Source organism: Hypanus sabinus, chromosome X2, assembly GCF_030144855.1.
Source record: "Hypanus sabinus isolate sHypSab1 chromosome X2, sHypSab1.hap1, whole genome shotgun sequence".
NCBI classification, from domain to species: domain Eukaryota; kingdom Metazoa; phylum Chordata; class Chondrichthyes; order Myliobatiformes; family Dasyatidae; genus Hypanus; species Hypanus sabinus.
In genome coordinates, this window is record NC_082739.1 from 14,192,799 (window position 1) to 14,304,910 (window position 112,112).

A 112,112-nucleotide genomic window follows, 5' to 3' on the forward strand; every position below is an offset into this window, starting at 1 on the left:
ACCCATGTGGTCATAGGGAGAATGTACAGATTCCTTACAGGCAGTGTCAGCATTGAACCCAGGTCACTGGCTCTTTAATAATATACACCACTAGGCCGCACTTTGATGAGGATTTGAATGAGAAGAGTGAGTGTAGTTCGTGAGGGGGCTGCAGGGACCAATTAAGCTTGAAACACCAAATTTAAATGTGTGCCTATAGCAGCTGAGCAGTACTGGAGGAAGATGTCACAGTACATTATTAGAGTATTTGGAAAGTGCTTCTATGGAACTCAAAGCCAAAGCAACAGGACAAGCACTGTCTGCTTTAAGTTGTGTTATTCTTCTCAGGCAGCCCCTCATGATCAAGAGTGGCTTGCTTGCACTCCAGTTCTGAGGTGGCTGATGAGACCACTGTGGGATATAAGACAGAGGAAGCAGGAGCCATTTGATCCTCTCTGACTCTTGCTATTCAGCAAGAGAGCACTGTCTGATCTACAATAACACCATTTGCTTGTTCTTGCCCCATATCCCTGATTCCTCTCATCCGTGAATCTATTGAATGCAAACAGCGACTGAATCACAGCCCTCGGTAGTAGAGAAGTCCATTGCTCTGAATAAAGAAGCTTCTCTTTCTGAGCCTACTCTTTTTGAGACTGTCCCACCCCGCGTGCGCCCCCCCCCCCCAATTCCAGACTCCTCAGCTGAGGAAAACATCCTCTATGTCCAAGAGATTCTGCAGATGCTGGAAATATTGAGCAACATGCACAAAATGGAGGAAGAACTCAGCATGTCAGGCAGCATATATGGAGGACAATAAACAGTCGCCATTTTGGGCCAAGACCCTTCCCAAGAATAAGAATCATCTAGCAGCTTGTGCTCCTCCCCTTCTGCCTCTTCTTCTCCACCCCCCTCCAAAAAAAAACCCATCTTATTCTGGTTTCTGTCTATTATCTTCTGTAACTTCAAAACATTAAGCTAATTCAAAGGAAGACATGGGGAGTCAGAAAATGCAAGTGTAACATGGTCTTTATATTAAGCGAGGTGTGCATGTGTCATGTGGTAGCCTAACGTATGCAATTAATATATTTTTCATACAACTGGTAATTATTTAAATGAACAAGAATGCTTAATCGAACAATATATACAAGAATATTCAAATAATATTGAAATATTAAATACACAACACAACACTCCTGCCTATAGTTGTAAACTCCAACTCAATGTTGAATGAATCTCAACTTATGTACATAGTATATTATATAATACAACTATTATGAGACATCCATAGTATAGTAAACTTTAAATTGTCCCTGAAAGATTTCACCACTGTGAAAGCTTCCTTAATCTTTTGGGATAATATCTTGCCTGACAAGATATTACTCACTCTGCTTGGTGAGTGAGATTTGTGACTGTTTAACAATCTCAGGTTCTGTGGTGGTTGTAAGAGCTGACTCTGGGACAGCTCTGGATATCTTTCTTCTTTTCCCTTTCGATCCCTTTCTTTTTTTTCTTTCTCTTTATCCTTGTCTTTTACCTTTCTCTTTCTCTCCACCTCCTTTTTCATCTAGTTTGGGCATCTTGATCTTGAGAAGGTACATTCAGTTAACTGGAGTATTCTCTATTGCTCCCTTTACGATCTGATCTCACCTCTTGGTTTCCACATCCACAACATCATCTGACGAATCCTGTTTTCATCTCTCCGTTGATTCCTTTTTTTTGGCCTTCCTTTCATCCACCTGGGGCTTAGTCTTTGCATGTACTTTTACAAGCAGCTTTATTTCTCCCACTTGAAGTTCATGCAATAATCTAATGCACGCAGAGTAGATTCTGGCTCTTTATATCCACAAAAGCCAAATGCTTACAGCTCTTTGAACTCTCTTGCAGTTTAAAACCAAGCCACATTTTGCAAGTAACTGCCTGATTAACATAGCAGAAGCTTTTTCAGATATATTGCCTACAAAATCTGTTGTAGTCGGTCCACTGCTTTTGTCACTTCCACGATTCCTCTGAGCAGTGTGGTCCTTCCTTAGTCCAATGTGCTCTCCAACCAGAGGCACAAAAGTTGGCACTAACACCTGTTTGTCCTCTGGCAACAGTTCATGGTGTTCAGTTGTGTCATCATCAAGTACATTTCTTAATTCCTTTCATTTGGCTTCAATGCAGGGGGTTATGTTATTATGCAAATGGTGGATGGATCTCCAATCAAGTTGATTTTGTCTCAGCTAATCATGCACCCACAATGCTAGTCCTTCTGTTTTTACCACATACAAGTTCAATGTGGCTTGCTGGTTGTTGTATTTCACTGTTACAAATGGCGTTCCCACAGGAGTTGTCTGTTCTCCAGTATAGGTACTTTTGATATCTGCAGGCTTCAGTTTACTATCTTTGAAATGCCATTCAAATACATTTTGTGGAATGACTGAGACAGCCAAACCAATATCCAATTCCATTATAATTAATTTGCCTTTCACTTCTGCGTAAGCTGTATTGCTGGTCTCCTATTAGTTTCCAAACTGTAAATCTCAAGGCTACCCAATCCTGGTTCACTCTCATCATTATCAGACTTTTCATCAACAGCATGTAGATTAGTGGGTTTTTTTTTAACTGCAAACTTTTTTTTAGCATTTTCTCTTCCCTGTGCAGACTATTTTTTTTTTGTCTGTCTGACATGCTCTTTGTATATGACCTACTTTGTTGCATTTTCTGCAAGTTTCACCTTTAAATCTGCATTTATTTGGTGTATTTGAGCCCCTGCCACAATGGTAACCCAATTTGTTCGGCCAGCCTGGTTTCTGTTTACACATTGCAATTTTGTTCACACCCACTTCCATTCCTGACTGCAACTCAATTGTGCCTCTGTCTGCTGTTTCCATTGATACAGCTATTTGAACTGTTCTTTTAAATATGGGTTCTGTTTCAATTAGGAGCCATTTTTGAATGGTTTCTTGAACAATTCCACAAACTAAACAATCTCTTAATGTATCATTGAGTCCATTACCAAACTGATAATGCTCAGTTACTTCAAATTAGCTACGTATGCTGAAATGGACTCCCTAAAATAATAGGGTTGTTGTCATGTGGGATTTCAACTTCCCTAATATAAACTGGGACCTTCTTAATGCAAAGGGTTTAGATGGGTCAGAATTTGTTAAGTTTATCCAGGAAGGTTTATTAAATTAACATGTGGAGAGGGGCTGTACTGGACCTGGTGTTGTGTAATGAACCTGGCCGGGCGACTGATATTTCAGTGCGTGAGCAGTAAGGGAGTACTGACCGCAACTCTTAACTTTCCACATAGCTATAGGCAAGGATAGGTATGGTCCTTGTGGGAGAGTTTTAAATTAGAGTAGGGCAAATTATGAGGGCATTAGGCAGGAACTAAGAAGTGTTAATTGGGAACACTCATTTTTTCTGTCAAGTCCACATCAGACATGTGGAGAGCTTAAAGATCAATTGCACAGAGTACAGGAAGGGTTGTTCCTGTTCGAAGGGAGGAAAAGAATGGATAAGAAAACCTTGGATGTACAGAGAGGTGATGAATTTAGTTAAGAAATACAGGAAATATATGTAAAGCTTCAGAAGTTGGGATCAAACAGAGCACATGAGAATTATAAAGAAGTCAGAAAATAATTCAAGTCAAGTCACTTTCATTGTCATTTTGACCATAATTGCTGGTACAGTACATAGTAAAAATGAGACAATGTTTTTCAGGACCATGGTGTTACATGACTCAGTACAAAAACTAGACTGAACTACGTAAAAAAAAGGAAAAAAAAACACACAACAACTACACTAGACTACAGACTTTCCTAGGACTGCACAAAGTGCACAAAAGAGTGCAGGCATTACAATAAATAATAAACAGGACAATAGGGCAATAAGGTGTCAGGCCAGGCGTTGGGTATTGAGGAGTCTGATAGCTTGGGGGAAGAAACTGTTACATAGTCTGGTCGTGAGAGCCCGAATGCTTCGGTGTCTTTTCCCAGATGACAGGAGGGACTAAAGATTGTATGAGGGGTGCATGGGGTCCTTCATAATGCTGTTTGCTTTGTGGATGCAGCTTGTAGTGTAAATGTCCGTGATGGCGGGAAGAGAGACCCCAATGATCTTCTCAGCTGACCTCACTATCCGCTGCAGGGTCTTGTGATCCGAGATGGTGCAATTTCTGAACCAGGCAGTGATGCAGCTGCTCAGGATGCTCTCAATACAACCTCTGTAGAATGTGATGAAGATTGGGGGGGGGGGGGTAGGAGATGGACTTTCCTCAGCCTTCGCAGAAAGTAGAGACACTGCTGGGCTTTCTTTGCTATGGAGCTGGTGTTGAGGGACCAGGTAAGATTCTCTGCCAGGTGAACACCAAGAAAAAATGGTGCTCTTAAATATCTCTACTGAGGAGCCGTCAATGTTCAGCGGGGAGTGGTCACTCCATGCCCTCCTGAAGTCAATAACCATCTCTTTTGTTTTGTTCACATTCAGATTCAGAGACACATTCTTGGCATTTTCATGAACACTAATCCTTTCAGATGCTTTCCACTGGTTGAATCCACTTTCCTGCTCCAATGAGGATTGATGGCCTGACCAGGAATAGAGAAGACTACAGATACAAAATGCAGACTTTTTAGAAAGGGAATAGACCAGCCATGAGTGAGTCACTTCCTCACCACGACCATTTCCCAGTTTCCTCTTGAACCAAGTTTTGTTCATTTGGTTATTTGTTGGTAGGAAAGGCCACTCACTGGTCTGGAAATACTTCCAACCCAGCTTTATCATTTCTGTTTTCAACATGTCAGGCAGGATTGCTTTTCCAGTATCCTTGTCGAACTTCAGAAGTCCAATGTCATGCTGTTCAATCACTTCTGGCATGACAGTTTGACACCATCCAGTTCACTAGGTTCAGTGTCATCAGGTTCAACTTCGTGGGGTAAAATCTCGTCAATAAACTCAACATCACCACCACCACCATCGTCTTCCCCTCCTGTCATGTCCACATTCTCTGTTGCAGCCTCACTCTTAATCTCATCACACTCAGGTTTATCTGTCTTGACTATCTCCTTGGCTTGTGATGCATTTGTACTTGATCCACCTTCGGATTCCAACAAGCTTGTAGCAGGTGCAGGCGACTCCATGGAATGTGTCAAACTACTTGTTCCGAGCTTTTCAAAGAAGGGCATGAAGAACCTGCTCGACTTCTTGGCTTCCTCCACCTCCAACTTTCGTCTCTTCATCCTTCAACTCCACTTTCCTTCTTCGTGAGAAAACGTTTCATGGTCTTCTTGCACAATGCTCTGAAATAAGGCCATCCTCGTGCTTCTCACCCATGATAGTCAACGACAGATCATACATCTGAAGAAAGTTCTTTTTTCACTGTCCGAGGATGGCTTGTCTGACTTTAATAGAAACTGCTCAGTGGCGTCCCCCTTCAAGTGGCACCCAGGCCACGTGCCATACCTGCCATACCTTAGATACGCCACTGGCAGTGATGAGTACATGAATACTTTCAGACACTTAGAGGTCAAGGAGGAGGAAGCATTAATGTGGATAAGTCCCCAGGGCCTGATGGGATTTACCCCAGGTTATTGAAGGAGGTAAAAGATGAGACTGTTAAGGTCTTGACCAGTATCTTTGTGTCCTTTCTAGGCACAGGCGAGGTCCCGGAGAACTGGCAAGTGGCTAATGTTGTACCTCTATTTAAGAAGGGAACGGGAAAATCCTGGGAACTATGGACTGGCGAGTCTCATGTCAGTCGTAGGGAAATTGCTGGAGAAAATTCTTAGGGATAGGATATATGAGCATTTGGAAACCAATGGCCTAATTCCGGAGAGCCAGCATGGATTTGTGCGGAACAGGTTGTGTCTTACCAACTTGATTGAGTTTTTTGACAAGGTGAGGCTTTTTCAGATTCTCAGTGTTAGCTGGTAACACAGTGCCCTCTCTTGGTTGAAGTGCCTGTTCTTGGATCATGGGTTGGTCCTGCTGTTCAAACTCAGTCTGAAACTCTGTGCCTTGTGATGGGTCACATTTTTTTTTCAATTCTTCCTCCTTGCCTGTCAAAGGTGGGTGTGGAATTTTCCTCATTGCATTTTGATGCAGAAGATTGCCGCTGGCCACTTGTACCCTGTGAATGAATGCGGCAAGGAAGAACTGCCTATTGTAGCCTATCCCTTCTAGGCTCAACTCACTTCCCTGTTCCCTCGTTGCTTGCCAGAGTCATATCAGAGGAGAGGATAATCGTCTGGCTCTGGCTCTCCGACCCTCGCATCGGCTCATCAGGATTTACTCCATCTTGTCTCCAGCTCGGTCCCTGAATAATGAGCAATCCTGGGCTGAGGGTAAAACAATGAAGGAGGGAGATGAGATGGGATGAGTCGATAAATGAGGAAAGGGCCCAGGTGAATGTGAAAGAGTGAGCTGAGACTAGTAGAATTACAAAAGTTAATGACATAATTGTAGAAAAGGGAAGCTTTCTGAATCTTTGACAAAGAAAAGAGAGCTCTTAGTTCCGTAATGGGCAGTGAAAAGGGAGATTCCTGGGTGTAAATAGGAATGCACAGGCAGAGGTGAATAGAGAGGTGAGTTGGTTAGAATATTGACTATGTGACTAAAAATTCACCAGATTGAGAATCCCGGAGCATTGGTGTAATCCAATTAGGTTAGGATTTGTAAGTAAACAAGGCTCAGAGAGGAATAAACAGATGATGCACTGAGAAGTGATGAGGATTTTACTTAACATTGCAGTTAGGGTCAATTTAAACACTGGCCTGGATAGACTGAAAAGACAGGGTGTCAGAATCGAAGGCGAGAGTAGATTTCACTCATTTTCCACGGTGGTCATCTCCATGGTGCTGAGGCTATGAAGAAAGCCCTGGCTGCTGGGCTCCTTGCCCGCTAATATTATGAACTGATAAGCGAGCCTTTGGGCCTACTCCGAGCTTTAGATCTGGGAACTCAATTTGGTTCAGAATGCTGGTGTTCAATTGTTTGCAAGATTTGTATTTTATTTTCTTGCTCTTGCACATCGAGGGTTAGTCTTTTTATTTTATTTTCTTTAATTGGGTTATTTCTGGTTTCTTGCTTTGTGGCTAGCTGTGAGCAAGCAAATCTCAAGGTTATATAATTTGTACATTCCTTGATAATAAATGAATCTTGAAGTTGTGTGAGTGAGAAATCGTGCTGGCATTCTGAGGATAAATAGATTTGGCGATAGATAACTGTGAAATGCATTTATGAATTGAACAAATTGTTCAAATTGCATTTAGCTGGAGTGAGAAGCCATGGTTTGATATTGAGGAAATTCTCATTTGCAATGCAAGATGTCATCTCTAAGCAGAGATGTGACAATAGAGGTACGCGTGTTGGATGATGGTACTGGGCTCCTAAAAAAGATGCATGGTACTCCACCTGTAATGTGTGTTCTTGTCCCATGAAAAGTGAGGTGGATCCAGGCAGATGGCAAAGGATCACTAAGGGATAGAGAATTATCCATTGTTAAATCAATGGCAGAAGAATGTAGCTAGAAAGAGCAGGAGAACTTGGGAGAGAATAGAAAATAAACTTTCAGGCAGAGATACCTGTGAGGATGGCGGGAAAGAAATCAGGGAAGGAAAGCTCAATGTTTTATGGCAGCAAAAACACTGAAATTAGGCAGTACTGCAGCTTTAGAAAATCTTGAAATAGTTAGCATCCCAAAAATTAGCAAACAGAAGACAGAACAATCTGAAAGGATACAAGATAAAAATCTAGAGCAAGCCAGGTAGCCATGTTATCAATCACTTTTAGGAAGGGAGTGTCTCCTAGCTGATGGGTTGAGAAAGTAATATAGCTGATGAAGTAATTATAAGGAGACAGGATGATTAATCATTAATCATACAGCAATAATATTATGTATGTGGATGGAATTATTTGGCAGAAAAGGGCTATCAATATTCCACAGGTTGAATCAACAAGTTACTTCATCAAAATCTAAATATAGGTAATTTAAATCCAAAAATGTGAATACAATTCAACTCCCTGAGGTGTTCCTAGGCGGTTTCCTCTCCCTTTATATCAGGCAGTAAATGAGCTAACTCTTTTCCATTAGGATTTTGGCAATTTGCCAGCACTGATCAGAAACACAAAAGCTGATTCTCTGGGACCTATTATTCACATCATCTATGTCCACATTTAACCAGAGGTGCCTCCTGAGATGTGGGAAGTGCTTCATTTTGAGGAGAAATGTGACAGATTTAGTCGATAAGAAAAAGGAAGCATATGTGAGGTTTGGAAAGCTGAAAGCAGATGTGGCCTTCGAGGAATATAAAAGAAGCAGCAGTGGACTTAAAACAGCAAATCAGGAGAGCTAAAATGGGCCCTGAAATTTCTTTGCTGAGTAGTGTTAAAGAGAATCCCAGGGCATTTCATACATGCATGAAAACAAGAAGTTTAGTAGGGAGAGGGTCAGACTACTCAGGAACAAAGGAGGGAAGTTATGCCTATTGCCAGAGGAAGAGGACAAGGTACTAAATGAGAATTTTTCATTGGTATTTACTGAGGGAAAAGTACATGGAGGATAGGTAGGTTAAGGAGAGGTATCCTGATGTTCTGGGGCATGTTGATATCATGAGTGGAGAGCCGTTGGGGCTTCTGAAGTGCATTAAGGTGGATGTTCCCAGAGCCTGATGGGATCTATCCCTGTTATTGAGAGAGGCAAGAGAGGAGATTGCTGGGACCTTTATGTCATCTTTAGCCACAGACAAGGTCTCAGAGGACTGGAGAATAGCTTGTATTGTTCTGTGTTAAGAAGGGCATGAAAGAATGCACAGACTCAGAATGGAAGCATTTCATCACCAGCCCATATTGCACAAACTCATGGGCTGAAGGGCCAGTACTGTATTTGATGCTAACAGACTCTAAGAAGAGTATTTGCAATATTGGTAGCTGAGACAAAGCAAAGTCTACATGTAAAAGTGGTTTGAAGATTTGGAGGTGGGAGCAGAGACTAGGGAAATGTTGACTGGGAATACAGCAACAGAAAGAGGTGGGAGTGTAAGTGAGAATTGTTTTGAGTATGTGCACTGATAATGTCAGGGCACTCTCGTACTAAACATTGAAAATGCTGGAAACACCCAGCTGGAAGGAGGTGATAATCTCAGCTATACCGAAAGAAGGCAAGGATAAAATGGAATGTGGGTCATTTAGACCAATATCTGTTCTTAATGTAGATTATAGATATTAGGTATGTAGATAGTAGATTATACCACCATCATGGCCAAACGATTAGAAGAGTTTCTACCCACACTGATACATAATGATCAGACAGGTTTTATACAACAACGCCAAACACAAGACAATATATGAAGGACACTACACATTACGGATCATATACAAAAAAATAAAATTAAAGCAATAGTGGTAAGTGTGGACGCTGAAAAGGCATTTGATTCAGTTAATAGGAATTTTCTTTACAGAGTTTTACCTATATTTGTTTTACATTACACAGTTACTAAAATTATACAGGCACTATATGACAATCCCACTGGTAGGATTAAAATCAATGGCTATTTATCAAATAGCTTTACCCTAGAAAGGGGCTCGAGACAGGGTTGTGCATGGTCACCGCTACTCTTTGCATTATATCTGGGACCACTAGCTCAATACATCAGACAAAATGAAGATATTAGGGGAATTACTATTAAAGGGATAGAGCATAATTTGGCCTGTTACACGGATGACATTTTGATCTATCTAGGGCAACCAACACACATTTTACCTAAATTGATGCAATCCTTTGAACAATATGGTCAATTATCAGGATACAAGATCAACACAGATAAAACCCAATTACTTTCATATAACTATAGCCCATCAAGAGAAATTGCAAGTAGCTATCCCTTGCCATGGCAAATAGAGTCTTTCAAATACTTGGGCATCATCATGCCAAAAGATTTAGCAAAATTATCAGAATGCAATTATTTGCCTATATATAAAAAAATTAAGGAAGACATAACAAGATGGAATCTAATTCCTTTCTTTAGTCTCAGTTCAAGGATCGAATCCATTAAAGTGAATATATTGCCCAGACTATTATATCTCTTTCAGACTCTACCAATACAGATTAACCAAAATCAATTCAATGAATGGCACAAAATGTTATCAAGGTATATATGGCAAGGTAAAAGACCTAGAGTTCGTCTCAAAACTTTGCAATTAGCCAAGGAAAAAGGGGAAATGAGGCCTACCTTCTCTTAGAGATTATTAATTTGCAGCACAGTTGAGTGCTGTTATATGCTGGTGCAACCCATCATATGACGCTCAATGGAAAAACATTGAGGAGTGGATACTTCCCATCCCCATACATGCAATTTTGGCTGATAGTAACCTACAAAGATACATAAATACTATTGATAACCCATGGGTGAGATGGAATCTTAAAATATGGAAAACTATTATAAAAGAATATAAATTAGAGTGAGATATTGTCATTCTTAAATGGTGTGCATATGACTCGGATTTTACGCCGAATAAGTTGGATGCTAGATTTAAGGACTGGACAACTAAAGGAATAACAGTTTTATGAAATATAATGAAAGAAGGAACACCATTCAGTTTTGAAATGCTTAAAGAGAAACACTTAGTAGAAAAACAAGACTTTTATCGGTATTTGCAGATCCGACATTATATTAATAGGAGAGTGAAAAATGTAACCGAGGTAAGTACGTGTTCGATAGAAATGCTTAGAAGAGCATATAATTCAGATAATGGTAGTACAATCATTTCAAGTGTGTATAAGGGGTCTGTCAAATCTTAAAACACATTCAACTTAATACATTAAAACAAAATGGGAGAAGGAAGGAGGGATGACTATATCTGAGGAAGAATGGACAATAATATGGAGATATCAATGGAAGTGTACCAGTTCACAGAAATGGAGAGAGTTTGGATGGAAAAACCTGACAAGATATTTTATTACACTCTCTCAGAAATCCCATTATGATAGTAACCTCCCTGTTTGCTGGAGAAATTGTGGAAATCAAAATGCAAACCATTACCATATTTTCTGGGATTGCCCCATTATCAAAGACTATTGGAGTGGGATGCACAATGCACTAGAATACATTTTTAAATGTGAAATACCTTTAGAAGATAAGTTCATATATTTTGGGTTGAAAAGAGATAAAATATTTAATGAATATACTGCTAGTGACTGGTAAAAAGACGCTTACTAGGAAATGGTTATCACAGGAGAGCCCAACTTTAAACGCATGGATGAAAATTACAATGGACATTTACAAAATGGAGAAGCTAACAGCATCTGTCAATCATAAGCTGGAACAATTTGATTCATACTGGGAAAAATGGTTTAACTATATAACACCTCATAGGCCTGATTTTATTCTCACAAATTAATGGTTATGTTGTTTTAAAAGAAGATCACTCCCTACTTGTACATAGTTTTCCTTTTGTTTGTTCTTTCTTTTCTTTTCTATAAGTGTATACCTCAGATAAATACTATGTAGAGATTTGTGGCAAACATGAGTATATGATATATATTTCAGATACTGTATGTATATCTTATGGAAATGTATGATGCTGATTTTTTCACACAAAAAAAAAGAAAATGCTGGAAATACTCAGGGCAGGCAGCATCTGTGGAGAGAGAGAGAAAGAGTTAACACGTTTGGTCCATGACATGAAAGAAAGTACAATGAATAGAAATAAAAGTTAACTGGTTTGGGGATTGTTTGAGAGTAGAACTGGAATCAGGAATGTGTGTTCAAATTGAAAGGAACTTAGTTACACAAATGATTGATGGAATAGTTCTGAAAGGTCTTCAACCCGAATTGTTAGCTCCATTTCTCCTCTACAGATGCAGCCTGACCTGATTGTTTCTTGCATTGTCTTTACAAGAGACACTGATACATTAAATGAGTGGCAAATGGATTTCCATACAGGCAAGTGTGAAATGATCTTTTTGTGGCCCTCCATTGGTCGAGATCAGCCATGGATGTTGTGTCCTAGCTATCTACATTGTTAGTGTAGCTGACCAGAGAGTGGCAGGCAGTCTCTGTTGCAAAGGTCACACCTATAAGTGATCTTGGCTCTACTGTGGAGCTGCAGCATTCCTTTCTATGGGTACATTTGTCTTCTGCCACTTTTTGAAATTGTTCCTTGTCTGACTTGAGTGTTGTTTCAGGGTGCTTCTCCATCTGGTGTGGTCAGTTGCTAGGTCCACCTAGAACTCAATGTTGATGTCCAGCACATTCATGTGCCACTTGCGGGCATCCTTGTCGCTCAGTTGTGGGAGGGAAGTGGTTCTCTTGCCTGAAGCTAGCTCATCATAGATGATGTCTTTTGTGATGTGGTCCTGTTGCATGTGGCAGACATGGCCGAGCCAGCGCAGCCTATGCTGCCATCTTTGTTTTGACTGAGAGTTTGAAGTTCTCCCATGCTTGTGTGGTGACTCAGCAAGAGTTGTTGCAGCCTTTCAAATGTGCTTATTGATTTCTGTGTCCAAGGAGAGGTTGAACTGATGAACAACTTCCAGTTTGTAGTCATCTATAGTAAGGACTATTGCTGCCTCCACATCTTGTCCCAGGACATGTATCTTTTTCAGGCTGACAGTTAGGCCAAGTCCCTTGCAAGCCTGGGAGAATTGATCCATCAAGCTCTGGAAGTGTTGTAGAGTGTGGGTTGCAGCTGCACATCATCAGCAAACGGTGCATCTCTGATCATAGCCTCACACACTTTGATTTTGGCTCTTAGGTGGGCGAGGTTAAAAAGCCTGCCATCTGATCTAGTGTGGAGGCAGATCCCCTCTACCATGCCAAATGTAAGCCTCAGGAGAAGGGCAAAAAAGATCCTGAAGAGCATTGGGTGAGAACACGGACTTGCTTAACGCCACTGCTTATATAAAAGGACTCTGAGGAGCTGCCATTATTCTACACAGTCCCCTTCATGTTGTTGTGGAAGGATTTGATCATGCGAGCAGCCTATCTTCGAGAGGATCTGAAAGAGCCTGTCTCTGCCTTGGTCAAATGCCTTGGTGAGATCAATAAATGCAACATAGAGGGGCTTCTTTTGTTCTCTGCACTTCTCCTGGAGTTGGCAGAGAGAGAAAATCACGTTCGTAGTTGACCTTCCAGCACAGAAGCCGTTCTGTGACTCCAGGCAAACATGTTCAGCCAACTGACGAAGTCCTGACGAAGGGTCTCGGCCAGAAACATTGACAGCTCATTTCCACGGATGCTGCCCGACCTGCTGAGTTCCTCCAGCTTGGTTGTACGTGTTGATTTGACCACAGCTTCTGCAGTGTACCTTGTGTTTATGTTCAGCCAACTTCTGTATGCAGATCAAGAAGACTTGGCCAAAGACATTGCCAACAACATTCAAGAGGGAGATGCCCCTGTAGTTGGACAGTTGCTTCTCTCACCTTTGCTTTTGTAGAGGGTAATATTCTTGGCATCTCTCATGTCTTGTGGTACAGCTCGTTCCTGCCTTCATTGACAGAGGACTTCATGCAGCCAGTGCAGTAGGGTAGTCATACAGCCCTTGATCAGATACAGGGGCAATCCCATCATTGCCTGGTGCCTTCCCTGAGACCAAGCTGCCAATGGTCTTGCTGAGCTCCTCTAAGGTTGACAGGCACTTAATGGCATCCAGGGTTGAGGTGGTGACAGAGTTCACTCTGGAGTAGAGGTCAGAGTAATGTTCTATCTATCTCTCTGTCTGTTTACCCGTCTATGATTACTTCCCCATTGATGGATTTGAGGGGAGCCATCTTTCCACATTCCTACCTTTTTTATTTTTTTTATTAGTTTTTTAATACATTTTCTACATAACTACAGATTAAAAAAAACTCAGATCAAAATGAAGGACATTGACACAGTGCAAAAATAAGCATACAATAACAATCTGATACAGAGTAAGATAATTGAGAAAGCACCCAAATTGAAGACAAGTAAAATTAGTGTCCTCCCCAAGCCCCACAACACAAAACAAAAAAAGAAAACTCCAGACAACCCACAACACAATATAGAGAATATAAATCAGGACAATCAAACTCCCAAACTGTGAATACACTAAGCAACAGAAAGTATTAATGCCTACTACCAAAAGAAAAAGGAGCTGAAAGCAAGGGAGCGAAAAAAAAACCTTAGGAGGAAGGTTATGAAAGTACTCAATAAAAGGTCCCCAGACCTTATGGAACTTTAAGTCCGAATTAAGAATTGAATAATGAATTTTTTCAAGGTCCAAGCAGGCCATAATATCATTAAGCCATTGAGCATGCGTGGGCGGGGCAACATCTCTCCATCTAAGAAGGATTAAACGTCTAGCCAGGAGAGAGGCAAATAATAATATTTGACACTTAGACGAACTCAGACGTAAATCTGTCTCACCCCAGAAACCGAACAGAGCAATTAAAGGGTTTGGTTCTAGTTGGTGATTCAGAATATACGATAATGTTATAAAGATATCTTTCCAAAATTTCTCCAAGCTAGGACAAAACCAGTACATATGAATGAGAGAGGCCTCGCCCCTTTTGCATTTATCACAAAGCGGACTAATGTTAGGGTAAAATCGAGATAATTTAGATTTAGACATATGGGCTCTATGAACAATCTTAAACTGTAAGAGGCAATGGCGAGCACAAAGAGAGGTTGTATTAACCGATTTGAGAATCGAGTCCCAAGTCTCATCAGATAAGGAGATATTTAAATCCTGCTCCCATGCCATTTTAATTTTATCCACAGGGGCACGTCGTAAGGCTGCTAATTTATCTTGAATACTTGATATTAAACCTTTACCTAGTGGATTAATGGAAAGAAAAAAGTCCATAACATTTTTCTCAGGCATTTCAGGGAAGTTAGGAATTAAAGGAACAATTCAGTGTCTAATTTGGAGATATCTAAAAAAATTAGCATTGGGCAGATTGAATTTAGCGGAGAGCTTGTGGAAAGAAGCGAAGCGATTATCAATAAAAAGATCTTCAAAATGTCTAATACCCTTCCTATACCAATCATGGAATGCTGAGTCATACGTAGTGGGTAGAAAAAGGTGATTATGTATGACAGGGCTGGAAACGGAAAAACCATGGAAACCATAAAATTTCCTAAACTGAGCCTAAATACGCAAAGTAGGTCTAACAAGAGGATTAACTATTACTCTGGACAAACTACTAGGGAGTACATAGCCAAGAAGTGCAGAGATAGATAGTTCTTTAGTGGAGCTCAACTTCATTGCCACCCAATTAGGGCACTCGGGTTGGCCATGGGAAAAAGACCAAAAGGTAGCACAACGTATATTGGCTGCCCAGTAATATAAACAAAAGTTAGGTAAAGCCATGCCACCCTCTTTTTTAGGTTTTTGGAGATAGGCTTTATTAATTCTAGAGCGCTTATTCTTCCACAGATACGACAAAATAATAGAGTCTAAGGAAGCAAAATAAGATTTAGGAATAAAAATTGGGATTGATTGAAATAAGTATAAAAGTTTAGGGAGAACATACATTTTAACAACATTAATACGACCTACCAAAGACATAGATAGAGGTGACCATTGTACCAGACTCTGTTTTATAGTATATGCAAGATTGGCAAAATTTTCAAGAAAGATATCTTTAAACTTCCTTGTGACTGTAATCCCGAGATAGGTAAATTGATTATGGACTACTTTAAAAGGGAGATCACGAAATGTTAATTCTTGTGCTTCTTTACTAATTGGGAAAAGTTCGCTCTTATGTAAATTAAGTTTATAGCCAGAGAACTGGCTAAACTGGTCCAGAAGTGAAAACATTGGAGGTAAGGATGTAGACGGATTTGAAAGAAAAAGTAATAAGTCATCAGCATAAAGAGAAACTTTATGCTCAACACCCCCTCTCCAAATCCCAGTCAATTCAGGACAATTTCGAAATGCTATCACCAAAGGCTCTATAGCCAAATCAAAGAGAAAGGGACTTAAAGGGCATCCCTGACAGGTGCCACGTTTGAGGTTAAATAACTGGGATTTCTGAAAATTAGTTAAAACAGAGGCAGTAGGACACAAATACAGCAACTTGATCGAAGAGATAAAACTTTGACCGAAGTCAAATTTTTCTAAGACTGCAAAAAGGTAGTTCCACTCCAAAAAGGTAGATCAAATGCTTTCTCCGCATCGAGAGAAATAACATATTCAGGAATCCCAGTTGGAGGTGAATATAAAATATTGAACAGACGCCGAATGTTAAAAAAAGGGAGACGGTTTTTAACAAAACCAGTTTGGTCATCAGAGATAATAGAGGGAAAAACAGTTTCTAATCTATAAGCCAAAACTTTAGCCAAGATTTTAACATCAACGTTAAGCAAAGAGATCGGCCTATACGAGGAACACCCTGTTGGGTCTTTACCCTTTTTTAATAAAAGAATAATAGATGCCTCATTAAAAGAGGGTGGCAATTTGCCGCAATTAAACGAGTCAGATAATACTGAGAATAACTGAGGAGAAAGAAGTGAGGAGAATGATTTATAAAATTCTACGGGGAACCCATCAGGTCCAGGAGATTTCCCTGAGGACAATGCAGAAATTGCAAAAGATATTTCTTCTGATGATATAGGCGCATTAAGTTTGGCTTTAAGATCAGATGAAAGCGAAGGAATATTCAGATAATTTAAAAATTGATCAACAGAGATATTGTCATTCAAAAATTCCGAGGAATAAAGTCGAGAATAGAAAGTTTTGAATGCGTCATTAATTTCTAAATGATCCGATGTAAAGTCTCCGTTCTCCTTCCGGATCTTTGTAATATGTTGTTTGGCTTTGGAACGCCTCAGCTGATTGGCTAGAAATTTACCAGATTTGTCACCATGAATGTAAAAGCGACTCTTACTTTCGAGAAGTTGGCATTCGACAGGTTGAGTAGACAAAAGATTGAATTTAGTTTGAAGTTCTACACGCTTCTTGTATAGTTCAGGATTCTTAGTTTGAGCATACAGTTGATCCAATTCTTTAATCTGGTTAGTGAGGTCTAATCGATCTGCACAGGACTTTCTATTAAGGTTTGCTGTATAGGAGATTATTTGACCCCTCAGATATGCTTTCATGGCATCCCAGACAATCTGGGATGACACTTCAGGTGATGTATTAGTGTTAAAATAAAAGGTTATCTGATCCTTAATAAATTTTAGAAAATCATCATCCGATAATAAAGTTGAATCAAACCGCCAGTGTTTATTCCTCTGAGGGAGACCAGGAAAGTTTAAAGAGAGAGTAATTGGGGCATGGTCAGAAATCAGTATACTCTGATAATCACAAGAATAGACAAATGGAATGAGTTGGTTATCGAGTAAGAAGTAGTCAATTCTAGTAAAGGTATGGTGAACATGTGAAAAAAAGAATAATCTCTCTCAGTAGGATGAAGGAAACGCCATATATCAGAGATACCATAATTAGAGAGAAACGATCGGATAGCTAAGGCAGATTTAGTAGGTGGTCTAGTAACAGAGGACGATCGATCCAAATTAGGATCCAACCAACAATTGAAGTCACCGCCCAGTATAAGAGAGTATGAGTTTAAGTCTGGTAGTGAGGAAAAAAAAACGTTCAAAAAAATTAACATCATCAAAATTGGGGGCATACAGGTTTGCTAGTACAACTTTAGTATTATATAGTTTACCAGAAACAATAATAAAACGGCCATTTGTATCAGATATCTTATTATGGAGTTCAAAAGGAATATTTGAGTTAATAAGGATGGAGGCCCCCCCCCCTAGCTTTAGTGGCAAAGGATGAATGAAAATGCTGACCCGCCCACATTGACAAAAGCCGGGAGTTATCAGAACAACGAATATGAGTTTCTTGAAGGAAAGCAATATCAGCTTTGAGTTGTTTAATATGTGAGAGTACCTTCCTTCTTTTAACAGGATGATTCAATCCCTTTACATTCCAGCTCACAAATTTAAGTGTACTAGCCATTATCAATTGTTAATGCATAAAAGGCAGCAGGCATACAAAAAGTCAAGCAATACAATATCAGTCTGGGAGCAGAAATGTAAACATAGATTCGTAGAATCAAAACATAAACATGTCCTGAGTAACAAAGAAAAGCAATAGAAACAGTGAGTGATGTTAAAACTGGAAAACCCACCCCACCCTTGCAAACCACAACTAGACGGCTACCAAACAAAGCAGCTAGCTCTACAAAAAAAAAATTAACCCAAATATGACTTCCAGATCTGTGTCATTAACAACAGTTCCGTATAAATAATATAGCAAACGGTAGCTAGTTTATGCACTGGAAAACAGGAACAACTTCATACAAAGAAAATCAAAGGAAAACCAAAACCAACCTACCCGTGAAAAATTATAGAAGATTAAAAGGAGAGAGAAAAAAAGGGAGGGAGAAAAGGGGGAAATTCTAGGTTCGAGGAGAGTACTTATCAACCATTTACAGAAAAAAAAAGGCAGCAAAACTTAAACTGTAAATCAACCAACAGGGAGGCCTTCAATAAAAAACACCAAACCTCCAAAGCAAGTTAGAGTCAATTGTAGAACTCTATAGATAAAGTTATACAAGAATAAAATAGATTACATAAGTACAATCTAAACATCCGCAGGGAAGCATTAAGCACAGAATATCTATTTAGAAAAAATGCACCAAGTCCAGGGAGAGATTGACTACATCCCTCAGAGTTTCAATAAATAGTGTCTGAGTTATTCAAGTAAAGTCTGAGTCCGGAAAAAAATACTTTTACTACGAGAGGTCCTTATCCACCACTTTGGAAGGTCCGACCGGGTTCCGAAGAAGACTGGATAGCCGGAAGACTTCCAACAAATGCCTCAGCCTCCTTCACTGACTTAAACCACTTATATTTTCCATTAGCAAGCGTAATTTGGAGGTCGGCAGGATTGCAAAGTGAGGGTCTAAAACCACGATCGAAAAGCACCTTCATCACACCTTTAAACTCAGCACGCATCTTCATAACCTGGGGGGCATAATCATCCACAAAACGAATGATTGAATTTCAAAAAGCAAAAGTACCTCTGCGGCACGCCTCCATAATCAAACTGTTTTTCACCTGGTATTGATGAAAGCATAAAATTACCGGTCGTGGGCGTGAGCCCAAAGTTGCACGGGGAACGTAGACCCTGTGTGCCCTTTCAAGCTCAGGTGGAGTTGGAAAAAATTCTTTTCCAAAAATCTCACAGAGAAAATCGGAAAAAAACTTTACGAGGGAACCTTGTTCGGTGGCCTCTGGCAAACCAAGAATTCGTAAATTGTAATGTCTGCTCCGGTTTTCAAGATCCACCATTTTGGAAAAAAGTTTACTATTCTTCTCCTCTAGGCTGGAACAAAGGGTCTCGAGGTATTCGACGCGGCGTTTTAAATCATCAGAAGTCGAATCGATGCGAGATAAATGTACGGCATGTTTGTCCACTCTAGCGCTGATCCCATCCAATTTGGCATCCAGCTGGTTGAAAGAAGTTCTAAATTCCTTTAGAATATCTTCTCGGTGTTGTTCCAGAGCAGCGATAATCTCAGTCGGCGGAGCCGTAGCTTCCTTTTTCCCGGATTTAGAGCTTCTGATAGACATTATAAGATAGATGTGTTCGCAGGCAAGCAAAAGAGACCTAATAAAATTCCTAACTAAGGTTCAAGAAAGTAGACATATAGTGCAAAGATAGGGAAAATAATGGAGCAAAAGTTCGAAGCAGCTAAGCAATCGCCATCTTACCGGAAGTCCCCCCGGGATAATTTTCCTCCACGTTCCTACCTTAACGCAGACTGCGACACAAACCACTCATTGGTGTGTTGCAAGATCAGACCACAGTTAAAAAATTTTAATCGTGCTAAGCAAGAAGGGAACCCTCACCTTGATGTCAGCAAGACATCTTATCCAGATGTGCTGGAGCAGTTCATGAAGTCCTTCAAGAAAAAAAGAACTGAGCACCCAGTGGCCTGGAAACTCTGTCACAGAGAGATAGGTAGTTCTGCAGAAACCATCTACAGCACAGGCTTAGCTACCTTTGGGGCAAAGGACCTCGAAAACTGATGACTGGTTCGAAGCCAAATCCAACAAGATGACCCCTGTCATTGGCTGCCCTAGCCAAGTATATGCGTTAGCCAACTGAGAGGAACCTGCAGATCCTCAGGGCTGCTAGAAGTAAAGTTGAGCAGACTGCCAGCCAACGAATACTGGAGGCAACTCAGGGAAGACATTCAGACCACAGCAATGACAGACAATATCAGGGGTAAGAAACAGTCAATGTTTTGGGCCAAGACCCTTCTTCAGGACTGGAAAGGAAAGGGGAAGATGCCAGAGTAAAAAGATGGGTGGAGAGGAAGGAGAATAGCTAGAAGGTGATTGGTGAAGTCATGTGGGTGGGAAAGGTCAAGGGCTAAAGAGGAAGGAATCTGACTGGAGAGGAGAGTGGACCATAGGAGAAAGAGGAGGAGGAGACCCAGGGGGAGGTGATAGGCAGGTGAGAAGACACAAGAGTGGTGAACAGAAGAATAGGTGAGGGGGAGGGAATATTTTTTACCAGAAGAAGAAATTGCTATTCATGCCATCAGGTTGGAGGATACGCAGATGGAACGTAAGGTGTTGTTCGTCCAACCTGACAGTGGCCTTATCGTGGCACAAGAGGAGGCCATGGACTGACTTCTTGGAACAGAAATGGGAATCAAAATTAAAATGATTGGCCATTGGGAAGTTCTACTTTTGGTGAATGGAGCGGAGGTGTTCAACGAAGCATCCCTCCAGTTTACAACGTGTCTAATATCAGGGTTATGTATGATGGCATCAAGAAAGCCCTCTGCTCTGCTCAGAGGTAATTTATTTTGGAGCAAAATATATTAGATGGGGAAAAAGGAGTGGATCCCAGGAGATGCAGCTGGACAATGTATGATAGATCTGGGTCCAGAGTGAGGCCTAATATTAATGAAGAGAATTGAGAATGACTTTTATTTTTAGTGTGTTCTTTTGAACTTCTCTAGAGGAAGTAGATAATTTGTTTTGAAAAATGAGGGAACTAAGGACTCTGAGGAACTTGCACAAAAGAGGAGATGAGGCTTGGGGCAAAATTAGTTATGGTCATATTGCACGGTAGTGCAAGCTTGAGGTCCAAATGGTCTACTATTTCCTTAAATTCTTATAATTTTGTGGGAGTTAAAGTTGGCTAATGTACCAGATTTTTGTGAACTCCATTAAGACAAGGTGTGCAATCCCTCTTTATTAAGGAGCAAGACTAGGTGGACTCCAGCTTACAGATGTCTCTCTGGATTTGCAAGTTGCTGAATAAATGGAATTTATCAGCATCGCCAATACAATGTAGTTACTATATCTACAACAAAATATTTCAAATGACCACTGCAAGGGTAAAAAGACCCTGATGGGAGGTATATACAGGTCTCCGAACAGTAGCCAGGATGTGGGTTACCAATTACAATGTGATATAGATAAAGCAAATCAGAAGGGCAATGTTACGATAATCATGGGGATTTCAATATGTGGGTAGATTGGGAAAATCAGGTTGATGCCGGATTGCAAGAGAGAATTTGTAGAATGCCTACAAGATGGATTTTTAGGACAGTTTGTGGTTGAGCCCACTGGGGAATCAGCTATTCTGAATTGAGTGTTGTGTAATGAACCAGAACTGATTAGGGAGCTTAAGGTAAAGGTACCCATAGGAGAAAGTGATCATAATATGATAGAATTCACCCTGCAATTTGAGAGGGAGAAGCTGGAGTCCGATGTACCAATATTACAGTGGAGTAAAGGGAATGAAAGGTATGAAAGAGCAGCTGGCCAAAGTTGATTGGAACAAGACACAAGCAAGGATGATGGCTGAACAGTAACGGCTGGAATTTCTGGGAGCGATTGGAAAGGTGCAGGATAGATACATCCCAAAGAAGTAATAGTATTCTAAAGGCAGGATGACACAACTGTGGCTGACAAGGGAAGTCAAAGCCAACACAAAAGCAGAAGAGAGTGTATATAGTAGAACAAAAATTAGTGGGAATTCAGAGAATTGGGAAACTTTTAAAAACCAACAGAAGGCAACTAAAAAAGCCATGAGGGATTAACTATGAAGATGACCTAGCCGACAATATGAAAGAGAATATGAAGTTTTTTTTTCAGATATATAAAGAGTAAAAAAAAGATGAGAGTAGATATTGACTGCTGGAAAATGACACTGGAGAGGTAGTAATGGGGAACAAGGAAATAGTGGATGAACTGAATAAGTATTTTGAATCAGTCTTCACTGTAGAAGACACTAGCAGTACAGTGGAAGTTTGAGAATGTCAGGGGTTGAAAGTGAGTGCAGTTACTATTACTAGAAAGAAGGTGCTTAGGAAACTGAAAGGTCTGAAGGTAAATGGGTCTCCTGGAGCAGATGGACTACACCCAAGTGTTCTGAAAGAGGTAGCTGAAGAGATTAATAATGATCTTTCAAGAATCACTAGATTCTGGAATGGTTCTGGGGGCTGAAAAATTGAAAATATCATTCCACCCTTCAAGAAGGGAGGGAGATGGAAGAAAGGAAATCATAGCCAGTTAGACTGACCTCAGCAGTTGTGAAGACAGTAGAGTCGACTGTTAAGGATGTGGTTTTGGGGTACTTGGAGGCACATGATAAAATAGGTTGTAGTCTGCATGGTTTCCTGAGGGGGAAATCCTGCCTGACAAATCTTGTTAGCGTTCTTTGAAGAAATAACAAGCAGGATAGACAAAGGAGAATCGGTGGATGTTGTGTACTTGGGTTTTCAGAAGCCTTTGACAAGGTACCGCACTTGAGGCTGCTTAACAAGATAAGAGCCCCAGTTATTACAGGAAATGGACTAACATTGGCTGATTGGCAGGAAGGAAAGAGTAGGAATAAAGGGGGCCTTGTCTGATTGGCTGCCGGTGACTAGCAGTGTTCCAGAGGGGTAAGTGTTGGGACCAATTCTTTTTACTTTGCATGATATGACTTGAATTACAGAATTAATGACTTTGTGACCAGGTTTGCAGACAATCCGAAGCTAGTTGGAGGGGCTGGTAGTGTTGAGGAAGCAGGGAGCCTGCAGAAGGACTGATTAGGAGAATCGGCAAAGTAACGTCAGATGGAATACAGCATTGGGAAGTGTACACTCAAGCACTTTGGTAAAAGGAATAACAGCATAGAATATCTTCCAAATGTGGAGAAAATGCAAAAATCTGAGGTACAAAGGTACTTGGGAATCCTCGTGCAGGATTCCCTAAAGGTTAACTTGTAGGTTGAGTTGGTGGTAGGGAAGGCAAAAGCAATGTTAGCATTTATTCCAAGAGGATGAGAACATAAAAGAAAAGATGTAATGCCAAGGCTTAATGAGGCATTGGTGAGGCCTCACTTGGAGTAATGTGAGCAGTATTGGGTCCCTTATTAAGAAGGAGTCCAAAGCTGACATTGGAGAGTGTTCAGAGGAGGTTTGTGAGAATGATTCCAGGAATGAAAGGCTTATCATATGAGGAGCAATTGATGGCTCTGGGCCTGAACTTGCTGGAATTTAGAAAAATGAGGGGGGAATCTCATTGAAACCTATCAAATGTTGAAAGGCCTAGATGGAGTGGATGTGGAGAGGATGTTTCCTATGATGAGGGAGTCTAGGACCAGAGGGCACAGCCTCAGGATAGAGGGATGTCCATTTAGAACAGAGATGAGGAGGAATTTCTTTAGCCAGAGGGTGGTGAATCTGTGGAGTTTATTGCCACAGGCAGCTGTGGAGGCCAGATCACTGGGAGTACTTAAGGCAGAGGTTGATGGCTTCTTGATTAGTTAGTTTACAGGGTAAAGCCAGGAGAACGGGGTTGGAGGAAAATGGGTTGGCCATGTTGAAATGGCAAGGCAGACTTGATGGGCTGAATAGTCAATTCTGCTCCTGTGTCATGGCCTTATCAGCAGGTTGAGGAGTAGGTGTCAATACTTACAGTGAGGTCAGTGTCTGGGTCTTGAGTGAATTAGCTGAGTTTTTACAACATGTTCCCAATGTTGGGGGAGTCCAGAACCAGAGGCCTCAGTTTAAGAATAAGGGGTAGGCCATTCAGAACAGAGTTGAGGAAAAACTTATTCACCCAGAGAGTTGTGGATCTGTGGAATGCTCTGCCTCAGAAGCAGTGGAGGTCAATTCTCTGGATGCTTTCAAGAAAGAGTTAGATCGAGCTCTTAAAGATAGTGGAGTCAAGGGATATGGGAAGAAGGCAGGAACGGGTTACTGATGGTGGATGATCAGCCGTGATCCCATTGAATGGCGGTGCTGGCTCGAAGGGCCAATTGGCCTACTCCTGCATCTACTGTCTATTGTCTATTAACATAGTCCATAGTGCCTTTCATAGTCAACATCAGCAGAACTTCTGGATTGTATTTTGCTGGTTTCATCTGAACAGTTCATCCACAATGATAACTGTGGAAAAGCTCAAGAAGTGACTACTCAGCCCAACAGTCTTGTGCATTGTCCACACAAGTTTCTCCTTGCCCTTTACGGAATCCATCACCATGTGGTTCTATTAACCTCTCCCTCGTGTATTATTTAGTTCTTCTAAATACATTAATGTTATCTGCTATGTTCTTTCTTTCTTTTTCAATCTTTTTATTGAGTTTCATATATATATATAAGAAAAAACATAACATAATAATGAATAGGTTATAAATACAATAGACTTGAAATTACATTAGTAATAGGATAATAATATCCTATTAAACATCAACAAAAAAAGTACATTAATCAATCAAATCTATATAATTATATATGAAAAAAAACCAAAAATAATCATCAAAAGAAAAGGAAAAAAAATTTGAAAATATATAAAAGAGAATATATATTGAAAAAAAAACACTAAACTAAACTAACATGGGCAATAATAACAGTTTATAAGTATATGATAGTGTCAAAAAAAACTCCAGAACTCCATACCTGAACAAGAATAAGCGGAGAGAAGGTCTGAAAAAGGCCAAATTAATTCATATGAAAATGTCGAATGAACGGTCCCCAAGTTTCTTCAAATTTAATTGATGAGTCAAAAATAGTGCTTCTAATTTTTTCCAAACTCAGATAAGAAATAGTTTGAGAAAACCACTGAGACGTGGTAGGAGGATTTACTTCTTTCCAGTTTTGTAATATAGACCTTCTGGCCATTAATGTTACAAAAGCAATCATTCGTCTGATTGGAGGGGAAAATTGATTACCATCCTCATTTGGTATACCAAAAATTGCAGTAATAAAATGAGGTTGTAAATCGATATTCCAAATTGAGGAAATGGCACCAAATATGTCCTTCCAATAGTTATGTAAAGTGGGACATGACCAAAACATGTGGGTCAATGAAGCCACTTCTAAATGACATCTGTCACATTGAGGGTTAATATGAGAATAGAATCGAGCAAGCTTATCTTTAGACATATAAGCTCTATGTACAATTTTAAATTGTATTAAAGCATGTTTAGCACATATAGAAGAGGAATTAACCATTTGTAAAATTTTTTCCCATTTATCTGTTGATATATTGTATCGAAGTTCTTTTTCCCATTCTTGTTTAATTCTATCTGATATTTCTGGTTGTATCTTCATAATCATGTTATAAATAAAAGCTACTAATCCCTTCTGACAAGGATTAAAGGTGAAAATCAAATCTGAGAAATCCAATGAAGTTGAATTGGGAAAAGATGGTAGAACTTTATGTAAGAAATTTCTAATTTGTAAGTATCTAAAAAAATTAGATTTAGGTAATTAAATTTGTTGGAAAGTTGGTCAAAGGACATCAAAGTACCTTCAAAAAAAAGATCACGAAAACATTTTATACCTTTCCTTTTCCATATGCTAAAAGCTTGATCTGTCAATGAAGGTTTGAAAAAAAAATTAAGTAAAATAGGGCTATCAAGAACAAAGTTTTTCAGAGTAAAAAACTTACGAAATTGAAACCAAATTCGTAGTGTATGTTTGATAACAGGATTAGATATCTGTTTATTGAATTTAACTAAATCAGCAGGAAGAAAAGAACCAAGAACGGAGAATATAGAATATCCCTTTATCTCACTACATTCCAAATTTACCCACTGTGGACACAATGGTGAGTCCAAATCTAGTTTCCAATACGTTAGGTTACGAATATTATTCACCCAATAGTAAAATCTAAAGTTAGGTAAAGCTAAACCACCATCTTTTTTAGATTTTTGTAATTGCCTTTTACTTAGCCTGGGGTTTTTATTTTGCCACACAAATGAAGAAATTTTTGAATCAATGTTGTCAAAAAAAGATTTAGGAATAAATATTGGTAAGGCTTGAAATAAATATAAAAATTTCGGTAAAATCATCATTTTAATAGCATTAATCCGACCAACTAATGATAGGAATAAGGGAGACCATCTTGTAGTAAATTGTTGAATTTGATGAAGCATAGGTAAAAAATTCAGTCTAAATAAATCTTTATATTTCTTGGTGATTTTTATACCTAAATATATAAAGTTATCAGTAACAACTTTAAATGGTATCCTGTCATTCAATAAGGTTTGCGCGTTTAAGGGGAATAATTCACTCTTATCTAAGTTTAATTTATAACCAGAAAAACTACCAAATTGAGCCAACAAGGATAAAATAGCGGGAATAGACCTGTTAGGATCAGAAATATATAACAGCAAGTCATCAGCATAAAGTGATAATTTGTATAACTTCTCATTACGGGTGATACCAAAAATATTAGGAGATTCACGAATAGCAATGGCTAAAGGTTCTAATGCAATATTAAATAATAAAGGACTTAAAGGACAACCTTGTCTCGTATCACGAGATAATTGAAAAAAAGAGGATCTATGATTATTTGTAAGAACAGAAGCAACAGGTTTATAATATATTAATTTAATCCATGATATAAAATTAGGACTAAAATTAAAATTTCTCAATGCATTAAATAAGTATGTCCATTCAACTCTATCAAAAGCTTTTTCAGCATCTAATGAGATAACACATTCTGGGGTTGTGGGTGATGAAATATAAATTATATTAATCAATTTTCTAACATTAAAAAAGGAATACCGATTCCTAATAAAACCAGTTTGATCTTCTGAAATAATCTGTGATAGTACCTTTTCTAATCTAATGGCTAAAATTTTTGTAAGAATCTTAGAATCTACATTTAATAATGATATAGGGTGATAAGATGCACATAAAGTAGGATCTTTATCTTTTTTAAGAATTAGAGAGATAGTAGCTTCATAAAAAGATTGAGGTAATCTCTTCTTAACAAACGCATCATTAAAGATTTCACATAACCAAGGAGAAAGTAAAGAAGAAAAAGTTTTTAAAAATTCTACAATATAACCATCAGGGCCAGGAGCTTTCCCTGAATTCATTGATGAGATAGCCTCTCTTATTTCGGCCATAGAGATAGGAGCATCAAGCAAGCTACGATCTTCATCTATCAGTTTAGGAATATTCAAATTGTTAAAAAAATTATCCATCATGGACAGGTCACCATCAAATTCTGATTGATATAAAGATTTATAAAAATCTTGAAAAGTGTTATTGATTTCTTTATGATCAGTAGTTAAATTACCGTCTTGTTTACGAATTTTAATAATTTGTCGCTTAGTCGAAATAGCTTTTAATTGATTAGCTAACAATTTACCAGTTCGATCACTATGAATATAAAATTGAGCCCTGGTCTTGATTAATTGATTCTCAATTGAAGAAGATAATAATAAGCTATGTTCCATTTGAAGCTCAACTCTCTTCTTATAAAGTTCTTTGGTAGGAGTAACAGAATAAATCTTATCAATTTCTTTAATTTTATCTACCAATAAAGCTATATCTAAATATCTTTGTTTTCTTTTACCAACGGAATATGAGATAATTTGTCCACGGATAAAAGCCTTAAAGGAGTCCCAAAGTATTTCTCTATCAATCTCTTCGGTATAGTTTGTTGAAAAAAATAAGTCAATTTGTTGTTTTATGAAGGTAATAAATTCTGGATCTTGAAGCAAAGTAGCGTTGAGTCTCCAAGATCTAGTATTAATGGAAGAATCCGAGATCTTGATAGATAACTTCAAAGGTGCATGATCTGAAATGGCAATAGAATCGTATTTACAATCAGTAACATCTGTTAATAAACGATGATCAATAAGGATGCTATGTTAAACTTAACTAAGGGCAATTTCATGTGAATTAGCCAAAATGAATGAGGTTGCAGAATTAGTCAGTGTCAGGCATTGATAGGAATCCTTCAGAAAAGAAAGAATAGATGCTTTGCAACATGAAGGAATTAACTCCAATGGGAACATGCGCCATTTGTGGTTAACTACAAAGTTAAAGAATGACAGACTTAAAGATAAAGCATACAGTTATACAGAGATCATAAGAATATAAAAAAATCGATGAATGACAAAGGTAAATAAGGAAAGAAATGGAGTACAAGATAAAGTGAGCTAGAAACGTAGTAACATAGTAAAAGATTTTATAGATATTTTAAAAATGTTAATTAAGTGAGCATTAGTATGAAGGGAAGTGAGACTAGGAAATTAAATATAGAGGAAGCAGATGAATTAAAAAGAATTTGCATGGGTCATGACTACAAAGGATATATGTAATATCCCATAAATAACTGGTTTTGGGAATTGGAAGGGAGGGGGAAAGAAGTCTGGAAATTAGAATCACATACCGGGCAAATAGTTGGAGCTGTGGGATGATAACCCTACACCCTGATGGACTTCTTCACAGGGTCTTAAAGGAAGTGGCAGCTGCAATGGTTTTACTTTCTCCCAATACTCTCAACTGAGGGAGGATCCCATTTCATCAGAAGATGAAACTCCACTTTTAAAGGGGAGGCAGACAGAAAACAGGAAATTGCAGACAAGTTAACTTAGCATCTAACAGAGGGAAAACATTGCAAGTTATTAATAAAGATATTGTAGCAGTGCAGTTATTGAACTTGAGGCTAAAGGACAAAAAAACAATATGGTTTTGTGAAGGAGTTATCATAGAACATAGAAGAGTACAGCACAGGAACAGGCCTTTCGGCCCGCAATGTTGTGCTGACCCAGCTTAAAAGCAAGTCAAAAACACCCAAACACTAATCCCTCTTACCTATGCCATTGTCCATATCCCTCCATCTCTCTTAAATCCACATCTCTTAAAGGCTTCTCATGTATTTGCCTCTACCATCATACCAGGCAGTGTATTCCAGGCATCTACCACTCTCTATGTAAAAAAAAAATTACCCCTCACATCCCCTTTGAACTTACCCCCTCTCACCTTCACTGCACGACCTCTGGTATTAGACATTTCTACCCTGGGAAACCGGCACACTAATCGTGAGTTGGAGAGCTCCAAGAGAGGAGGTGGAGCACAGGTCCGGGAGCAAAGTTTAAAAGGGGAACTCGGCTATAACTGGCACTCCAAACGTGAGTTGGAGAGCAGGGAAGGTTCAGGCATAAAAGGGAGACACAGCCTAGCGAATCGGTCATCGACGGAGTGGTCTGAGGCAGAAGGGTAGGGCTTTGGCAAGGTAAGTGGGTAAGTAGACTTCCTTTTTTCCTTGCTTTTTTTTTGGAGGAATAGAGAGCATATCTGTAGGGTTAGTACTTTGCTCTGGGTGTCAAATGTGGGAATCCTGGGAATCTTCCAGTCTCTCAAATGGCCACATCTGCGCCAGGAGCACAGAGATGCAGCTTCTGAGAGACTGTTAGGGATCTGGAGCTGCGACTTGATGACCTGTAACTTATTAGAGGAAGTGAGCAGGAGATAGATAGGAGCTACAAGGAGTTAGTCACCCCGCGGCTGCAGGAGTTAGATAAGTGGGTGACTATCAGGAAAGGATGGGAAGAGCTCAGATAGTAGAGAGCATCCCGGTGTCCATCCCCCTCAGTAATCACTATCTCGTTTTGGATGCTGTTGAGGGGGATGACCTGACAGAGGACAACCATGGCGATCGGGTCTCTGGCACTGAGCCTGGTTCCATGGTGCAGAAGGGAGAGAAGAAGATGAGGAATGCAGTAGTCATAGGGGACTCCATAATGAGGGGAACAGACAGGAGGTTCTGTCAGCCTGATAGAGATACCCGCACGACGTGTTGCCTCCCAGGTGCTAGGGTAAGGGATGTCTCAGATCAGGTGCAGAGTATTCTGAACAGCCAGAATTCTTGGTGCACGTCGGTACCAATGACATAGGTAGAAAAAGGGAGGAGGTACTGAAGAGAGAATTCAGGGAGTTGGGTAGGAAGCTGAAAAGCAGGACCTCCAGGGTAGTAATCTCAGGATTGCTGCCTGTACCACGTGCTAAAGAGCGCAAGAATAGCATGATCAGGCATATTAATGTGTGACTGAGAGACTGGTGTAGGGGCCAGGGCTTCAGATTACTGGATCATTGGGGGCCTCTTCTGGGGGACGTACGACCTGTACAACAAGGATGGGTTACACCTGAACCCAAAGGGTCCAATATCCTAGCAGGCAGATTTAATAGCGCTATTAGGGAGGGTTTAAACTAATTTGGCAGGGGGATGGGAACCGGGGTGATTGTGGTGATTGGGCCGAGGAAGGGGGAAACAGCAATAAATCAAAGATAGCGTGCAACAGAGGTGATAGAAAGGACAGGCAGGAGATGAGCCAGTGAGATAGGTTTCAGGGTAATAGAGGCATGGTGCTGTTAAAACAGAAAGCAGCAGATACTGGACTGAAAGTGTTGTATTTGAATGCACGCAGCATAAGGAATAAAATGGACGATCTTGAAATTCAGCTACAGGTTGGCAAGTATGATGTTGTGGCCATCTCTGAAACTTGGCTAAAAGATGGCTGCCATTGGAGCTGAACATCCAAGGATATATACAGTGTATCAGAGAGATAGGTTAGTAGGTGGTGGTGGGGGGGGGGTGTAGCCTGTGTATAAGAAATAATATTAAATCATTAAGAAGGGATGACATAGGATTGGAAGGTGTGGAGTCTATATGGGTTGAGTAAAGAAAAGGCAAGGGTAAAAGGACCCTAATGGCAGTTGTATACAGGCCTCCAAACAGCAGCCGGGATGTGGATTACAAATTACAGCAGGAGATAGAAAAGGCGTGTCAGAAGGGCAATGTCATGGTAATCATTGGGGATTTCAACATGAAAGTGGTTTGGGAAAAACAGGCCAGTACTGGACCTCGAGAGAGAACAGCTTGTTGTTGAGCCCACCTGGGGATCAGCTGTGCTGGACTGGATGTTGCGCAATGATCTGGAGGTGATAAGAGAGCTGAAGGTGAAGAAACCCTTGGGGCACAGTGATCACAATATGATCAAGTTCACTTTGGAATTTGAGAAGGAGAAACTAAATTCCAATGTGTCGGTATTTCAGTGGAATAAAGGAAATTACAATGTCATGAGAGGGGAACTGACCGAGGTTGATTGGAAAGGGACACTAGCAGGAGGACAGCAGAGCAGCAATGGCTGGAGTTTCTGCGAAAAATGAGGGAAGTGCAAGACAGATATATTCCAAATAAGAAACTTTTGAAAGGAAGAAGGACACTACCATGGCTGACAAGTGAAGTCAGAGCCAAAGTAAAATCAAAAGGGAGGGCATACAAGGAAGCCAAAGCCAGTGGGAAGATAGAGGATTGGGGAGCTTATAAAAATTTGCAGAAGGAAACTAAGAAGGTCATTAGGAAGGAAAAGATGAATTATGGAAGGAAGCTGGTGACTAATATCCAAAAAGATAGTAAAAGCTTTTTTAAGTATATAAAGGGTAAAAGAGAGTTGAGGGTAGACATAGGACCAATAGAAAATGACACTGGTGATATAGTAATGAGAGATGCAGAGATGGCAGAGGAACTGAATGTGTATTTTGCATCAATCTTCACAGTGGAAGACATCTGCAGTATACCGGACATTCAAGAGTGTCAGGGAAGTGAAGTTTGTGCAGTGAAAATTACAACTGAGAAGGAGCTCAGGAAGTTTAATGGTCTGAGGGTAGATAAATCTCCTGATCTTGATGGAATGCACCCTTGGGTTCTGAAGGAAGTAGCTGGAGAGATTGCAGAAGCATTAACAATGATCTTTCAACAATCAAAAGATTCTGACATTGTACCGGAAGACTGGAAAATTGCAAATGTTACTCCGCTATTTAAGAAGGGTGGGAGGCAGCAGAAAGGAAACTATAGACCTGTTGCCTGACATCAGTGGTTGGGAAGTTGTTGGAATCGATTGTTAGGGATGAGATTACGGTGTACCTGGAGGCATATAACAAGATAGGCCAAAGCCAGAATAGTTTCCTGAAAGGAAAATCCTGCCTGACTAACCTTCTGCAATTTTTTGAGGAAATTATAAGCAGGGTAGACAAAGGAGATACAGTAGATGTGTTGTACTTGGATTTTCAGCAGGCCTTTGACAAGGTGCTGCACATGAGGCTGCTTAGCAAGAAAAGAGCCCATGGAATTACAGGGGAGTTACTAGCATGGGTGGAGCATTGGCTGATTGGCAGAAAACAGAGAGTGGGAATAAAGGACTCCTATTCCTCTGGCTGCCAGTTACCAGTGGAGTTCCACAGGGGTCAGTGTTGGGACCACTGCTTTTTATGATGTATGTCAATGATTGGGACTATGGGATTAATGGATTTGTGGTTAAATTTGCCAATGATAAAAAGATAGGTGGAGAAGTGGGTAGTGTTGAGGAAACAGAGCCTGCAGAGAGACTTGGATAGTTTAGGGGAATGGGCAAAGAAGTGACAAATGAAATACAATGTTGGAAAGCGTATGGACATGCACTTTAGAGGAAGAAATAAACGGGCAGACTATTACTTAGGTGGGGAGAAAATTCAAAATGCAGAGATGCAAAGGGACTTGGGAGTCCTTGTGCAAGATACCCTAAAGGTTAACCCCCAGGTTGAGTCAGTGGTGAAAAAGGCGAATGCAATGTTGGCCTTCATTTCTAGAGGTAGAAATGCTCTTATAAGAGCAGGGATGTGATGTTGAGGCTCTATAAGGCACTCATGAGACCACAGTCTACTCTCTCTATGCCTCTCATAATCTTACAAACCTCTATTAGACATTTGACCAATTTATTGGAATTCTTTGTAACTTGCTCTGTGCATAGTCAGGAACTGGTAGATTACTAAGAATTTTAAAGGCACCTGATAAAGTGCTGCATCAAAAGTTATAATGGAAAACAAAAGCTCATGATTCGGTGGTAAAATCCTAGCACAGATAAAAAGTCGGCTGGCTAACAAGGAACAGAGAGTAGCCATAAATTGGTGGTTTATGTAAATATGTTCCACTGGTGTGTCAACTTTTACCATTTATATAAATAACATGGAGAAGGACCTGATGTTTGCTGATGACAGGAAGATATGCAAGGAAAGTAAATTGGGAAGAGGATGTAAGGATCAAAGGGTGATAGATAGATTAAATGCGTTAACAATAAGAAGGCAAATGGGGAAGAATGTGGGAAAATGCTAAATAGAAATATATGGTGAGAGGTTGTGGAGTATACCAGGACATTCAAATCGTGTACATCAAAACATTGAAGCATCCATTGAAATGCTGTTTGTGCAAACGACCAACACAGGACGAGATCGGCTGCCTCCAGCATACCAAGTATTGACATGCTTCTGGTGCCAGCGCAATATGCCCATAACTAACTTACCCTAAGTCCTATGTAAGAGGAAACCAGATCACACAGAGGAAAACCATGTGGTCACAGGGAGAATCTCCTTATAGTCAGCGATGTGAAATGAACCACGACCTTACAGCTGCTGCTGTAGGGCGTTACGCTAACTGCCACGCTATGGATATGGCAAAGCTGTTATCATTTATAGGGGAGTTAAATACAGGAGTAGGCAAATTATGTGTCACTTATGGTGAGGTCACATCTGGAGAACTGAGTACAGTATTCCTGTCATTATCTAACGAAGGGTTGTAACTGCATTGCCAGCAGTTCACACTGATACCTGGTGCAATGAAAAACTTATCCAAGTGCCAACATCACAGGCACATGGCATCTGATGCACATCATTCAAAAGAAATTCAAATTAGTCATAGTTTGGACAAAAGGATACAAGAATTAACATAGGACAAAAAGTTAATTGTTGTGGTCATAGTATTGCTAAAATATGATTAGGTTTGGGCAGGTTGATTTAAGAACAAAATAGTTGAATAGCTGTTCATGAAGCTGGTGGCGTGGGACTTGAGGGTTCTGTACCTCCAACCTAATGGTAGCTGCAAGAAGGGAGCATGGCCCAGATGGCCGGGTCTTTAATGACAGATGTTGCCTTCTTGAGGTAGCGCCTCCTATAGATACTACTGATGCTGGGGAAGGATGTGCCTGCAATGTGTTGGGCTGAGTCTACAAAGGATCTCTTGTGAGATCAATTACTAATGATCTCATGAGTACCATGTTGTAACTGCACACTCAGTGAAATCAAATCCCAGTTGGATTTATTAGCGATTATCTTAATTATGGCCCCTAGTTCTCATCACCATAAGTGAAAGCATATTTTTACACCCACAGTCTTTTCCAGAGAAAAGATCCCAGCCTGATGTGATTTTCCTGATAAGCTTCATCCTTCTGCTCTGGTTTCAGTCCAGCAAACCTCTTTGCTGTTTCCCTAGTACAGCATAAGATATGGGTGCAAAGTTAGACAATTCAGCCCATGCTGATTTTTTTTTCTCTCTCTAAAACACAAGTCCCAGAACTGTTGTTCACAGATTTCAAAAATGTGGTCTAAACACAGTTTGATACATGTTTAACAAATTTGCTGCCTGTCTTTTCCAACTTCCCTACCTTTTTATTATATCTCTCAAGATGTATCCAGTTGGAAAAATAGAACAACTTGAACTTTCAGAGTTTAGACAGCGTTAAGTATGAGGCTGTTTGAGAGATCCAGCCAGGCTCAGGTTCATGTAAAGTCAGAGTTATGCAATGAAAGAGTTCTGTTTGAAACAAGTTTAGACAAGAATTCGGCCAGATGCCCTCTCACTGTATACATCATTATAAATGCCAGAAATGTGCATGGAATTTGGGTTTGGAGAAGGTGTAGACAATAATTTACATTATTATAATAATGTACAATAATTTGCATTACCGTGCAAAAGTCTAAGGCACATGTATATAGCCAGGATGCCTAAGACTTTTGCACAGTAGTAATTTTATGTATTGCACTGTACTGATGCAGCAAAAAAGCATATTTCATGATATGTGAGTAATGATAAAACTGATTCTGATATGGATCCCCATTGTGGATTGAGAGTGAGAGGGGAACCATAGTTGGGAAAAGGGGAAGGGCGAGGGGAGGGACTGAGACACACTGGAGAGACATTCTGTAATAAAACAATTGTTTGGAATCAAACGACCTTGCCTGGTGTCTCAGGGCTGGGTGTGTCTGCACCCATACTACCGGCATTCCATCTCTGCCACTCATTCCAGACTCCTTAGCCTACCCTCGCAATTCCCAAGATCCTTTGCTCCTGCCAGACTTACAAACTTGTTCTCTGCTTCACGTTGACAAATACAGTACTGTGCAAAAGGTCTTAGGCACCATAACTATCTATATGTGTCTAATAATTTTGAACAGTACTGTATTTCCAGTTATTCATTCACAGGATATGGACCTCACTAACAATGTTGACATTTGTTGTGACACAACTGAGGAATCAGCAAAGGGTTGGCCACAGCAACGGGTGTGAAGGCCTATTTAGACCAGCTTTCCTTCCCTGGACAAGAACAAGATGGGTTTTTCAAAGTTAAAAGTAAATTTTATGATCAAAGTACATATGTCACTGAATACAACCCTGAGATTCATTTTCCTGCGGGCATACTCAGCAAATCTATAGAATAGTAACTATAACAGGATCAACTAGCGCGCAGGAGACAACAAACTGTGCAAGTGTAAATAAATAGCAATAAATAATGAGAACATGAGATAACAAGTCCTTGAAATTGAGATCATTGGTTGTAGGAACATTTCAATGGATGGGCAAGTGAGTGTTCTGTTCAAGAGCCTGATGGTTGAGGGGTAGTAACTGTTCCTGAACCTGGTGGTGGGAGTCCTGAGGCTCTTGTACCTGCTACCTGATGGCAGCAGCGAGAAAAGAACATGACCTGGGGATCTCTGATGATGGATGCTGCTTTACTACGACAACGCTCTGTTTAGATTGTTTAGATTGTAGGATGACGTTTCAGGCATTTCATTGACCTCAAAACTGAGATTATTTTTTTAAATTTTCTCAGACTTAAGTTCTTCCTTCTCCTATGGTGTGGTTCAAACTCAAGTTTTGGAAGCAACAATCCAAAGATGTGGATGCTTCTCAAGTAACTTTATCACTCTGCACAACACAATTGCTTCAATACCACATGATAAAACAAGAGTGCAGGATTTAATTTGCATAGATGTGAATGCTATGCCTCGAGTGCTGTGCGTCTGTAATGCGGCTGCAAGTTGGCTCTTCAGTGCACCTGTGCATACGTGTACATGAACATAACAATAAACTCAACTTTGGCTTTGACTTTGAGACTGGGAAACTAGGTGATTGTTCCCCTTAATCTTGGGAGAGCTAAAGATTGAAAATGTTTGTGGATTAAATAAGGGAGATATTTTAAGATTAAATAAGGCAGTTCAGTTGATTGGCAAATAAGCTAGATTTAAAATTGACAACAGTGTGGAAGGGAAACTGAACGTGTTTACATGCCTTTAAATATAGCAAGTTGTTGTGATGTAGATTGCACAGCCTGAAAGTGTGTTGAAGCAGATATAATAACTTCCAAAAGAAATTGGTTACATAGTTGAATAGAAAAATTTATACAGGAAGGTGAGTGGGGTGTGGTTCCTTTAAGGAGCCAGATATATATGAGATAGCTCGGGTGCCTAAGACTTTTGTACAGTACTGTAGTATTTTTATATATTGCACTACTACTGTTGCAAAATAAAATAAATTTCATGATGTGTGAGTGATGATAAATCTGATTCTGATAAGGGGTTTCTATTGTGGACTGAAAGGGGGAAGGAAAAGGAAAATCATTGTTGGGAAGAGGGGGAGTGGGAAGCACTGGAGAGACATTCTGATCAATAAACCAATTGTTTGAAGTGAAATGACCTTGTCTGGTGGCTCAGGGCTGGGTGAGTCTACAGCTGCACCACCCCCACCTCTGGCACTCATCAGCCACAAGTCCCACACCCGTTTCGTGGTGCTGCACCCTCGCAATTCCCAACATCCTTTGCTCTTACCAGATTTACAAACTCATTCTCTGCTCCATGTTGACAAAAACAGTACTGTGCAAAAGTCTTAGGCACCCCAGATATATTATATATATAGCTCTTTAGAGGAACCACCACTCCCCACTCACCTTCTTGTATAAACTTACACATTTTTCAATTTAACTATGTAACCAATTTATTTATATGTATTTCTAGGGTGCCTGACTTTTGCACAATACTGTAAATAAAATGGGCTGAGTGGCATCCTTTTGTATTGCAACAGTCTTTGATTTGATCAAAGAGTGTTTCTTGCACATTTGAATTGGGTATCTCTCATAAAATGGTGGGGGAACTCAGCAGGCAGCATCAATGGAGAGGAATAAAGAGCCAATGTTTCAGGCTAAGACCCTTCATCAGGACTGGAAAGGAAGGGGGGAGGGGAATGAGTACAAGCTAGAAGGTGATGGGTGAAACCAGGATACAGGTGTGGGGGAGGGGAGATGAAGTGAGAAACTGGGAGGTGATGCTTGGGAAAGACTTGAATTGGGTGAATTAAATTGTTGTGACTCCCCTACCCCCAATGTGGAATGTTGATGAGCAGTTCATTTTGGCAGACCTACAAAAGGGCAGTGACTTCTTATACCTTTCTCCTCTGGCAATAGCTGCTCTTCCATTCATTAACCACACCCTCATCTATTGATTTTGGCACATTAACTGCAAAGCTGCTGTTAATTAGGAGCTGTGCAGATGCAGATGCTTCAGATCTACTTTGTCAAACTTATTCTGAGACAGTAGCTTCCTCAGCCACCTCTAGAAATTCTGTCCCAATGTCTCGTGAACAAATTCTTTATAAATAATTTCACAATATAGGATATCTTTTCTTAAGGGGTCCTGAAAAAGTGTCCCAGCCCAAGGCATCAACTGTTTATTCCTTCCCATAAATGCTGTCTGACCTGCTGAGTTCCTCTAGCATTTCGTGTGTGTTGCTCCAGATTTCCAGCATCTGCAGAATCTCTTGGACAAAGGATATTCTCAAAATCTTAAAGATATGCCAAAATAATCATTACAGCCACGTTCAATAAAATTCCATGAACACTGGATGATAAAGTTTCATATAAAACATGATTGTATAGTAAGCAGGCTGTTAGATAAAGCACAGAAATATGGGTCCTCACCCTCTCAGGTTTGTTCCTTTAGACTCAACCTGCCTGATCACAATTCTGCCTGATCCCTGTATCTCTAATTCTGCTAAGAGTCCAAAATTCTGTTAGTCTCAGTATTGGGTATATTTATAATGGTGCAGTGATATGCCTCTGTGATAGAACATTTAAAAAAGATTGATAACTCTATGAGTGTTGAGTTTTACCGTCATATTTTCCTTACCTTAAGAGTGTGCGTGAAAACCTCATAATTTACAAATTCAGTTGCTTTCATGCATCAGTTTTTCTTGGAAATATAGCCTGATTCTTTTATCGTCACTGGGTATAAATACTCTAACTCCATACCCAACAACACTTGGAGAGTATCTTCACCAAGAGCACTGTAGTGGTCCTTCTCACACAGCACCTTCTCAAGGGCAGTTAGGTTGGACAATAAATGACAAACTTGTTAACAATGGCAACAATCAATAAAGACTCTCTTAAAAGGTTAACACAAAGTATACTGCAGATGCTGTGGTCAAATCAACACATTCAAACAAGCTGGATGAATTCAGCAGGTCGGGCAGCATCCGCTGAAATGAGCAGTCAACGTTTCGGGTGGAGACCCTTCGTCAGGACTCTTAAAAGGTTGTCCTCCAGCCAGTAGTAATCACTTGCAGCATCTGATCTCCTTTGTTCGCTAAGAATCTTGTGAATCAATGAGCTAACATTTCAGTCTTAATTTAGGGGCTCAGTCCAAAACATGGACATTAGGCCCGTGCTTGGCCCACTGAGTTCCTCTAGCAGATAGTTTATTGCTCCAGATTTCAGCATTTGCATTCTTTTGAAAACCCATTTTTCTGAACTTCAGAGAACATGGGCTAATTTATTCTCAAACACAACTATTTTATTCCATTCCACAACCTTTAAGACAAGAATATCTTTGTTTAGCTATTGAGCACATTTATCTGTTTGAGCTTGAATGTCCACACAACCAGCTTTCACCCACATAAATGGAGCAAAAATTCCTTTTGTCTCTATTTCCTGAGGAGACTGAGGTCCTTTAACATCTGCCGGATGATGCTGAGGATGTTCTATGAGGCTGTGGTGGCCAGTGCTATCATGTTTGCTGTTGTGTGCTGGGGCAGCAGGCTGAGGGTAGCAGACACCAACAGAATCAACAAACTCATTTGTAAGGCCAGTGATGTTGTAAGGGTAGAACTGGACTCTCTGACAGTGGTGTCTGAAAAGAGGATGCTGTCCAAGTTGCATGCCATCTTGAACAATGACTCCCATCCACTCCATAATGTACTGGTTAGGCACAGGAGTACATTCAGCCAGAGACCCATTCCACCGAGATGTAACACTGAGTGTCATAGGAAGTCATTCCTACCTGTGGCCATCAAACTTTACAACTCCTCCCTCAGAGTGTCAGACACCCTGAGCCAATAGGCTGGTTCTGGACTTATTTCCACTTGGCACGATTAAGTTATTATTATTTAATTATTTATCATTTTATATTGCTATATTTCTACACTATTCTATGCTGTAACGAAACCCAATTTCCCTCGGGATCAATAAAGTATGTCTGTCTGTCTGTCTGTCACTTGTGTAGTGACTATTATAACAAAGGCAAAGTGGTGTGTATCTTTCTAGTTGTCTTATGGTACAAGGGTGCTCAAATCCCTCTGAATGCGAACCTAGAATAACTTCCTATCATTTAAGAATTGTTATTTTTTCCCACTGAAGTGAATAACCATATGCTTCTTTCTGACATAGCTTTGGTTATCAGCAGACTTTGATAGATTCAGTTCTCTAATTAAGTCATTAACGTAGATTCTGATTGTAAGATCACAATGTGGAGCACTAACTCAGGTCTTGCCTCCATAGTAGCTGTTTGAGTTCTTGAGCATTTCCAGTGGTATATTTCCAGCATTGGTAGAGCTGGAGAGTCTAGCACTGATCATTATGGCTTCTCACAAATAGCAGCCTTCCATCCAGATATACGAATATTCATTTATTCCTATTGTTGTCCTTTAACCAATTACCAAACAATTTATATATAGTGCCTGTAAGTATATAGTGCATCACCATTTCACATGGCACCTTATGCAAAACCTTTTAAAAAAATCTAGATGTATCTTTGAGATTTCCCTTGTACACTATACTTGTTAGATCCTCAAAAAACTGAAAATTACAGCTATATAAGACCTTGATCAGACCCCACCTGGAGTACTGTGTTCAGTTCTGGTCACCTCACTACAAGAAGGATGTGGATACTATAGAGAGAGTGCAGAGGAGATTTACAAGGATGTTGCCTGGAGTGGAGGGCATACTTTATGAGTATAGGTTGAGTGAACTTGGCCTTTTCTCCTTGGAGTGATGGAGGATGAAAGGTGACCTGACAGAGGTGTATACAATGATGAGGAACATTGATCGTGTGGATAGCCAAGAGGCTTTTTCCCAGGACTGAAATGGCTAACACGAGGGAGCATAGTTTTAAGGTGCTTGTAAATAGGTACCAAGGGGATGTCAGGGGCAAGTTTTTCATACAGAGAGTGGTGGGTGTGTGGATTGCATTGTCGGTGATGGTGGTGGAAGCGGATACAGCAGGGTCTTTTAAGAGCCTCTTAGATAGGTACATGGAACTTAGAAAAATAGAGGGCCATGTGCTAGGGAAATTCCAGGCAGTTTCTAGATTAGGTTACCTGGTTGGCACAACATTGTGGGCCAAAGGCCTGTAATGTGCTGTAGATTTCTTTGTTCTATTCATTAAAAGAGAATTCCCTTCCACAAAACCATGCCGACTCTGTCCAAACAAGTGAATTTTGTTCCCCTCCCACTGCATAGGAGATACAAAAGCCTAAAAGCATGTACCACCAGGCTTAAGGATAACTATCCCACTATTGAATGGTCCCCTAGTATGATAAGGTGGACTCTTGACCTCACAATCTACCTCATTATGGCCTTGTACCTTATTGTCTACATGAACTGTACTTTCCCTGTAACTGTAACACTTTATTCTGAATTCTGTTATTGTTTTCCTTTCTATTACCTCAGTAATGAAATGATCCATATGGATCACCCAAAACAGATTTTCACTGTACTTCACTACATGTGACAATAATAAACCAATTTACTAATTTTACCATTACCTATATTTTCCCTCCTTCTTAGGCAATCCCTTGGGATTGAACGTGACATGAGTCCCACAAAACTGGAGTGGAAAGGAGGAGACTGATGAGGGGAATGAGGCAGTGGCAGTCTTCCACAGATAGAAGGTGGTTGATAGAGTAGGCACAGGACTTCAATAGTGCCTCTAGTGCAAGGATTGAGGTTCTCAATGCATTTTCAAACACCCCCTTTTCACCTCAAACAGTCAAAAGCCAGGGATTTCCAAGAATCAGCAGGAATGTTGCACTTTTCCCCAGAAGACTTTAAGGACATCTTTGAACCTTTTCCTCTATCCACCATTGCTAGAGATTGGAATAATAGAACATAACATTGCAGTACAGGCCCTTCAGCCCACAATGCTGTGCTAACCTACTCTAAGAACACCTAACTCTTCCCCCTCAGCCCTCCATTTTCCAAATGGTTTTAGTTTATTATTGTCACATGTATCGAGATACAGTGAAAAGCTTTCATTTTGTATGCCATCTAGACAGATCATTTCATGCATAACTACAATGAGATAGTAAAAAGAAATCAGAATGCAGGATGTGTATAATTATGGGACATTGGTCTCTGAGAGGATACAGATGGTTATCTTTCCAATGCATTTGGAGGATATTGTGGAGACAGTGTCTCTCCAGTGTCTAAAATGTTACCGAAATTGACCCTGACCTCAAACACAAGAGATACAGTAGATGCTGGAAATCTTGAGCACACACTCAAAATGCTAGAGGAACTCAACGAATCAGGCAGTATCCATGGAGGGGAATGAACAGTTGACGTTTCGGGGTGGGGGGGGGAGGCCCTTGATCATTCTGGATCAGAGTCTCCATCAGGACTGATGAAGGTCTCACCCGAAAAGTATGGTTATTCCCCTCCATGCTCACAGCCTAACTTGCGAGTTCCAGGTGTGTGTGTGTGTGTGTGTGTGTGTGTGTGTGTGTGTGTGTGTGTGTGTGTGAGTGTGTGTGTGAGAGTGTGTGTGAGAGTGTGTGTGTGAGAGTGTGTGTGTGTGTGTGTGTGTGTGTGTGTGTGTGTGTGTGTTGTTCAACCCCTATCCCCTCAGGAATGATGGTCTCTACTTAAACATATAAACACCTCCTTTGATCTACCATCCCAGAGCTTTACATTTACTGCTCCTCCAGTCGCAGGATGGTTTACATCGGGGTCAACCTTATTTTTAGCGGAGCGCCCTTTGATCCCCGGGACGCCCACGTCACCCTTGGAATACACAATCCAGCTCCCTGATCTGCTGGTGCCAGTTTCCACTGACTCAGGTGACACCGAGTTGGCACCGATTAGCAGCCCGTTTGCAATAATCCGAAATTCAAAACAAATAAAAAAAACTCCTCAGACTCCTAATTCCCAGAAGCGCGCTTCTATTATATAGTGGGTGGCCAGTTTTTCTGGAGATACTGAGAGTCAACATTTTGGCCCGGCAAGTAGTAGAGACATATTTCCCTCAGCAGGTACCGAGTGAGGACGTTGAGTACTGTTTCTGCCGCTCCGCGTGTCCCGTGCAACACCAACTGTTGCGTATCTGAGAGTTAGGCGAACCGCCCCTTCCATGTGGAGCGATTGAATACTAGAATCCAACATCTACCGAGATTCCGAGTTTCGGCCGATTCTAGGAAAGAGGAGTTCAAGTCCTTCTCCAAGCAAGGTGGAAGGGACTTTCGTCAGTCCTGGTCCCAAGAATCAATGACCGTTGAGCGCGGCAGGCGTAAAGCCGCCGTGCCTTTAATATCTAGGTGGTTTAAGGCGGAATGATTCTGCGCACCCAGCAGCTGGGAGTGGTGGTTGTGTTGGAATATAATCTATTCCAAACACATCTGCAGTACCTTCACGCAATTTCTTAGTTGTAAAGTTAAACGATAATCTCTGTTTATTCAGAACTGGTACTTGTTGAGTTAAACAAATGAGGGTGGATGGGTAGGCTGCTAGTGTACTGTCTCAAATGATATGCAAATATCTCTTTGTCTTGCACCTAAACTCACAGCGAGTTACACTGTCGAAAGGCACTGAAACCCACCTGCAGTGTTAGACAGTCACATTTGCCCAATTTACGTAGAACTCCGAACTGCCTCCTGCATGTACTGAGGATTCGGACCAGTGACCAGGTGAAAGAGGTCGACCCCGGTCTCTGTGAGGTAATTGTTGCTCAGTAGTTGACTCACTGGGAAGGGAAACAAACATCCCGTGCCATCTCCACACCTGGGGGGGGGGGGGGAAAACATTTGTGTTGGGTATTGGGGAGCGATCGAAAAGGAGCGCGAAGTAACTATTGCCCATGTGATGGTGTTGCCCATTCGATCAGGGTGATTTTACTGGCAGGAGTTTTGTGCGCGTGTGTTTTTAAGCCGCGTTTTAATTAAAATTAGTGTTTTCCTTTCCTTGCAGTAAGATGAGTGTCGGGACGGATAAATCATCAGATGTCCGAGTTGGTGTGTCACAACCCCAGGAACAGGCAGGTAACTGCAAAGCGAGGCGCTTAGTGAGTTGTTTTTGGTAAACTCCTGCGGTTAGTGCGGGAATCGGAGTTACAGGAGTTATCTCAGCAGAAAGTATCCTGGATAGCGAACTCTACGCGTTAACCTATCACTGGGACTTAAGTGCTGTGGAATGAATTAGGTAGACATAACATCTCCAACTAATTTAAACGGCTCCGTGGGCTGCCTGTAAAGGATTTAATTACCTTTGCAGCTGTTCATTCTGATCAGAGGGACAGGAGTCTGAAAGCTTGGAAAATGTGATTGTCAATATTTGCGCTAATTTCACCCTTGTAGCGATTGCAGAGTGAAGGGCAGAAAGTGTTAGCTCTCTGGTTCCCTCCTTGTACCTCTCCCGATCCCTGACCCTTCTCCAGTTCAATTCCAAACTGGCTCCAGCACACGTTGTAGTGGCTTCTTACTCCATCCAACCTAGAGTCAGGGAGCAGACCAAACCAGTTTTGAGCTGAAGGTTCTTGCTGTTGGGTTTTCCAAAATTTCATGGTTGGCAAAGATCCCAGCCAAAGAAGGGTTGACTGCAGACTAGTTTGAGATGTTAATATTTGAACTTGAGTCCTGATTGGAACTCCTTGCCTTTGTTTCTCTCTTTACACAGGTGTTGACCTGCTGTGAACGAACACATTTTGTGTTTTTCTTTCGTGACACAGGCTTCTAAATTCTGATTTAATGGACAATGTATCTGACTTGGGCACAGTTGGAGGTTTGATCTAAAGCTGCACACAAAGTGACAGGTTTTCGTGTTACCAAATGTAAATTCTACCCAGATAGTCTCCAGTTTCTCTTTGACCTTTGGAGAGGTGAGGTATTGTATTGAACATGGACCTGGAGTACAAAGTATCTAACTTTCCTGTAAATGGTGATGCAGATGGACAGGGTGGTGAACAAGGTGAATGGTGTTCTTGCCTTCATTGGCTAAGGCATTGAAAAGAGTTGGGGCATCATCTACAAAATGTTGGTTAGGCTGCATGTGCAATATTGTGTACACTTCTGATTGCCACACTACTGAAAAGTTGTGATTAATCTGAAAAGCATGTGTTTTTAAAAAAAATCACAGGAATGTTGTCAGGATTGGAAGATTTGAGTCATAGCAAGAGAATTGATAGGATGTGTCGGAGATTGAGGCGTGCGATGATGAGGGTATATGTAATTATGACTAGATAAGATGCATATCTGTAGTTAACTTCCCATTGTATCTAAAATTAGAGGGCATAGGTGTAAAGTCAAAGGGAAGAAGTTTAATGGGAATCTGGATGGTATATTTTTCACATAAAGAATAGGTTTGTGGAATGAGCTGCTAGAGGAGGTGGTTGCGGCATGAACGGCATTTTAAAAGCCTCTGGACAGGTACTTGAATGAGGCATGTGGAATCATTGCAGGTAAGTAGATTAGTGTAGATAGGCATAATGGTTGGCATAGACACAGTGGCCAAAAAGGCCTTTTACTGTGCTGTACTACACAATCCATGACCTGCTGTGTGTTTTCAGTATCTTCTGTTCTTGTCCTTGGTTCTGTGACTAGTATCAATTTCTTGGAAGTTACATAAAGATTCTGATAGACATTTGAAACTTAACTATTAGTGACCTTGCACTCAAAAGCGAATGTTTAATTTGAGAGTGTCTTTGCAGAAATGCAACAAACTGTCGTTGGTTGGTTGTTCAATGATTGACTCAAATATAATTGGCAGGTATGACTTTTGAGCATATTTATTTTCTATTTTAAAAAGTGCAAACTGCTGTGGTAACTTGAATTCCTCAAGCGTTTGTTTTCAGGGATATTGCAATTTTCAAAATGATGTGAGCTAGCTCTGTTTCTTTGAGTTGCTAGTGATATCCAGTGGTCCATTTTAATTTCTAGCACTCAGTGATTTATGCAGCACTTTTAAGCACCTGCTATAAGTGTTAAACAAACTGTGAGGTACTGAATGTATTGGTTTGTAAGGATTTAAAAAGAGGATGTAAAACACCTATAGGATCCCAGCCTGCTGACCGCTCCCCTGTTCAGCTGCACTTCAGCAGAAGCTGTGGTTAGAATATTGTCTGATCATTGTTCCTGTTATTTGTTTGTATTGCCAACATGCCAGTACTACTTTTACAAATGATGTGAAGTTAAGTATCAGATAGTATTGTCACACTATAATACAAATGGATGTGGGCCAAGAGCAGGTAAATGGGACTTGGTCAGCAGGGACAAGTTAGTCTGAAGGACCTGTTTCCATGTTCTAGGACTCTGCTGTAGCTCTATCTTATTTTCCTATCTACCCCCTCATTTTATATACTTCTACCATCTTGCCTCTGTCCATTCTCTCCTTGTAACTCATGCCATCCAATCCCAACAACATCCCAATGAATCCTTTGACAGCAAAGTACTGTATCTATTTTTGCCCGGTTTTTCTCTTGCATACGTGGCTCGTTGTGACCACTCTTTATACAAATGGGAGTTCAGGCTTGATTCCAGGTGGTCACAGAACCATTCTGTGCTTACAGAACAGGAAGCCATTCAGCCTATAGAGTTCATACTGGCTCCACATAAAATGCAGTTTAGTTAATCCTACTCTGCAAACCCAACCACCTGTAAAGTCTTTCATTTAATTACTTTTCCAGATTCTTTTTGAATGCCGCCCTTGAATCATAGCCTGTGTATTTCAGATCCATGCAGCATTTTGGTTTAAATCCCTCATCACTTTATGTTCCTTCCATTAATCCATGGCTATAAAATGTTTAGCCAGTTACATGGATAGAAAGGGCTTAGAGGGATAAGAGCTAAATGGAGACAAATGGGTTTGATATCTTGGTCTGCATGGATGAGTTGGGCCGAAGGGCTGTATCCACACTGTATAATTCTGACTATAAAATAGAATTGTTTCTCTCCATAGATACTCTGTCCCATACCCTCATGACTTAAGGTGCCTTCCTCTGGTGCCCTGTTCCAAGGAGAGCACCCACAGTTTTAAATTCTACCACCAGCTATTAGGTTGAGACTGGGAATTTGCAGTCTGGTGGATTATAGAATATGGTGTACATAATCCAGGGACTGGAAGCACTTTGGGTAATTGGTATTAGCAAAAGAGCCACTGCGAAGGTGATGAAGTGCAACAATTAGTGCGGTCTGACCTCTTCCAATGGTCACCTGTGTATTCTCCATCACTGTTCACTAGATGATAAAAAGTTGGGCCCTTTCCTTGTTGCTCTCTTTACCAAACTAAGCACAGCACCTGCATCACTGCCATTGGCTACCTCAGGGCATAATGCCTCTGAATCACTTCAATTATTAATAAAACTTCAGTGAAATGCCTTGAAGTGTTTAACACGTTAAACATTTACTTTTATTGGAATCCATCATAATGTTGAAGGCTTGTGTAACACTTTAATCACCTTGTTTCCAAAGAGAGGGAAAATGCTCAGCAATAGCAAAACTTCTATAGCCAGGAACACCCTCAATGTCGCCTGCCAACTTAATGGGTATGTCCAGATGAGTTAATCTTCTGTTTCTGTTAGTTGCCCAAAACAGTGGTGATGCAGTTTACATGGAAATTGCAGTACGTCATTCAATGCAACTGATCAATGCTTTGTGCTTGTGCCCATCTGGAATCACAATAAGCAACCTCTTGCTACGCAGCAGATGCAGACTGTCTCCAGTGTTCCACCTGCAGCCTGAATGTGGTCCTGAACAAATTCATTAACAAAAACATTCCTGTTGCACTTTGTTGTTGTTGTTCAGTCGTTAAGTTGAGTCCGACTCTTTGTGACCTCATGGACCATAGGGTTTTCGTGGCAGGATACTGAAGTTGGTTGCCAGGCCTTTCTTCCGCACAGATACTGTTGCTGCCCAGGTTGGGATCCGGCTGGGTTTGAACTCAGGACCATCTGCCCTGAAGTCCAGTGCTGATGCCACTACACCACCAACCGGCCCCTGTTGCTCTTTACTGTTGAGTAAAATCTGGGCAGTAATACAATGAATGCTGGGGGAATGATCATAGAGTAATACAGCCCTCTCATTCCAACTTTTCCCATGCCAATAAGATACCCATCAAAGCTGGTCCCATTTGCTTGTGTTTGGCCCAGATCTCTCTAAATCCCAGGAGTTCATGGAATCCTTGTTTAATGGTATTGTTCCATGGCATAAAAAAGATTGGGAACCCCTGCTCTAAACCTTTCCTACCCGTGCTGAATCTCAGACTGTGGGTAATCATTGGAAAAGTATTTCTGGCGGTATTTTTAAAGCATGTTGATGACAACGAACTGTTCGGCTGGAGCCATCAGCTAGCCATTATTGGTGAATGATTTAACTATCTAATTGAATGTGATTGAAAATCAGAGGGGGAGTAAAAAACTACAAATGCTGGAAATCTGAAATAAAAACAGACAATGCTTGAAACAGTCAGCAGGTCAGGCAAGAGCTGTGGAGAAAGGAACAGTTAATGTTTCATAAGGTTTATGCAATACAGAAAGGGGCCCTTTGGTCCATAACCTTTTAAAACTTTCCAAACTATGTTACCAGTACAACTGTCTTTTAAACATTGTTATTGTACCTGCCTCAACCACTTCCTCTGGCAACTGTTTCCATATAAATACCATCCTTTCTTTTAAATGTTACCCCTTAAGTTGCTCTTAATTCTTTCCCCTGTCCTGTCACCTTAAACCTATGTCCTCTAGTTTTTGATACCCTGGTGTGGAGGGGAAAACTGAGTGCATTCACTCTATCTGTTCCTCTTGGTTTTTATAAATCTCTAAGATCATCTATCATTCTCCTATGCTCGAAGGAATAAAGCCCTACCTTGTCCATCCGCTCCTTATAATTCAGTCCCTCATGTCCTGGCAAATCTTTGTATCTCTTCCAGTTTAAAATCATCTTTTTTTATAGTAGGATGACAAAAACTGAACACGATACTCCAAATGCAGCCTCACCAGTGTCCTGTACAATCATGCCATGGTCTCCTACTTACACTCGATGGCCTGCCTGATGAAGATCAGTGTGCCAAAAGCTTTTTTCAGCACCGTCTACCTGTGGCTGCTTTCAGCGAACTATGTACTTGTATTCCAAGGCTCCTCTGTTCTGCAATGCTGCTCAGGGCCCTGCTGCTCACTGTGAAAGTCCTAGCTGGATTTGACATTCAGGTTGAGAACCCTTCCCACACTGTCCATTTTTACCAGGGAAACGTGATTTACTGCATGGTAAAGGATTTAGGTGAATGATCAGAGATAATCTCTGCAATAATCAATAATACATGAACAAGTAGCATCAATGCAACATTGCTTTCAAATGAATTCTCTATTGTTAACACTTTCAGTTGAATGTGGCTCAATCCTGTGTGACTCATGCCTGTGACCCAGATTTTAATATTTGTTTTATGACAGGATGTAGGCGTCACTGGTTAAGCCAACATTTTTTGCCAATTTCCAATTGCCTTTAAAAATTGTGGTGTGCGGTCCTGAGGCAAAGATGTTTAAGGTTAATTCTACAGGGGCATTCAGGAATTTGGTGATGTAGCATTTGTGATACATTTCCAAGCTGGGATAGTATGAGACTTGTAGGGGTAAATTTGGCTGTTAGCTATCCCATTTCCTATGTACTAGTGAGTACAGCTTTGAACAATATCAAAGAAACCTTGGTGAATTACATTTAAGGAACATTGAATTGTCTCAGGATAGGAGGCTTCGGGCCAAGTGTTGGAAAACAGAATTAATACAGATGGATGTCCACTGATCAGCATGGATGTGATAGGCCAAATGTCCTGTTTCCATGCTGTATGATTCTATGAATTATTGCCATGTATTTTGTGCACAGCAAAGGAGGCTTGGTGAATATGGAAGGTGATTATCAAAATGCAAAAAGTGGGACTGCTTTGTTGTGATATTAAGTATCTTGAACATGATGAAACTGTGTTTAATTTGTGGATGGTTGCAATGCACTGAGGAATCAATGCAAGTAATTCTCTTGTTGTCGAAGACCCAGACCCTATCAAGTTCTTGTAGTTGGCACTATTAATATATTACCACCATCACAGAAACTGATCTCAGGAGAAGATGAAGATGGATAAAACATTCAGTAAGGAAGTTTTCAATCTGCTTCTGCAGCAGATAGATTATTGAGAAAAGGCTGTAGCTTTTTTTCTTGTATTGATTTGCTTTCCGGTTGATGGTGATTTGGTCAGGCAACTGTGCCTGTAAAGATTTGGCCCAGTTAGCCAGTGTTGGTTGGCTACTGAGCCACCCTTGATGATGGATGTTGAAGACCCCCACCCAAACTTTGTGCTCTTTTTGCTCTGCTGCTTCAAGCAGTCAATATGGAACAGTACTGATTCATCACCAAAGGGGAAAAGTAAGAGTCCTTGCCCTGGTTTGACCTCATCGAGTCTCTGATTCAGGAATCATAGTTAAGCAATTTTGGACGCATTCTGCTTTTAGCTACATAAATCACATTGTCACTGCTGAAGTATTCATCCTCCCAGTGGAACAGAGTGTATCCAGGGGTGGTGAAGGAGAAGTCTGCATTGTTGGCTGAAAGATATGAACCCCTGAGATACTAAGGAACAGGTCTTTGTTTTAGGTATATTTCCAGAAGTTTTTGAGAGAATGTCCTTTATGGGTTCAAGTGGGCTTTGTTTGCCTTTAAAATGTCCAATTCATGTGCATAAGTTGATGTTGGGTGAAATGAGCTATTGCATTATTGTTCCTTTCAGGCAGCATGACACTGCTGTGTGACTTTATAGGTTATGCCAGGGGGAAAGCACTCTTGTTGCTTATGAGGAATGATTACATAAATGGGCCTGGGTAAAGAAGATTTTAAAGATGAAGATTAGATTTATTACCACATGCACATTGAAACATACAGTGAAATGCATCACTTGCATCAAGTCAAATCAGCAAGGATTGTGCTGGGCAGCCTGCAAATGACACCACGCTTCAGGCGCCAACATAGCATACCCAAAGATTGAAATAATTTATACAGAGTACAACTCTGAGATTCGTCCTCCCGCAGGTAATCACGAAACAAAAAAACACACGGGACTCGTTCAAAGGAATCATCAAACAACCACACATGAGAAAAGAACAAATTGCACAAACAGCAAAAAGTGGGCAAACAACATGTAGAATATCAAACTTCATTCCAGGAGTCCTGTAGTATTCAGCTTAGTTCAGTTCAGTTTAGTTCAATGCCACGCTGCTAACTGACTGTAGGCCGCAGAGGTCTTCATTGAAGTGCCTCAATCAAACTGCTCAAAAACAGCAAAAAGCAGAGCAGGCAAAATCCAGAATATACATGCAACATGAACCTCAAAGTCCCCCAAAACCAGTTTACAACCACGAGTCTTGCCAATCAATCCTTGCAACGTGGAACCCAAGGCTCCTGCGTTTTCCTCCTACAGCAGCAGGTAGCCACAACTCAAAAACCTAATCAGATCTCTTTGGAATGTGGGAGGAAATCCATACGGTCACATGGAGAATGTACAGACAGTGGTGGGTATCGAGCCCCAATCTTACAGCTGGCGCCGTAAAGTGTAACCATACCCACAACACGATTGTGCTGCCCCTACCTAGATTTACTTAGACTAGCAAATTAGATTAGTTTTGAGCAATTTTTCTTCATTAGCATTATTGACACTGAACTTTTCTCCAACTGGCCCCCCACAACCCACCACCATACCACAAGATTTCTTTTAACAGAACTTAACGATTCCATCATCTGTGGTAGAATTTGAACTTGTGTGCAGGTCATGAAAGCAGAAGCTTATAGTACTAGTTCAGATCTTATTATGTACTAGTTCACAGGATGTTTATAATTGCAACGCCAGCATCTATTGTCCATCTTCAATCCCAGTGATAGTTGTGATCTATGTAGGGTAAATACTCAATGTTATCAGAACTCTGCTGAAGTAAAGGTGAAATGTTTCCATTTCAAGCTGTGTCTGATTGAGGGAATAATGAAAATGCTGTTCCCATCCGAATGCTGCCTTTGTCCTTCTGGACGGTGAAGGTCATATTTGTTTATTGGAGAGATAAATCATGGTAACAGGCCCTTAAAGCTCAACAAGCCTGTGCCACCCAATTATATACATGTAACCAATTAACCTACTAATCTGTATCCTTTTGAACATGGGACTTAACCGGCGTACCCAGAGGAAAACCCTGCAGTCACAGGGAGAACACACAAACTCGTTGCATGCAGCAGCAGGAATCGAACCACAGTCACTGCTGCTGTGACAGCGTTACCCTGATGTGCCGCCCCGTGTTTGGAGGTGCTGTTGATGAAATCTTGGAGCATTGTTGGACATGTTGCACTATATGCTGCTGGTGGAGAGTCCAGTGCCTATAGCAATGAATGGAGTCCCATTCGCTGCTGCTTCCTTTGATGTGATTGAGCTGCCTGAGTGTTGGAGTTGTATTACTCCAGGTTAGTGGGAAAATTCTGTCACAGTCTGGAAACTTGACTTTATAGATGGAGGTAAACTAATGGGGATTGTAAAGGTGAGACACTCTCTGCGAGAGAGCTGGTCTTGTAGCCATAATGTGTATATCAACACAGAACAGTACAGGCCCTTTGGACCACAATATTGTGCTGATTGATCTTTCAACGTATTCCAAGATCAATCTAACTTTCCCTCCAATGTAGCCCTCCATTTTTCTTTCAATGACATACCCTCTTAAATGTCTCTAATGTATCTACCTCCACCACTATCCCTAGCAGTATGTTTCATGTATTTTTAAAAAAACTTACTTCTGACATCTCCCCATACTTTGCTCCAATCACCTTAGATGTATACCTTCTTGAATGAGTTATTTCTGCTCTGGGAAAAAGGAGCTGGCTGTCCATTCAATCTATGCCTCTTATCATCTTATACACCTCGATCAAGTCACCTCTCATCCTCCTTCGCTCCAAAGAGAAAAGCCCCAGCTTGCTCAACCTTTCCTTGATTGATATGGGTCCATATGGTTGAATAAAACTCATAAACAGTGAATCACTGGAATATTGATGCTGAAGGATTCAACAATCTTAGTGGTGTGTTAGGGGGAAGTAGATTTTCTCATCAATTGACAATCGCAATATAAGTGTTTCTTGCCATTATCAGACCAGGCATAAATATTCTCCAAGTTGTGCTGTTGTGAGCCAGGTTACAGGTCGAGGTTGGAGCTGCTTATGGATCCCCCTTGGTAAATGCTTTGTTGACCACTCTCACATCTGGTTAGATGGGGCAGGTTTTCAAGCCTGGTTCTAGAAGCTGATTCCTTGCCAACACACTGTTGCTTTTTGTGTTTTGAATGTTGATTGTCCTGCGTTACTGTTTATGTAGGCTGGTGCCTAAGAAACTCCCTCTCACATTTGTTTAATTTGGGTTCATTGTGGGATTGAGGCAAGTAAAGAAGAAAGGTTTGTGGTATGCCCGTAACACCGTGAGCTCTGGTCAATGCCCATTACACACTGAGTCCTGGATCTACCCTTTGTTGTTCCAGCTAAGTGAAGAGTGGAGACTCGGTGAATGGTATAATGATGGTCGTACCTACTAATGCAAACATGTCTAAACCTGATTATTTATATCTGCTGCCTTCTGAGATTCCCCTCTGAAAGGTAGAAGTGAATGTTCAATACAAAGGAGTATTAATTTATTTGCTGAAGAGAGAACTAGACAATCCAATAGTTTCTTTGACCTAATTTGACTTGAAACCATAAGACTTTTTCTAGGCCTGGATTCAGTGATAGGGACTGTCCATGTGTACTGGAGTAATAGGGTGCAAATGGAAAGATGATGATGCTGAAAAAGACTAGGTCGCCTGAGTGAGCTGAACTAGCCCAACTAGGACACCGATCCTACAGAGTAGAAGAGTAGGGCAAGGTTGGGTTGGGATAATCCCAATCTTGCGCTTTGTTTCATGCCTCTGGCATTGTGAATCAGGCGTGGTTGCTGAAGTTTATACCGTTTGAGGAAAAGCGCAGGAACTGGATCCTAAATACATTGTTTTTGCTGAACTGTTCATTATTTGCATATTTTCAGTTGTACTGGCTTTGTTCAACACTGCACTGAAAGCAATTGTGAATAACATGGTGTAAGATACCATCTAGGTCAATACAGCAGGAAAGCTGCATTCAGCATGGATAAAATGAGACTTTTCATCTGCAGTTTAAAAAAAACACTATCCTATAATGCATTCAGTTTGTGAATCATCATCTTAACCTCTACTCCACAGGTGCCCTTTTGAAGAGCCAGAACGTTCCAAGATTTATTTTAATTTCAAAAATAATTTTTATTCAAAAAGTATGTACAAGAATTAGAGAGAAAAAGTCCTTATGGTGAGCCCCTACCCCTCAACCTGCAGCAATTTTGTTTTTTAAGTGTATCATGTCCTTAATAATTTAACTTGTATTGAATTGGGAATCAAAATTGAAATATTTTGGTCTGCGTGGTTAAGCACTGCACACCCACATGTACAGACATATACATAATATACCCACTCACTCTGAAGTATGGAGAAGTTGCCATAAAGATGGGCTCTTGCTAATTTGCATTGCAAACTATTTCTCATATTAGAGCAGGAAGGATTTACATACTGGGGGAGGGGGAGGCTGCTTATGTAGGAGCAAAGGGGAGCTGATTTGAAATTCAAATTGGATGCCCAACAGAACTACAGTGTTGTGGAGAATTAAATAACATGGAAACATAACAAAAGCTGCTGCCTTCACTGACACTAAATCCTATTTGTGGATTACTTGTGCCTCCGGTGCACTGCACCTGTGTCTAGCTGTCCTTTATGGCAATGACTAATTCCTCATTTGTACTGTTCCTAGAAAAAGGGTGTTGAAAATTGCGGCTGATAACAATGGCACAGGACAGTTTGCCCCACCACAGATCTCAGGAAGCAAGTTGACTTCCCATGTCTGCTTGGTTGGGGGGGGGGGGGTGTGGGAGAAACTATTTTCTTTTTTTTCCCTCCCCCCTCATCCTTGTTGTCTGACTCTGCGAATTTGGCCCTGTGTCTCTGTCTCTCTGTCTCTCCTTCTAATTTTGACAATGGTCATGGAGTCGTACAACATGGCAACAAGTTCTTTGGCCCAATTGATCCATACCAACTAAGATTCCCATCTACGTTAGTCCCAGTTGCCTGTGTTTGCCCCATATCCCTCTAAGCCAGGGGTCGGCAACCCGTGGCTCCGGAGCCGCATCCGGCTCTTTCATCTCTGTGCTGTGGCTCCCCGTGGCTTTGGAAAATAAATGATGAGTATTTAATTAAAATGTATTTTATGTTAGTTTGTTAGTTTTTGAAATGTAATTTGAAATTTGAAGATTATGGTGATCTTGTACAATCTATATAAAACGTTGTGGCGACCCCATTTCCTGGCACATCCGAACCGGCTCACAATTAGCCAGCGTTCCGGCTAAGGGAGATAGCCTACGGGGGTTTGTGAGTACATGTCTTTTGGAGCATCCGCGCCCATGGGGGGCAGGTTGAGGGAGGCTTTAAAGCAAGGCTGTTTAGTTCGAATAAAGTTATCTTTGACTGCAGTTTACCGACTCCGTGTCGTTATTTTAGCGCTGTGTGTAGCACACCACTACAACGTGTTTTTTATCGCTATTAATATACGTCACCACTGCCAATGCCTGACACCCGTCAGTGCGCGATTTCTTTTAATTTTTCGATCCAAGGTAGGCTAACTATGGAGTAACCTTCAACCCAACGTCTTTTTTTCGGAGTTCAAAATGTTTTTGTTGCATGCAGAAATGTAATTTCATTTTCTCTGCAGGAGTTCATCAATTTCATAAATGCAACACATTATAGTTTGTTTATACATAGCATAAAGGCAAAAAAAACCGTTGTATGCAGTGTTATTTCATTTTAAATGTCTAACGGGTTTTGTGGCTCCCAGTGTTTTCTTTTCTGTGGGAAACGGGTCCATATGGCTCTTTCAGTGTTAAAGGTTGCCGACCCCTGCTCGAAGCCTTTTGTATCCATGCACCTGCCCCAGGTTGATTATTGGCATGCCAGAAGGCTCTGGGTGAGTTGAGGGCTGTGGGATACTGTCACAAGAGTTGTGAAGTATGTGTGCCCATAGTGCTGAGTAGAAGAGGGAGGCAAGGACGGAAGGTAGCAATGCAGAGGAAGAAGAAAACCGCCATGTTAGTATGCACTTTAATGGATGAATGGAATTTGAACTAAGTTTCGTCCTTTTAGTATTGAACAGCCCACCTAACTGTATTCTGACTCATGTAAAAATGGAAGATTGGTGATTAGCGCCGAACCTTTCATCTCTACTAAGTCTACGTCTTAGAACTCCCTACACAAATCATTGTCGCATTTGCTTTGCTGGAAGTACTACACTGTTTCTAGAAAGTGGCTCACCAACTCAAGGGTGGTTGGGGAGAAAAAATATTTCAAAGTTCAAAGTGCATCTATTATCCAATTGTGTGTACATTATACAACCTTAAGATTCTTCTCCTAATAGGCGTGCACAAAACAAAGATACCCAAATAAAAACATTTAAAAGAAAGACGGTCAAACGCCCAATGTTCAGTGGGGGGAGAAACAAATCACGCAAACAATAAACACAAGCAACTAACATTCTGAACTGAAGTCCACAGAGAGATTCTGTCCACAGACCCTTAGTTTAGCGGAGAGTGGAGCAGCAAGCTGAACCGGACCATACCTTTTGTTATTTATGCATAAATAAACCCATGATTGCCATATCCTAAAATATTGAATAAATAATAAAAAAATAATTATTGGAGAAGTGTTGAGAACAGGTCAAATCTGACCCTCCAAAAGGTTGCCTGTGATAAGGATCATTATGCTGAAAGGTGATGCTGCTAATCTTGCAATGCCAGTGTTTATGAGTCTGCAGTTGTTGCACTGCCACAGTAACTGGAGCTGTTCTGAATATTCATGCTTTATTTTTATGTCAGGTGTTGAACAGAACGGCCTGGACTTTACTCGACAGGTGAGTGTTTAATGTGTCTGTACCAAATTCATAATTGATTTTTGATATTTTGACTTGCTGATTATCCATTTCCCCCTGTTAAACAATAATTTAATAGTACAATAATCACTACCACTGTTTACCATGGTGGGAATATTGAGTTGGGTTTAGGTTTGGATTTCAGATTAGGAATATAAGTTCAGTTTAGTAATTAAAATTAGTGATGGAGTGGAGTTAGTGCTTGATTTAATCAGTTAGAATACAGGCAAAATTATGGTTAAGTCAAAAGCTGATCAGACAGCATCTTTTTGGGAAATATATTTAAAGTTTTAGGTTTGTACCTGTTTTACTGATCGCTTGTTGTGTTGAGGTAGTTTTGCAGTAAGACTAAATTAGGGTTGAGGGTTAAGATTAAATTTTAAATGATTCTAGATGGGACATGTGAAGCAATAACATTAAATTTATTTAATTAGAGATACAGCACAGAACAGGCCCTTCCAGCCCAATGAGCCACATGCTCCAGCAACCCACCTATTTAACACTAGCCTAATCACAGGACAATCTACAATGTTCAATTAACCTTCTAACTGGTATGATTTTGGACACTGTGAGGAAACCGAAGCCTTTGGAGGAGAACCATGCGATCTTGGAGGAAAATATATAAATTCCTTACAGACAGTGGTGGAACTGAACTCTGACACCCCGATCTGTAATAGCATTGCGCAAACCGCTATGGTACCGTGGTGCCCATGGTGGTTCGGAATCCACGATCTCCATTTCCTGCTTTATCATCAATGGAACTTTAAATCCCAAGTCTAGTGTGACGTTAACAGCCTTTCCTCGGCTTGCCCTGTCTACCCAGCAAAATAATTATTGCACTGGGCACCTGAACAATCTGCAATCTGCAATCTGAATCTGATGGGAAGAAGCAATCTGCTTCTTCCCATCATCTTTTCCAACCCCAAGCATACTTCCAATTTTTCTGCCAGCAGAAAGTGATCTCTGCTGAAGCCTTTGCTGGTTCTTTGGGTCCAAAACATCTAATATACGTGTATAAAATAACTGCTGGAAAATCTCAGCATGTTGGGCAGCCTCTGTGGAAAGTTCTTGCTCTGTGACCTTTCATCAGAACCAAGATGCTGACTGTTTCTCTTTTCGCAGTTGCTGTGTAACATGCTGAGTTTCCAGCATTTTATGTTTTTGTTTCAGATACTTAACATTTTTTCTATTTAGAGACACAACACAGAATAGGCCCCACAACCCCTGATGACCCCAGTTTAACCCTAACCTGATCGCGGGACAATTTACAATGACCAGTTAACCTACCCAGTACATCTTTGGACTGTGGGAGGAAACTGGAGCACTTGGAGAAAACCCACACATTCCATGGGGAGGATGTACAGAGGATGTTGGAATTGAACTCTGAACTCCGATGCCCCAAGCTGTAATAGTACTGCGCTAACAGCTACGCCACTGTGGCACATCTAAGCAGCTCCTGCAGGTTTTTAATTTTTTTTTCTCATCACAAGTACATTCTTAGCTTTGCTTCAGTCTTCACACCACTGTCATGGTCAGATGCAACTTAACTCCATAACATTTCTGAGCTGCATCTCCTATGGGAGTGTTAGATTTGGTTTTGCAAGATTATGTGCCCTCCCTTCCCTGGAAATGTAAACAAAAGTTTGCTCTGCATCTAACCTGCATTGTGTCACCCCAAGTGGGAGTATTTGGCATAGAAAGCAGATTAAATTTCAAAGCCTGGGCCCTGATGGTGACTAATACCAGGGAACAAACCTGCTGACAGACCATCTGAGCTCAGGGGGTGACGGATTGCAGGGATAATTGTTCTACACTGAATTTTATTTAGCAAGAATCAGCACTTTCAGAATAGGTGAGCAGGAAATGGGGTTTAGTCATAGGTTCCACGCTGGTGGTCTCTCGTGCCGTGCTCTCAATGCTTTGGTTATGAAAAGCAAAATTGTAACATTTGGGCTATTTAATTACCTGAAGTCTTTGAGTTAGATATTTGTTGTCTACATGGCTGGTGTTTTCTTTCTTATAGAATTGCTCATGTTGGTTGAATCATTTGCTGTAGAACTTGAGAGGGAGGGGGTGGAGGGATGACCTCAGTCAGGTTTTGGTTAGTGCTGAAAATGAGTGCTGGTGGGAGTGGGAATTTGCATACAGAGGGAAGGTGGGGCCCAACCTACCCAGTCCAACCAGTTTGGTTTCTGGACTTGTGACTACACATTCAGTGACATTTAACACATGGTGCGTGATGAGCTCCAGCTGCAAGCTGAGGGTGCAGAAGCCTTTGTAGAAATGCTTAGTGTTTGTGGGTGAAATGGGGAGGGATGCTGGGATCGTGGGTGTAGCAAGAACAGTCAATTCTCAGAAATACGACTTAATATCTTGTGGAATACAGAAGTACCACGGAACTTTATATTTTGATTACTTATAAACACATACAATGTACAGAAAATGAAACAAAATTACCTTTTAACAAAGCATTTATCTTTGTGTGCCTGTATCCTTTGTCAAGTACTCGGATCAGTGGGCCTTGTTGCCAAGCCCCTGGAGACGATCCCAATCTAATAAACTCCTGTGCAAACAAGAGATTCAGGTCAGGATCTGAAGGCCAGTGGGAGTATGGAATCGCCTCCAAGTTATTACTTCAAGCAGCAGCATCAGAAATAAATTCTAATGGTGTCAACTCTTTGGTCTTGAGCCAGATGATTTGGGAAGAGAACAGGTTTTATTCCTGGTGTGTGCAGAATCTGTAAGGCTGCAATGGGGAAGCTTTCATTTAGCTTCCTTTACAATGAGTTGGAGAGAAGATGGGCTCCTTATCCCATGGCAGATCATGAAGGAGGGCCTGTCATTTTTTTAAATTCTCAGTCAAGTTTATAATGCTACTGTGACACAGTAATTTTCTTTGGGATCAATAAAGTATCTATCTATAATCATAGTCATATGTTGTGAAATTTGTTGATTTGTGGTAGTAGTACAATGCAATACATAAAAATTAGTATAAATTACAATAAGTGTGTATATATAAACAAAATAAGTAGTCCAATAATAGAACAAAATGGTAAGGTAGTATTCATGGTTTCATTATGCATTCAGAAATCTGTTGGTGGAGGGGAAGAAGCTGTTATTGAAATGTTGAGTATGTGACTTCAGGCTATTCTTTAGTCTAAGCATACTGTCAGATTGGTTCCAGTTTTTTGGCATACTGGATATTGGAGTGATGGGCTCAGGCTCTCTCTAATGCTGTGAAAGAAAGTTTTGATTGGTATCTGGACTGGTGTAGGTATTGTTTGCATCAACAATACTCTTTTTTTCCCCCTGACATTTGATGCTGGTTATTTTCCATTTTTCAGATCAAAACTGAGGACCAGAGAGAGTCACCTTCACAGGTATCTGCAAAGATTGCTCGCCATCCACTGTGTACCACCTCCTGGATTGCACTGATTGTTGTGATGTGTATTCGGACACTCGTTACACACACCATCCAATCCACCGAGACGTCTGTTGCTGCAGGGGATAGCATTTCAACTTGTGTATTTGCAGCCATTTTACAGAAGCGTCTGTTGCAGGAGAATGTGTGTGGTGTGGAGATTACCTGCTGAGACAGCGAGTGTGATTGGATCGGGAGTGGGGAGCAAAGATGATGTTTGACATGAAGTGCTGTAATTGTATTGGGAGTAGCGATTGGAAGTCTTGGGGCTGGCGATTAAATTGGGGTTGTGGATTTGGCAAGGGAGCCAAGGAGTTACACTGTGGGCTGGAGGAATTAGATAGGGTGTGGGTTTTAATAAAATGTGGATGTGTTTTTTTTGTGGGGGGTGTGAGGTGACTAGATTCAATTCCAAGCAGGGCATTGCATAAGAATCTGTTTGAGAATTAATTTACTCTTCTGTGGAAGAATGTTAAAGGCGTGAATCCCAGATTGACGAATGCCCCCTTTGTTTAGGACCTGCAGCCACTTCACACCTTGCAGCAGCTAGTGGTTGTACCTGGGCATCATCTGCAGACGGCAGCAACCTTCCTATTGCCTCAGACACAGCAGAACCAACAAGGTGATCTCTCATTCTGCTCACAGGGACTTTTTTATAGTAAGTTTGTCACAGCTTGGACTGGAGAAAGAGGAAGGCTTGGCAGGATTGGGATAGGTAGCACTAGACCAATATGTGGTAGGTGGAGATTGGGGAAGAGCTAGTCTCAGTGAGAGGGGCTGCTTAAAAAGTTGTATTCTTGGGGTTGGTTATTGGAAATAGAGCAACAGTTCTCTGGAATATAAACAGAAAATACTGAGAGGACTCACCAGGTCAAGTAACATCTGTGGCGAAAGAAACTGAATCAATGTTTCAAGTTAAACGGCCTGTTGTGTCGAAAGATTTTTAATAGAAACATTTACTCATTTCTCTTTCCAGTGATGCCTGACGTGCTGAGTGTTCCCAGCATTTTCTGCTTTGATTTCATATTGCCAGTATCTTCAGCTTTGGATGTTCAGATGATGAACAGGGTTGGGTTGGGAGGGTTCAAGCCAATACCTCTGCAGGCCGAAAGAGATGGGGTTGGAGCAATATGTTTGAATTGGGTTAGAGAGGGAGGTTGGGAAATGCCTTGTCAGGGCAGGGGAATGCCTGTCTGGTTGGGGGAACCAGAGGTAATGGGGTACTTGGGTAGGTTGGAATTGAGGGGAATACATGAATTATGACAACCCCAATCTGTTATCAGTGGTGAAGGATTGCTAATCTGGATTGGGGTGCAAGGCAGCAGAGGGTGCTTGCTTCCTGTAGGTTAGATGGATACTGCTGGTGAGGGAACAACTGAGGTAGGGAGTAGAGGAATGTTTATCTGCATTGGTGATGGTGCTAAGGGGCGATGCAGGGGCAGAAAATGGGAAGAGCCGACCAGCCTGGCCTGAAGATGTGGTGCGGCAGGAACTCCTGTGGTCATTGGGTTGTTCGGATGTAGATGGGGGCGAGCTGTCCAGGTTACATTCAGAGGGAGTAACACCATGACGAGTTGCAGTGTTGATGGGAGAGTGGGGAGCTCCAGCAGAGTTTGGGGTGCACTGGGCTGATGAGAATGGAATAATTAGATTATCTTGGTAAAGGATGGTTGGTGATGGGGACTGCTGTCCATTTTGCGGCAGGAGAGGGCTAAAGATCCCTTTGCATTTGGGAAAGGGAATACATTCATGGGTTTGAGAAGTTGGGGAGAGGGCTCAGAGCAGGGGTTCCTTACCTGGGGTCCATGGCATGAAAAAGGTTGGAAACTCCTGGCTCGGACCCACCTGGATGGATTGTTTGAGGGAGCGAGTTGGCATATGTGTGATTGAGGGCAAGGGACCCCTGATAAGTGGGTTTGATTGGGTACTTGAGCAGTAAATATCTCTGTTTCTGAAAACAAACTCACATTGTTAATCAGCATTGACATTGAAATTATGGTTGATTTTTCCCTCTTTTTGGACCTTTAGACTACAATATACTGTCTGTTTAGAGGAGGTTTGTAGTAATTTTGTGATATAGTCATTGCATAATTTGTTCAAATATTTTCAGGTTCACTTCAGTCTCCCAACTTGCTTCCATTGTCTCAGCAATCACAGAGTTCCCTCTGTTCTCCTCAGACTGGCGTTGGGCTCACTTCACAGGTTAGTGCATCATCTAAAGGGTTTCATTTAAACACTAAGTAACTTCTCTCAGAGCTCTTCCACTATTTACTTCCAGAGTGAGCAAAGACTCCCTTGCTGATCTGTAACTACATGGCCAAAATTGTACCAGGGTGGAAGGTTATCACAGGAGTGTCACAGACTGTAGTCTAGTTAGGCATCATTACATTTGTGTGGAATTAGGATTGTGGGATTGAGGTTGCTGCAAATGGAAATTTATTGTTAAATGTGTTTGCCTTTTCTGATGAATGAAAATATACCGTATCTAGGGCTTGTGGTATTAGGCAAAGAGTTTGGCTGTTGGCCCAGAGCAGAGAATAAATTTCTTCGGTCAAGACTTCTGAAACTTTGGAAGTCTGCATTTCCTGTGGACTGTGGAAACACAGTTGCTAATTTGTTTAGGTCTGACTCACCAGCTTTTTGAGAATGATCTGATAAATGAAGCAGATGGGAGAGTGCTGTTGATAGAATTGCAGTTGTGATCTTACTGAAGAGGATTACAGGGATAAATGGTCTGTTCCTCTGACTTATGGTAAGACTTTAATTGAAAGGTTTTTCTGGACAATTTCGTTCTCCTGAATTTTGTGCTCAAGCCCATTAACTGGATTTATTTTAATAACTCAACAGGCAGTAATTCGATCAGGTCTCATGGGCTCGACCCTGGAGTCACATTTGGAAGCTCTTCCTCCTCACCAGGTCCCAAAGCACATTGCTCCAAAGCACATCCCTCCTGTGCAGTCAGATGAGCCAAATGACTTGGAGGAACTGGAACAGTTTGCAAAAACATTTAAGCAAAGGCGAATTAAGCTGGGTTTCACGCAGGTAAGACAACAGGATGCAGCAATTGTTGGGGATTCTATGTGGCAAAGGAACTCTTGGTGTTTCTCTCTCTAACTATACTGGGCATATGAGCAGCTGGTGCATATCACAAGTCCTGTTTATGCGACCACTGACGCCATCTCTGAGAGTATTTATAATGTCTGGGGTCAACCATCTTGTGAAGACACTGACCGGAAGGAGGAATGGCAAACCACTTCTGTAGAAACATTTGGCAAGAACAATCATGGTCAGACCATGATCGTCCACATCACACGACATGGCACATATGATGATGAATTACAGAGGAAGTGCAGGGACAGGTTGTGCACAGACAATGAGCAAATAATCTGTTTCAGTAAATTTGGGTGGAAAAAATGTACATTGGCCAAGACATAAGGAAAAACACATTTTATTTTTAATTAGGTCCTGGGGATCTTTCTCATCATTCTGGGAGCACACGTCTGGTCTTGGTTTCATCCAAAAGAAAGCACCTTGGATGGTTGAACTATCATTCTTCAGTAGACTGTTAGCTGAGACATTTATGCTTGATTCTCCAAAGTGATTCTTAAACTCTGGCCCAGTTGAAAGTAGATGGCAAGTTTTCACATCCCTAAATTCTTCTTTCTTTGCAGGGAGATGTTGGATTAGCGATGGGAAAACTGTATGGAAATGATTTTAGTCAAACTACAATCTCCCGATTTGAGGCTTTGAACCTGAGCTTCAAGAACATGTGCAAACTCAAGCCGCTGCTGGAAAAATGGCTGAGTGATGCAGGTATCCAGCTCAAATGAGTGCTTCTTTTTTTGGTGCTCCTCCCTAATGCAACTGAAACTGTGCTCTTCATGTTGTCAGGAAATAAAAATATTATTTTACAACTCCATTTTCCCGTTAAGCAGAGTATAAACACCAGACTTCCTCACCTGGTTGATTATTCCATAGATACATCCCACTGAATGTCAGGTTACTCTTGTGTTAGTTTGTAGGATGTTTCTCACCAACGTGAGGGGGCAAAAGTTCAGTAATATTCATGTTTTCCCTCATTCATTTTATAATCAATATCCCTTTTGAAGTGTGTCTCTTTTAAGTAGTAATTCAGAAATTTGCTGAGCTTTGAGAACTACATTGACATTCTTATTCTGTTCAAGGCTGGGATATGATTCTTGTCAGTTCAGCTTTAGCAATGATGTATCCAACTTGTTTCCATGATAATGATAATAGTTACTAGCTGTCCACATACCATCAAAGTTACCAGTCAGTAGACAGCCCCTGACTGAGGGTGAATTTTCAGACTCCTGGTGTGACTCACTAAACACAGAACAATCAAGCACGGGAATACATCTTTTAGTCTACAATTTCTACACCAACCATGATGCTAATCCAAATTTAGCCCATTTCCTGGCACAAGGCCTTTATCCTTCTATTCTCTGACTATTCATGTGTCTGTGTAAGTGCTTCTTAAACAATATGCCACCATATTCTACCACGGTTCATTTTAGTGCGAGCAATCACAGCAAGTACAAGAAACGCAATAGAATCAGTGAAAAACTACACACAGACAGACATATGACCAATGTGCAAAAGACAACAAACTGTGCAAGTACAAAAAAGAAAACCAATAATACTATCTCACTTCTCTTCTCACTGCTGTCATTGGGTAGGCGGTAGAGGAGCCTTGGGTCCCACATCACCAGGTTTTGGAACAGTTATTGCCCTTCAACCATCACGCTCCTGAACTATTGTGGATAACTTCACTTAGCTCAATGTTGAACTGATTCCTCAACCTAGGAACTCACTTTCAAGGACCCTACAACTCATGTTCTCATTATTTATTTATTTATTACTTGCTTATTTATTGTTATTGTATTTCCACAGTTTGTTATCTTTTGCACTTAGGTTGTTTATCTTTGTGTGTAAATTTTCATTGGTTCTATTGTGTTTCTTGTATTTACTGTAACTGCTGCATGAAAATGAATCAGAGTAGAATATGGTGACATATATGTACCTTGATAATATATTTACTTGGATCTTCGAACTTCATATCTGCTTCTGCACTTCCCCCTGTAGCTCATAGCCCTACGCCTGTAGTGTAAATCTTTAATCTTTGCCCCATCACCTTAAAAGTTGTGCCCTCATGGAATCTTCAAAGCACAATTTAAAAGGAAATGAGTTAAGGGACACATCAGAAGGAATATTGGTTATTCAATGAATAAGGGCAAACCCTGAATATCACTGTTTCAGCCCCTTTGTATAATGATCTTTTGACATTTCATCCCAAAAAAGACAGCATTTTCCCCTATTAATGGCTCTTATCATTTTACAAAAGACTGCAAGATACAGGAGCAGAATTAGGCCACTTAGCCCATGGATTCTACTCCACCATTCCACCATGGCTGATTTATTATCCTGTCAACCCCATTCTCCTGCCTTCTCCCAGTAACCTTTGACGCTCTGACTAACCAAGAATCCATCAGCCTCTGCATTAATGATTTGGCCTCCACAGCCACCTGTGACAATGAATTCCACAGATTCACCACCCTCTGGCTGAAGAAACTCCATTCCTACATATTCATGTGTCTTGTCTAACAGCCTTTTAAACACCAGCATAATTTCCACCACCACTCCTGGCAGCACAGTTCAGGCACCTACCATGCTGTGAAAAGCAAAACAAAACTTGCTCTGCACAACTCCTATAAACACTCAGAGACCCGGGGAAGCAATTCTGGCTGCCTATTCTATCTACCTAATTTATCTATATACTACTAAAAGTCTTGTGCTCTGTCTGCCTGTCTGTTTGTGACCTCCAATTAGTGCAAACGGTGCATTATAGTGGCACTATTTTTGGCTAAGTCAACTTAAAATGTGCTAACTTACAGAATGCAGGCAAAGTTCAGGGTTATATATTTGTATAAAATTGTTCACTTGCCAAAATCAAATGCCCCGTTTTCACCCGAGAGCCGATACGCCATTGTGGAAATCGGGACGCGGCAGCAAGACACATGCGCACGGCCAGCCTCAGCAGCAACACCAAGCGGAGCAAAAGGGCAGGGCAGCTCTATTTCGATTCTCTCAAAGGGTGCCCCAACGGGTCACCCTGTTGTCTAGTATACTACTAAAACTTTCATGCTCTCTCTGTTTGTGACCTCCAATTAGCGCAAATGGTGTATTACAGCGGCACTACTTTTGACTAAATCGTCTTAAAATGCGCTAACTTACAGAATGCAGGCAAAGTTCAGGGTTATATATTTATATAAAATTGTTCACCTGCCAAAATCAAATGCCCCGTTTTCACCCGAGAGCCGATACGCCTTTGTGGAAATCGAGACGCGGCAGCAAGACACATGCGCACGGCCAGCCTCAGCAGCGACACCAAGCGGAGCAAAAGGACAGGGCAGCTCTATTTCGATTCTCTCAAAGGGTGGCCCAACGGGTCACCCTGTTGTCTAGTATACTACTAAAACTCTCATGCTCTCTCTGTTTGTGACCTCCAATTAGCGCAAATGTTGTATTACAGCGGCACTACTTTTGGCTAAATCGTCTTAAAATGCGCTAACTTACAGAATGCAGGCAAAGTTCAGGGTTATATATTTCTATAACATTGTTCACTTGCCAAATTCAAATGCCCCGTTTTCACCTGAGAGCCGATATGCCATTGTGGAAATCGGGACGCGGCAGCAAGACGTATGCGCACGGCCAGCCTCAGCAGCGACACCAAGCAGAGCAAAAGGGCAGGGCAGCTCTATTTCGATTCTCTCAAAGGGTGCCCCAACGGGTCACCCTGTTCTCTAGTATACTACTAAAACTCTCATGCTCTCTCTGTTTGTGATCTCCAATTAGCGCAAATGGTGTATTACAGCGGCACTACTTTTGGCTAAATCGTCTTAAAATGCGCTAACTTACAGAATGCAGGCAAAGTTCAGGGTTATATATTTGTATAAAATTGTTCACTTGCCAAAATCAAATGCCCCGTTTTCACCCGAGAGCCGATACGCCATAGTGGAAATCGGGACGCGGCAGCAAGACGCATGCGCACGGCCAGCCTCAGCAGCGACACCAAGCGGAGCAAAAGGGCAGGGCAGCTCTATTTCGATTCTCTCAAAGGGTGGCCCAACGGGTCACCCTGTTGTCTAGTATACTACTAAAACTCTCATGCTCTCTCTGTTTGTGACCTCCAATTAGCGCAAATGGTGTATTACAGCGGCACTACTTTTGGCTAAATCGTCTTAAAATGCGCTAACTTACAGAATGCAGGCAAAGTTCAGGGTTATATATTTGTATAAAATTGTTCACTTGCCAAAATCAAATGCCCCGTTTTCACCCGAGAGCCAATATGCCATTGTGGAAATCGGGACGCGGCAGCAAGACGCATGCGCATGGCCAGCCTCAGCAGCGACACCAAGCGGAGCAAAAGGACAGGGCAGCTCTATTTCGATTCTCTCAAAGGGTGGCCCAACGGGTCACCCTGTTGTCTAGTATACTACTAAAACTCTCATGCTCTCTCTGTTTGTGACCTCCAATTAGCGCAAATGGTGTATTACAGCGGCACTACTTTTGGCTAAATCGTCTTAAAATGCGCTAACTTACAGAATGCAGGCAAAGTTCAGGGTTATATATTTGTATAAAATTGTTCACTTGCCAAAATCAAATGCCCCGTTTTCACCTGAGAGCCGATATGCCATTGTGGAAATCGGGACGCGGCAGCAAGACGCATGCGCATGGCCAGCCTCAGCAGCGACACCAAGTGGAGCAAAAGGGCAGGGCAGCTCTATTTCAAGCGGTCAGATTCTGCTAATCACCTTCACCATCAGCATGTGCAGGATTGGGACAGATCTAACTGCCACCCATCAATAAGAGATAAATAAATCTTATTGCAATGACGTTCTTTGAGACACCCATAAAAACCTTTGCTGCAGTCAAAGGACAGTGGTCACGTCCATTTAGGAGTGCGCCAACCACATCATCAAGAATAGTCATCATCTTGGAGGCTTTGGTGTTACTGCTTCGTATCTGAGTGCAGTAAAAGGTTTCAACAGGACATTCAATCATGTAGAAACAGTATCAGGGCAGCTGGAATCCATCGATGCTGGCTAATTATTGTTAGATATATAAGCAAAGTCTCGCACACTGAGTACAAACAAAAATGATCAACAAAACATTTTTAGCTTAGTTGAACTATTACAAAACGTTAGCACCATTGTGCAATTAAACACATTATATTCAATGAAAGTTAATTTCTTGTTTCTCTCATTCCTATGTGACGCAAGTATTCTAAAATTATATTTGTGTTCAGCTTCAAGCCGACTATCATAAACGAAAAAAATCTGAGGAGGCACCACTTTTTTAAAAAAAAAATTGATGTTGGAGCTGCAAGATAGAAATGGGTCCATGATTGAAAAGCAGATTGCAGTCGGAGCTAGGGACAAAACGTGGAAAAACTGAACAATTTTTCCAAAAGTTTAAGCTGGGAAATGCTCAACTTCTTCACGTATATCACGTAATAACCCATCAACACCACCCACTCCCACCAGCGGAAAGGGACTGCATCTGCGTTTGGTCCGTCCCTCCCAGTGTGCATTGTGGGAGCTGTAGTTCATATGGTTGAGTTGAAACCCTGGTTAGACGGTAAGTAGGGACGGCTGATAGCGGTTCTACGGAGGAAGGAGGAGTTGGGGTGAGCTGTCAGCCGAGTCTCTGATCCATCAGAGGAAAACTAGAAATGTTGCCATCAGAAGTGTCCGTCGTTAAATGAGGAGGAGCTATATTTGCCTTGCTACGTGTCTTTCTTCTTTAATAAACTGAGTTTTCCATCTTCAATTTCCAAAGCAAAGTAATACCAATAGCATTCTTGAAAATTTAATGTTCATTCTGGTTACATCAGACTGCACTACCCTTCTTTCAAAGGGTGCCCCAATGGGTCACCCTGTTGTCCAGTAATTTTATAATCTTTTATCAGGTCTTCCCCTGCCCTCTGACGCCCCAGAGAAAAAAATCCAGGTTTGTCCAAACTCTCCCTATAGCTAATATAATCCAATCCAGGTGAACTCCTGGTGAATCTTTTCTGCATTTTCTCTAAATCTTCCATATCCTCCCTCTAATGCAACAGCCATAACTACAATGATACTTCAAAAGTGTTTGATCCATAGTTTTACACAGGTACAGCATGACCTGCCATCTTCGTACTCTGTGCCTTGACCAGTGAGGGTGAGCCTGCCACTCCATGAGTGATGGACTTGCACCCAAGATCACTCTTTACATCAATGCTCCTAAGGGTCCTGCCCTTTACTGTATACTTTCCTCTTGTATTTAACCTCCCAAAAAGCACCACCTCACACTTGTCCAGATTAAAATCCATCTGCCATTAGTCTGTGTAAACTTCCAATTGACCTGTATCCTGCTGTTTTTTGAAAACTTTGCTCTCTGCAATTCTACCAGTTTTTGCATCAACTGTCAACCAACTAATCAGAGCACCTTTATTTTTTTTAATCCATATTATTTTGTATATTTTAAACAACAGATCCCACACAGATCCACATGTGGATTTCCTCAAACAAAATAAATACTTTCTCTTCTCTTGGATTGTGGTGTACCCGCAGTAATGGATCTCATTAACACAATGTTTTTTTGGGTAGAAAATGTCCCCTCTGATTCTACACTGAACAGCCTGGCATCTCTCACTCCACAAATGATTGGGTTGGAGGGTCTTGGCCGCAAAAGGAAGAAGCGGACGAGCATTGAAACCAACATTCGCCTAACCCTGGAGAAGCGTTTCCATGAGGTGAGTTTATTTGAACAGTGCTAACATTTGTCTTTTTCCTGTACATGCATAAAACTTGGCAAACTAATGGTTGTGGCCTGTGATTTGTTTTCTTTTAATTTATCCTTTCTCTCCATCTCCTCTCCCTGTTGTTCCCATTATTCTCACGTTTGTCTTTCTCTCTGTCCATCTCTCCACCATAACAGTTGGAAGAGAAGGCGATTAGTCAACCATTTGGGATTGTCATTGGTGAATTCTCTTAATTCCCATTTACTAGCCGTGTCTTCATAACATACAGGGCCTTTGGTCCAATGAGTCCTTGCTGATCCTGGCACTCAAACAGCTAGTCCCAATTTCTAGTATCCAACTCATATCAGTGTAACCCCCCCAGACCTTCGTGTACCTATCAAAATGCTTCTTAAATGATGCTAATTGTATCTGCCTCAACCACAGCAGCCTTCAATAACTTTGCTAAAGAATAATCTTTTGGTACTGAGTAGGTCAGACAGCATCTGTGGAAAGGACACAGACAATAAAAATTTATGAGTTGACACCCTTCATCTGGAATTGGTCTCAACCTGAAATGCCGACTGTCCATTTCCCTGCTTGACCCACTGAGTTCCTCCAGCATTTTTGTGTAGCCCAGATTACAGCATTTGCTGCATTTTGTGCCAAACCAATCATTTGTCATTAACCCTATCCTGGATATCGTTTGTTACTACTACTTATACTGTTCGACCTTGTAGTTGTATTGCAATGTGGAATGTACCTGCTGAGTTCTGAAATAATCTAATTTATTGATTCTTATGATCAGAACTCTAAGCCCAGCTCCGAAGAAATTGTGATGATTGCAGAACAGTTGTCAATGGAGAAAGAAGTTGTCCGTGTTTGGTTTTGTAATCGGCGTCAGAAAGAGAAGCGGATTAACTGCCCTGTTGCTCCATCCACCAAAACACCAATGTACAGCTCAAGACTGGTGAGCCTCAGGGTTGTTGATGGTTATCTTATTGGCGATCATTCCTCCTGTCTTGGAGACTTTGTTTATATTGAATACCTATTCACTCTGCTACAATCCAATTTCTGTTCTCACCTATATTTTGAGTAAATCAATTGTTAAACTAAAATTACATTAGTGGGGAGAATTTTCTAATTGTTGCTTATGGTAGACTTGCCCTTATCAGTTAAATTACCCACATTTTTCTCAGCAGGTTGTTGCAAGTGGGAGTTGGAAATGGCACATCAGTCTCTAGAAAGCAAGGATGGCCTTAACTAGATGACTAAAGGATTGTGAAATTCAGATTGAACAAATAAATTCAAATGGGTGAATTCAGATTCAGAGCGGAAGAAAGATTGAATTCAGACAGAGATAAATATGCAAAGTTAATTTTAGAGCTAGGAAAGTGACGTGCTCCATGCAGCATTTAAAAATGAAGTGAAGTTTTATTCTTGTTGAATTGCAGTCCGCTCTGACTTCCCCTTCCTGCCTTCACGTTGGGTGACATTACTGATGTTTCTGCCTTCCTGGATACTCTTTCTCCCCTGTGTCCTAAATCCTTCTGGCACCAAGCACTTGGAGGGGGGGACCTTTGAACCCTCTATACTGCAACACCCCATTTCTATCTTCCCTACACCCCTCCACCCCAAAGTGCTGTGATTTCATACATCTGTTAGCAACATTTCTGGAACCTTGTGCTTGGATCACTGATACTACATTTGCAACTGAACCACAATGCAAAGGATCTTATTAATGACCTATGTGATTTTTGACCATAGTAACAGTGACTGTCCCTAACTGTTCCTCTAAAATGTCTGCAACTTTTAACAATACCTCTCCTCTCCTGACCATTCATCTGGTTTCATTGTCTCTCCATTTATTGCCAGATAATCAGTAAAAGCAACTTCAATTCCTGCAGGTGCACCATCAGCTCTGAAACTTTTTCCATGACCTATGCTTGGTCCCCTTGTGTTTTTCACCAATAAGTTGCCGCTTGGATATCATCCAAATGCTGTTGGTATCCATGTGATCTGACAACAGTAGGGGTGCTGTGATCTATTGGTCTGGACCAATAATCTAGACTTAAAAGTTCAAATTTCACCATGGACTTTTGATGGATGCTGCTCTCTTGTGGCAGAACTCCTTGTAGATGTGCTCAATGCTGGGGAAGGCTTTGCCTCTGATGGATTGGGCTGTAACCACCATTTGTTGTTGGATTTTCCATTCCTGGGCATTGGTGTTTCCATAACAAACTGTGACACAACCAGTTAGGATACTCTCCACTGTGCATTGAAGTTTGTCATCATAGAAACATAGAAAACCTGCAGCACAATACAGGCCCTTCAGCCTACAATGCTATGTCGAACATGTACTTACTTTAGAAATTACCTCGGGTTACCCATAGCCCTCTATTTTTCTAAGCTCCATGTCCCTGTCCAGGAGTCTTTTAAAAGACCCTATTGTATCTGCTTCCACCACAGTCGCCAGCAGCCCATTCCACGCACTCACCGCTCTGCATTTTTAAAAAAACTTACCCCTGACATCTCCTTTGTACCTACTTCCAAGCACCTTAAAACTATGCCCTCTCGTGCTAGCCATTTCAGCCCTGGGAAAAAGTCTCTGACTATCCACACGATCAATGCCTCTCATTATCTTGTACACCTCTATCAGGTCACCTCTCATCCTCCGTCGCTCCGAGGAGAAAAGGCCGAGTTCACTCAACCTATTTTCATGAGGAATACTCCTCAATCCAGGCAACATCCTCGTACATCTACTTTGCTCCCTTTCTAGTTTCCACATACTTCCTGTAGTGAGGTGACCAGAACTGAGCACAGTACTCCAAGCAGGGTCTGACAAGGGTCCTATATAGCTGCAACATTACCTCTCGGCTCCTAAACTTAGACTCACGGTTGATGAAGACCAATGGACCGTATGCTTTCTTAACCACACAGTCAGCCTGCACAACAGCTTTGAGTGTCCTATGGACTTGGACCCCAAGCTCCCTCTGATCCTCCACACTGCCAAGAATCTTACCATTAATACTATATTCTGCCATTATATTTGACCTACCAAAATGAACCACCTCACACTTATCTGGGTTGAATTCAATCTGGAACTTCTCAGCCAAGTTTTGCGTCCCTTTGATGTCCTGCTGTAACCTCTGACAGCCCTCCACACTATCCACAACACTCACAACCTTTGTGTCATCAGCAAACTTACTAACTCATCCCTCCACTTCCTCATCCAGGTAATTTATAAAAATCACTTAGAGTAGGGGTCCCAGAACAGATCCCTGAGGCACACCACTGCTGACTGACCTCCATGCAGAATATGACCCGTCTACAACCACTCTTTGCCTTCTGTGGGCAAGCCAGTGCTGGATCCACAAAGCAAGGCCCCCATGGATCCCATGTCTCTTTACTTTCTCAATAAGCCTTGCATTGGGCACCTTATCAAATGCCTTGCTGAAATCCATATACACTACCTCTACTGCTCTACCTTCATCAACGTGTTTAGTCACATCCTCAAAAAATTCAGTCAGGCTCGTAAGGCACGACCTGCTTTTGATAAAGCCATGCTAACTATTCCTAATCATATTATGCCTCTCCAAATGTTCATAAGTCCTGCCTCTCAAGATCTTTTCCATCAACTTACCAATACTGAAGTAAGACTCACTGGCCTATAATTTCCTGGGCTTTATCTACTCCTTTTCTTGAATAAGGGAACAACATCTGCAACCTTCCAATCCTCTGGAACCTCTCCCGTCCCCATTGATGATATAAAGACCATTGCCAGAGGCTTGGCAATCCCCTCGCTCACCTCCCACAGTAGCCTGGGGTACATCCATCCGGTCCTGGAGACTTAACCAACTTGATGCTTTCCAAAAACTCCAGTACATTCTCTTTCTTAATGTCTATATGCTCAAGCTTTTCAAGCTGCTGTAAGTCATCCCTACAATTACCAAGATCCTTTTTTGTAGTGAATACTGAAGCAAAGTATTCATTAAGTACCTCTGTTGTCTGCTCCAGTTCCAAACACGCTTTTCCATTGTCACTCTTGATTGGTCTTATTCTCTTAGGTCTTATCGTCTTTCTCTTCACATACTTGTAAAACGCCTTGGGGTTTTCATCTCCAAAATCAAAATGAATCAAATCCATTGAAGATGTATTCTGATTAAATCAACAATTTTAGTCATTTAAGGCACAGGGTAAACACAGTTTAAAAACTTGTGTTATTTATTTTTGTAGGTTTCTACGTCTGGATCCATTGACCCTCTGATCATGACACATGCGCACAACAATTTGAATATGACAGGTAATAAGCTTAGGAATCAATTGCATGGGCATACTGTAGGGCAATGGAGAGGTTGGAAGGTGATGGTAGAAGCAGATGGTAGAAGCCCATCAGTCTTTGTCTCACCCCCTCCCTCTCACTTCTAGACTCCAATCAACTTCCTCTGCTCTCTGTCCTGATGCAGGGTCTTGTTGATAATCCCTTTGCTTCCACTAATGCTGTTTGACCCAAAGATGACTTTGAGCAGTTTACTTTTCGCTCCATCATACCACCATTCTTGTATTTAGTTGAAAAAATAAAGTGATTATTGTTTTTTTTTGTCACCCGAATACTTCCAAGGACAAATTTTTGCTTTATTTGATTTTGAGTATTAGCATTCATTACCCCAAATTTGACCCCCTTCATTGTCATGGGTACATGTGCTATAGAGTTGCAAAGAGGACTCTGGTGTGCCTGATCTGAATGCTCAGTTTGAATGTGACTCTCTGTGCTCTATTGTTTGTTTTTCAAGGAGTGTCTTCCTCCAGTATGACCAACAGGCCTTCCTCACCAGTCACATCATCCACTGAGAGTGGCCACAGCTCAACAAGCAGTCAGTCTGGGCTCAGCACTACTCCAGGGTAAGGAGCATTGGAAAGGTATCTGGAGCAAGGCAGGCTTCCAAATTGTCTTTTGAACTGAAAGTTATCCATGCCACCTTGCTGATGCAGTATAATCAATGGACAATAGCATTGGCTATTCTTATAACGACAGATTCGCCTGCTCTGTGTGTTATGCTAATGCATCTGTTAACATTGCTGTGTTGTAAACCAAGCTGTTGCCTGGTTGCTTCATGATCATCTCAATTCCTAGCAAAGGGAGTTAACTGCAGATTGATCAAGAAATGGGAATCAAGTAGCCAATGTGAACCTGCAAGGCAAATAGATATTCTTTTTAACTTCTCAAGCCTATAGATGTTTTTTTTTCCATTTTTGTACTGAGTTACAATCCCACACTTAGTGTTAGGTTTTCAACCACAATCAGACCCACATGCTACATTGACCATAGAACATTACAGGTCCCTGCACCCACAATGTTGTGCCAACCTTTTAACCAACTCTATGATCAGTGTAGCCCCTTCCCTCCTAAATAGGCCTCCACTTTGCTATAATCCATGTGTCTATCTAAGGGTTTCTTAAATGCTCCTATTGTATCTGTCTCTACCACCACCTTGGAGTGAACTCACCATTCTTTGTGTAAAAGAAAAACTTCCCCCGACATTCCCCTTGTACTTTCCTCCAATTTCCTTAAAATTATGCACCCTCATATTAGCATTTCTGCCCTAGGAAAAATTCTCTGACTTTTATCATCCTGTATACGTCTATCAAATCACCTCTGGCCCTCCTGGGCTCCAGGGAGAAATGCCCCAACTTGCTCAACCTATCCTCATAAAACATTGTAAGCCCTTGTAGAAATGTGAAGTATGGAATGATTGCAGTTATTCAGTTGCCGATCCCCTCAATAACACAGTTCTAGCAGAGATTGTGGCCTGGTCTGTGCAGATACCTTTTGACTCGGTTACCTTTTGATTCTGTGCTGGAGGCAACAAAGTGTTCTGCTAGCAACTGACTATTGACTTTTGTTTTGCAGCTCACGATTCTGGTGGAATAGTCCCTCATTTCTTCACTGAAAGTTCTGGGATTTCACCTTCTGATCAGCCACTTCTTCAATCCTCAGTTACTGTTATGCATTTTACAGGTGCACTGTAAGGGTGGACAATGGAAAACCTGCATTACTCCCAGACAACATTTAATGCAAAAGTTTTAGAAGTTTTGCAATGAGAATATAAACATTGCAATTTAGTAACGATGGTCCAATGGACTGAGTGTTGTGCTGCCTTCAATGTGTTCCCTTCACTGCCAATCAAAGCTAATGGAGCATTAAACTGCAACCTTCTGCCATTCTGATCTCTATCCAGTGGATTTATTGGTGCCTCTTTTTGTGCAAGTTGCAATAATGTTACCATGAATCTTTCACTGTATATTAAACCTGACTCCCTAGATGTTAGGAAGCATTTGCAGGCCCACTTCTGTTCCCATTAGCAGAATGTTATTTTACTTCCAATTAAATTTAATATTCACCATACTGCTGACTCCATTCTGACTGGCCAGTGGTTGTGTGAGTATCTTACATTCATGCTATAGCTACTGGTCAAAAGAATAATGGGAGCTGAACCTCAATGATTTCTGTGTTTGCTTAATATTGGGCTTTTTAATTGCATTAATGTATGTATAATTCAAGATTGTGTGTAGCAAAAAGACATTTCTTTTAACCCTGTAGTTCACCTTTATAATGTCTGGGATTGTTGCTCACAACCCTTTAAACTGCCGAACTGCTTTAAACTGTTTGGTTCTGGGCCTTGGGCAATAATCTTGGCATTATTGTGGGCCTGCTCCTCAACTAAATTCTGGGGCAACAGAAACAAATCTGAGAGAATATTAGAAAATGGGTGGCAACCTAGATATGCCCAGTCGTTTTGATATCCCATCAAAATGTGTATGGTATCATTATCTATTTGTTGATTAGAGAATGCAGGCTTTTGCATTACAGATTGTGCCAACAGCCTTAAGTAAAAGATAGTTCATACAAGTATCTGCTTTGACCTTATTAACTCCGCTTAAAGGTTATATTTTCCAATTCTACTTCCTCTTCTATCCTGGGTTCAATATTGAGGAATATTTTCAAATACTTTCCCAACCAAACATTCCCATGTTAAACACATTCCAAAATTTAATTAATTGGTCACATTATCCATAAAAAGTGATACTTATTACTTTCAGGGCATCTTCTTGTAATTTCCTGAGTTTTTTTATTAATGTAAATTTTACATTCCAGTTACATTAAATTTGTGATTTCAGTGAAAATCAAAAGCTACTTAATCCTTGCCTTCACCAAAGTACATCACGTTATCATACATAACCACTAATTTTTACTCATTCCATAGACTGTGATTGAAGATTAGAACTGCTGCAATACATAGACACCAACTACAGTACAACAGAGTGGGTATTGCATTAACAAAGTATAATAGTTTGACAGTCGGTCTATCTGAGGAAACAAGCAAGCAATGGAAGAGTGTTTCAGATCTCAGAACTTCAACTGATTGTATCTTGTTCTTAGTAAAGTGACAAGAATATAAAAGAGGGTCTTCCATATGTATAAAACTTAAACTATTCCAATTGGCTTTACAGCTAGTAATGCATTTTTATGTACAGTCACTGTTGTATCAGGGAAGCTAAATGCATATACAGTAGTATCTCTCAAATAGTGGTATAAGCATATAATCTATATTTGGTAATGTTAACTGAGAGAGGTTGATAAGGACACCACAGCTGCTTGAGCTATTTTTTTTTTTAGTTGGTTTGATATTGAATATGAGGCCATATTTCACAATATTAAACTGCTTCATCTGTGGTATTTGAAACCACAATGTATATCTGCTATAAGCTCAGTTATGCTGACAATAACGTACTTACTACTTTTTATTATGACCAATAATATTATTGGAGGTAGCATCAACAGTTTAGCCTAAATACAATTCGTAAGCTGCAAAGGAAGGAAATGGTTTAGCTCATTTGTGTGATAGCTAGTTTTGTTTTAGAAGTCCAATTTGAAAAGGATCCAAAAACATTAAATGAAATGCTGCTCATGTTGGATATCTGTTTTTTTAAAAATAGAAATACATAACGCGGCAAAACAGTTGAGGAATTGGAGGTGAACTTAATGAAATAAAAGTTCAAGGCAACATTCCTGAAGGAGAAACAGTGTAACATTTCAAATTGTTAACTTTCAGCAGAACTTCATAATGCTCTAAGATACAGCAAGGAAGAAAGTGTAAAGAAGAATAGGGGATTTTATACAAGTGAGAAGCAGTAGAGATTAATTGATCGGAAATGGCAGTGCAAGCCAAAAGATAATAATCAGACCCATAGAATAATTTGTGCCCTCCAGAGAAAATAACATAAAATAGCATAAAATAGAATTTGGGGTGTTAAGGCCCAGGGATAATGGGAATAGATTGCTGAAGTGAGCTGTGGGATGGGACAAATAGAAGTTCTTTGTTTTGTGTTCTTCAGTCTCAGCTTGAAGGTCTCAGTCTCAGTCTCAGTTCTTCAGTCTCAGACTTGCCATCTGGAATTGCACTGAAGGATTGGTCTTCCTGAAGAAGACAAACAGCAGATGTAATCAATGTCATAACAACATTCTGTCCATCCCGTTTTTATTTATTTTTCCTTCTGATTTCTACTTATTATTTATGATGTTCCTGTGTTGGTAAATCATGTGAAATCTAGACTTAAAATACTTCAGGCTGATGTGATTTACATGCTAAGGCCGAATATGAGTATCTGGAAGGAGTTGAGGGAATTTGCAAATTAGTACAGTAATGTATTTCAAATAGTCTCAAATATTTGAGGACTCGATATCCAAATAATTGTGTGTGAAATGGGGTTTTGTGCATGATGTGTGGAAGTAGCTTTTGATAATTTGTAAGACTCTGCCTCAGTGGTCGGGCCACCTGCCTTCAACTTTGTACGTTTCGTGTAATAAAGTTTTTACTAAAGCTAAGAATGAATTACAAAGCGGCGACTCGTCTCAGCTTTCTTAGGATTGACGTCAAACCGGATCAGAGACCGGAATTCAACAATAGGATGTGGTTAAATACAGGGTAGCCGCAACTATAACCGCTGTTCCTCAAAACAACAGCCTTCCACTCATTCCGCCCGGCTCGTTAGCCACAGTCAGTCCGTTACAGACCCCCTGTCCCACGAGCAACCCCATGCCCCCGAAAATAAGTCACGCCCATGGTTTGTAATGCATCGTGCTAAATCAATCCGTGTATTATTCCTACAGACAAGCTATGTACCCTGGAATTCGCCCAGGTCCTACAGGAAGGCTCCTCCTCCTCCTAGCCCTGCCCCTGGATATTTAGTCCCACCCTTCCATCCAAGTTCTGCCGACTTTAGTTCCGTCCCGACAAACCCCGCCCCCGATATTTTCCTGCATCAACAAATAAACCCCGCCCCCACACAGAACCTCTCCCCTCCCCGGATCTAGTCCCAGCAGCGCCCCCATTGCAAATTGACATCCACCCGGCCGGTCCTCCGGCCCACAGACTGTCGATGGCGCTGTTGTCGGAGTTCGCCGGATCAAACGGCGCCACTAAGAGAAGCAGCGACTGCAAATGTCGGTGAGTCCGTGTCAGTGCCAAATGGAGAAGCCGCATCCATAGTGACTGTGGGCGGGGACCGGGGTAGGCGCTCAGGCGAGGAGTGGCCCTGGTAGAGGGGGTGTGGCTTCCTGTCAATCGTCTCGGCAGTTGCCATGGTAATCCCAGCCTCCTGAAGGTCCGGTGGTGCTGATTCCTGGCGGGTTTGAAAGAACTGGTGGCGAATGTGTACCAGGGGTGCATCGGTGGAAAAGTCGATGACCGGCTGGAGAGGAGGAGTAACGTTGTTAAAGAGGAAAGGGGATTATAATAGGCAGTCGCATGATCTGCAGGGGAGGAGAGTTGTCCGTAAAGGTAGGAAAAGGGGTCAGTAGTGGAAGCGGGAGAACGGAAACAAGGATGGGGAGAGTCAACAGGAATCGTTGCCGTGGATGGGACAATGGGAAGGGGATATCATTTTGAACGAGAAAATTTGGGCTACTGGTTTGGGACGGAGAGGTACTTTAGAATGGTGTATACATTTAGGCAAATGTAGGACAATGGGGAACAACTTGGTAGCGAGTTGTTCCATACAGGAGGGAGCATCATGAGTTGGGGTTGAAAGAAGGGGCCAACAAGGAGAGGTGCGTCGGGAGTAGGAGGAGTTAAGATTACCTTTATTTGTCACATTTACATCAAAAGATTGTGAATTCCGTTGGTTATGTCAAATCAAATATGCGAGGATTGTGCAGAGCAGCCCGCAAGTGTCACCACGCTTCTGGCGCCAACCTAACATGCCCACAACCCATTAACGGTATGTCTTTGGAATGTGGGAGGAAACTGGAGCACCCGGAGGAAACCCATACAGTCACAGGGAGAATTGAACCCCGATCTTACTGCTGGTGCTGTAAAGTGATTATGCTCATCGTTATGTTATTGTGCCATTGTGTTATCAAGACAAGGATAAAAGTGCAAAGAGAAGGAAGATGGAAGGGAGATAACATTTGGTAAAGGAGACCATTATAATAAAGCACAAAGGAAAGGTAAGGCAATGGAATGGTAGTAAATGTGAGCAGTGGGTTGGTGAAGGGGAGGGATGTTGGGTGTAGGAAAGAGCAGCAAAAGAGAATGGAAGCCTGTGAAATGGAATAGATCTTAAAAGTCTGAGGCTATGAAATATAATAAGAAAATACTGGACTCTTTATTAAAGAAAGCAATAGGAAAATATCTAGATATGTAAAACATGCTGTATTGAAAGATGAAGGCATGGATTCCAAAAGGTCAGTTCCTGCTTCTCTGACCTGATTGAATTCTTTGAAGAGGTATCTAAGGCCTTTGTTGGTCAGAGTCGACTATGGATATTGCATCCTAGCTGTCTAGGTGCACAAGCCTGGGCAGTTGCCCATGTAGCAAGCTCCCTCTCTCCACGCATCTGATAAACCCAAAGGATCAGCAGAGACCGATACCAGCAGCATCACAGGAGTTGCCAGTCAATATTGAACTCAATATAGGACTGTCTAAGGGACTCCAGCTCTGGATTTTTACCTCAGGGTTTACTCCCAAAGCCTTCCCCATGAGTGGATATAGCCACAAGGCAGTGGGAAAGGGGGGGGGGGGGTAGAGGAGGAACCACCAGAGAGACATTCTGTAATGATCAAAAAAACAATTGTTTGGAATCAAATGACCTTGCCTGGTGACTCAGGACTGGAGTGTCTGTACCACACCACCCTCTGCCCCGGCACTCCTCTGCCACCTGTTCCACATGCCACCCTCGCCATTCCCGACATCCTTTCCTCCCACCAGATTTGCAAACTGGCTCTCTGCTCCACATTGACATATACAGTCTGTGCAAAAGTCTTGGGTACCCCAGCTATATACATGTGCCTAAGACTTTTGCATAGTATTGTACAAAATACTTTCACAGGCTACTCCAATAGCACATCCCAAATGCTTTACTTCTACCACCATGTACAAGAGCCTCAAGTACTTCAAAGACCATCATGTGCACATTCCCCAGGTCACACACCATCCTAACCCTCCACCATCAACACTGCCTTCAAAAGCATCTCTACCATTTTGTGCATGTCTACCCTCATCCCTCCTCCCGCCACCCCACCAGGGATAGGATTCCTTTTGTCATCTTGTACCACCCCACCAGCCTCTGCGTCCAACATGTAATCCTCTGTAACTTCCGTCATCTCCACCGAGATCCCACCTGAAAAAACAGGATCTTCTAGTGGCCACTCATTTTAATTCCACTTCCCATTCCCATTCCGACATGTCAATCCATGGCCTCCTCTACTATCGTGATGAGGCCACACTCAGGTTGGAGGAGCAACACCTTATACAGTATTCTGTCTGGGTAGCCTCCAGTCTGATGGCATGAACATTGATTTCTTGAACCTCCAGTAATGTTCTCCCTCTCCACTTTACCATTCCCCATTCCCATATCCCTCTCACCTTATCTCCTTACCGGCCTATCATCTGCCTCCCTCTGATGCTCCTCCCCCTTTTCTTTCTTCCATGGCCTTCTGACTTCTATCAGATTCCCCCCTCTCCAGCCCTGTATCTCTTTCATAAAGCAGCTTCCGAGTTCTTTGCTTCACCCCCCCTCCCCTTCCCGACTTCACCGATCACTCTATGGTTCTTCTTCCCCTCCCCCCACTTTCTTACTCTGACTGCTCATCTTTTTTTTCCAGTCCTGATGAAGGGTCTCGGTCCAAAATGCCGACTGTTTACACTTTTCCATAGATGCTGCCTGGCTGCTGAGTTCCTCCAGCATTTTGTGTGTGATCCTAACCTGGAAATAGATTCCTTCATCACTGCTGGGCCTAAGTCCTGGATCTCTTTACCTAACAGCTATGTCAGAATACCTTAATGAGAAATACTGCAGGTAAAAGATTGCTCACCATAATCCCTCTTGAAAGCAGAATAGCTGGTCTTTCTAGCAATGCTGCATGCCAAAAAGGAGGAATTGAAACTTAATACTTAAAAGTGCAGAGAGATACATTTTGGTAGAAAGAATGAGAAGAGGTAACATTAAGGTCACTATATAAATGTGAAGGACTAAAGGGATCTGGGTGTATACAGCATGTTTATGTAGTGATTAGCACAATGCTTTATAGTGCCAGTGATTATTGATAGGAGTTCAATCCTGCCACTGTAAGGAGTTTATGTGTTCTCCCCACAACCATGTGCACGTTTAGGGTTAGTGAGCTGTGGGTATGCAACTATACGTTAGTGCTGGAAGTGTGACAGCACTTGTGGGCTGCCCCTAACACATCCTCACTGATTTGATTTGACACCAGTGACATATTTCACTATATGTTTCAATGTACATGTGACAAAGCTAATCTTTAAAAGGTATTTTTTAAAAAAAAACTGTTAAGGTAACAGGCAGAATAAGAACGGGACTAAATGTGTGCAAGATCCAAGCTTCACAAACAGAGATACAGAATATAGAAGTATTCCTTATAAAATACTGGTTTGGCCATGACCAGAGTATTGCTTCCAATTTTGTATCCTGTATTTCATGTCTTCCCATCCTTATGCTTTTGGAGAGGATATAAAAAGATTTACTGACATGGTTCCAGTGATAAGGACATGTTAATATAGAACAAACAATGTTGCCGTATTGTATAGGCCCTTCGGCCCACAATGTTCTGCCAACTTTTATAGAGTCATAGAAGAGTCATACAACACTACAGCATAGAAACAGACCCTTCAGCCCATCTAGTCTGTGCTGAACTATTAATCTGCCCAGTCCCATCAACCTGCACCCGGACCCTACCCCTCCCGTCCATGTATCTATCCAAATTTATCTTAAATGTTGAAATCGACCCTGCATCCACCACCTGCACTGGCAGCTCATTCCACACTCTCACCACCCTCTTGAGTGAAGAAGTTCCCCCTCATGTTCCCCTTAGACACTTCATCTTTTACCATTAATCCATGATCTCTAGTTGTAATTTCAAGCCTGCTTGCATTTACCCTATCTATACCCTTCATAATTTTGTATACCTTTATCCAATCTCCCACCAATCTTTTATGTTCTAGGGGAGTCCTAACCTATTCACCCTTTCCCTATAACTCAGATCCTCCCAGCAATATCCTTGTAAATTTTCTCTGCACTCTTTCAATCTTATTTACATCGTTCTTGTGGGGTGGTTGGCCAAAACTGGACACAATATTACAAATTAAGCCTCACCAACATCTTATTCAATTTCAACATAACATCCCATTGCCTGTACTTAATACATTGACTTATGAAGGCTAATGTGTCAAAAGCTCTCTTGATGATCCTATGTATCTGTGTCATCACTTTCAAGGAATTATGGATCTGTTTTCCTAGATCCTTCTGTTCTACTGCTCACTGTGTAAGACCTACCCTGGTTGGTCCTCCAAAAGTCCAAAACTTCACATTTGTCTGCATTAAATTCCATCTGCCATTTTTCAGCCCATTTATCCAGCTGGTTCAGATCTCGCTGCAAGCTTTGATAATCTACCTCGTTATCCAGTACACACCTGAACTTGGTGTCATCCACAAATTTGCTGATCCCATTTACCATATTATCATGATATAGATGACAAACAACAATGGAGCCATCACCAATCCCTGCGGTACACCACTGGTCACAGGCTTCCAATCAGAGAGACAACCATCTATTATCACTTTCTGGCTTCTCCTGTAAAACCAACATATAATCCAGTTTACTATCTCATCCTGAATGCCAAGTGACTGAACTTTCTTGACCAACCTCCCATGCAGGACCTTGTCAAAGTCCATGTAGGCAACATCCACAGCTTACCTTCATCAACTTTCCTGGTAACTTCCTTGAAAAACTTCATGACTTACTACACACAAAGCCATATTAACTATCCCTAATCAGTCCCTATCCATCCAAATACATATATATCTGGCCCTTAAGAATGCCTTCCAATAACTTTCCCTCTATTGATCTCAAGCTCACTGGCATATAATTTCCTGGCTTATTCTTAGAGCCTTTCTTAAACAGTGGAACATTATCCGCCAATCCTCTGGCACTGCAACAGTGGCTAGGGATGTTTTAAATATATTTGATGGAGCCCCTGAAATTCCAGCACTAGCCTCGCACAGGGTCTGCGGGAACATATTGTCAGGCCCTGGGGATTTATCCACCCTAATTTGCCTCAAGACAGCAAACACCTCCTCCTCTGTGATCTGCATAGGGTCCATGATTTCACTGCTACATTGCATCACGTCTATAGACTCTATGTCCACCTCTAGAGTGAATGCAGATGCAAAAAATCCACTTAAGATCTCCCCCATCTCTTTCAACTTCTTGCATAGTTTACCACTCTTTGAGGAGGACCAATTTTGTCCTTTTGCTCTTAAAATATCAATAGGTTTCAACTGGAGCATTTAATGTCAGAGAAATGTATACAATGTACATCTTGAAATTCTTTTTCTTCACAAACATCCATGAAAACAGAGGAGTGCCCCAAAGAATGAATGACAGTTAAACGTTAGAACCCCAAAGCCCCCTCCCCAGCTCCCCCCTCCCATGCACAAGCAGCTGCAAGGCAACAACCCCCCCCCCCCGCCATATCTGTAGAAACCCTTAGGATTTTCCTTCACCTTGTCAGCTAGAGCAACCTATGGATGGTAGAAGAACAAAGCAGTTACATTTGTTAACAAATTACTATGAACTTTTTCTTCCAGAAGAAAATTCATGAGTAGCAAAATTATACTACACTTCCATAGGACTCTGCTGAGACCCTTCTCAGAATATTGTGCACTGTCTTGGTCTCTATACTCTCTTAAAAATATGGAAAAGTGCAAGAATGATTTACAAGAAAGAAACCAAAATCAGAAGATTGCAGCTGTTGGTAAAGACTGAACAGCTTCTTTCCTTTGGAGGAGGCAAAACTCAAGAGGTGAGTCATGATGCAGTGTGTTGACCCCAAATTCTCAACAATTCTTTTCCTCCTGCAAATGCAGCTTGATCTGGGTTCCTCCAGCAGGCTGTTGGTCCAGATTCCAGCATCTGCAGTCTCTTGCCTCTCCAACACAAGAGGTAACTCAGTAGAGTTGCTTAAAGTGATGAAGGAAATGGGCAAAGTTGAATCAGAGGCAATGTTTCCATGTGGGGGAATCATGAAATTAAAAAAACCATAACTACTGTATATTTTTGTTCCTTATAAATAATGAAGAAATAAGTGAAATGTCATAACTCAGGATATAGTTAAAATGTAGACTTTATCACCTGAGGAAGTAGTTGAGCTAAATAGCTTAGGTATTTCCTAAAACTAAGCATTGCAAAAGTGGGGAAAAAATAGAAACATTTATCGAATGCTTGAGAGAGAAAGGTGCAATGAGACACCAACACAAAATAGTTGAGCTAAATGGCTTGTTCTTTATTTTAAAGGATTGAGGAATCAGATTGAGTCTGAAGCTGTGGCAGGGACAGACACCAAGGTGGGTTTTAATCCCATTCTGATTTTAGTAAATGCGACAGCACTAATGCAGTAAGCAAGATTGACACAGTAAAGTATGTAAGATGAGTATTAGAATTGCTTCTATTCTAAGCCCCAGAGCCAGTGATCACTAAATTACTAAGTGCAGCAGATAAACAGGATTTAACACAAGGGTCTGATTTACACCAACCAAAAGCTAGAAACTGGCCTCAATTTCACATCTTTCCTTATGGGAGTCACAGGACACATGGATTAAAGGTTGTATGAAATCTGTTTCTTCTAGATAATGTATTTACAGTAACAAGGAAATGGAAGTTGTACTGGGACTGAGGACTAATGACAGACTAATCAAGTTGTTTTCCTGAGAGCAGAAATGGCAAAGAACACAAATCTCTAGAGGGAGTTGCCTATAGACTCCGAGCATAAATATTGAGATAAGAAAAGCTTGTAATGAAGGTAAAGGAATTATAATAGAAGATTTAAATTTTCATGAGAAGACAGAAGACTGCAGGTTGTAATAGCTATATATTTCTAGAGATTTGCATGGGCTGTTTTCAAAACAACAGACTTTGGAACAAACAAGATAGTAGACCAGATTTCATAATGATGATCATAAAATTAGAGCAAGACCATTAGGGGTGAGATCAGGAAGCAGTTACATAAATAATCAGCATAGACTTTCAGGTTTAGGAATACTTATTACCCTTCAAACACCAGGCTCCTGAACCAGCATGGATAACTTCATTCACTGCTACTCTAAACTGATTCTATGACATACAGACTCACTTTCAAGTCATGTTCTCAGCATTATTTTTATTTTCACAGTTTGCCTTCATTTACACCTTGGTGTTTGTCCGTCTTTGTCTGATTACCTATTGTATTTCTTTTTGTCTGTAAATGACTATGGTAAAGTGTATGTATTTTGATAAATAAATTTTCTTTGAACTTTGAGAAAGAGGTCATTTAGCCAATTGTCTGTGGTGTCTATACTCCACCTGTGTCTCCTTCCTTTCCATTTGCTTCATCTCACATCTTTCAATTCCTTTTTTCTCATGTACTAATCTTGTTTTCTTTAGAAGTCATCCAAACTATTAACCTACTACTTGTAAAAATGCCATCTCTTTTTCTCAATTCTTCCATTTTCGCCACACCTGCCTTCAGGATGAGGCTTTTCATTTGAGAATGAAGGAGATGTCCTCCTTTTTCAAAGAAAGGGACTTCCCTTCCTCCACCATCAACGCTGCCCTCAACTGCATCTCTTCCATTTCCTGTACCTCTGCTCTTACCCCATCCTCCCACCACCCTACCAGGGTTGGGGTTCCTCTTGTTCTCACCTACCACCTCACCAGCCTCCGCATCCAGCACACAATTCTCCAAAACTTCCGCCACCTCCAACGGGATCCCACCACCAAGCACATCTTACCCTACTGTTTCTCCCTGCCCCCCCACCAATTTCTGCAGGGATCAATCCCTACATGACTCCCTTGTCCATTTGTCCCTCCCCACTGATCTCCCTCCTGGCACTTAATCCTTGCAAGTGCTACACCTGCCCCTACACCTCCTTCCTCACTACCATTCAGGGCCCCAAACTGTCCTTCCAGGTGAGAAGACACTTCACTTGTCAGTCTGTTGGGGTCATTTACTGTGTTCGGTTGGGAGTCTGTTGGGAGGCTCCCAGTGTGGCCTCCTGTACATTGGTGAGACTTGACATAGATTGGGAGATGGTTTTGCCAAGCATCTACACTCCGTCCGCCAGAACAAGCAGGATCTCCCATTGGCCACCTATTTTAATTCCATTTCCCATTCCCATTCTGATATGTCCATCCATGACCTCCTCCACTGTCTTAATGAAGCCACACTCTGGTTGGAGGAACACCTTATATTCCATTTGGGCAGCCTGCAACCCAATGGCATGAACATCAATTTCTCAAACTTCCGGTAATATCCCCCTCTCCCCCCCCCCCCCCCGCTTCTCCATTTCCCATCCCCTTTTCCGTCTCTCACCTCATCTCCCTGCCTGCCTATTGCCTCCCTCTGGTGCTCCTCCCCCCCTTTTTCTTTCTTCCATGGCCTTCTGTCTCTTTCACCAATCAACATCCCAGCTCTTTACTTCATCCCTCTCTCTCCCCTCTCCCCACCTTCTAAATCTACTCCTCAGCTTTTTTCCCCCAGTCCTGCTGAAGGGTTTCGGCCTGAAACGTCAACCATACTTTTTTCCATAGATGCTGCCTGGCCTGCTGAGTTCCCCCAGCATTTTGTGTGTGTGTATGTTGCTCAGATTTCCAGCATCTGCAGATTCTCACTTGTTTGTGATTTGGAAACTTAACCTCAGCCACTTCTCCTGGCAATGAGTTCTACATTGTAGCTTATTTCCTTGTTGAATTCATTGGTAACTTTGTTATTAAACTTGTGCCCCTGGATTATGCCACAAATATTCCCAAAAAAAAGATAAGAGTGTCTGAGGGGCAAACAGCAAAGTTGGGTGGACGAATTAGAGAAGCAGATCACTAGAAATGGATTGAGGGGATAAATGGTGCTGTTTTTAACAATGTTATGCACCTAACAAGATAATCTGCTACAGCTCAAGAATGAGTGCATCATTATCCTGACAGCTAGGAATGGGCATTAATAACCAGATTTGCCAAGAATGCACACATCTAGATATATGGGATTAAGTTGTGTCCTGTAATGTAATCAAGGAGTTCATTGGACATTGCACAAGAACTCTCCTTGCAATTGTCTGGAGTGCACGTGCACCATGAAGTTGGAAGCTGCCCCTAGTGTGAGCTTGTTCAACTGTTACTTTAGCACACCTCCTTCCTGAATAAGAATGAACTTTGAACACTAGTCTGAAGGAGTTTTGATTGCTCTCCTCAATATACTGTTGTTGTGGAACTGACCTTAGGGACTTATGAATCTGGATGAGTCATTGTCAAATCTGTAACTAGTAAGAAAGTCCTTTTTTTCCAATCGTTGTATCTTAGCTGCCTCCAAGAGGACCACAACCTTGTCGTGGTTTGGAGGCTTGCACATCTCAATGATCTGGAGTTATGTTATATCAGGGCTTTATGCTTTGGCTCTTGGTAGGGTGACCCATGCCAAACAGGTCAAAGGGTAGAGGACAGGCTAAGAGTGGTCCACTGGTCCTTCAGGTCAGGGGTACAGCTCAGGGCTAATAACCCTGAATGGTAAAAATTGTTATGGAAACCAGAAATGAAGAATCCTTCTACATATAAGTGTGACGGTATTCCTGAGTCTTCACCCAGGACTTGTATGACTGACAACAGGGAAAACCGAGAGTAAGTCATTGACACGATGAAGGAAACCCAGAACACCACCAGAGATGGAGGACCTTCATTGCTGCCCTGTAAGCCAGCGGTGTAACAGGCAGTAAGTAAGTTGTGTCCTAGATGAGTGGGAACTGACCTTCAACTTGGTATTGTTACTGCCCAATTACTGTCTCCTGCTGGTTTTGGTGACTCTGGTGGACATAAATGCACATTGTGAACAAATCTCTAACTTCATAGCCCTAATATGCCCCTAACTCAGCACCTGATTGTACCTGTGTACATTGTAATAATATTTTCTTTCTTCCTAGTGAGATGGCTGCGCCCCTGCTCCTGGTGCTTTGCAGTTTGATTTGCTGGCTGTCACTCTATGTCTTCTTCTGTCAGCTAAACCGCTATCACAGCTACGAGTGGAACTGTCGCTTGGTAACTCTTGTTCACGGCATTCTCATTGTCTGCCTCTCTGGATACGTTGGATTTATAGATGGGCCTTGGCCCTTTAATCATCCAGGTGAGTTCTGGAATACGATGCAGTTAGGGGAAGATTATGACAGTGTTATATTCTAAAATTAACACACTGGATGGAGTCAATCACAGACTAGCTCTGTGCTGCTAACAGACTGGCAGTTCCACAGTCTGGCTTGTGGTTGTATTCTATACTAGTATTGTTTGGTTTGAATGACTCCTGCACCTAGGGCATTTGCAGTCAATGCATGACTGGTTTGCCTTGTTGCAAGATCTGTACCCAGTAGTGCATTTGACAGCATCATATTTGCCTTTGCTAACCCTAGAGAGCAAGAATTAGGTTCCACGTAAACCACTCAGGATGATGCTGAGTCAAGGCCTGCACTTTGGTTTCTGAAATGGACTAACCCAGGGATGAGGGTCATAGATGTCTTTAATCATGCTCTCATAAAAATTAGGTTTGCATTTGCAATATTGCGAATCCCATTTCTAAGTTTCTGCTGCTGTTCTCCTGTCTGTGAACAAAATGATTCACTTTTGTTTGATGTGTCAGGAGTCCCTCTGAGGAAGATCAAGAGCTGACAAACAGCTAATCTCCAGAGTATGAACATAACTGGCGTGCTTTGCTTTCTGAGAATGCTTTGGTGATGTTGCCAGCAATGCTGGGATTGTTGACTGAGACAAGGGAATAATAGACATAATCACAGTGCAGTGGAATAAAGAGGTCAAGCAACAAAGTAATTGAACACATACTTGGGTGGGAATTATGCATTTGTTTATCTAAGGGTGAATTTACCAGTCTCTTGGAGATTGCTTCCTATTTCTCCCCATAGGGAAAATGACCAAAGCTTTGTTGATGCTCCTTGGGTGGCCAAGTCATGACTTGTGGGAGCAGTGTGAAGTGACAGTGTGTGGACTGTGTCAGGTGATGAAGGTTGCTTTCTGAGAATGTTTTATTACACACAGGGTGAGAAAGGAAGATTTTACAGTGGTGTGAGAGGAGGAGGTCAGAGTATGTAGGAACAGTGTGAGGTAATCCTGCCTCTGATTTTTCCCTTTTATATGTCGTGGGGATTTAGCTTCATGCTGAGTGTTCTTGTGTGGTAAATGGTTTATTACTGTCACGTGTACTTAGGTACAGTGAAAAACTTAGTTTTCCATGCCATCCATACAGATCATTTCATCACAACAGTTACATTGGGGAGAGTTTGATGTAAGGGAAAATCGATAACATTGCAGAATATCATTTCACAGTTAAAGAGAAAGTGCAGGGGGACAAGAAAATGCAAGGCCATGACTAGTTGTGAGGCCATGACAAGTTAGTTGTGAGGTCAAGAGTCAATTTTATAGTATAATTGTCTTATAGCAGTAGTACAGAAGCTGTCCTTGAGCTTGGTAGTACATGCTTTCAGGCTTTTGTATCTTCTGCCCAAAGGGAGGAAAGAAGAGAGAATGTCCAGGGTGGGTGGGATCTTTGATTATGCTGGCTGATTTACCAAGGCAATGAAAAGAGTAGACAGGGTCTATGGAGGGGAGGCTGGATTCCGTGATGTACTAAGCTCTGTCCACAACTCTCTGCAGTATCTTGCAGTCTCAGACAGAACGGTTGCAATACCAAACCATGGTTCAAGGAACATTTATTATCAAAGAATGGATGCAGTATACATTTCTGAGGTCCGTCTCCACCAGACAGCCATGGAAATGGTTCAAAGAAAAGCATCTCACACACAGCAAATGGCAATAAGAACATCAAACTCTCCCCACGTAAAAAAAGCAAATCGCGCAAACGGCAACAAGAACGTGAAACTCTCCCCATATGCAAAAAAACCAAATCGTGCAAACGGCAACAAGAATATCAAACCCTCCCCGTGCGCAAAAAAAACAAATTGCGCAAATGGCAACAAGAACATCAGCAACCCCCCCCCCCCCCCCCCCGATGCGCAAGAAAACAAATCTTGCAAATGGATAGGATACTATCTATGGTGCATAAAAATTGGTGAGGATCAATAGGGATGTTCCAAATTTCCTTAGCCTTCTGAGGAAGGAGAGGTATTGGTACACTTTCTTGGCCATTGTGTCTATGTGGTTGGAGCAGGATAGACTCACTCCTAGAGACTTGTAGCCTGCAACCCTGGTGACCTCAGTACTGTTGATATAAACGGGAGCATGTGCCCCACGCTTTCCTAAAGTCAATAATCAGCTCTTTAGTTTGTGGGAAAGGTTGTTGTCATGACACCATGTCACTCTCTATCTGCTCCAGGGGGTGGGGGGAATGGGATGAGATGGGGAAGAAATTTCAATTATGTTGGCTGCTTTACTGAGGCAACTGGTGTTTGGTCTCATCAGTGTGGAAACAGTCTCTCCCTCTACCTGTTGCTGCAGTCATGGTGTTTTTTCTCAAGGTACCCCTCAAAGAAGCTCCATAGTGCATTGCTGTTGTCCTTGGTATTACAGTCCATTAGTTCAAAAGCCTTGTCAGTTCTCAAAGGGCTGCAAGCTCTCCACTCAGTTCCAATAGAAAGTTATTGACTGAAACATAAATTCTATATCACTCCTCAAAGACATTACTGAGTATTTCCAGATTTCACTTTTTAATTCAGATTTCTAGCAAGCTCATAATTTTGCTTTTTTGTTTATTTAAAACTTAATTACTGGTGGTAAAAGAAAAGAACTAATTGGAATGAGAAACACTGTTAAGTATTGGAAATATCAATTTTGTCTTAGAAAGAGTTGGTCAATGGAAATTATTTGGTATTGAACCTGAAAGGGTTAAGTGCAACCTGCATTTATGTTTTTTAGGGTCTCCAAACACACAGCTCCAGACTCGGGTGCTGTGCCTGTCGCTGGGCTATTTTATATTTGACATGTGCTGGTGCATCTATTTCCAAACAGAAGGTCTGGTGATGTTGTCTCACCACAGCCTCAGTATTCTGGGCATCATCATGGTGTTAGCTTTGGAGCACTCAGCTACGGAGGTCAACGCAGTCATCTTCGGTAGTGAAATTACCAATCCGTTCCTCCAGACCCGCTGGTTTCTCAGAGAAGCTGGATATTACCACACCTTGCTGGGAGATGCTGTGGACTTCCTTTTTATTATGCTGTTTTGCAGTGTGCGGATTGGGGTGGGAGCCAGGCTGTTGTACTGTGAGCTATCTTCCCCTGTGCCCCTCCCAATTGTGAAGCTGGGAGGAGTTGCTATGTACATGGTGTCCTGGGTCTTCATGGTGAATATTGCCAGATTTGCCTGGAGGAAGAGTAGTCACAAGTACAAGGCGTGGAGAGAGCGGAGCCAACTCAGTTTACACCCACAGATCAACGGACTCACAAAGAAAGCTTACTAGCTTGAGGAAGTGATGTTAATTGAACTCCATCCTTGTCCATCCTGGTTCCTTACTTTATTTACAGTACAATTTTCGAATGCCCTTGGCGGGTGTATTATGTTCTCAGCAAGAAATGTGTTGTAGGTCACTGCCGACCTGAAACTGCCTCTGAACTCAGGTACCTCCAGAATTCTCAGTAGTGTCTCACTGTCTTTGTGTCAATTATAATGCCTACCTTCTGCTCAGCTCTGATTTTTTTTTATTGGCTATAGTGGTGGCATGTGTGGATCATAAAATCTTTGGTTGCATGGTAACTGGTGTCCTAGAATTCTGTTCTTCTGCTCCTCAGCTTGGGTGCAGTCCTACAATGATGGTGACCTTAGCAGAGTGCCAATAATCATATCCAGACCTAGACAATGAATAAGCACAAGGGATTCTGCAAATGCTGGAAGTCTTGAGGAGCACACACAAAATGCTGGAGGAACTCAACAGGTCAGACAGTATCGATGGAGGGGAATAAACAGTCAATGTTTCAGGCCAAGAACCTTCATTAGGACTCCTTCCACTAGGGAGACAACAACCAGATGTCATTTCAGTTTTTGTAGGCTAGAGCTTGCAATAATCTTAGATTTCCTGTCCTTTTTGCTATTGCCTCATCTATTGTTTATCCCTATAGATTGCATAATTTTCAATGACTTCTGTAGATCTTCAAGTAAACTTCTGATCCAAAGAAATCCTGCCCTTCGTGGTACTATCATAATGAATTACAGAATAACGTGGAGTCTATTTTGCACCTTGAGAGAAAGGCAAGGACTGTTGAGCTCTTGAGCCTTCTGCACTGAAACAATAGGAGAGTCCTTCAGTCTATTTCACTGTAACAAGTAAGCCATTCAGCCCATTGCTGCTATGAAAATGGAGAATAGGCCATTCCACCACACAAGTCTCTTGGAGAGGCACAAGTGGAGTTAGTTCACTTCCCTAAGCCTATAAAAGAACAGTCCCTCGTGTACCGTAAAGAAGCACATGCAGAGCTTTCAGCTCTGCACACTGTTGCGAGCTGAACATTAATTGTTCATCCCACACCTCAGGTATTAGAAAGAGGCTTTTCTACCTTCGGATTTATGCAGTAGTTCTCATATTCTTTAAATGAAATTCTAAAGTTGTTCAGTTTACACAACATTAACTAATCCAATCTGGGACAAGTTCATCATCACATCCTTGTTTTGTACTTGCTGCCTTGTATATAAAGATCACAATCTCTTTTCCCCTCTAATCTCACATTTTTCAATCCTCAGTTCCACTTCGTAGGTTATATATTTGCTCCACTTGGTCACCCTTTTCTTCTTTACTTCTAAGAAGGTTTATTTCTGATTTTCAATTTCCTCACTTGCAGACCCCAGTCAGTTTAGATTGGTAACAACATTTCCTCCACAATCTCTATCAGCACAGGATCAACATAGGGATGTGTACTTAAGAATCCTGCTCTACTCTACACTTATGACTGTGTGGATAAGCACAGCTCCAATATCAAATTCAAGTTTGCTGATGACACCACTGTTATAGGCTGAATCAAAAGTGGTGAAGAATCACCATATAAGAGGGAGATTGAAAATCTGGCTGAGTGGTGCCATACAATAACTTGTTACTCAATATCAGCAAGACCAAGGAGCTAATTATTGACTTCAGGAGGAGGAAACCAGAGGTCCACGAGCCAGTCCTCATCAGAGGATCAAAGGAGGAGAGGGTCAGCAACTTTAAATTCCTAGCTGTTACCATTTTGGAAGACTTGTCCTGGGCCCAGCACGGAAGTGCAATTACGAAGAAAGCACAGCAGCACCTCTAATTCCTTGGGAGTTTGCAAAAATTCAGCATGACATCTAAAACTTTGACAAACTTCTATAGATGTGTGGAGGAGAGTATATTGACTGGCTGCATTACAGCCTGGTATGAAAACACAAATGAATAGAAAATCCTACAAAAAGTAGGATACTGCCCTGTCCATTCCTCCCCACCATTGAGCACATCTTCACGAAGCGATACCACAGGAAAGCAGCATCCATCATCAGGGACCCTCACCACCTAGGACGTGCTCTCCTCTCGCTGCAGCCATCAGGAAGAATGTACAGGAGCCTCAGGACTCATACCACCAGGTTCAGGAACAGTTATTATCCCTCAGTCATCAGGCTCTTGAACCAACTGGGATATCTTTACTCAACTTCACTTGAAATGTTCCCACAATCTATGGACTCACTTTCAAGGACTCTTCATCTCATGTTCTCAATACTTATTGCTTATTTATTTATTATTATTAGTATTTCTTTCTTTTTGTTTTTGCACACTAGTTGAATGCCCAATTTGGTGAGATCTTTCATTGATTCTATGTTATTATTCTATTATGGATTTATTTAATATGCCTGCAAGAAAATGAATCTTAGTGTTGTGTATGGTGACATATATGTATTTTGATAATAAATTTACTTTTCCTCAAATATCTCACTTCACATTTAACCCATAGTGAAATGTATTTGCTTCTTTTCTAACTGTAATCTGCATTTTCCATTCTGTTTAAGTTCAAGTTTATTGTCATTCAACCATGCACATGCATACCACACAATGCGGTAGACATTATTCACATACATAACACATAAAGTAATATTACCACAAATAAATTAACAATTAATAAGGTGCATATACAATACAAGTTAAAAAGAAAACATTTTAATGCTACTGGTGCTTCATATGTAATGAGATCTGGACGGTGGCAGGGAGTTCAGTAGCCATACAGCCTGCGGGAAGAAGCTGTTTCCCCTACCAATAGTTCTTGACCTAATGCTACAGTACCTTTTGCTTGATGGCAGGGAGTCAAAAAGATTGTTGGATGGATGGGTGGGATCATTGACAAAGTTATGGGTCCTGCATTTGCACGGGTGGAAGAGAAACCACAATGATCTTCTCAGCAGTCCTCACAATCCTCTGCAGGGACTTGCAGTCAGGTGCCTTGCAATTCCCGTGCCAGATGTTGATGCAGTTGGTTAGGACACTCTCAATGGTGCTCCTGCAAAAATTGGTTAAAATGGGGTAGGGGGAGGAGGGAGCTTCACTTATAATCTCCTCCGGAAGTGGAGGCACCACTGTGCTTTCTTGACTAAAGAGGTGGTGTTGAGGCACCAGGTGAGATTGTCTGTTATGTGCATTCCCATAAACTTGGTGCTTTTAACTCTCTCCACGGAGGAGCCACATTTGTGCAATGAGGAGTGATCAGCCTGCACCTTCCTAAAGTCCACAATCATCTCTTTGGTCTTGTCCATGTTGAGACTCAAGTTGTTGTGCTCACACTGTTATACCAGCCGCTTGTACCTCTTCTCTGTATGCTGTCTTATCGTCGTTGTTGATGAGGTCAATCACTGTTGTGTCATTAGCAAACTTGATGATTCAGTTTGAACTGGATCTAGTGGTGCAGTAGTGCATTAGTAGTGTGAACAGCTGTGGGCTGAGCATGCAGCCCTGGGGAGTGCCGGTGTTTGGTGTGATGGAGCTTGAAATAAGCGAGAAAATTTGCAGATGCTGGAAATCCAAGCAACACATAAAATGCTGGAGGAACTCAGCAGTCTGGGCAGCATCTATGGAAAAGAGATGTCGATGTTTTGGGCCAAAGGGTCTCAGCCTGAAACATTGACTGTACTCTTTTCAATAAATGCTGCCTGGCCTGCTGAGTTCCTCCAGCATTTTGTTTGTGTTGATGGAGCTAGAGATGTTTCTGCCAACACAGACTGACTGTGGCCTTTCTGTCAAGAAGTCCAGGATCCTGTTACAGATGGAGGTGTTGAGAGACCCAACAAGGACAGTTTACCCACCAGCTTCTGAGAGGTGATTGTATTAAGCTGAAGTTAATAAACAGCAGCCTGGCATATGAGGCACAATTTTTGTAGGTGGGACAGGATGGAGTGAAGTGCAGAGACTATGGTGTCATCAGTGGAGTGATAATCTAGGAAGATGGGATTTAATGCGATCCATAACCAGTCACTCAAAGCACTTCATTATTGTTGAGGTTAGTGCCATTTGTTGGAAGTCACTGAGGCAGGTTACTGTTGCTCTCTTGGGCACCAGGATGATGGGGCCACCTTAAAGCCTGAGGGAACAGTGAACTGTTCCAGAGAGATGTTGAAGATGTCTGTTAGAACCTCAGTTAACTGGGCTACACAGTCTCTCAAGCATCCGGCCAGGTTATCAGGTCCCAGAGCTTTATGTCGGTTGACCCTGGCTAGAGTTTTCCTCACATGAGCTGTTGTGGTGTTCACAACTACTGATGATTTCCTTTTGATACAAACAAGTGACCAGGAGAGATTTCTTCACTAACCTAAAGGCACAGCACCAGACTTGACTCTTTCTGAAGCATCCATTTTCTCTGATTGCCTTCTATCCTTAAGGCAATTTGCTCCATCTGTGCTGGGAATTACACATAAAGAATCTTTGTAAAGTAATTTATTTATAACTACTCCAGATTTTTGTAAGTGTAAAAGAAATTTCCTTTTTCTAAATCTGAGTTATTTCCTCAGAGATTAATAAAAATTTCTATCCTCTGAGTATCCATGATGTGCTCAGAAATTTGCTGACTGTCTGACATAGTTATGCTGTTTGCACTGTTGGTGCAGTACACACTGTAAACAACAGGAGTTGACTGCAAAGCTGGCAGTGCATTTTAAGTTGGCTTCCAGTAGGTGGCAACACGTGCCCAGTTCTTTCCCTCCAATCTGCAGTCTCGCTTCATTGGGAGCCAGTGTAAACCCAGCAGTTTGGAGGTCACTTTCATGTCCGAGGACAGTTCAGCTTTATCTGTCACATATACATCGAAACATACAGTGAAATGCATCATTTTGTGTCAACAGCCAACACAGTCTGAGGATTGTGCTGGGGGCAGCCCAATGTCACCATGTTTCCAGTGCCAAAATAACATGCCCGCAACACAACAATACATCTTTGGAATATGGGAGGAAACTGGAGCACTCAGAGGAAACTCACGCGGTCATGGGGAGAATGCACAAGCTCCTTACAGATGGCAGCGGGAACCCCAATTGGTGATTGTTGGCGCTGTATCGCAATGTGCTAACCACTATGCTACCATGCTGGTATAGAAACATTGATAACACAGAGAATTTTGCAGTTTTTTGATGCCACATTAAATGCTATAGAAGGTTAACATATTGCTAAGTAACAACAAATAATTTAAAATTAAGTAATTCAACAATGAAAAATGATTTTTGCTCAGATCCAGGTTGGGTTCTAGTGCTATTTGCATTTGGGAGTATGGTGAAAGACAGTCAAATTTGGAGCTTGGAGCTCTGTGTAAAATGAAGGGCTTAAGTTGGAGCTCTATAGGGTGAGAGGCTCAGAATGAAGCTTTCTATCGTGCAAGTGTCACCCAGTGGACATCAGCATAGAGAACAGCGTCACAGAAAGAAGGATGTCTCTTTAATACAGAGAAGAGAAGAAATTTCTTTACATAGTGGAATTCATTACCACAGACAGCTGTGGAGGCCAAGTCAATGGGTATATTTAAAGAAAATGTAGATAACTTTTTGATTAGTAAGGGTATCAAATGATATGGGGTGAAGGCAGGAAAATGGGGTTGGGAAGGAAAATAAATCAGCCATGAAGGAATGACAGAGCAGACTTAATGGGCTCAATGGCCTTATTCTGCTCCTATCTCTTATGGTTCATAGGTTGAGGGTCTCAAGGTGCAGCACTGCATAGGCCAGGGTGGGGTGGGTTCAGTAAATGCAAGTGTATTGAATAGCTAAAGCAAAGGGAGGAACGGGGTTGCTTCTGATCACCAGACATGGAAGAACAAGGATGTAAGAGGAGAGCAGTAAAATCGTTATCATGCATTACCACAGCTGATGGCTGAGAGCAGGAAAATATTTGAGATAAATCTTAAGGAGGACTGAGATAAAGCAGGGAAATGGCTTTTACTGAAATGGTATTCTTGCATCAGCATGAGTGTGATGGTTAGATGGTCTTCTCTAATCGCATTGACTGATGTGTCCTCAAGCTGAACTGCAGCAGAAATTACACACAATATAGAAACAGGCCACTGGCTCTGCCAGTTCATGTTTACACTCCTTCTGAGCAAATGTTATGAACCATTTATCTTTTCAATGCCCTTTCCTCTATCTACTCTAATTAATCCTCCTTGATAGACTCTGTAATTGAGTCTGCCTCATCAAAAGCCCAAGGAGTAAATTCTAGCCCCACAAAACATTGTGAAGATATTTAGCCTGTCCTATATTCTGCTGCTCTCGTATCTAATCTACCATCTTGGGCTCCTCAATTTTAAACCAATTTCTGCTGAAAATAGCCTGTATATACAATATAAATGCTTGAACTTTTTTGCTCTTGCCCCACTTCCCCTTCCTCTTCCATACCAACGTTCCTCACTCTTTCCCCATCTGTCTCAGTCCCCCTTTCTGTTCCTGTTCCTCTCATTTATCACACTCGAATATTCCACCTTCCCCAATTCCTTTCTTCATCCCTCTGTTTTTCTTCACAGACCTCTCCCCATTTTCTTCACACCATGCCCCCTTCCCCCTATCCTGTTGACCCCTCACTACTCTCCCATTTCCCTCTACCTATGTAGCCTTTTTTTATTTCCTACATTCCTGTATGTATCCTTTCCACTCACTTTTATACACTTCAGTAATTCTAAGTTCAAAGTACATTTAGTATATGTCACCATATACTCCCCTGAGATTCATTTTCTTGTGGGCATTCACTGTAGATACAAAGAAACACAATTGAATCAATGAAAGCTATACACAAAGACAGACAACCAATGTGCAAAAGAAGATCAACTGTGGAAAAAAACCTCAAATAATAATAATAAAAAATAATAATATTAAGAACATGAGTTATAGAGTCCTTGAAAGTGAAATCAGTTCAGTACTGTGGTAAGTAAAATAATCCATGATGGTTCAGGAGCCTGATGGTGGCACAGCTGCATAATAAAAGCAATGTAATATTTTGGAAATATTGGCGTCTAACAGAGTGTGCAGATGAAAGTTCAGCCAAAGTCTGGTTTGAACTGAATGTCAAGACTCCAGTTTCCTGAGAGTAGCAGAATCTGGTCCTCATGGGGTCACTCTTTATCTTCACTCAGTCATGGATTCTGCAAAGTTCACTCATTAACACTGCAAAGTTCAAACTCAAATCTCTCTTTTGGAGAATATCTCCAGAACCCTAGATGGTGCAAGGGAATGGTCCATTAATCTATTGCGACATAAATGGAGTGTTCTGTTAAAAAAAATAAAAGAACCCTGCGGTGAAACTCAGTGGAAGTCAGTGGGAGGAGCATTTGGAAGCAATAAATATATTGTAAACCCCATTGAAAGTCTGCTTCATCATTTACTATCTTATGCCTGACAGATACTTCTGCTGTTATGGTTATACAAAACATAATCCTAAGAAACACACAATTCAGTTAACACACAAAATGCTGGAGGAACTCAGCAGGCCAGGCAGCATCTATGGAAAAGATTATAATTGATGTTTCTCAGCCTGAAACGTCAACTGTACTTTTTTCCCTCGATGCTGCCTGACCTGCTGAGATCCTCCAGCATTTTGTCTGTGTTGATTGGATTTCCAGCATCTGCAGATTTTATTTTGTTTGTAACAATCCTGATGCAAGGATCTGACACAAACTGTTCACAATTCCTTCTCCCCATTCCTCCCCCCCCCCCCACCCCAGAGATGCTGGTTAACCCACTGAGTTCTTCCAGCAGATTATTTATTGGTCCAGATTCCAGTATCTGCAGTCTCTTGTGTTACCATAATCAATTTGTCCTTATGAAATCTAAGGACTGTTAAGGATTGCATATTCCTTACCTGTTGTTTTCTGGTTTAAAGGATAGAAAGAGCTGAAAGTTTCATTAATTTTCTTGCAATTCTCTTGAATGAAAGCCTCTTTATACAAATACATCAGGGTACCAGAGCCCTTGTGGGGGTTGAACATATGGGATCTCATACCTTAGTACACCTGGAGTCTCAACCATAAGGGTCTTCACCATAACATTTTGGGTTGGAGCCTTCAGAACTCTGAAGATTTCAGGTATGTTGGGTATCAGTCACTAGTTAATCAAGTGCACAGCTTACATAAATTATTCAAAATTGTTGTCTTATTGAACATCTTCATTGTATTGATAAATTATGTTCTGTTTCTGTGCAGTAAAAAGAGAAAATACAGTTATACATGCATCTTCATTGATTTGCAATCTAACCTTTAACTTTCTATATATAGAATTAGATAAAAGCTTGAAGCAGAAACATTTGCACAGCTATATAGGTAAACTAATAAATTTCCAAAAAACTGGCACAAGCGCAGTTTATTAAATGGCCTGTGTCGTATAAGCTTATGTTTTAGTAGCACTGAATGAATCTAGATTGGAGCCACATTCAAGTCAAGTGTCTCACTATCCACCAGTTCCCAATGTTGACAGTGAGGCCTCCCAAAACCAACACTCTGGGGTCAAGTGGAAAGCTGTGGCTGAAAATAAGAGTGAGGGAATGTTTAAGGAAATGTTTGAGTTGGGAGGCTTGAACCTGTGTTTGGTGGGAAACAGAAGGTTGCAACCTATCCTGGTTATGGGTAGATAAAAGATGCCCAATTTTTATTTTGTACAAGTTTTTTTCGGACCTGTTAACGTTGTGGGGAAATCAGTCATGACTTACTATTTCGTTCACTGTTGATATTATGGTTTCTGAGTTCACAGTCCATGCTTTTTTCTCCAAGTCAATTGTAGTGAGTTTTATGACTGTCCTATTGAAAAGCAATCTAGAGAAATGGATAGCTAGAAAACTTAAAAGCTCCAAGGACAGGTGAAATGTTTAAAAAGAATTTAAGGGAAGTCTTTAATATTTGAGAAATCTGAAGGGAATCTTCACTCAGAGGGTGGTGTGAGTGTGGAATGAGCTGTTAGTAGAAGTGATCAATGTGGGTTCAACTGTAATATTTAAAATGAGTTTGGATAGGTACATGGATGAGAAGAGGAATGGAGGGCAATGGTTCCAGGTACATGTAGAAGGAATTAGGCAGAAGGCCAGGCCAGCACATACTAAATGGGCTGAAGGGCCTTTTTATGCGCTGTCATATTCAATGACTCTATGATAGACCTCAAGAGGAAGGCTGAGGTATGCAACCTTTGCTTTATTATTCGATTGGCTTCACTGCCGTTCAGACACGGTGAATGAATCACTGTTCCAAAGACGGGTTTTGACATTTGTTATCTGAGGCAGATTCCATTTTTGGATGCCAGATTATGTCAGTTTTTACGCCTCCAAGAACACAGGTGCAAGGTAAAAACTACCATGTACCTCCACAACAGCCTTTTCTGAACATCATTTGATTAAAAAATGTAAAAATTAAATGCTTCATACTCCCTAAACAGGGAGTCTGTGTTCTTTCTTGACAAAAATTAGTGTCAATAAGTTGAAAGTAGGCAATTTTAGCAATAATCATCACATGAATGAGCACATATTATGTTACATTCAACAGGTTCATTTGCTGCCATCAGTAAATTACCAGACGTATGGCTCAGTGAGTTTGGAGAATAATTAAGTCATGCATTAAGGTGTTACAGGTTCAAAGATCATTTGAGCCAGTAGCTCATTATTTGTGAGGGAAAATCACCCAGCATCAGTTCTCCTTATCTTTTCTCAGTGATCTCTGGTGAAATATGTGCATGTCTAAACAAGGTTTGGCTGTGATAGAGTCACAGAATCCCAGGTACAGAAGAGTGGTTTGATTAGTACTGTTGGCTCATGGAAATTACCCCACAATCAGTCCCATTCCTTAGCCTTGTCCTATAATCTGCAATCAACTTGGGCCTCTGTACCTCCTTCTGCAACTGGATCCTTGACTTACTCATCGGGAGACCACACTCAGTCAAATCGGAAATAATATCTCCTCCTTGCTGACAATCAACACTGGTGCACCTCAAGGATGTGTGCTTAGCCCACTCTACACTCATTATTCTCTCTACACTCATGACTGTGTGGCTAGGCACAGCTCAAACGTCATCAATAAATTCACTGATGACACAACTTTTGTTGGCGGAATCTCAGATGGTGGCATTGAGGCATACAGAAGTGAGATAGATCAGCTGGTTGATTGCTGTCTAAATAACAACCTTGCACTCATTATCGGTAAGACCAAGGTACTGTGGACTTGAAAAAGAGGAAGCTGGGTGAACACACCCCAGTCCTCATCAAGGGGTGAGCTTCAGGTTTCTGGCTGTCAACATCTCTAAAGATCTATCCTGGGCCCAACATATTGGTGCAATTAAGACAAAGACATGCCAGCAACTGTACTTCATTAGGAGTTTAAGGAGATTTGGTACGTCACCAAAGACTCTAGCAATTTTTTATAGGTGTACAGAGGAGAGCATTCTGACTAGTTACATCACCGTCTGGTCAGAGGCACCAATGCACAGGACTGGAAAAAAATACACAGGTCATAAACTCAGCCAGCTCCACCATGAGCACTAGCTTCCCTGCCATTGAGGACATCTTCAATAAGCAATGCCTCAAAAAGGCAGCATCTGTCACTAAGGAATCTCAGTATACAGGAGATGCCCTCTTTTCATTATTACTATCAGGGAGGAGGTACAAGAGCCTGAAGACACACACTCAACATTTTAGAAACATCTTCTTCCCCTCCACCATCAAATTTCTGAACATCCAAAAACACAGTCTCACTTTTTGCTTTTTTTTGTGCTACTTATTTATTTTTTATATTTCTTATTGTAACTTATAGTATTTTTTCTCTATTACACTGTACTGCTATCGCAATACAACAAATTTCATGACTTATGTCAGTGATAATAAACTTGATTCTGATTCCTCATGTGAAGGTGCAGCTATTATTGCCCTTTGAAAGTTCCTAAGGAATCAAAATCCATGACACATCAGTGGTAAAGAACTCTACTTTTTAACAGCCCTCAGTGTGAAGATATTTCTTCAAATTTTCCTTCAAGTTGTGTTGCTAGTTTTGATCTACAGCATCAGCTTACAGGGTCTTAAATCTAAGCAACTGTGGTGGGTTAGCTTGGTAGATTGGGGATCTGCATTTATATATATGATTAGAAACAAGGTTAACATTCATATAATTAATTAGACAGTATACATCCCTGTAGGAACAATAAATACAAAAGAAAAGGTGGCTCAGCTATAGGTAACAAGTAAAGCTGAAAATAGCATTAAATCAAAGGAAAAAGATTAATATGTTGCCAAAAACAGAAGAAAACCCAAGGACTGGGAAAATTGCAGAACTGGATAAAAAAGGACCCAGGATTTTTATAATGAAAGGGCAGATAGAACAGGATACTAATCTAGAAAATGTGGATCTTTTACAGATGGGAGAGAAGAAATGAGATTGGGAAATGATATTGGAGAAATTACATGTATGGAATCATAGAGCAAGTCCCAATTTCCCACGTTCAGCCCATATCCCTCTAATGCCGGCCCTCTATGTATCTATCCAAGTGCCTCTCAAATCAGTCTGTCTTTACTGAAAATAAAAGCAGAGAAAGCTTTGAGGTAATTGTGGAGAACAAGTTCAAAGTTGATGAGAAGCTGAAGAAAATTAGTATCATTATAGAAGTAGCGCTGGAGAAAATGATGGAACTGAAATTCCTGGAGCTGAAGAAATTCATTTCAAAGTTTTGAAAGATGCAGCTAGGAGGTTGTGGATGCCATAGCTGTTATCTTCCAAATTTTCATAGATTATAGAGCAGCTCCCACAGATTTTAAAGTGGCAAATTTAAGAAAGGAGACTGAGAGAAAATGGAGAACTATCGTCCAGTTAGCCTGACACCAACATATTAAGGAGGAGCTTTAAAAAATAATAATAGGATTGGGAAGAGTCAGCATAGAGTTATGAAAGGAGAATAGTATTTGAAAAATCTGTTTGTTTTTTGAGGTAATTGCAGAAAGTTAAGAAGGAACCAGTAGTATTTTTTGTATTTTCAGAAGGCCTTTGATAAAGGGGCACATAATTGGTTATTAAATAAAATTAGAAACATGGGAATTGGGGTAATATATTAGCATGGATTTGAGAGTAGTTAATGGACAGAAAACAGGGTGGAATAAATGGCTCAATTTGCGACTAGAAGTCTAGCTTTTTCAGTTTCTCCGCCAACAAGCAACTCACTGATGTGGCAGACCTGCAGCACTTTAAGTTCTTAATGTCTAGCGGGGTCTTGTGATTGTGAAAAATACTTCTAAAAAAGACAATAATTTCTTTGGTTGACCCCATAGAAGCCACTGCGACCAGGTGTGTCGCCATCTTAAACAGAAGGTGGGTATTGTAGGGTGAGGTCATCATTGATTTAGTTGAGAGGACTAAGAGTGATATCTCTAAATTTAATGAATTTAAATCTGGGTACCAGAGTGATTCTGTGGAGACTTGAGAGACTGCAGATGCTCATCCACTATGCCAGCCGGGAATCTCCTGGTGACCAGCTATTTTATTTTCACTTGCCATTCCCACAATGACATTTCTGTTCATGGCCTCCTCCACTACCTGGTAGAGGCCGAATACAAGTTAGATGAATAGCACCTCATATTCCGTCTGGGTAGTCTCCAAGTTGATGGCATGAACTTCAAATTTTCTAACTTCCAGTAACTCCCCACTGTCACTTCTCTCCTTTTGTTTGCCCCTGATCCCACAGGCCCCCACCTCTCTTTCTCTCTCCCAACCCACCCTTTCCATCTGCATGTCATCACACATCCCTTCCACTGGTTCCCCTCCCCACCTCCTTCCCTTTACTCAATGTTTTACTGTCCAATCAGATTCCAGCTTATGCAGCCCTTTGTCACTTCCATCAATCACCTGCCTGCTTCTTGCTCCACCCCTTCCCCCACCTTTTTATACTGGTTGTCTCTGCTCTTTCTTTCTAGTGCAGATGAAGGGTCTTGAACCAAAACATCAACTGTTCATTTCCCTCCTAGATACTGTCTGACCCACTGTTTCCTCCAGCTCCTTCTTGTGTTGGGTTATAAGACCATAAGACATAGGAGCAGTATCAGGCCACTCAGCCCACCGAGTCTACTTCACCATTCCTTCATGACTGATTTATTATCCCTCCCAATCCCATTCTTCTGCCTTCTCCTCATAACCTTTGACACTCTGACAAACCAAGAATCTATCAACATCTGCTTTAAATATGCTCAATGACTTAGCCTTCACAGCCGTCCATGGAAATGAATTCCACAGATTCATCACCATCTGGCTAAAGAAATTCCTTCTTATCTCTGTTCTAAATGGAAGTCCCTCTATTTTATTCTGAGGCTGCGCCCTCAGGTCCTAGAATTGCATCAAATGCTCCTCATATATTAACCCTTTTATTTCTGGAATCATTCTCATCAACCTCCTCTGGACACTCTCCAGTGCCAGCACATCTTTTCTGAAGTAAGGGGCCCAAAACTGCTCATAATACTCCAAGTATGGTCTGATGAATGCCCTTTAAAGCCTCAGCATCACATCTTTGCTCTTACATTCTAGTTCTCTCGAAATGAATGCTAACATTGCATTTGCCTTCCTTACCACTGACTTAACCTGCAAATTAACCTTTAGGGAATCCTGCACAAGGACTCCCAAGTTCCTTTGCATCTCTGATTTTTGAATTTTCTCCCCATTTAGAAGATATTCTATGCCTTTATTCCTTCTTACAAAGTGCATGACCATACACTTCCCTGCACTGTATTCCATCTGCCACTTCTTTATGTGAAGGATGCACAGAGGCTTCATTCAAATAGATAGGAAGGATGTCTTGCTTACATGTCCAATGTCATGCTTGCGCAAAAGACACAATACCTTGAGCCCTGTAATGGGAAGCATTACTAAGTGGATGGAGGAAAAGATTCAACAGTCCACTCAAAGCATAACAGGCAAGTCTCCTCCTAGGCAAGGACATAACAGATAGAATCTAATGTTGTAAAATTATCAATTGGGAAAAAAATAGAAAAGTGGGCTATTATATGAATCACAGAAAGTTAATATGCAGGTATTGCAAGCAATTAAAAGGCAAATGGCATGTTAGTCTTTATTGTAAAAAGATTTCAGGTTCTAGAGTAAATATTGTATCTAAGGCACTGAAGAGACTGTTTGAAATACTGGAGAGAAATGGGTGATAAAGCATATTTGTGGAAAGTGTGAGGTGATTCACGTGGGAGGCTTAGTAGGGTTGGGATTATACAGCGAATAGCAGGACACTAGAAAGTACTGAGGAACTAAAGCAATAAGGATCAACTGATCAGTCTGGTTTGTTTTCCTTAGAGTGGAGAAGGCTGATCAGAAGGATCTGACAGGTATACAACATTATGAGGGGTATAGACAAGGCAGATACTAGCAAAAGATTTCTATTAATAGAGGTACAGTGCCTATGAAAAGTATTCACCCCCCCCCCCCCACCCACTTGGAAGTCTTCATGTCTTACTCTTTTACAACATTGAATCACAATGGATTTAATTTGGCTTTTTTGACACTGATCAACAGGAAAAGACTCTTTCATGTCAAAGTGAAACCAGATCTCTACAAAGACATTGGTGTTCCCATACCAGGCCATAATGCAGCCAGTCACCACACTTTACACCACACATCTATAGAACATAGAACAGTCCAGCACAGGAAAAGGAACTTATATCTTGTAAATCAAAACACATAAACAAAAAAATCATTAGTCTTATAGTGAATTCTGGGAAACTCCATGGCATATCTCCTTCAGTCAGAAATATTACTTGCTACCCCAACATTTTGACCATCTTATATCCAAATTGCTATAGTTCCTTTCAATATATAACTGCACCATCTTTATCTACAAAGAATTCAATGTTCAGGTAGCCGTGATTTGCCTTGAATAAAGTTGTGCTAACTGGCCATTATAATAAGCATATATTTCTCTCAGATGACAACTGCCCCACCCTTCACCTTAACAAGACCACTAGTCCTCATTTTTCTACTTAAGCCAATTGATACTTTTGAGGGGGATGACCTCCCAGGAAAATGCCACTGGCACTGACCATGGTTCAGTGGTCCAGAAGGGAAAGAGGGAGAAGAGGGGAGTGGTAGTGATCGGGGAATCAATAGTCAGGGGAACAGACAGGAGATTCTGTGGACATGAACGGGACACCCGGATGGTATGTTGTTTCCCAGATACCAGGGTCAGGAACGTCTCGGATTGCATCTGCAGCATTTTGGAGGGGGAGGGAGAGCAGCCAGATGTCTTGGTACATATTGATACCAACGACATAGGAAGGAAAAGCAATGTGGTCCTGAAAAGAGAATTTAGAGAACTAGGTAGAAAGCTGAGAAGCAGGACCTCAGGATTGCTGCCTGTGCCACATGCCAATGAGGGTAGAAACAGGATGATTTGGCAGATAAAAGCATGACTGTGAAGTTGGTGCTGGGGGCAGGTCCTCAGGTTCTTGGATCATTGGAATCTCTTCTGGGGGAGGTATGACCTGTTCAAAAGTGACGGGTTGCACCTGAACTTGAGGGGGACCAATATTCTCGCGGGCAGGTTTGTTAGAGCTGTTGGGGAGGGTTTAAACTAATTTGGCAGGGGTGGAGGATGGGAACCGAAGTGAAGGGACTCAGGATAGGACAGATGGTAAAAAAGCAGAGATAGCATGCAGTCAGACTGTCTGGAAGGGCAGGCAGATGATAGGACAAAATTGCAGCCAGCAGGGTGAATATCAGTGCATCAGGGATACAGAATCAAAAAGGGTAGCAAATACAGTATTCAAAGTGTTTTTATCTCAATGCACGGAGTATAAGAAATAAGGTGGATAATCTTGTTGCAGTATTATAGATGGTCAGGTATGATACTATGGCCATCATTGAATCGTGGCTGAAGGATGGGTGTAGTTGGGAGCTGAATGTCCAAGGTCACATGTTATATTGGAGGGATAGGAAGGTAGGCAGAGGGGGTGATGAGGCCCTGCTGGTAAAGAATGACAACAAATCGGTATAAAGATGTGCCATAGGGTCAGAAGATGTTGAATCTTTGTTGGTTTGAGTTAAGAAACTGCAAGGGTAAAAGGACCCTGATGGCAGTTCTATACAGGCCTCCTAACAGTAGCTGGGATATGGACCAAAGATAACAACACAGAATAGAAAAGGCATTTCAAAAGGGCAATGTTATGATAGTCATGGGAGTTTTTAACATGCAGGTGTTTAACAGGTGTTCCGATCAATGAGATGAGATTGGAGGTTGGGTTGTAGAGGTGCCCTGTCCAAAAAAAAAGATAAAGAAAGTCAGGTTACCAACAGAGCCTGCTCTTCTCACGAGAGATCTGTTTATGTGCACCATGTCTCAATCAAAACAACTTTCAGAGGACCTCAGAAGAAGAGTTTGGAGATGTGTGAAGCTGGAAAAGGCTACACAAGCATTTCTAAAGACCTGAGTGTTCATCTGTCCACATCAAGAGAAATTATTTGAAAATGGAGGAAATTCAGTACTGTTGCTACTCTCTCTAGGAGTGGCCATCCTGTAAATATCACACCCAGAGCACAATGTGCAATATCGCCGGAGGTGAAAACGAACCCAAGGGTAACAGCAAAAGACACACAGAACTTGCTAAAGTCTCTGTACATGAGTTCACTATAAATAAAACACTGAACAAGAATGGTGCTCATGGAAGGACACCATGAAGGAAACCACTGCTTTCCAAAAACAAAAACTTTGCTGCACGTCTCAAGTTTGCAAAAGACCAGCTAGATGTTCTACAAAGCATCTGAGACAATGTTCTGTGGACAGATGAGACAAAAGTTGAAGTTTTTGGCAGAAGTGCACACTGCTATGTTTAGAGGAAAAAGGGCACTGCACACCAACACCAAAACCTCATTCCAACTGTAAAGCGTGGTGGAAGGAGCATCACGGTTTGGGGCTGTTTTGCTGCCTCAGGGCCTGGACAGTTTGTAACTGCTGAGGGAACAGTGAATTCAAAATTGTATCAAGACATTTTACAGGACAATGTCAGGGTAGCAGTCCGTCACTTGCAGCTTAATAGTTAATGCAAAAGGACAATGATCCGAAAGATAAGAGTAAATCAAGATCAGAATGGTTTAAAAAGAAGAAAATTCATGTTTTGGAATAGCCGAGTCAAAGTCCTGACCTTAACCCAACAGAAATGTTGTGGAAGGACCTGAAGCAAGCAGGTCATGCAAGGAAGCCCACCAACATCCCAGAGTTGAAGCAGTTTTGTATGGAGGAATGGCATAAAATTCCTCCACGCTGATGCACAGTCACCGGAAATGTTTGGTTGAAGTTATTGCTCTGCAAGGGGGTCACGTCAGTGACTGAAAGCAAAGGTTTACATGCTTTTTCCAACTAATACATGTAATATTGGATTATTTTTCTCAATAAATAAACGAACATGTATTTTTTGTAGTATTTATTTAATTAGGTTCTTTTTTTCTAGTTTTAGGACTTAGGTGAAGATCTGGTCACATTTTAGGTCATATTTATGCAGAAATAGAGAAAATTCTATAGGGTTCTCAAATTTTCTAGCACCACTCTATTCCAAAAATGAAGGAATACTCAAATGGCAAAATAGTACAGCCATGGCTGACAAGGGAAGTCAAAGCTTATGTAAAAGCTAAGAGAGGGCATACAACAAAGCAGAATTAGTGGGAAGACAGAGGATTGGGAAGCTTTTAAAACCCTACAGAGAGCAACTAAAAGTATCATTAGGAGGGAAAAGATGAAATATGAAAGCAAGCTAGCAAACAGTATTAAAGTGGATACTAAAAGCTTTTTCCAAGTATGTAAAAAATAAAAGAGAGATGAGAGTGGATATAGGACTACTAGAAAATGAGGCCAGAGAAATAATAACGGGGGACAAGGAGACAGATGATGAACTAAATGAGTATTTTGCATCAGTCTTCACCATGGAAGGCACTAGCAATGTGCCAGATGTTGAAGGGTGAGAGGGAAGAGAAGTGAGCGCAATTACTATTTCAAGGGAGAATGTGTTCAAAAAGCTGAAAGACCTAAAGGTACAATAGTCACTGGGACCAGATGAACCACACCCTGGGGTTTGAAAAAGGTGACGGTAGAGATTGCGGAGGCATTAGTAATGATCTTTCTAAAATCATTTCACTCCAAATTTCACTCCACTCCACTAGAGGAAGGCAGCAGAAAGGATATTATAGACCAGTTACCCTGACCTCAGTGATTGGGAAGATGTTGGAGTTAATTGTTAAGGATGAGGTTACAGAGCACTCGGTGACAGAGGACATGATAGGACAAGGTCAGTATGGTTCCCTTAAGGGAAAGTCCTGCCTGACGAATCTATTGGAATTTTTGAGGAGATTATACGTAGGATAGATAAAGGGGTTGCAGTGGATGTTGAAAATTTGGATTTTCAGAACCTTTGACAAGATGCCACAAATGTGGCTGCTTAGCAAGTTAAGAGCCCGTGGAATTACAGGAAAGTTACTAAGGTGGTTAGAGCATTGTCTGATTGGTAGAAGGCAGTGAGTGGGAACAAAAGGATCCTTTTCTGGTTGGCTGCCAGTGTCTAGTGGTGTTCTGCAGGGTCAGTGTTGGGACCACTTCGTTTTACGCTGTATATAAATGATTTAGATGATGGAGTAGAGTACTTTGTTGCTAAGTTTGCAGATGATACAAAGATTGGTGGAGGGGCAGATAGTGTTGAGGAAACAGGTAGGTGAGACAGATTAGGAGAACGGGCAAGAAAGTGGCAAATGAACTACAATGTTAGAAAATGCATGGTCTGCACTTTGGTGGTAGAAATAAATGTGCAGACTATTCTCCAAACGGGGAGAAAATCCAAAAATCTGAGACGCAAGGAGACTTGGGAGTCCCTCTGCAGAACACTCTGAAGGTTAACTTGCAGGTTGAGTCAGTGGTGAGGAGGGCCATGTTAACATTCATTTCAAGTGGTCGAGAATACAAGAGTAAGGATGTGAAGCTGGAGCTTTATAAGGCACTGGTGAGGCCTCACCTTGAGTATTGTGAACAGTTTTTGGCTC

General features: G+C 41.3%; 2 protein-coding genes across 8 annotated transcripts; both read left to right on the plus strand.

Moving 5' to 3' along the window:
• The first annotated feature begins 42,977 nt into the window (after positions 1–42,977).
• On the plus strand, positions 42,978–78,957 carry pou2f3 (POU class 2 homeobox 3). 5 transcript variants are annotated; one of them, XM_059957038.1, is made up of 13 exons: positions 42,978–43,063; positions 43,801–43,871; positions 56,800–56,834; positions 60,197–60,232; positions 60,790–60,931; positions 62,384–62,475; positions 63,121–63,315; positions 63,945–64,086; positions 69,939–70,084; positions 70,878–71,039; positions 74,306–74,372; positions 74,863–74,971; positions 75,981–78,957. In XM_059957038.1, the coding sequence occupies exons 2-13, from the start codon at positions 43,805–43,807 to the stop codon at positions 76,018–76,020; spliced, it is 1,233 nt and encodes a 410-aa protein (XP_059813021.1). In that variant the 5' UTR covers positions 42,978–43,063; positions 43,801–43,804; the 3' UTR covers positions 76,021–78,957. The 5 variants fall into 5 exon arrangements, with proteins under 5 accessions (XP_059813021.1, XP_059813020.1, XP_059813022.1 ...); XM_059957037.1 differs by lacking the exon at positions 42,978–43,063 and adding an exon at positions 43,154–43,550; XM_059957039.1 differs by lacking the exon at positions 42,978–43,063 and adding an exon at positions 43,668–43,677.
• Positions 78,958–79,752: 795 nt separating this feature from the next.
• On the plus strand, positions 79,753–101,196 carry tlcd5b (TLC domain containing 5b). Of its 3 annotated transcripts, XM_059957042.1 has the most exons (5): positions 79,753–79,911; positions 85,238–85,452; positions 85,944–85,993; positions 89,591–89,790; positions 92,544–101,196. In XM_059957042.1, the coding sequence occupies exons 4-5, from the start codon at positions 89,595–89,597 to the stop codon at positions 93,083–93,085; spliced, it is 738 nt and encodes a 245-aa protein (XP_059813025.1). In that variant the 5' UTR covers positions 79,753–79,911; positions 85,238–85,452; positions 85,944–85,993; positions 89,591–89,594; the 3' UTR covers positions 93,086–101,196. The 3 variants fall into 3 exon arrangements, with proteins under 3 accessions (XP_059813025.1, XP_059813024.1, XP_059813026.1); XM_059957041.1 differs by lacking the exon at positions 85,944–85,993; XM_059957043.1 differs by lacking the exons at positions 79,753–79,911; positions 85,238–85,452; positions 85,944–85,993 and having other exon boundaries at positions 88,918–89,790.
• Positions 101,197–112,112: the final 10,916 nt, after the last annotated feature.

Bases quoted from the DNA above. Each gene is read 5' to 3' on its own strand.
- tlcd5b (XM_059957042.1), top strand. From the start codon at position 89,595: ATGGCTGCGCCCCTGCTCCTGGTGCTTTGCAGTTTGATTTGCTGGCTG. The intron at 89,791-92,543 runs GTGAGTTCTGGA...TATGTTTTTTAG, and splicing joins TTGGCCCTTTAATCATCCAG to GGTCTCCAAACACACAGCTC.
- pou2f3 (XM_059957035.1), top strand. From the start codon at position 52,181: ATGTTGCACTATATGCTGCTGGTGGAGAGTCCAGTGCCTATAGCAATG. The intron at 56,835-60,196 runs GTGAGTGTTTAA...TCCATTTTTCAG, and splicing joins GCCTGGACTTTACTCGACAG to ATCAAAACTGAGGACCAGAG. The intron at 70,085-70,877 runs GTGAGTTTATTT...TCTTATGATCAG, and splicing joins TGGAGAAGCGTTTCCATGAG to AACTCTAAGCCCAGCTCCGA.